Below are 144,179 nucleotides of genomic sequence, written 5' to 3'. Positions count from 1 at the left end.
GGGCAGATAAGAGATATTATTAAAGGTCATCCTCAATTTCTGTACAGAAATGATCTGTCTCCGCTACGTAATAAACATTTATCCATGCTTTTATTAGCTATATTGAATGTGACAGTTCTGTTAAGCCATTTCCCTTCATTTTGCTAGGTCATGATGGTTAATGTTGCTAAAAAAAAATCTCATCACTGTTTTTGATCACTGTATCTTTTGTGTGATTTTGTGCAGGTAAGCAGTGCCAAAGATTAACCATGGTGTTGCTGAAACAAATGTCATTTAGTTTCCAAGCAGCTAAAATAGGGAACAGATTTACTTCTATTTTATTTTATTGTTGTAATTGTTTTATGTAAATAGCTCATTTGAAAATAATTCTGGCAAGATTTTAGCTTGTTTTATAAAGTAATATTGATGCATTTTATTATATTATACAAGAGTGGACAAATTGGCCGCAAGAATTGTAGGTATCTGCAAATGTATATAATATTTTTATACATGTATTTATTTTACTATATATAGAATGTCAGTGTTAAATTAATTATATTATTATATAATATTTAGAATATTTAGTGTTTTTCCATCTTGTGAAGCTAAATGTTGGTATTGCTGAACTATCTTGGTATAGCTTTTTTTTCTCTCCAAAATAATAAATTAGATTATTGAGCTTAATTTTGTAATATATTCATTGGAAAGGCTATGGATAAATATAAAGGTAAGTAAGAATGGGCATCCATAGGGTGGCAATATTCTGTATCTGATTGACATTTGAACTGAGGCTATTACCTCCATTGTTTTAAAGTTGGTTTGAACCTGGAGGTCCAAAAGTGGCTTCATAATAAGATGGAGGTTATCTCGTATACATAGTAAAGGGAGGTTTATATAATATCTTATTTGTTGGTTGCTGAGTATTCCTCTATATTAATATGCTATCTTATCTCTTTCCGAGTCCATAACTCTGTGTATCATATTTCTAATTTGTAAATACAAATATGGCCTGCCCAACCTCAATAAAAAAAACATTTTTTAAAAAATAAATAATTTAGCATATTGCGACTAGAACACTTTCTGGGACAAGTAAAATCCTGGGATTAGTTTGAAACTATGATTTTTTTTTAATTTATATGTTTTTGCGCACACCCCCTCCCTTTGTGGATGCTCATTTAAGTGTTTTCGTTTACCTTACCATTCTTAGTTAAGGGCTCGAAGAACCAAGTTAAATATCACAGTTTAGTCTATTATTAGGACATAACCTCTGAAATTTCTGTATTTAATTATCCTTTACGATACATGAGTTTACCTTAATGTACACCCCTCTATTAGGTTAGGTTTTTTCAAACTATTGCACATACTTGATGGGTGGTGAAACAAAGACAAAAAAATGCCCAAGGCGGAACACCAAACATTTTTGATGGCTCACCACACCTTTCCTACCACCATACTGCCAGCCACCTAGTCACTACAGTCCACTTTCATTTAGCTTTGTTCACAATGGGCATCTAACTTCTCTATCCCAACATGCTGCTTCATTGGAGGAATCACTGTACATGCGCTTTTCATTTAAAATACATAGGGCCAGATTAAGAGTGGAATGCTAACATTTGCGCACAAGCGATAAAGGTTTTTTTGTGGGTGTTTGCACTCGCTGGTTTTACCTCTGTTTTACAAGTTGAAATTAAAAGCTTGAGTGCAATTGTGATTTATGCTAGAATGATTACTGCGTCCTCAGAGCTCTAGTTAACTGTTTCGCGAAACTAAAAAGTGTCACAAAACACATAAAAAATACATTACAAAAAAAACAAATACACCCATAATAACACTATCTAATGAAAATTATATTAAAAAATATTGCATAGAAAAGTTATAAAGGCTTAAAGATATGAGGTCTCAGGTGTTAGAGAAAAAGAAAGGAAGGCAAAGGGCTTTAACATAGAGCTACATAATAAATACATATATGTGTCTATATAAGTATTTACAGACATATATACACATATAAACACATAAATACATATGTACATATATATAGACATACAGTATATATAAGTGCATTGGAGTCCTTTGCAGTTAAGTAGATTAAAACATGTAAAACACATTTATTTTATTTTAAAACACATTTAACTAGCTGTTGCCTGCGGCTTCGCTCACATGGATTTTGATCTAGGCCCATTTTGGTATATTTCATGCCACCATTTCGCCGCCAAATGCGCTAAACATTTTTTTTTTACTTTTTCACTAACTTTAGGTTTCTCACGGAAATTATTTACAAACAGCTTGTGCAATTATGGCATAAATGGTTGTAAATGCTTCTCTGGGATCCCCTTTGTTCAGAAATAGCAGACATATATGGCTTTGGCATTGCTTTTTGGTAATTAGAAGGCCTCTAAATGCCGCTGCGCACCACACTTGTATTATGCCCAGCAGTTAAGGGGTTAATTAGGTAGCATGTAGGGTTGATTTTAGCTTTAGTGTAGAGATCAACCTCCCACCTGACACCTCCCACCCCCTGATCCTGCCCTGACCCCCCCTCAAACAGCTATCTTCCCTCCCCCACCTCACAATTGTCACCGCCATCTTAAGCACTGGCAGAAAGTCTGCCAGTACTAAAATAAAAAGTATTTTTTTTTTCTTATATTGATTCTGCGTTGTTGGATTCCTCCATAGCCCCCAACCTCCCTGATGCCCCTCATACAGTTCTCTAACCCCCCTCCCTCTACCTATTTGCCGCCATCTTGGGTACTGCCAGCTGTCTACCAGTACCCTGTTTGCCACAAAAAAGTTTTTTTTTTGTATAGAATAGAATATATTGTAGCTGCCCCCCTCAATACCTTACCTCCCTCCCCCTCCCAGATCCCTTGCCCAATATTAATTCCCCCCTCCCTCCTTCCCATACATTTTCAGTAATTAATGTAAATGTGGCGCACCCCCCTGCGCTCCTGCCACCTCACGCACACTTGTGGAAGACAGGAACTGGAACAAACCATCGATGGGCCGCCCACCCGCCTCCCTGCTATGGCTCCCACCCACCAACGATCGGCACCATCGATGGCCGACGCAGAGAGGGCCACAGAGTGGCTCTCTCTGCATCAGTGGCTAAAATAAGGGTATTGCAGGATGCCTCAATAACGAGGCATCACTGCAAATACCCTGAAAGCATCTGGAAACAATCACAATCGCTTCCAGCGCTTGAAACCCCAGAGGACGTGTCAGGCACGTCCTTGGTTCTTAACTGACACTTTTTGTAGGATGTGGCTGACATGTCCTTGGTCGTTAAGGGGTTAAAGGGATAAGAAACCCCCAAAAATGTATTTCATGATTCAGATAAATAACAATTAAAAATTGATAATAGGAGTAAATTAGAAAGTTGTTTAAAATTTTATGCTCTAAGTATCTTTATTTAAAAAAGCAGGAATTTAAGCTTCAGAGCTGGCCCATTTTTGGTTGAGCATGGTGGGTAACGATTGCTAATTAGTGGCTACATTTAGCTTACATTCCTGCTTTTCAAATAAAGTTACCAAGAAAACGAAGAAAAATTGATAATAGGAGTAAATCATAAAGTTACTTAAAATTGCATGCTCTATCTGAATCATAAAAGCTTAATTTTGACTAGACTATTCCTTTAATTGAAAATTGATTATTTCAAAAAGCCTGGGCAGGGTAATTAGGAATGACTGACCATATTGGGAAACCATTATATACTCTGTGTAATTAAAGAATTGTATGTAATGAAAGAATTGTTTGTCACACATTGAGTATCAGACGTATCTTTAAAAAAAACAACAACGTTACTGTTGAACTTGGTGATGCTGAGAGGAAAGCATTCCTAGAAAGGGGGTAGAAGAAAATTTCTGCCAGTGTCTTGGTTTTACCAATGATCTGAGACCAATTATTTACTTCTGCTGTGCATCGCAAATAGGGTTGCCAGGTGTCCAGTATTCAACTGGACAGTCCAGTATTTTACCATGCTTGTCCAGTAAAATCTTCCCAAAAATACTGGACACTTAAATGTCCAGTTTTTTTTTTTAAAACCCCTGTGTGTCCGCTAAATGTAAAAGGCCTCCTATACCTCAATGCATTACAAATATGGATCAGAAAGAGGCGGGGGCATTCAAGGGGGTCAAATCACTTATGTTTGCATGTGTTACTGGCAGCTAAAGAGATAGCATTATTGATTTGTATGCTACTAGCAGCCAAGGGGTAAAATGTCTGTTCAGCTGTGAAAAATATACATGTGTGATCAAGAGTGGGGGCGTAGATAGAGCTTTTTGAGAGACGTTGTGTGACCCCACTTACCAGCGTGCCCAGTCATTAGCAGATTGTCCAGTAATTTTGAGGGGTCAGCTGGCAACTCTAATTGCAAAATATGGAAAGCCGGTTTCTAATGGGAATTTCATTTAAACTGTCATACCGGCTGGTGCCAATTCCCTATTTAAAGTGCCAATTTTGAGATATTTATATAAACTTTTTATGTATGCAAAATGAAACTTTGCAATATACTTTCATTGTTTATTTCCACCCTTTTCATGTAATTCAGCCCTAAATTTGTGGAATTTCTTATACATTAAGCCACCAATCAGCAAGCGCTACCCAGGTGCTGAACTGGAAATAGGCTGGCTCCTAAGCTTACATTCATGGTTTTTCAAATAAAGATAGCAAGAGAACGAAGAACTATTTATAATAGGAGTAAATTAGAAAGTTACTTAAAATTGCATGCTCTATTTGAATACTGAAAGAAAAAAATGGGTTTTGTGTCCAGGGCCCGGTGCAAGGATTTTTGTCTACACAGGCGAAGGTGCATTTTTACACCCCCTTGTCCCCGATTCCCCACCACGACTGTGCCTGCACATGCCAGATGCATGCTGCCTTGCAAGTCCTGGGACTCGCATCAGGATTGGCTGCTTAAAGTCTCTATACAATGGAATGTAAATAATTTGGAAATTTTGAGAGTATATTTTCTAGTTGGCTTTTTATAACTATGCTGCATCACTTTCAAGTGCTTTAACATTTGGGTATAATGTCCCTTTAAATGACTACTAAATACAGAAGAATTGAATAACTGACAAATGGACAATAAAAAGACAATTCAATAGCACTTACTTTGGATTTGAAATGAGCAATAGAATATTTTCTGGCAAATGTCAAAGTTAATCCAATGTTCCCTCCCCTGTATCATGCAAATCCCATTAGCCAATCACAAAATTCATATACATATATACTCTGCATTTTGCACATGCTCAGTAGGAGCTGGAGCCTCAGAAAGTGTGCATATAAAAAGAATGTGCATGTTTTAATAATGGAAGTATATTGGAAAGGTTTATTTTAATTGCATGCTCTGTATAAGAGGTTTTCAAATTCTTAGGCGGTGGGCCTCCCCTCTGACGAAATTTACAAGACAGAGCCCCCCCATAATATTCTCTTTAAAGATCCAGGGTTTACACACAGCTCTCAAAAACTGGTTCAACGTATACAAAAGATTGCTTCACTCACGTTTCAATTAAACTTATTGTTACAGAAAAAAGTAGAGTCAGAAATGTGAGTTTCTGGCTCCAAGAGCAGATTGCATTTATTAGCACTTACTGTCCCCTACATTAGGTATCAAAAAACCTTGAAAAGGAAGAAAATGTGGGTGGAGCAGCGTGTATCTATAATTAAAACCTAACTTTTATTTCAACACTTAAAAAAAGGAAATAATAACATACAATTAAAAACACAAATTCGCGTAGAACTTAGAGATTGGGGTTAAATTGTACCCTTTATTTAGTATTTGGGTGGAGTAACCGAAATGAAAGAGGGGTATCAGTGTTCAGATATTATGATACTGAAATACGTTTATCTGAGGGGCTGATATAAGTGTGGATTCTCTTTTATCTCTAACAACTACGTTACTGTATCAAATTATTGATGTGCATACGTATGGTGTTGCTCTGGGTATTATATCTCTCTGATAAAACTAAATAGTGTACACCTCCTCTAATGAGCTTGTATATCAAATTGAGAAAAATATAGTATCGTATTTAATTGAATTGATAAGAGAATAAACTTTTATGATTTAAGATTTAAGTGTTGTGTACACGTGCAGATGTAATTCTGCTATATATGCTGGAATTCAAGTATTGAGAAAAAATATATATATCTGGCTACAAAGCGCTATAGGGATAAATGCCTTTAGATAATGTTTAAACAGCAAATTTTATCTTAGTCCTTATAAGCGCGATAGGAGCATATATATATATATGGCTACAATGCGCTATAGGGATAAATGCCTTTAGATAATGTTTAAACAGCAAATTTTATCTTAGTCCTTATAAGAGCGATAGGAGCATTCCCCTTATTTCTGGGGCATTGTGGTCTGTACACAAGCTGTTATATCTTTTCTCTTAATCTTGTTTAAGTAAATATATCTGCAGAATTAGATCGTGCATATAAACACGTACATACATATGCAGTTTGTTATTTTAACTCGTTAGTGCAGATACTTTGTATCAATAGTTGGAGATTATATAGGTTGATACTTGTGAAATATATTCTAAAGTAGCAATGTAGCTTAATTGTTATTGTGCTTCTTTTTCAACCTATTTTTTCTATTACATATGAGTACTTGTAAAGTGTTGAAATTACAAACTTTGAACAGAGTAGTTATTGGTTGTATTTTTTGTAGAATCAAGTCAATGTAGGGCTGATTACGCTTTCCCCTTAGTATATATATATATATATATATTGACTTTGACTTAATTATAGCTTTGTGTGATTCAGTGTGTTATATATCTTTGTATATTTTTCAGGAATTTTCTTGAGAGTCACTACACTTGGCCTTATGTATTATTACTTGATTTACTGAAATTATTGTGTATATTTGGTACATTCAGTAATATATCCTACTTGCTGGTACAATATTTGTTCACAATAGCGTATATAAATTCTTGTAGTTCGCTTGTATTATTCGGTAATACTGCTGACTGTATAATACTGTAATAGTTTTATATATCTAGACCCTGATAGCTTGCTTAGATAATTTCACTCATTTTATAGAGCTCTTAATACTTATATTGTTGAGTGGACTGTACAAGTATGGGTCTTAGTTTGTTAACCATAACATCTAGGCTATATTTGCAATTGTCACCCGATTTCCAGCAGTATTGCTTGGGAGCCGGTATATTTTAAATATAGCGGTTTTGTGGTCTTCAAAGTATTGACTAGCGTCTGATAAATTGTATAATATTGAAACTTATAGGCCAGCGGTTACTTAGTAAAGTTCAGAGTCACACTTTTTTTCTCTCATTCACACTGTATTGTTTGTTTGGTTATCCTTGCATTCACATCGTTTGTTTATATTACTGACTGTAGAAGCATCCACATCAGCCTTCCCCAGCTTATTTTAAATTATTCCCCAATACTCATTCATGCATTCATTTTGTTAACTAGGTTCTACGTTCTTTTGCAAATTAAAAAACTAAATAGGTTGAAATCGAGATGTCAACCTCTCCCTAACATGTTTCGCCGTTTGTGATTCCGGCTTTTTCAAAGGGAAAAAGCCGGAATCACAAACGGCGAAACATGTTAGGGAGAGGTTGACATATCGATTTCAACCTATTTAGTTTTTTAATTTGCAAAAGAACGTAGAACCTAGTTAACAAAATGAATGCATGAATGAGTATTGGGGAATAATTTAAAATAAGCTGGGGAAGGCTGATGTGGATGCTTCTACAGTCAGTAATATAAACAAACGATGTGAATGCAAGGATAACCAAACAAACAATACAGTGTGAATGAGAGAAAAAAAGTGTGACTCTGAACTTTACTAAGTAACCGCTGGCCTATAAGTTTCAATATTATACAATTTATCAGACGCTAGTCAATACTTTGAAGACCACAAAACCGCTATATTTAAAATATACCGGCTCCCAAGCAATACTGCTGGAAATCGGGTGACAATTGCAAATATAGCCTAGATGTTATGGTTAACAAACTAAGACCCATACTTGTACAGTCCACTCAACAATATAAGTATTAAGAGCTCTATAAAATGAGTGAAATTATCTAAGCAAGCTATCAGGGTCTAGATATATAAAACTATTACAGTATTATACAGTCAGCAGTATTACCGAATAATACAAGCGAACTACAAGAATTTATATACGCTATTGTGAACAAATATTGTACCAGCAAGTAGGATATATTACTGAATGTACCAAATATACACAATAATTTCAGTAAATCAAGTAATAATACATAAGGCCAAGTGTAGTGACTCTCAAGAAAATTCCTGAAAAATATACAAAGATATATAACACACTGAATCACACAAAGCTATAATTAAGTCAAAGTCAATATATATATATATATATATATATATACTAAGGGGAAAGCGTAATCAGCCCTACATTGACTTGATTCTACAAAAAATACAACCAATAACTACTCTGTTCAAAGTTTGTAATTTCAACACTTTACAAGTACTCATATGTAATAGAAAAAATAGGTTGAAAAAGAAGCACAATAACAATTAAGCTACATTGCTACTTTAGAATATATTTCACAAGTATCAACCTATATAATCTCCAACTATTGATACAAAGTATCTGCACTAACGAGTTAAAATAACAAACTGCATATGTATGTACGTGTTTATATGCACAATCTAATTCTGCAGATATATTTACTTAAACAAGATTAAGAGAAAAGATATAACAGCTTGTGTACAGACCACAATGCCCCAGAAATAAGGGGAATGCTCCTATCGCTCTTATAAGGACTAAGATAAAATTTGCTGTTTAAACATTATCTAAAGGCATTTATCCCTATAGCGCATTGTAGCCAGATATATATATATGCTCCTATCGCGCTTATAAGGACTAAGATAAAATTTGCTGTTTAAACATTATCTAAAGGCATTTATCCCTATAGCGCTTTGTAGCCAGATATATATATTTTTTCTCAATACTTGAATTCCAGCATATATAGCAGAATTACATCTGCACGTGTACACAACACTTAAATCTTAAATCATAAAAGTTTATTCTCTTACCAATTCAATTAAATACGATACTATATTTTTCTCAATTTGATATACAAGCTCATTAGAGGAGGTGTACACTATTTAGTTTTATCAGAGAGATATAATACCCAGAGCAACACCATACGTATGCACATCAATAATTTGATACAGTAACGTAGTTGTTAGAGATAAAAGAGAATCCACACTTATATCAGCCCCTCAGATAAACGTATTTCAGTATCATAATATCTGAACACTGATACCCCTCTTTCATTTCGTTACTCCACCCAAATACTAAATAAAGGGTACAATTTAACCCCAATCTCTAAGTTCTACGCGAATTTGTGTTTTTAATTGTATGTTATTATTTCCTTTTTTTAAGTGTTGAAATAAAAGTTAGGTTTTAATTATAGATACACGCTGCTCCACCCACATTTTCTTCCTTTTCAAGGTTTTTTGATACCTAATGTAGGGGACAGTAAGTGCTAATAAATGCAATCTGCTCTTGGAGCCAGAAACTCACATTTCTGACTCTACTTTTTTCTGAATCATTGATTCTTGCATAAGCACTCCAGCAAGTACCCACTGTAAAATTGAATGTAGGTACAAACTAGCAGTCCCTATTCACGAGTGTAGTGCGGTTGCAATCTTTTGAAACTTATTGTTACTTGTGCTAAATTCAAGTTACTGATCAAGACAACAAACGCAATGGCGTCTCTGTGATTTCGAGCTCAGCGCATTTCTTCCATCTACATCTCTTCTTTTGCCTTATGCCACCACGACATAGCAAGTGTCCTTGTTGGCACTTAAAAACTGTTGTATGGTTTAACAAAGTCAAAGTGTTGCTGCTCCTGCGCTTCCCCTTATATGCGCTAACGCTCCCCCTGGGGAGGCCGCCTCACACTTTGAAAACCACTGCTCTATATGAATCATGAAACTTTAATTTTGACTTTAGTGGCACTTTAACCTAACAAATGTGCATAACATGGGTTAATCTGCCATTCTTCGTATATGTAAACAAAAGTGCAAACACATAGAAATCAAGGCATAAGATTCATGCAGAAGAGGGGTTTGTACATGTTGTATATTGACACATTTACTATTATTGCATTTGTTTTTTCTTTGCTACATTTGAGATATATGATTTAGGTTTAGATTGTGAGTGGTGCAGTAACTTTTGCACACAAGCGAAAAGGGCTATATCACGTTTCTTTTCACGTGTTAGAAGTAGCGCGTATTACGAGTTAAAAGTAAACTTGTTCGCTTGAACGCAATTAAATTTAATGCGCATTGAGTTAGAACGACCTCAGACCTCTGGTTAACTGTTATGCAGGCTAAAAAGTTGCCCAAAACACATAAAAAATACATTTAAAAGTACAGTTACACTCATAATAACACCATCTAATAAACAAAACTATTGCATAAAAAAGTTATAAGGGCTCAAAGATATGAGATCTCAAGTGTTATAAAAAAAAAAGGGAGGAATCTCTTAATACATACATTCACATGTCTAAATATGTATATACATTGGAGTCCTTTGCGGTCAAGTAGCTGAAAACATGAAAAATCATATTTATGCAATATTCATATTTAATTAAGTATTTAACTGTGTATTTACTGTAAATATTTTACATTCCAATGTTCACATAGGGGAAAATGTTCTAAGAATTTTTAAATAAATTCCTATATATATATATCTATACCCAGTCGGATGGCATTATGAAGTAGCTGCGTAAGGGCAGTGTAATATTTTATAATATTATAACATTTTCTGCTATCCAAAGCACAAATTAACTGCATAATGTAACATAAATGTACTTAATGATATTCTGTGGAAAAAAATGAACATTTTTAATATTGGCTAATTTTAGCTTAATACTGGGTAAACTTTTAGTGCTCAGTAAAATCAGCCAGGTGGTGCACCCACTAAAAAGTTCCTGGGGCGAACACTTATAGGTATAGATATATAATTTACCAAAAAAAAAAAATCATAATATATATATATATATATATATATATATATATATATATATATATATATATATATATGTTTAAGAATAAATAGAACATGTTCTGCTATGTGAAGAATATTGGAATGTGAAATATTCATATTTCATGTCAGGTTAGAATACTTGGTTAAACATGATTGGGTTTTGTGTGCGAGTAAGAGTATTAGGAGTTTTTTCCACTTTCCGCGCTTCATAGAAGTCTATGGGGGAATACGTTAACATGGCCACGATATTCTAAGTTTGGCTTTTTGCGCATGTCGGGTTAGCGTTTGTGCAAGAACTTTTTGCTTTCAACTTTTAATACAAGCACAACCAGACGTGCGCAAATAGCCTCCGTCTAGCAAAGTTAAAGTGCGAGCAGGAGCAATAAATTGAGCTCAACTCGTAATCTAGCCCATGATGTATACTGACAGCAGATATGTGACACATCTTAGCCTATCTTTCTAAATTTTAAGGAAGGTGCTCTATTCTCAGATGCCAAAATCAATTTAAACAAAGCATAGGCACATTATAAAGGAATTCAAGTTATGCTTTATTAATCCTGTTTTATTCATAAAGTATATAAAATGATGTGTTATTAGAGCATGATGTGTTATTAGAGTTCTAGTGCTATTTTTCTAATCCTATATATATGTAACTGTTTGCAAAATGACTATTTTGAATATATTACAGTCATGTATAGTCTGAAATACTGAAGAATTTATGAGAAAACAAAAAAAAATTGTTAAAACAGTGAAGGTAGCACTCAATTTTTTTTTGCTATCACTCAACTCCTGGGCTACGGTCACACTGTGTAACACTGTACCCTAATGTAAGTTGCCTATGATCAGCATTGGCTTGCTGCTACCTCCTAGGCCACATCTGGGAAACTACTGTCTTCTACATCCCCTGCAGCACAGCTGGCCTTATTTTTAGTTTTGCTTGTAGAACACAGTTACAGTGTGAAAATATAAATCAAGTCTTAGCAAATAATTTATTTTTATACAGACTACCACACAATTTATTAGCTGTGATCAAAATAATAATAATAATATAATCATTTAAGCGAGAGCTCCTGAATTGCTGTTGGTAAACTGCCAATTATCAATGGACTGGTGCAACATCCATGGTTGTTACAGCTAGACACTTCTGCAGAAGTGTCTAAGGATCAGACTGGAACATTGGGCTCTCTGATAAAAGCCTAGTTAGCTATGCTCAATACCCCCCCTGGATTGCTCACCGGGGTAAAGCAGCAAGTTTTACACTGCTGCCTGTAACTTATTGCTAGTACTGCTCCATACTGATCGGCTTTTCTCTACAATGGCAACTGCATTCAATTTATGGGAGGAATTGAATATGCTACTCAGTGGATGCCGTGCCGCGCTTTAAGTCGACCTCAAGGGCTTGCTTTATCCTATTGTGATGCCATGATCCTCTACACGATCTTATCTGCATCCCACTCATGTGAGCTCTGTAAATGCTGCAATTCAAAAGCCTAATAGCCCACCTCTTGTCCAAGTCAACAATTTAACTGGCCATGCGACAATGGGGATATTACAGCCTCTAACACCTGATGCAACATATAACGAAGCTGGCATGTCTGAACGCACTATTTTTTAGAGTGCTATTTTAAGCACGAGTGAAATAACAGAATGCTGGGGGATTAAGAGTAGGAAGGTTAAGGGAATGGCGAAAATCCGGTCTGTACATTTCATGATCTAATCCCTAATGACTTGGAGATATGAAATGAAATAATAACTGTGAAAAGAGCCTGGTCCATACAGAGTGATCAAGGTTTAAGCATCTTCCTCTTTTATTGTGAAGTGACTCAGAATTTGAAAGCTGGCACCGCACAGCTTATAAGAACATATACTAATGAGACACATGAGACTCCCTATGCCCGTCATTGCACATGCACACCATTTCTATCTCATCAGGGACAATATAGTCTAATCCTCTATTTTAATGACAGTAAACTATGCACTACCACAGCTGCCTATTTGGTTAGTAGTAATGCTCCATATTTTGCACTGTTATTTTGTCTCCATCCTGCATAGCCTTAATAATGTCTGCTTATGATGGTTATCCGACCTGAAACTTAGAGTATTACAGTATAGAAGGTATCCTTAACTTATTTGATTACTTTACTGAATAATTGTCAGTGTTTTTAAGCTTGAAATTGTATACCTGTAACAAGGTTTCAACAATTGTTGAATATACACTCATAAGAATATACACTCATATCTACAATTTCTACAATTGCACTGCATTGTTTGGATTTGCCATGTGATATTTTAGAACGTGACGGTATAGACATGCTCCTTAGACGTCTTGTTTATTATTAGCCATATTGCCTTCTCAATTGTTGCTACCTATTTTTATATAGGTTTTGAATCTCTCATTACCCACTAGTTATTATTCCTCACAGTTTGATGTCTTCCTTATTTTGCCATCTAGAATTACTGCATATTATGAGTGGTTATTATTGTTTTGCATTGTATAAACTTTACTAAGGTTAGAAATACTCTCTCATCTGCTATAGCAGATCTGTTGGTTTTAAGTTTAAATATGTGCTACTTAGGCTTCTATGTATTATTTACCTGATTCTAGTACGATTAAATATCACACAAAAGCACTGGTTATAATTTCTTCTCTTGCACCAAATTTTTATTTTATTCTTTACTAGTTTCCCTATCCTCAATAGGTAATTGGAGACTACGGGGTAGATTTATCAAGCAGCGGATAATGCTTGATATATTTCTCAAGTCATGATGTATACATAAAATAATGGTATAGTGTGAATATGCTGTGTCTGCTGAAAAAGATCAATATATAATGTGTGTTGGTGTCTCACTTAAAATGACATGCAGTGTAGATTAAATGTGAGCAGCACCTAAAACTCCAAAACAGTTCAGCACATGATTTTTATATATCTCAGCAGTTAAAGGGTTAAACTATATCAAACACATTATGGTACAAATAACAGAACTGTAAACATGAATTCAGGAAGTGAGAGGTTACACTGTAGCAGTTACAATTAATTAGACAGCAGCAAGGTACATATAAAGGGGGAGATTTATCAAGTAGTCGATGCTGCTTGCTCCGTCCGATGTTTCTGGCTCGCTGGAAATGTAAGTTAAGAAGCAGCGGTCGTAAGACCGCTGCTCCTTAACTCATCTGCCACCTCTGAGGTGGCGGACAGCAATTATCCCAATCCGATCGGGAGGAGTGACAGCCCTTATTTTGTTTTTAGACTATGTGCATTTCTTTTCTGTATCTTATTTTCATTTTACAGCTGTATTACCTATTTCTAATGTGCAATTCCTGTGTTTAAATGCTATTGACTGACCTAAATACAAATATAACAAATATATATATTCCAACATTTGAACATTATCACTCTTGTAAGCACTGAGATTATTTCTTAGTACACTGTGAGTAGGTCACCAAAATCAGTCAAGCCAATCCTTGTTAAATGAAGAAGAAACTCCACTGACTTTAGTGACCTCAGTGGCTAACTATACCTCCCACCACCGCCAACAAGGTCATTGGCCTGACTTTTCCCATGAATGACCTTATGCTGAGGTTCATGGCTTAACATAAATAATGTGATGCTAGGTTTTTCAACTTGCAATAGAACCCTACATGTCCAAATTAACACATCTCACACTGCTCATAGCAACCAGACAAATACTGAACTCTCAACCTTTTTTTTCATCATATTTGCAAGACCACCATGGTTTCCATCAAACGGTTCCAGGAAATTAAGGTTAACAAAAAAAGATAAAATCTTGACTGTGAACTTCAAAGAACTTGACTGTGAACTCATAAGACAACTGAATACCCAGTGAATGTATTACTATTTAATGTCTTAAGAAAGGTCATAACCTTTTCCTTCTCATCAAACTAATACAAAATAAATTTTCCACTACCACGGCATGTCTTAAAGTCTGAAAAACTACTTTTATAACTATAAACAATAGATAACAAGAAAAAGTATGAAGTACGTTTTGAATACAATGTTATTCGTTGTAACTTTTGATTTCCATTTTGGAAAAAGCTACATTTATAAAGATAAAAAGAAAGAGCCCTACTGACTTGATAACATATTTTAGAACATCTGGATTTTACAGTACCAACGTGATAAAAGAGTGTGGGAGTTGTAATAATTAACGCCCCACAGCTGGTATAAAAGTCAGGTTAAATTCAATACTGGAGTCTTATAGACAATAGAATTTATTAGCTACCAAAACGCTTCAGCAGCGTCACCTATGGTTAATGGTCATATGCAATACAACCCACCACTGAATCCTAGTAAAATAACAAACCTAGCACCCTAATGTAAGACTATTTACCAGTAGGCAGCCACAAACCATCAAGGAACCACATCCTAAATAATCACAGGTTTGCCTATCCAAGCTATGGGGCATAATTTCAACTGAGGTGTCATTTCCTATGTATATGACAAGGTAATGTTAAATGATTAATCCAAATAAAAAAGTGCATAGTATTAAGGTAAATAGCAACAGTAAGACGATCCACTTGATAAAATTGCTCCTATCACTTTTTTACTTTGACCACATGATAGCTAACCTTTTACCAACCAAGCCAAAATAGACTCCTTGTAAGATAATGGCTAACTTACAAACTATCACTTCATACATTAATACACAACAAGTGGTTCTAGGGATCGCTGTGTTTATAAAGGACACACATATGTAATGGACTCAGCAAGAAAAAATAAGAAATAACCTTTGTGTGGGATGATGTCAATATCTGGTGGTTTATAAGAGGAGTAACATAGGTAACTTTCTCACTAACAAACAAACACAAAACATAGTTTATTAGATATTTGCTCTTTTGTACAGCACTTTATACCACTATGCCCAATAGCAAACTACAAAAAAACAAAAGATCTAGCGGCTCACACAAAGGCAAAGGAGTTAAATAAAACTCAACTATTTCAAAGTGACAAATAAAACAAAGCTAGACCTATATTAGATACTGCACAACAGTCTTTGTCTGTGGTATGAAATTACAATGTGTTTACTGTAATAGCAATTTAACTTATAAAGCATTTACACTAACGTAGCACATTTAGTTTAAAATGAGAATGTCACTAAATCTATTTAAAAATAATCCTGTTTGACCAATGTTAATTGACTGAAATTCATTTTAGGAAGAAGTTTAAAGGGACAGTCTACACAAAAATTGCTATTGTTTAAAAAGATAGAGAACGCCTTTACTACCCATTCGACAGCTTTGCACAAGCAACATTGTTAGATTAAAATACTTTATAACATTTAAACCTCTAAATTTCTGCCTATTTTAAAGGCTCTATAGACAGCCTCTTATCACATGCTTTTGTTTTTGCTTTTCACGACAGGAGACTCCTAGTTCATGTGGGCCATATAGATAACAATGTGTTCACGCCCAGGGAGTTAGCACAACACAATACTAAATGCAAGTCAATAGATAATAAATAAAAAGTCATGTGATCAGGGGGCTGTCAGAAGATGCTTAGATACAAGGTAATCACAGAGGTAAAAAGTGTATTAATATAACTGTGTTGGTTGTGAAAACTGGGGAATGGTAATAAAGGGATTATTTATCTTTTAAAACAATAACAATTCTATTGTAGACTGTCCCTTTAAGTATAAAATCTCTTTATAAAAGTGGCAAGGGTTTGACTGCTGGAGGTTGTTCACAGAGAGCAAATGAATGAATATAAGTATCCCCGATATATTTACAAATACTTAAGAGTATATAATCATAGTAATCTTCTCTTTAGTATCTGCTGAGGCCCAAGTTCAACAATAGCTCTATCTCACACCTCACATGTACAACATAATCTTTGCTGAACAGGGTTAAACAAAGTGAAGATGCTTCCAAGTAAATGAAATTCATTTTGTTGAAGAAACAGCAGTTTGAGAAGAGACATTGGGTCTTGGCTGGACCAGCACAAAGTGGAATGGACTCAAGACAAGTGACAAGAGGTGGGCCTTCTTCAAGATAAATTGCGATTAGAGTAGAGCAGCATACATCCGCTCACGACTCGTGAGCGGATGTATGCTGCTCTACTCTAATCGCAATTTGTCTTGAAGAAGGCCCATCTTGGGATCGAAACGTCGTCATTCAAATTAATGTTATAATACATTTGGAAATAAAGTTGTATGATTTGCTTTAGAAGCCCTGTGAGTGCCCTCCTGCCCCTGTACGATTTCATCTAATACCCATGAGGATTGCACCCAGGTGTTGATAACACCAGAGTGGAAGGAGTGCTGGGCCACCAGCTAAATATTATATATATATATATATATATATATATATATATATATATATATATATATATATATATATATATTAGGACAGCAACTAACAATTATTTTAATAATCGATTAGTTAGTCGATTATTTTTTCGATTAATCGATAAAAAGAAAAAAAAAAAGAAAAAAAAAAAAAAGAAAAAAACACACAACAACAAGGGAGGGAGTTAATCTCAATTCTGGGGGCACAGGATGGGAGTTAATCTGATTTTGGGGGCACAGGATGACTGCAGGGTGGAAGGGAGCTTTGATTCGAGTCTACCCTAGTTTATACTAATACACACAACACAAGCATAATAGCATTAGATATACACAATTTGTATTTGTGCTCAGTTTGTTTTAAATATGTTTTATTACATTGCAGATATCCTCCAAAATTATGCATGGTATTCTATTCACAAAATAAGAAAAAATAACTCAATTACTTGCTTCAATATTTATTTTGTTCTCTGTTAGTTTCATGTTGGCTGATTTCACGACTTTTCTCTTTGCTTTTAGGGCACTGTTCACCCCCATGTCTAACCCTTCCGTTCTGGTGGCTTATTTAACCACTAACTTGTAAGAGCAAGGTGACAGCCTGGTCCAATGAATGTCTATGTGTTAATCCCCTGACAGCAAGGTGTTTAAATGTACTGACTGACCTTACCTCCAGTCTTACAAAATCATTGCTTACTTTTCCCCAAATTTATTATTATTGTCCTTGTAATTATTTGCTTGCATGTGGGTTCATTCTTGTCTGGGTGGAACTGGCACATTTGTTGTCATTTAAATAAAAGTGACAAATGTCCTGCTTAATATAAACTTTGGTTTTTTAACTAGTAACTGTATTTTTAGTTTTTCAATAGCATGCTGCTTATTTATGTACTTACAATAGATATAGCACAAAATAAATTATTTTCAGTATAGGATTCAGACAACAGTTTAATGTTAACTTACAAGTTACAATGATTAATTTTTCATTGAAAAAGAACCGAGCTTCTCTTGGCTTTAGAGTTTAGATCATAAAAAAACAGAGTCAAAATAGAGCTAATGGCTGGGTCCCAGCAAGTTCCTTAACCCGGTCCCCCACCTCAGCCCCTCCCCTTTCATGCGATCCGGTGCCCGCGATCTCCCCACACCCTATGCAATCCTAACAGACAGCTCTTGAAAAAAATATTAAAAAACATCAACTGCTGACTGCATACAACACTGCTGATTTCTGGTGATGTGCATATATAAGTGGCTTATATGTTTTGTGAATTTCTTTTATAAACCTTACACTTTACATTAGGTCTCAAGTGGCACTAATTCTTCTAGCGCTATTTGGGCTTTTGCTCGAGCGCAACCCATAACTTTCAGCTTGTAATATTAGTAGCCATTTAAATTTTTTATCACCAACATTATCCATTTGTTGGAAAATGGCCCTAATATTTTACATGTGCTAGTTCTATTTCACAATCTAGAAAACCCTGAATGAAAACCTTTAAGTAAGGGTTCGTGACCCCCAATGTAGGCCAAGTGAAGGGGTCATCTTGAAGCCAGTAGGCTGGGCTATGCGAGAATAGGTTGAGGAGTAGAAAGGAAGTGAAACACATTTCAGGACCAGAACGTGCAAGGAGAAGCTGCTGCTGCTTCTCCTCACACTGCGCATGGGACAAGGATCAGGGTCATGGCAGGTCTCTTATCTGTCATCGGCTGCGGCTTGCAGGAGAGGCTTTCCACTGCAGCATGTCGTAGCAGGCTGTAAGACTGGGGATCGGCGGTAAGGCTGAAAGTGGATGTAGCAGGGATTAATTGGTGGGGAGCAGCGAGCAGGATCAGTATCTGGAGGAGTCGGCAAGCTAACAGCTTGCTAGTGGAGTAGGTTAAGTGTTAGGAAGTGGGATAGACAGTCCTTCTTTACCAATGCTGCTTTAGGTTCAGCTGATAGACCAGCTGGCTTGGAAACATGGGTCTGTCCGCAGCTAGGCTATGCAGGGGGCGGGGGGGGGGGGGGCTGGAGAATGGAGGAATGCAGGTAGAGACCTTCATGGGCCAAAACCTAGGACTGAGCATTACCATGTAGGGGAGTTGGAGAAGCGCCTTAAGGAAGGTGGCTGAGAGCAGGAGCTGTGTGGCAACGGGACAAGGCTTACTTGTCTGAAAGCATGTGGTGGTGGAGTCAGTACAGTGCGGCTTATGGAGCAGGTTACGGCCAGGCTTTGACTGTTTGCATCATCTAAGGGCCACAAAAGGGGTGGAGCTGGACCTTGGGAGACGGATCAGGGGAGTGTGGATCTAGGTGTGGTTTACATGCGCTGGAGTCACGCAGAAACTGAGACAGGAGCTGTCACACCAGGTATTTGGGGGATAGGCTTGGTGGGCTGGTTTCACTGTTCGCTGGGCAGTTTATATTAGGCAGGAGTCAGGGATCCTGGGGGCCAGAAGGCCTGATAGGTGGAGATGGCGGGGGCTTGATTGTGGGGATAAGATGCAGAGGCAAGCATAGGTGCTCTAGGGGGAGGTATGGGACCCAGTGTATCTGGAGGACAGTATAGGTAGGGAGGGTATTAAGAGGGCTTAGTTTAGGAACCTTTTAGGTAGATTAGTGGGGCCCCATTGTCTTAGTAGTCCTCAGGCATGTTGGGAAGCAGTGGCTGGTGCCCTTAGGCTTAGGTCTCAGAGCAGTGTAAGATGGCAAATAGGGGGTAGAATGGGGAGAATTGATGGGGTGACAGCTTGTTCAGGGTCAAGAGCATAAAGGTGTGAGGGCCTCACACTCCATGTGAGGGAGTCAGGAGCAGGTACAGGATCAGGTGGGCATTACAGCCTGTTCACGAGAGGAGCTTCAGACAGCGGCATTCAGATTAAATCTGTTAGGTGGCATAGAGGATTTGTTAGTATTTTCCAACTTCTCCTAAGTGTAGTGTTTGTAGGGGGTACATTAAGGAAGGTGTTCAGGTTCATCTGGGTGGTGGCAATAACAATGTTAGTTAGTGATGGAGGTATTACCCCTTTTTTCGGTCCAGGTCCTTTTTCCATATTCAATGTCATCTTTATTCCTCTTTATGTGTCATTGTCTACCCCCCCTCCTTTCTCAATTTTCTCGCTTTGGTTTGCCTGGTACGTACAGTTTTTTCCTTAGCTCTGCTTCCCCCCTCATCTTTAGTAGGTAGTTATGAGCTTGCAATCCTGTGTTAGGGGTTTTGATTCTGAAGTAATCCTGTGGTCTTCAGGTGTGTCTTTATTTTCTTGCTGGCTCGTCTGGCATATGTTCATAGGCTTTAGTCTATTTAGAGTATGATAATTTTGGTTGCTTTATATGTCAAGCGGTTTCGTTTTCGTTGGTTGGTGTGTTGTTTCTGGGGTGTATTTATAAAAATGTGATTTAAAAAAATGGTTCTGTTTTGTCCGATTTGTTTAGGGTTCCTAGAAGCTAGTTGAGAGTGTTTTGACGTAGTATTTTTCATTTTGTATGATGTTATTGTTTAGGTCTGATGAGTTGTTCCATTTATTGTTTTATTTCCTTGGTGAAGGGAAATCTGGTCCCACCTATCAATAATTATGAGCTGAAGATTGGGGTTGATGGGGGTTTCCTTTTCTGTATGTGAATGCATTTTCATCTGTTGGTTTGGCTGGTTTTAGCCTCATCACTAATAGAGGTATTCAATGCTATGGTGGTCATATGCTGGGAGTTGGTTGGTTTGGTGTTCTTTAAATATGGGCTTTGGTGGTGGTCATGTAATCATATTTTGGCAGATATATGAGTAGCTTGAGGGTTTTGGGGACACTAGAGTTTGGTGGGCTTTTGTGATTCAGATGGAGTATGTGGTTCAAGACTCTTTCCGTTTGCTTCCACTATAACATTTTGCATAGTCTTTTCTTATTATCACTTTCTGGGGATCAAGATCCCCCTGAGCAGGTGCACATGCTCACAGGGTATACAGATTCTAGTCCATGACTGGATGTAGTCTGTCTCATGATATGGGGAGCCGAATATAAATAAAATAAAAGATTTACGGCTTAGTTAAGATCCAGATTGGGTGTTGGATAATGGTATTTTGCTATTCTCCTATTAGTTTCTTATGCATTGAGTGGTCCTTTCAGTTCTTGTCCTCTTGTTTATTGGTCAGGTTGGGGTGTTTGCTGTGGCTTGGTAGAGTTTGAGGCCTTATGCTTGGGATTAAAGGGTCCTGGTTGTGAAGTTTTTGGGGGTTGCTTTTAATCTTGGTGAGTATATTTCATCTTGCTTTGTAATAATTTCAGTTTCAAACAGTTGTGCATTGTTATATGAATGGACGGAATATATAATTTAATTTTGGTGGTCTTAATCTGTGGCTTTGGAGTTTGCTAGTCACTAGGGAATTGGATCTATGTGAATCCTGTTGCGAGTGCAGTGAACGAGTCAGTTTAAGGTTGGGGTTTTGTTTGGAGCTAAGCAATTGCCATGGGGGTCATGTAGATCAGGCATGTCTCAAGAGGTTTTGAGGTTGTGGGCTTGTTTGAGTTGGTTGCTTGCAGCTGTTCGCAATGTTGGGTTTGGTATTTCTGTGGTGTTATATTGGGGTGTGGAAAACTAAATGGTTTTAGTCCGGTATTCATTAGTCTGGTTGGGCAATTTGGTTTTACAGTGGTCTTCCAGATTTGTTTTCTTATAAAAAAAGGAGGGTTTTTTTTATGGCTGTTGAGTTTCTTAATTGGGTGAACCCCTTTTCAAGGTTCCAGTGATTTGGTTCTTGTCCCGTGTTTTGAGGTGGTAAATTGTATTCCTGTAGATCTTTGATGTTTGAACTTTAAGGAATTGTTTAAGGTTGTCCCCTTTAACATTTGATTGGGTTGGCAGTAATATAACAGGGAGGTTTCATTGGGGACGTCCAATTATCATATAATGGACACAATGATGGTCAGGTGTTTTGAAACTTGGTGGATAACTGGGGTACGATAAGTACAGGTTTGGTATTGTTGGGTTGAACCAGGGTGAAGTGTTCTCTTTTTGGTGGCTATCTTCATCTTGGCATCAGTTCACCTTTTTGTTGGGTTATAAAGGCCTTTGGTTTGTGGTGGTGCTCAACAGGTTTGTCGAGCTGTGGCGAGGGGGGCTTGCCTACTTGCTTGTGGCTTTGATGAGAATGGGAAATGTTGGTACCTCCTGCTTGATTGGCAGGGGAGAATTTGGTTTATGGGGGTGTGCCCTTCTCAGTAGTAGGAAAGGTACGTTTTGTGGCTGGGCAAGCACCCTAGGGTTTTATGGAAATATTGAACTGTATATTTGGTAATTTTATGGCTATATTATTTGTTATGTTCATTAAAGTAAGCTGCGGCCTTTATAACCCATATTCTTGCGTCATGTATTTATTTAAGTGGAACGTAGTGCCTAATATGGGGGTCAAGAGAACCCTGAATGAAAACCTTGAAGGCCAATGTAGGCCAAGTGAATTGGGGTCATCTTGAGGCCAGTAGGCTGGGCTATACGAGAATAGGTTGAGGAGTAGAACAGAAGTGAAGCACATTTCAGGACCAGAACGTGCAAGAGAAGCTCCCGCCTTCCCTCCCTCTTTTTCTTAAGCTGCGGCCTTGTGTCATGTATTTAAGAGGAACGTAGTGCCTTATATGGGGGTCAAAATTGTTTATGCTGTACAACATTTACAGGACCATTTACACTAATCAAATTCAAGAACTAAAATGACTTGAAAATGCCATACAACACGTATCAACTTATTACGGAGCACCGTAAATGTTTTTGAAGGCAACATTTGTTTTGTTCATGAGCAAAATACACTGAAATTACCCTCCACCATATTCCATGATTTAAGGAAGTAACAAACAACCACAAAGAGAGTCTATAAGCACAAGTTAATCCTCTGCAAAGTAAAAACCTGGAAAGTTACTTCCATACAGGGCTGTAGCAGCGTACAGCAGATTAAACAGTGGGAATATGCACAATGGAAATTCCACTTACGGTTGTCCGTTTCGGCGACAGCTCACAGTCCTTAACGTCAGATCTGCACACAGTGTTTAGCACCACATTGCTGCTGTCCCAGATGACTCACTCATTGTGTGCATCTTACACCGCACTGTTGTCCCAACCGGCTCACTCATCGTGTACCTGTTTGTTTTGTTCATGAGCAAAATACACTGAAATTACCCTCCACCATATTCCATAATTTAAGGAAGTAACAAACAACCACAAAGAGAGTCTATAAGCACAAGTTAATCCTCTGCAAAGTAAAAACCTGGAAAGTTACTTCCATACAGGGCTGTAGCAGCATACAGCAGATAAAACAGTGGGCATATGCACAATGGAAGTTCCACTTACGGTTGTCCGTTTCGGCGACAGCTCACAGTCCTTAGCGTCAGATCTGCACAGTGTTTAGCACCACATTGCTGCTGTCCCAGATGACTCACTCATTGTGTGCCTCTTACACCGCACTGTTGTCCCAACCGGCTCACTCATCGTGTACCTGTTACATCCCGCTAGCACTTCCGGGTCAAGAGCCAGATAGGATAAAGGCTAATACCTGTAATGGTCTCTCTTTATATCCAATATGTCCACTTTGCAATTGTATATATTATATTATTATATATTATGTACTTATAATGTAATGTTTATTACTATTGTCTATTACTACTATCTTTCCCCCCTTCTCCCAATAGCTCTGCTGTGTAACTAGTATTCTGTTCATGTGCCAATAAGCCATGGGGGCTGCATACCAGTGTCATAAGATTTAATCCCTTGTATAATTAGTTATCAGTGAATTAAATGTTTCTCTAAAGGTCTTTTTTTCTTGCTTGATATGGTATTATATAGATATCTTCTATTAAACTTACTGGTAAGAAATAATGACCATCGTTGTATATTTACAGATTAACACGATATGGCATTCGGTCCCTTATTTTGGGTTATGGGGTATTTTTTGCATTTTGTCCTCCTTGAAAGCTTTGTACGTAAAATTATCTTGAGCAGTGTATTTTAGTATTATCAAGTTAGTTATTTTGCTAATCTTATAATTTGATACTAGGTACGCTAGTTTGTATTCTCCCTTATATCTATCCTGAAATGAATTGTAGTATTTAGCGATTACGTTCTTAAGTGTATGTTGTATTATAACAGGTACTTCTTCTTTTAGGTATCTGATGTAATTGCTGTCTGGACCAGGTGTTATTAACTGATTGACTAATAAATGTGCAGTGAGCGTCCATTCCCAGTTAGCTGTGAATACGGGGCAATCCCGAAACGCGTCCTTTGCTGGGATGTGTGTCGCTCTCACCTTTCTGTGTTAATTTTAACTACTACATTTTGTATGCTGTTTTTGCCCTTGTTAAATTTCTTTTTTAAGATGTGAATAAAGTGATGTTGAAGTGAGCCGCCCTAGCTTTCTTTCTTTGGATTAAGGAAGTAACGTCACCAAACAGATACAAACACTACCTGCTCAAGCCGTTAGAAAAATGAACAATAACTCAACACACACACATACCCAGTATACCAATATTGCCCCTGTTCAAATTACTGAAAGAGACATACACAAATAGCTCTGTGGGTTTGAAGCACAACATTTTAAGGGACTGTAAAGTCAAAATTAAATGTTCACTTTTCAGATAGAGCATGCATTTTTATTTTCCAATTTACTTTTTCTATTTACTAATTTGCTTTGTTCTCTTGGTAACTGTTGTTGAAAAGAATACATGGGTAAGCGTAAAAGCTGATTGGTGGCTGCACATATATGTTGTGTCATTGCATCACAAATTGTGTTTAACTAGCTCCCAGTAGTGCAGCGCTGCTTCTTCAACAAAGAATATTAAGAGGATGAAGTTAATTTGATAGCATAAGTAATCTTGAAAAATCTGAATCATGAAAGAAAAAAAAATGGTTTTAGGTCCCTTTTTAATTGCACACCTATTAGCATCGCTACACTGTCACACTATTAAAAGGATCAGTCACTAGTTAATCATATGCATTTCTTTTTTCAAAGAAGAAATCACAAGATTAACAATGCTGAGCAAAAGTTTTATAAACAATTATAAATAGGGAGAAAATAAGGAGAAGTAGTCCTTATAAAAAGATAGGGAATTCAGCACTCTCATATACACATTTAAAGAGACAGAGATATAAATATCTCAAGGTATCAACCTAAGTATTAAGATAAATAGAGCTAAGTGTGGAGCCAGGTGGAAACCCAGAATAAAGACTTGACAACTAGCATGCTTGCAAGGCACTCATAATTTTATTATTTACAAAAAGCAACAAAATTCTTAGTAAAGGTCATGTGACCATAAAGGTAATTTGAAACAAAATTTAATCAAAAATATGAGCTAAAAAGCTAAGTGAGACGTCTCATAGGAAAATAAAGTGGCTAAATATAATAGTGACAATGCAACACCTCTATTAGAGGACAACCCCAAAAGAAAGAGTAATATGAGGGTGATGTTGTCATAATAATATAATGAGGATCTATGCAGTTCACTTAAACATTGAGCCAGAATAATACAATCACAAGAATACTTTAGAATGCATATTTTTCAATTTGGAGTGAAATATAAACACAGGAAAAAGCTTTGCACAATCATATGCATCATGCAACTATACCAAGTCTTAAAACACAACACCAACATCAGAGGACAGTCCCAAAGTTAAGGGTCAATACTGTCATGATATAAATATAGGATCTATGTGTTTTAAATATGGGTATTGTATAGTAAATTTTGCATAACTTCTGACAAACAGGATATTGGTAAAGCAGCAGCATTTAGCATGAACACATCACAATTTAAAGAAAGTCCTTCCAAATCTGTTGAAAACAGGCATCCACTTGTATTGCGGGAGGAAAAAATGAAGTAAGTTTCCACTGCCTGTAAAGAACAACACAGTCATAGCATGCACTCACAGCCTTTGCAATGTAAATCAAGAACAGAATCCTTGGTAAGAAGCTGCAAATCCAGTGAATATTCCTGTGTTGCACAAGATGCAAAACAAAGTAATAAATCACTCCAGCAAGCTGCAATTCTTTGAGGTGTAGTAGGAATTTCCAAAAGACAGGTGTCTCATCAAAGCAATCAGCTGTTACAACTGCCTACACGTGTTTCATCCCAATGAGTAGCAGGGACTCCTCAGGGCTAACTTCATCAACCTAAACTCTGCCTTTTATAGGCCATATTGGGACACGCCTCTGGGAGTTTCAAAAAACAAAAAGTGTGCATATACAAAGTGACATTTCATATATAAAATATATTTACAAAATAATAATAGTAATTCAAAAATAAAAAACATGGTGCTCAGATGCGCATGCAATTCGTTAAAATATAACTAACAGCTGAACTGAGAAAAATGAGAGCTCCCCCAATGATGAATTGGACACATAGGGAGGGTCAGAAAGTTACACCTAACAAGACAGTTTGCTATTTTTCTAATTCCTATAAAGGCTAAATTATAAGGAAAGGGTTAAAGTATTCTAAGTCTGAAATTAAGTAAATTTAGAAACTTCTATTGTTAAAAGTTTCTTATAGAGACAAGACCGGGATCGAACCTGTGACCTCAAATCTATTATAAACTAAAAGTCAAATTAAACTAGTATTAACCCACTACTCTAAACGCTATAACCTATATATAATGAAGATCCAAACCATTGTAGATCTACAACCTTTAAAATTAAATATACTTATTATCTCAATAAAAGCAAAAGTTTTATGTTGTTTTTGGTTGATATGCAAGTTTCAGAAGTAATCAACTCCTCTATTTAGTATTCTAATTGAATTTGCTATCTTCAAATCATCCAAATTCCTAAAGTGAAAGTTAATTGATTTTATCATCTAAATTAATTTCAAATGAGATGAAAGTAACTTTACATTTGATATTAACTTTATATGCTATACAAAAAATGATCAGCTGAACAGAAATGGAATTTAAAATAATACATAAATTCATTATGCTCCTGTGTAACAATGCCTAAATATCCTCATATGATGATATGAGAAAATAATATTTCACTGCTAGTTACTCAAAAGATACTGACTAGGGGGCCAAAGTATCAAGCTTGATGCCCCTGTTTCTGCAAATCTGATTGGCCCGCAGATCTGCAGGAGGCGGCATTGCACAAGCAGTTCATTCATAGATGTCTGTCGAACATGATCCGATGAGCGGATCATGTCGGACAGACCGATGATAAATCAGCCCCTAGATGTACACTGAATTTTTAGAGTTTGCAGTGAATATTATTCTGAAATTAACAAACAAATTGCAGTCTTATATAGTCAATATGTAACTTTTTATGATATGATAGGTTTAGTCTTCAACAAAGAATACAAAAAGAACTAAGCAAATTTGATGATAAAAGTTAATTGGAAAGTTGTTTAAAATTGCATGCCCTAGGTAGGCTTTTTAAGCCTTGAAGACAGCCTGTTATCTTAGTGCATTATTAGCTTTCACAACTAGGCAGTGATAGTTCATGAGTGCCGTATAGATAACATTGTGCTCAATCCTGTTACGTTATTTATGAGTCGGCACTAATTAGCTGACCTGCAAGTTTGTAAAAAGCACTGAGATAAGGGGCAGTCTACAGAGGCTTAGATACAAGGTAATCACAGAGTTAAAATGTGTATTAATATAACAGGTGTTTGTTATGCAAAACTGGCAATTGTTATAAAGGATATCTATCTTTTTTCAAGCAATAAACATTTTCAAGTAGACTGTCCCTTTAATTGATCTGCTAAACAAATATGGAATTTGAAAGATACATAATTAATTCAATCTCCCCCGAAATTTGATAAAAAAATAGGTTAATTATGCTCCTGTATCACAATGCCTAAACACCCTCATATGGTGATATAAGAAACATAATATTTTCGCAACTACGTTACCTAAGGTTAACTAATTTGCTAAACATAGATTATACAAACGTTCAAGAAAATGGCAGCACCACCTTGATATGCAGTAAATCCTCTTTATTCTTTTATGTAGGAGAAAGGTAACAAAATGACTACGTTTCGGGTCACATCCCATAGTCTTGGACATGACTAAGGGTATGTGACCTGAAAAGTAGTCATTTTGTACCTTCTCCTACATAAAGAATAAAGAGGATTTACTGCATATCAAGGTGGTGCTGCCGTTTTCTTGAACTTTTGTATTATCCAAAGGTTTTTGCAGTGACCTGTGGGCGTGCACACCTGTTTGTTTGTTGTGCTGGATTACATTGGAATTTGCATATGGATTATAAACATAGATTTATCAAACTATGGCTTCAAACACATATTTGTTTTTCTAGTACCACGGAGATATTTATAAGTTGATTCATTTTGCTTTTGTTCTTCAGTTACATAAGTTTTAAGATCATCCTAGAAGCATTTTTCTTTTAAAAGCAAGAAACACTTTCTATTCCCTCTGAGAAAAGGGGTCCCAGTACCCATACATAATGCAAACACTGCCAGATCATAAAATCTATGTAGCAATGCAGCTCCCAGTACGAGAATATTAAATTGTCATTGTGTTTCAACAGGGGGTGAGGAGAAAGTCTGCTAGTGTCCTTTTTCTGCTGATGACCAAGCTATGTTGTCACAAGCTGTGTGCATTGTTTTGTCAGATGTTATATGAGAACGCTTTGATAAAAGAAAAATATGTTGTCAAGAAGATAGCAGGCAAGTTTCAACAGAAATATCTGCTTTCAAAAGCCAGCTGCTTCACTGACTTCTCAAGAAGTCTAAAGAGATAAAAATTTAATTGCTCAACTTAAAGGGTGAAAACGTCACCACTCAAAGAAACCCCCCAAAGAATATTATATAGGGTACAGTGTTTATTATTTATTATTCTTGCCCAAAGCATTTTAGCTCGGTTAAAGAAAGGTCCAAAACACTTCTAGCATGGAGTGTATGATTACCAGAACGAAAACGGTTTTCAAGTTGGCTTTGAGAACATCCTAAAAATAAGTCATTATAAATTATATTAATTATACATATAGGAAAAATTCAACATGCATTACTTTGATCAGTTTAAACATTTAAATCCACGGGGAACAAATTAAGATTTTTTTTTTGTGTGTGGATAAAAAGGAATAAAACCTAAGTAATACTAAATAACTTGGTATATTTTCTTTGGAACAGTTACTCTCTTGAAGCTTTAACAGCCTTATTTGTAACCTTATATATACTAGGCATATCCATTTCTGTTTTTAAACTTAAAGGGACATGAAACCCAAAGTTTTTCCTTTCACGATTCAGTTACAGAATAACAATTTTTAAGAACATTTTCAATTTACTTCTATAATCAAATTTGCTTTGTTCTCGTGCTATTCTTTGTTGAAGAGATAGCATTGTAGCATATAGTGCTACAGACACTCCTGAACTTAACTTTCTGCTTTTCAACAAAGGAGAACAAGAAAACAAAGAAAAGTTGACACGAGAAGAACATTGGAAAGTTGTTTAAAATTGTAGGTTCTATCTGAATCATGAAAGAAACATTTTGGTTTTCACATCCCTTTAACACTCAAATCAAAATATGTATTATTCTCTACAGTTGTGGTCAGCCAACTACACACTGGCCATCTAATACACCTTAAAAATGTGCTCCTTTTTTTTTTTAAAAGGAACATTCTACTCTTCCTCTTGTTTAAACAAAATAAATAAATCTCTTTTCTAAAAGGTTTCCTTCTTCTGAAATCTTTAAGGCACCACTGCCTCTGGATTTTGTAGATATGAGTAGATATGCGCAGAAGAGTATTTAGAGGGAGTGGTATCATCAGTACTTTCTGAACAATGGAGACTGTCAAAAGAAATCAGTTTTTAAGCTTAACCCTTTGAGTGCTATTGACGGCTCTGAGCCGTCACAGAGTTTCTCACTCTGGTGCTAATGACAGCTCAGAGCCGTCACTAGCACTCTCCCACCCTTGAGGGAGATCTGGGGGCTCCTAACTGCTCTATACCGGCGATCGTGCATGTAGAGTGACAGGCATTGCCGGGGATTCACGTGATGTGCGGTGATGTCACGCGTAATGGACGTCACACGCAACTTTATTTAACTTAACAATGTTAAGTATAGGAGGAGGGGGCACGCTGACTTAGAAGCCTGTATCTCAGGCATCTAAGCAGCTACAGACCCCCAAGACCCACTGTTGGAAAGGTAAATCGCCTAATAAGTAAGTCTTGGGGTCTGTAAAAAAAAAAAAAAAAAAGTTAATTTGTTTTTTCAAAAAATTACAAAAATAAAAAAAAAAACCTTAGAAAATATTAGCACCCAGGTGGAAAGTGCTTAGCACTCAAAGGGTTAAAAACTTGATATTTAAAATACATTTTAATTACAGAAAGACTTGAATATCCATTTAAGGTGAATTAAGTTAATAAAATGACTAGTTGTGTCCTTAGTCAGTTCTCTAGGGAAAAATTCAAACAGTATAAGTAAATTGCAAACATTCCCATGTACCAATTGGTCCGTAAGACAACTCAGGTACAATCAGTCAAAATGTTTCCATTGTAAAAAATGGATATGTTCACAAATGCTTTAGGGAGATCCGTATTTCCTATTCTTATTGTAGTCTACATTTTATGAGAGTTAAAGGGACATGAAATCCCACATTTTTTCTTTTTGTGAATCAGATACAAAATACAATTTTTAAACAACTTTCCAATTTACTTCTATTATCTAATTTGCTTCATTTTCTTGGTATCCCTTGGTTTGAAAGAAGCAGCAATGTGCTACTGGGAGGTAGTTTAACGCATTGGGTGAGCCAACAACATGAGGCATATTAAGGCAGCAAAATTGTCAAAACCCTAATATATATAATTTAATATATACACTACCTGTAGCATTGAATGTAGCAAGCTTTGGAATACATATCCACTGCAAACTGGATAGAGGCAGTTTTCATAACTACCGTGGGAACAGCGTTAGAAAATTATTCCCTACCAGTTGCAGATAGCAATAAAGAAGAAAAGTAAAAGACTCAAGAGTAAAAAGAAATGCCAAGATACAGCGCTACACTACCCTCAGATGAGGGTTGGGTTGCTAAAGATGGTGTCCACGACTAGGAATGCTGTATACATCAAGGTTAACAACACCTTGTTGACTCTCCACAATCACATCTTTAATGCCAGGTTTCAGTTTTCATACAGCGCATAAACAAGATGTGGCACCTATTGAATGAACTAAGTGCGTGCAGACAGTCTGACATTCAGCTCCAGCAGTCAGTACTACTAGGGGGTCTCACCCGGCGAGGGCCTTCAGTCAGCCATGCTTGGTGGAATTTCTTAGATTCTAACAGAGTGCAGGATTGTGAACTAAGATGTTCCACGCGCAAGCATGTGCTGACTGAAGGCTCTCCCGGGTGAGACCCCCAGTGTACTGACTGCTGGAGCTGAATGTCAGACTGTCTGCATGCACCTAGTTCACTTCAAGGTGCACTCTGTTGAAGCGCTCTGTATGAAAACTGAAACTGGCATTTAAAGATGTGATTGTGGAGAGTCATAACAAGGTACAGGAGGATATCCCATTACATTGATAACCTTTTAAGAAGAAGGAACATCACCCCAGGCACTTTCTACACTCACATTTGGAATACTTGGAATATATACACATTTTTTTGGAGCAATTTGGACTTTATTTATTTCACCAGGATTTGAATCCTTTTTTATGACACATTTTTTATGACACATTTTTTACCACACCCTTTTATATACACACTTTTTAGGTGTACACCCTCACGAGAATTATTCACTATCACATATATTATATTCCTTCCATATGGGTTGCTTGATCACAACTCATATATTTTTTATATATTTTTATTCATTTTTTCATCTTTTCAAAAATATTTAATATATTTTTTATATTTTTTACATTTTTTCACCTTTTTGATTTTTACACCAACTTTGGACATATTATCCTTTTTATTTTTATTTTTTTTGGATATTAACCTTGAACATTTGCTTTGGACATTTTTGGTATGGGACTTAAACACTTGTATGTTACATAGGACCATAACTTCTTGGACATTGTATGGGGCAATCCATTAGATTGTTGAATCTATTTTTAACTGTATTTTTTAACTGTCAGTTTATGTTAATAAAATGTTTGTTTAATACATTTTAATATCACATCCTAATTATATATTGTTTTTAATCTTTTACCTTTTAAGTACTTTTTCACATGGTTTTATATATATTCTTTGTGTAACACAATATTATATATTAACCTTGATGTATACACATTCCTAGTCGTGGACACCATCTTTAGCAACCCAACCCTCATCTGAGGGTAGTGTAGCGCTGTATCTTGGCATTTCTTTTTACTCTTAACTTTTGGAGTCTGGTTGGGAGACTCCGCCTATATCAGATATAGCTTGTATGGTATTATTGTGGCGCTGATAGATATACATTCATTTGAACTGAAAATAAAAGACTCAACAAGGTGCAAAAATAATATATAATGAAACCCAATAATAATGTATATTGGAGCGCAAAAAATATATATATAAAAGAGAGCAAAAATTATTTATAAAAGGGCACAAAAATAATACATAAAAGAAGAGCAAAATAATGAAAACTGATCTATTTTCTTCCATGGACAGTTTGTTGAAGAGGGGCATTAACCAAAGCTACTAGTGGCGTGGTATAAATATTGCTATTGGCTCATAAACGACTTACATGAAGCATAGTTGCTTATTTTCATTGGTAAATAAGGCGCAGATACTAATCCGACGGGAGAAATTTATCTTTACATCTCCTCAGCTCTCCTATGAAGAAGCATGAAAAACACAAACATTTTTTAGATAAATTTGAGCGCACCGATGCGCTTCTCTAAAGGCGAGTTGAGGAGAACCATTGGAGAATTACCTGGAGAATTCTCGTAATTAATAAATCTTGCTGTTTGTGCACATGGCAACCATGAGATGTCATCCCGGGGGGGGGGGGGGGGGCTACAAACCCCTTCACTTACTCCCACATCTATGGTTTTCTAGTGGCCCAGGATCACTGAGGATTCCAGGGGTGTCCATGCGTGGTGATGTCACCAGGCCCAGAAGTGCCAGTCTGCTGAAGAGGGCTTAATGGAGCTGGGTGGAAGAGGTAAGTATTCAAACCCCTTGATCTCAGCATCCTTATACCCTACCAATAAGCCCCAAAGACAAATTATTTGAAAAACAATCAATTGCCTGCTCTTTTCAAACGCTGGGTAACTTGGGTATAAAACATTTATTTGAGTAGAAGCTCATGGGAGACAAATGGTTTCATGGACTCACTGCTTACATTGTTACTGGTCAGGTGCACAATATACACATTATAAAAAGACCAGGTAAAGCCACTTACAAGACTTGAAATATAGCAAAGATTTAAAAAATTCCCTTTTTTATTCATTTAAAAGGTAACATTTTCAGCTGTTTTTCAAAGCTTTTGTCAAGACAAACAACATACTCTATTGCTATAATTATATATATATATATATATATATATATATATAATATAATTATACAATATTTTCACACTTTTTGTTGTATAATTCTCACGTCATGATGTATTACATAAAATAATGGTATAGGGTGAATCTGCTGAGTTTGCTGAAAAACTCAATATATAATGTGTGTAGATTTCTCACAAAAAATTACATACAGTGTAGATTTAGGCCTCTAGTTATCAAGCTCCGTAAGTCTTCAGACTCGCCAGAAACAGCAGTTATGAAGCAGCGGTCACAAAGACCGCTGCTTCAATACCTGTCCGCCTGCTCTGAGCAGGCGGACAAACATCGCCGGAAATCAACCCGATCGAGTACGATCGGGTTGATTGACACCCCCCCTGCTGGCCGCGAGTCTGCAGGGGGCGGCGTTGCACCACCAGCTCTTATGAGCTGCTGGTGAAATGCTGAATACGGCGAGCGTATTGCTCGCCGTATTCAGCAAAGTCTGGCGGACCTGATCCGCACTGTCGGATCAGGTCCGCCAGACTTTGATAACTTGGGACCTTAATGTGAGCAGCACCTAAAACCTCCAAACAGCTCAGCACAGGAGTTTGATATAGTTTTACCCTTTAACTGCTGAGATATTTCTAACACATTATGGTACAAATAACAGAACTGTACACAGGAATTCAGGAAGTAAGAGGTTACACTGTAGCAGTTACAATTAATTAGACAGCAGCAAGGTACATATTCAGACTCAAGAGATTCTCAGGCAGGTGAAAAGTAGGGATGGGTGAATGTTTCGCAACATTCAAAAAATGAAAAAATTTTTAACACATTCGTTCAAATCAAATTTTGAATGTTTGTACAACATTCTAACATTTGTTTAATGTAATAGTATTTTTAATGCTTTCTTTAAATGTAATATACAATTATGTAATATTCAAAATAGAAACATTCAAATTGATATATTTGTATCTATTATGTATCATTTTACTAAATTCTCTACCTCATGAACTATTGAAAAATATTTGTTAAATCAAATGTGGACATTCAATCTAATTGTGAAAATTCGAAATCGAAAGTGATAGTTGAAAATGGTAAATAGCATTCGATTATAGAATTTTTAAGAATGATGTAAATCAAATTTCTACAATAACATTCGTTCTAACACAAACGTGAAATTATGGCAATATTTATCAGTGTGTTTTGCAGTTGGATAGAGTGGTGTTTTTGATATGCCATTTGAATATGGTCATTATGGGTATACTGGGCATATTTAATCAGTGATATTTTTAAAACTTTTAGGGCCAGATTACAAGTGGAGCGGTATTTAATGCTTCCGAGTTAACTCAGCTAGAAGTAAGCTTTTTGCACGTAGTGCTCATAGTACAAGTTGAAAGTAAAAAAAAAATGAGCTTGCGCCCTAACCCGATGCGTGCAAAAAGTCGAAGTTAGAATATACCAAACACTTTAACCAGGGGCGTATTAAGGCCTAGGTATTGACTGTCCCTTTAAGTAATCATAATGTGCACCATCTTTTTACATGCACACTTTCTGAAGCACCAGCTTCTACTGAACATGTGTAAGAGTTAAATCCAAACAATGCAAAACAGCTCACTACCAATACTAGGGCATGGAACTAAAGACCTGCAATGTCCTTACAAAAATAAAAGTACTAAGATTTAAAATACCCTAAGATACCCATGTTCCACCATTTTCCTAAAGTCCACAAGTCATTAACTAACGTTCAAGGTAGACCTATTGTGAGAGGAGTAGACTCACTACTGGAGAGACTGTTCTCATACACCAGAGATACCAAAACATATTCTTAATTTAATTAAAAAAGTTACCTGGGATCTAACATATACTTGGGTCACGCAGTATCCCTATACTCTTCTATCCCTCATGACAAGGGAATTGAAGTCATCAGATTTTTTCTTGCTTTTTACACTGATTTTACTGATGAGTTCCAGAGATTAATCCTTCGAGTTTTGAATTTCTTACTTACCCACATTTTTTTTCCCTTTGAGGGCACTTACTATCTCCAAAGATGTGGGACAGCTGTAGGGGCCAAATTTGCCCCCTCCTATGCCAATTTATATCTTGGCTGGTGGGAGCTTACCCACATCTTTGGAGATACTAATCCCTAAAGGGCTCATATACGCTTTTACAAGCGTTATTTTGATGACCTTCTGCTTATCTGATCTGGGTCCTCTGATGATATTGACAATTTTGTCAAATGGCTTCATCGAAATGATGTGGGTTTAAAATTTACTTTCGAACATAACCCTATAAGTATTAGCTTTTTAGACCTACATTTGGTGGGCAACGATAATGGCAACATCAACACTTTATTACCAGATATTGGTTTACGATGTACCACTCTACTTCACGCACATAGCTGTCATCCCAAAAATACTTTGTACGCAGTGGCCAAAGGCCAGTTCACTAGACTGAAAAGAAACTGCAGTAGGGAGGATGACTATGTGCGTGAGGCTGCAAATTTGGAACAGAGACTCAAGGAGAGAAAGTACACTTCCAGTCATATCAATGAAGCAAAAAATAAAGTTAAATTGATCCCCAGAGACAAGCTGTTACAAGATAATAAGATTAAAAGTGACACTTTTCATGGAGTTAATTTTGTGACCACTTACAGTGCTCAATACTATAAAATATGTAGCATTGTCAAGAAACACTTCTCACTCCTAGAAAGTAGGAAAAATAAAGAGGGCGACTCCTAGTGCAGATGAGTAAGTTAAATTAAACCCACTTACTGTTCCCAACAGATGGATACTCACAAGGTGTAAAGCACACTATAGTGCAATTGCAGCATGCTGGGTATACTGTAGTGGCCCAGCGAACATTAGAACCAAGGTTGTTTTCTGCTCCAAACTCTTTTGGCAATAAATGATGGAACAGAGACTCCAGTGCATCAAATAATTTTATAATAAACGTATTAAAAACAATTTACAGATAAAATGAATAAATCTTATCAGTATAACACGCTACGCGTTTCTCAGCGCTAACCACGCTGTTTCCTCAGGCAGGTAATACTGATTTGTGACTGAAGTCTCCTATTTATGTAGCCATTAGCCAGTGTTGTTACAGGCTACACCCTGGTCACACCCTCTTTCACAGGTGCTGCAGCAATTCATTAGATTATACATTTATAATGGTCAATGAATACAATGTGTTTTCACTAGTTCAATACATAATAACATTAATCAATAGCATTATTTTCATACAAAATTGTGACATAGGATACATAGTAAACTCTAACTGGAACCTAAAAAGGCTCCAAGCGTGTACCCTGTTTAATATATCAATGACACACTCGAAAATATGTACCTTGTAATAATGTTTCTTTTAGAAAGCAGAGCTCCTATCATTGTGTATATTGAATCAAGCCTCCTATTTGCATTTAGTGACTACTATTCGTTTTTCCAAAACCGGATGCAATGTTCGGTGATTAAACATTGTGTTACTATTTCAGCGTTATGTATACCAACCAATCAGATTAGTGTTACAGGAGGTGTGTGAATCTCAACCAATCACTATATGTTCCTTAAAACTTGTTCCGGTACCAGCAGTATAACGAATATATTTATTTTTGGCCCACATATATTAATGATCTGTGAGAGTATGTAAGAAGAATACCAGATATCTTTGTCCTAACACTAAATAAGAGAGAGCAAATGTGTATTAATGTGCAAGTGCTACAGATTGTAAATGTTGAATCGTTATACTATGTTGACGTTGTGCAATTGAACCACCAATCAGACTCATACCAAAAGAGGTGTGTAGATCTGAGCCAATGGCTGTATGTTATTAACTGTTCCGATAGGCCCAGTGAGATACATGTGCTTCTTTTAGCCCATATTTCTGTTGCAACAATAATTCCTCTTAGATTAATAAAGTGCTAAACGATGAACAAAAAACGTAATGTTATATAATGGAAAATGAGTGCGGATTACTATTAGAAGAAGGAGACACTATCATCTATACTAATGCATAGAGTGATCTATGGAAGTAAGTGAGATAGACAGCCTATCCCCTACCTTATCCTCTAAACAAGAAGCAACAATATATGTGTCAGTATATAAGTGCTATAAAAATACATAAAAATGGTACCATATAAATAAATATAATCCTAATCGTAAAAACAAATGATAAACTATCTGCAGTAAACAACTCTAATCCAAAATGATAATAACCTAACGTATAAAGAATAAATAACAGTACACGTTGCACCTATTATGTGTGATACCTTACAATAATACATCCTACCTAAACTGAATGATCCCCTAAGATGACAAAGTGAAGTCCAATCCCTGATATACTACGTTAACTAAATAACACTAATATCTAAACCCTATGAAAACGATATCACAGCTGAGCGATTGATGTTATCCTAATATATACCTAATATCTAATATACAAGTGTATAAGTGTCTATCTTACTAAAACTAGAAATAGATAAAAAAAAACAAACATGTGACTTGTATCTATATAGTGACAAAAAAATTTGTATTAGTATATGTAAAAAACTATATATAGCTGCATATAAAATATAAATGAAAAATAAATAGTGTGTTTTAGCAAAAATATTTATCTACTTGTAAAAGCCTAATACCAACAATTTGTTATATATTCATTGGAATGAATGTATTCTAGCAGTTATAAGATCTTAATATAAAATATATTTGTAAAAAAAAACCTGAATCCTACAATAAAATGTAAGTTGTATATGACTATATTTAAATACTAAGATGGTATATAAATCTGTTTTGATAAGATATGTGATCAATGTGTACTAACTAATATAATATGTGATCATAATAAATACTACAAATATACTCCAACTGATATCATGTGTGATCATAATAAATACTATAGTATATATTCATAATAGAGTGTTAGTGTATATATATATTTTAAACATGTTAATTATATATAAGAATGTGAAAAGTTATTACATAGATGGATATATAGTCAAAAAGCTGCTGTGTCTATAACTTCGTTTAGGCCCTCCGGATATAAAGAAGCAAATGTGTATATCCAGAAGGTCTCTCTTTGACGAAGTCTAGACATTCTATTTTGTGAATTTGTTGCTGGAATGGTTTCCAATGGAGTAATGTTCATAAGACATTTGTTTGTATGTATGGTGGAGTGATGTCTGGAAGTGCTATATTTATCATATCCTCTTAGACTACATCTAAGATGTTCTGACCATCTTTGTCTAATTTTTCTACTGGTGCGGCCTATGTATTGTAGGCCACAAAAGCAGGTTATGCAATAAACAATATATGTAGAATTAAAGGTCATTTTTTGTGTAAGTGTGAATAATTCTCCTGTGCTATTTGATTTAATGGTTTTTAAGCCATTGGTGATATATTTGCACATTACATCTACTCATTACATCTATAACCTCCTATCAGGGGTGTCTGATTATAAATGGATGAATCCAAGAGTGTGTTATAGGGGGCACTAGATTTTTGTTTGCACATCACTACTTTACTTGGTGCTAGTTTTTCCTTTATCGTTGGTGCTCGTCTGAAAGTACACTGGGGTTTTTCTCCTAAAATAGATTTAAAAATCGGGTCCCTTTTCAGTAAAGTCCAATGTTTAGATACAATTTTCTTAATTTCCTTATGATTGTCATTGTATCTAGTAATAAAAGTAGATTTGTATCCTGAATCAAAAGTGAGTTCTTTTTTCTTTTTACTTATTAGCAATTCCTCTCTGTTTAGGGAGTGTGCCTTTTGATAACCAAATTCTATTAGTTCTTCCGGATAATGTTTTTCCTTAAACCGATCTTTAAGAAACAAACTTTGTGTATCATATGTGGTGGTATCAGAACAATTTCGTCGTATTCTTCTAAACTGACTGTAAGGTATATTTTGTTTCTAACTGGAATAATGATTACTATAGTAATCTAGCAAATTGTTTGATATCTACTGTTTTGAAAAAAGTGGAGGACTTAATATGATTGTCTTCATCCCACATCATGGAAACATCTAGAAAATCTATCTTATCTCCTTGTATGTTCCATGTGAACTGGATACCCATATTGTTCATATTTAGTTCATTTTGAAAAGCAGTAAGAGAATGTAAAGGGCCTTTCCAAAGAAATAGCAGGTCGTCTATGTAACGGCCATAGAAGACCAGATTTTGCTCCCATTTTATATTATACAGGGAGTGCAGAATTATTAGGCAAGTTGTATTTTTGAGGATTAATTTTATTATTGACCAACAACCATGTTCTCAATGAACCCAAAAAACTCATTAATATCAAAGCTGAATATTTTTGGAAGTAGTTTTTAGTTTGTTTTTAGTTATAGCTATTTTAGGGGGATATCTGTGTGTGCAGGTGACTATTACTGTGCATAATTATTAGGCAACTTAACAAAAAACAAATATATACCCATTTCAATTATTTATTTTTACCAGTGAAACCAATATAACATCTCAACATTCACAAATATACATTTCTGACATTCAAAAACAAAACAAAAACAAATCAGTGACCAATATAGCCACCTTTCTTTGCAAGGACACTCAAAAGCCTGCCATCCATGGATTCTGTCAGTGTTTTGATCTGTTCACCATCAACATTGCGTGCAGCAGCAACCACAGCCTCCCAGACACTGTTCAGAGAGGTGTACTGTTTTCCCTCCTTGTAAATCTCACATTTGATGATGGACCACAGGTTCTCAATGGGGTTCAGATCAGGTGAACAAGGAGGCCATGTCATTAGATTTTCTTCTTTTATACCCTTTCTTGCCAGCCACGCTGTGGAGTACTTGGACGCGTGTGATGGAGAGTTGTCCTGCATGAAAATCATGTTTTTCTTGAAGGATGCAGAATTCTTCCTGTACCACTGCTTGAAGAAGGTGTCTTCCAGAAACTGGCAGTAGGACTGGGAGTTGAGCTTGACTCCATCCTCAACCTGAAAAGGCCCCACAAGCTCATCTTTGATGATACCAGCCCAAACCAGTACTCCACCTCCACCTTGCTGGCGTCTGAGTCGGACTGGAGCTCTCTGCCCTTTACCAATCCAGCCACGGGCCCATCCATCTGGCCAATCAAGACTCACTCTCATTTCATCAGTCCATAAAACCTTAGAAAAATCAGTCTTGAGATATTTCTTGGCCCAGTCTTGACGTTTCAGCTTGTGTGTCTTGTTCAGTGGTGGTCGTCTTTCAGCCTTTCTTACCTTGGCCATGTCTCTGAGTATTGCACACCTTGTGCTTTTGGGCACTCCAGTTATGTTGCAGCTGTGAAATATGGCCAAACTGGTGGCAAGTGGCATCTTGGCAGCTGCACGCTTGACTTTTCTCAGTTCATGGGCAGTTATTTTGCGCCTTGGTTTTTCCACACGCTTCTTGCGACCCTGTTGACTATTTTGAATGAAACACTTGATTATTTGATGATCACGCTTCAGAAGCTTTGCAATTTTAAGAGTGCTGCATCCCTCTGCAAGATATCTCACTATTTTTGACTTTTCTGAGCCTGTCAAGTCCTTCTTTTGACCCATTTTGCCAAAGGAAAGGAAGTTGCCTAATAATTATGCACATCTGATATAGGGTTTTGATGTCATTAGACCACACCCCTTCTCATTACAGAGATTCACATCACCTAATATGCTTAATTGGTAGTAGGCTTTCAAGCCTATACAGCTTGGAGTAAGACAACATGCATAAAGAGGATGATGTGGTCAAAATACTAATTTGCCTAATAATTCTGCACTCCCTGTAGATGTAATTGGATTCAAAACAAACCATAAAAAGGTTAGCAAGATGGGAGCAAATCTGGTCCCCATGGCCGTTCCCTTAATCTGAATATAGAAATTATCCAAAAATTGGAAATAATTGTGAGTCAATATAAAGCCAATAAGTTCTAACAGATAATTTTTTTGAATGTCAGACATGTATAAATCTTCACTCAAATAGTGATCAATGGAATTCAAACCTATATCATGTGAGACATTCGAGTAAAGTGAACTAACGTCACAAGAAACCCAATAAAGATGATTTTGTTTTTCAATATTTGAAAGCTTAAGTAAAAGATCTGTAGTATCTCTGATATAAGATCGTAATTGTACTACATATCTCTGAAGAAAATAATCTATGTATGACGAAAGATTGTCAGTTATACTATTCATTCATGCAATTATTGGCCTACCGGGTGGATTGTGTAACTGCTTATGGATTTTCGGTAAATGATAATAATAGGGAATGTTTTGGAATTAGAAAACTTTTTTCTTTGTTATTGAGAATACCATTATTGTGTCCAAAAGTAATTAATTTAATTAGTTCTTTTGAGAATATATCGGTGGGATCTTTGTCTAGCCTCTTGTAATAATCCTCAAAATTTTTATGTGAATTGGAAGGGCAAAAACTTAAAGGGACACTGTACCCAAATGTTTTCTTTCGTGATTCAGATTGAGCATGACATTTTAAGCAACTTTCTAATTTACTCCTATTATCAAATTTTCTTCATTCTCTTGGTATCTTTATTTTAAATGCATGAATGTAAGTTTAGATGCCGGCCCATTTTTGGTGAACAACCTGGGTTGTCCTTGCTGATTGGTGGATAAATTCATCCACCAATAAAAAAGTGCTGTCCAGAGTACTGAAACCAAAAAAAGCTTAGATGCCTTCTTTTTCAAATAAAGATAGCAAGAGAATGAAGAACAATTGATAATAGGAGCAAATTAGAAAGTTGCTTAAAATTGCATGCTCTTTCAGAATTACAAATTGGGTTCAGTGTCCCTTTAATATACTTGTTGGTTGTGCAAAAACTGGGGAATGGATAATAAAGGGATTATCTATCTATTCTGGAGTAGATTGTCCCTTTAAATTCACAATAATAAGATATTTATGTTATCCTTGTTTAAATGCTTTCTTTATTGTAATGGTACTGATATACACTACCTTACTGTTTCTGTTAAAATGTAAAAATTGTAATAAAAAAAGACAGTGATGTTAATAAAATGCTTTAAGATAAATTTCTTTAAAAAAAAGTGTTGCTTTTTTAACTAATAAAAAATTTAGGTACAGTATCCCTTTAAGCCTTTACTTAAAATTCTTATTTCGTCATTACACAAGGTTTTATCTGACAAATTAAAAATGCCCTTACTTAGTTGTAACTTTTTTTCCTTGGAGGCAATTCCCCTTCCCCTACGTCCCCGTTTGTGTATGTTCTTTTGTTTTTGCCCGGTTGTTGATAAGGGGTGTTTTGCCCTTCTCTCCTCCATAGAGGCGGTAGGGGTATGCGATCCTCTAAAAAAGAAGTAGAATTGTGGGTTGTGGGTGAGTTATGGGTTTGTATTACATCCCTATTGTTGCCAGAATGATCATCACATTAATACACATTTGCTCTCTCTTACTTAGTGTTGGGACAAAGATATCTGGTATTCTTCTTACATACTCTCACAGATCATTAATATATGTGGGCCAAAAATAAATATATTCGTTATACTGCTGGTACCGGAACAAGTTTTAAGGAACATATAGTGATTGGTTGAGATTCACACAACTCCTGTAACACTAATCTGATTGGTTGGTATACATAACGCTGCAAATAGGAGGCTTGATTAAATATACACAATGATAGGAGCTCTGCTTTCTAAAAGAAACATTATTACAAGGTACATATTTTCGAGTGTGTCATTGATATATTAAACAGGGTACACACTTGGAGTCTTTTTAGGTTCCAGTTAGAGTTTACTATGTATCCTATGTCACAATTTTGTATGCAAATAATGTTATTGATTAATGTTATTATGTATTGAACTAGTGAAAACACATTGTATTCATTGACCATTATAAATGTATAATCTAATGAATTGCTGCAGCACCTGTTGAAGAGGGTGTGACCAGGGTGTAGCCTGTAACAACACTGGCTAATGGCTACATAAATAGGAGACTTCAGTCACATATCAGTATTACCTGCCTGAGGAAACAGCGTGGTTAGCGCTGAGAAACGCGTAGCGTGTTATACTGATAAGATTTATTCATTTTATCTGTAAATTGTTTTTAATACTTTTATTATAAAATTATTTTATGCACTGGAGTCTCCGTTCCATCATTTATTGCCAAAAGCAGAAAACAACCTTGGTTCTAATGTGCGCTGGGCCACTACAATATACCCAGAATGCTGCAATTACACTATAGTGTGCTTTACACCTTGTGAGTATCCATCTGTTGGGAACAGCAAGTGGGTTTAATTTAACTTACTCATCTGCACTAGGAGTCGCCCTCTTTATTTTTCCTACTTTCCAGACTGCAGAAAATCGTATTTTCCAGGAGGAGCTGCCCTTGTATTGGTGTACAGTTAACTGGGACACTGCAGGGTTCCCAGACCGTTTACCTAGGCATTACCTTTGCCTCTATAAATTGTGAGTATAATTCTTTTCTATGAGAATTACCCTATTACATATTGGTTACACTAGGAAGCGCCCTTTCTCTTCTTTTATACTTCTCACTCCTAGTAGCAGATGATAGTCTAAGAGATACAGTACAAAAAGGTATACAGTGCTCTTACAGGAAATGCTGTACTCTTGGATCTTCACTTTCACCTACACAGTTAGGAACACTGGATAGCACTAAGAGCTCCTGGCTCACACACCAAGACATGTACAGATGTGGCCATAGGAAATGCAAGCCTTGTGAATTTGTTCAGATTACAAATACTTTCACCTCTGCAGTAACTGGCTTGTCCTACGACATAAAAACTTGTCTCAACTGTACCAGTACATACGCGATTTATTTTATCATCTGTGTCAAGTGCAATCTGCAGTACGTGGGACTCACATCCAGGGACATCAATTACCGCATAAGGGAACACATTTCTACCATTTCTAGGGGTAGATCTACCACTCCCTTAGTTCAGCATTTTGCTACCCTCCATAATTCTAAACTTAACACCTTTAAATGGGTAGCTGTTGAAAGAGTCTCTGTACCCAAAAGAGGAGGGGACATTGATGCTTTATTAGCAAAACTAGAAGGTGTTCTGGATCTTCCTACTTAAGACCAGAATACCTCTAGCTTTAAATTCCAGAAATGATCTAATTAATTTCTGGGAATGAGCCCCCTCTTTCAGCCTAGTATTCTGAGTAACCCATATTATTTGTTCTAGATACTCCCTTATTTTGGCATCCATTCTTTTTGGCCTTGAATTCATTCATTGTGTCTCTCTGGGGTCATTGTTTCAGGTTGCATGTATCTATTACATTTAATATATTTAATATATGCACTATATCTGATACCTTACAGCCATAGTGTTTATATTATTATTCTATGTATATTCATTTGAATTAATTTATTTATACATTTGTTTACCTCTGGCTGTATATTTGCATATATCTGTTTATCTTTATACCAGGCCATGGTATCTATAATCCTTCAGGTATCCATTATAGTAAATTCCTATACAGCATTCTTCATATACTCATCATCTCTTACTTATTATTCCATCTTTGTTTATGATGGTATATATAGTCATACACATATACCAATCTCTTATTTCATTCAATAATATATTTTTGTGTTGCACACACTATTTTTGTGTTGTATACATTATCAGCATAATTGTAATATAGGTTTTGTACTTATATATATATATATATGTTTATATTTATTTCCTTATTTTGACATATTTGCAAATATATTGTCCGTTTGCACTAGCCTTGTATAATACATCAGTGATTAGAGTTCTTGTTTAGGTTTAACACTATGGGGGTAGTTGCTGTTTGTTTTAACTAATTAACCTATCAGCAGTTTTTGCATAATGTCTAGGCATACCCTCCTTTTGTTTCCCCTGGTTGCATCCTATATAACTTTTAAACATTTGTTTAATAAAAGACTTATTTTCGAAGATTGCGGATCCGTTTGACCTCTTTCTATATTCTGTTAATACATAAATATACATATAAATACATAATTGCATATGTTCACACATAACACACAAGTACATATATATAGACATGTATATGTATCTATCTTATATGTGCATATATACAAATATAAACACATAAATACATATACAGACATATATATATAAGTGCATTGTATCCCTTTGCAGTCAGCTGAAAACATGAAAAATTATATTTATGCAATATTCATATTTAATAAAGTGTTTAACTGTGTTTGTACTGTAAATATTTCACATTCCAATGTTCTTCACATTAGGGAAAATGTTCTATTTATAAATAAATATAGGTATAGATATATTTTACCAAAAAAATTGAGATATTTATAGAAATATGTATTTATGAATACATGAACAAATGATTCTATGTGAAGAACATTGGAATGTGAAATATCAAAGGGATATGTAACCCAATTTTTTTCTTTCATGATTCAGATAGTGAATGCAATTTTAAACAACTTTCTAAATGACTCCTATTATCATTTTTTATATTAATCGATACCTTTTTTATTTTATTGTTCATTCTATACTTTATATTTGAAACACATGAAAAATGTAAAACTAAGAAGAATATAGGATCTGCAAATGATAATAAAGACAATTTGCCAAAACCAGTTTTATATGTTTATGATTACACATTGACTTTTGAATTTATGGTTTTGTTTAGGTGCTGTGAATACAACGTTTTTGCTCCTTTCATTTTCTTTACAAGGAAAGTCTAGTCAAAATTAAACTTTCATGATTCAGACAGGGCATTTAATTTTAAATAACTTTCCAATTTACATTTACCATTAAATTTGTTTTGTTGCTTTGGAATTCTTTGTTGAATGTTAAACCTAGGTAGGCTCATATGCTAAGTTCTAAGCCCTTGAAGGCTGCCTCTTATCTGAATGCAGTTTACAGTTTTTCACAGCTAGAGGGCATTAGCTTGTGTGCCATATATTGTGCTCAAGACTGTGGAGTTACTTCTGAGAGAGCAGTGATTGGCTAAAATGCAGTCTGCAGAGGCTTAGATACAAGGTAATCACAGAGGTAAAAAGTATATTAAGGGACACTGAACCCAAATTTTTTCTTTAATGATTCAGATAGAGCATGACATTTTAAGCAACTTTCTAATTTACTCCTATTATCAAATGTTCTTTATTCTCTTGGTATCTTTATTTGAAATGCAAGAATGTAAGTTTAGAGGCCGGCCCATTTTTGGTGAACAACCTAGGTTGTCCTTGCTGAGTGGTGGATAAATTCATCCACCAATCAAAAACTGCTGTCCAGAGATCTGAACCAAGAAAAAAACTTATATGCCTTCTTTTTCAAATAAAGATAGCAAGAGAACGAAGAAACATTGATAATAGGAGTAAATTAGAAAGTTGCTTAAAATTGCATGCTCTATCTGAATCACAAAAGAAAAAAATTGGGTTCAGTGTCCCTTTAATATACTTGTTGGTTGTGCAAAAACTGGGGAATGGATAATAAAGGGATTATCTATCTATTCTGGAGTAGATTGTCCCTTTAAATTCACAATAATAAGATATTTATGTTATCCTTGTTTAAATGTTTTCTTTATTGTAATGGTACTGATATACACTACCTTACTGTTTCTGTTAAAATGTAAAAATTGTAATAAAAAAAGACAGTGATGTTAATAAAATGCTTTAAGATACATTTCTTTAAAAAAAAGTGTTGCTTTTTTAACTTTCTAATGAAAGATTATTTTCATAAAGTTGTTTTTTTTGTTTAATTTTTATAGAAGGCTTACAATAGGTTCTCAAAAAAGTGCAGTATGGGCATGGGAAATAAAATCATAATAAAAACCTTCTTACACTTGTGCTGCTCTGAATGTAGACCATCTGTGCCCCCAGCTGGAGTGCCGGCAATGGTCTGGCACTTGAACCACGCCATATTTACAGATCTAAACACAAATGGCTACTGCCTGATTGTTTCACGATTCATTAGTCAGACAAGCTCTCCTCTCCCGCCAGCACAGCTGTTACAGAGTAAACCTTTGTCACTTAATAGGACTGATTATTACTTTCCATCAAAGGTATTGATCTGTGTCAGTTTCATTTTTTTTTAAAGAGAGAAGAATAAAATAAATAGAAAAAAAGAACAAAAAAGCAGTTAAGAAAAACATCTTGTTTGTTCTGTAATCATTGGTTACATATCATGTTAACTGCTATTGTAATGTATAGACACTAAATGATTAAATTATTTATTAGATGTTCACTGTTTAACTCATGCAACATTTTTCTAAAGTATTCCATCCATTTGAAAAGTCACCATTTGAATGGGAAATCTGCTTGAAGTATGTTACTAGTTAAAGGGCCATTATACCCAAATATTGAAACACTTGAAAGTGATGCAGCATAGCTATAAAAAGCTGACATGGCATGGTACCCCAGGATTGGCGTGAAGCTGATGTGGTGCCACTCTTCAAAAAGGGAAGCAGGGATGATCCAGGAAGCTATAGACCAGTTAGTCTGACATCAACAGTGGGGAAGATATTTGAAGGGATTATAAGGGATTATATTGATGAGCACATTCGTGTAAACAAGATTATGAGTTCATAGATCATGTCAAACGATTCTAATTAGATTCTATGAGGAAGGAAGTAAAAATATAGATAAAGGGGAATCAGTTGATGTGATATTCTTAGATTTTGCAAAGGCATATGATACAGTGCCACATGAGAGATTAATACACAAAATGAAGGGACTGGGAATAGCTGAAAATGTTAGCTCATGGATAAATAACTGGATAAAAGATAGGGAGCAACGAGTAGTAGCAAACGGATCATACTCAGATTGGACAAAGGTAATCAGTGGAGTCCCCCAGGGATCAGTACTGGGTCCTGTTCTTTTTAATATTTGTATTAATGACTTGGAGCAAGGATTAAATAGCGACATCTCTATTTTTGCAGATGATACTAAGTTAAGTAAGGTCATTAGGTTAGAGCAGGATGAACTTTCGTTACAAAGGGATCTGCAAAAATTAGATGTTTGGGCAGGTAAATGGAAAATTAGATTTAATACGGGAAAATGCAAGGTTCTACATTTTGGAAAGGAGAGGTGACATGATTACTTTATATAAATATATTCAAGGCCCATATACAGAGATGGCAGAAGCTCTGTTTATTCCAAGAAAATTTTTTGTGACAAGAGGTCACAATTTAAGGTTGGAGGAAAGGAGATTTAATCTCCTGCAACGGAAATGTTTTTTCGCTGTAAGAGCAATAAAATTGTGGAACTTATTACCAAAGGAGGTAGTGAATGCCAATACCCTAGATACATTTAAAAATTATTTGGATACATTTCTGTCTAGAAACAAAATTCATGGATATGATTGCTAGTAATAAATGGGTCACCTTTTAATGGGATTATTTAAGTTTAACTGGAGCTTTTTGCAAGTATTTTAAATTTGTATAGGTTGAACTTGATGGACTTTTTTTCAACCTCATCTACTATGTATGTTACTATGTTTACAATTACATGCTCTTTCTAAATAACGAAAGAAAAAAATTGGGTTTCATGACCCTTTAATTTATTTTGTCACCTTTCCATGTAAAATAACTATAAATTAATATAAGAATTGCACACTGCAGACTTCACAAGCCTAACCTTGTACATAGCTGTTATCATTGGCCACATTAGAAGTGATAAGATAAGATACTAGAAAGCAAAGCAAATTTTGCTTACAAAGTGACAGTGGCAAACCATGTCTACTCTAGTAAAAGTACAAAACTCCAGACTGGCCTATAAACAATGAAAATAAGCTGCAATAAAAAAATTGTGTTAATGTTTTCACAAAATTTTCAATCTTGCTTGATGTGTTAATATATTGCAAAACTACTTACATCTACAATGTGCTTTATGTTCCTCCCAGACGTAACATATATCGCCAGAGCAATAGTAAATTACAGCTTAAGAATTTAGAATTGATTAAAACTGCCTAATGTATTGGAATGCAGGGGTTTTCACACAACCACTAATTATAACTCATGACTTATGCAATTAACAGTTTCATGTAATTGTGTGTAATGTTTATCATTGACATCTTTTTCAATGATTAAACCCTTTATTGTGGTCATAAATAAATGTTAAAAAGCTGTAGTGAAAGGGACATTATACACTAGAATTTTCTTTGCATAAACAGTTTTTTTTTTTTTTTTATGGATAGTTTTGCTTATTTTTAAATAACATTGCTCTGATTTTCAGACTCCTAACCAAGCCCCAAAGTTTTAGGAGAATACCGACGTATACCTACTCCAGCTTGCTTCTGTTTGTGCAAATGTTTTTTTCATATGCAAAGGAAGGGGAAGGGGGGAAGTGTCTGCTATTTCCTTCTTGCAGTGGTTTTTCCAGTATCTTTCCAAACAGAGCTAAACTGGAAGCTTCTAAGTAAGTTTTTAAACAGTTTAATATTGTATTTTTATATCAGTATCTGTGATTATTATTCTTTATAGTAGTGTCTATTACATGCAGTTATATGAATATTGGTGTATACTGTCCCTTTAAGCTGCGTACAGTTATCATCTAAGAGCTGACAATAGCCAGGGCTAAACTTGTTATTAGATAGCTGCCTAGGGGACCATATACTTAAATAGGCTACCATATTGCAAAGTGATGTGACTTTACAGCACACCCTATTTTACCTGTAAATGTGGCTCCCCAGCAGATCCTTCATAAAAATAAATGTAGCCTACTCTTAATTTATTGGCTAATTTATTCATCATCATAGTCCAATACATTGGGCTGAGCTAGGGATGTAAATCCAGTGGTGACTGTCCTACTTATTTAGTAATATTGTCAACAGGAAAACAATGACTGCTTAACTGCTTTAGTGCAGAGTAGTCTGATACTGCAGGTTGCACACAATATGCTTGTGCTTGCAGATTTCAAGGTACTATAACAAGCTCATTTAACTCATGTTCTCTATACACTAATGTACTGGCACTAAGCCTACATATTTTTTTTTTCTCTCTGAGGCTTGCAACAGATTCAACAAAGCAGAAACGTTCTTGTGGTTACAATTGTTTTAGCAAAGCTGGTTTTTTATCATACCTAAACAATTTGAGAACCTTATTCATGCAACTATCATGTATTTACACTCAAAGACAACATTATTAACCATATTATGTACTTTAGCTTCTAAAAGAAGTTTTATGTGACCTACTCCAATTGGTTAACAGAATTAAAAACATTGCTACAGAGAGGATAGCATGGGGCCGATTTGTCATCGGTCTGTCCGACATGATCCGCTCAGCGTATCATGTCTGACAGACATTGATGAATGCCGACAGCATACCCTGTCGGCATTTATCATTGCACAAGCAGTTTTAGTGAACTGCTTGTGCAATGCCGCTCCCCTGCAGATTTGGCCGCTAGCAGGGGGTGTCAATCAGCCCGATCGTATAGGATCGGGCGGATTGATGTCCGCAGCCTCAGAGCAGGCGGACCAATTATGGAGCAGCGGTCATAACTGCTGCCCCTAAATGTCATCTCTTCATTAAAAGGTCATGAAAACCAAGTTTTTTTCTTTCATGATTCAGAGAGAGCATATACTTATAAACAACGTTTCCATTTACTTCAGTAATCTAATTTTCTTTATTCTCTTAGTATGTTTTGATGAAAACTATATCTAGGTAGGCTCAGTGTCTAAATGTCCGTCACTCACAAATTATAAAAATGCACTGAGATATTAGGCAGTTCAACTGCTTACAAAATTAGCATATGGGTCTACCTAGGTTTAAATTTCCACAAAGAATACCAAGAGAAAAGGGAAATTTTATGATAAAATTAAATTGGAAAGTTGTTTAAAATTACATGCCTGTCTTAATCATGAAAGTCTAATTTTGACTAGACTGTTCCTTTAATGTGCACTTCTGCACACAACAGCAATATTTACCAACAGAAAGGCACTTCAAGGAATGAAAAGCCTATCTGGGAGGAAACGCGTTAGATTATAGCTGTTATGTGTAGGAGTGATGTAACATGTTGGTGTTTTTAACGTGTCATAATAAAACTGCCCTTTCTAAACTGTAAGCACACAATCCGTTGTTCAGCAGGTCCCCAAAATATTGCTTCTATTGTTTTAGTAACCACTAGGGGGTGCTGATTCATACACTGGAAAAGACTATTCCAGTTACAAGCAGTTATCCATTTGTTACAGGGAGCTTTTTTAGGAGTTGAACACAGAGAGCTCCGTTGTTTTGACTAACCCAGGGTCAAAATTGGATACCTTGATCGGCTACCAGCGAGGTGCACAACCGCATTGGTGGGACCAGGAAAGGAGTGTGAAACAATTTGTAACATACAGCATTGTCTGGTGGTTTGGTTTAAATCTTTTCTACATTATATTATATATACACACTGAAACCAGACTTAGTTTCTGTGGGAGTTATTTAGATTAATGGCTACCTAATTACTGGGTAAAGGCTTACTATGGGTCAGATTGCAAGTGGCGCACTAATTAACGCTCCCTCTCGAGTGTTAATTTTTCTAGAAGTAAGCTTTTTGTGCTCGTCGGGTTGTGCTTGTATTATGAGTTGAAAGTAAACCGTTTTTCCTCGCACACTAATCCGACGTGAGCAAAAAAACAAACTTACAATATCGTGTGTGTGTTCACATAATCCCCCATAGAAGGTAATGTAGAAAAATCCTAACACTTTACTCTTGTGTAAACCTGATCGCATATTCTCATGTGTGCTAACCCGACATGAAAATATCAATATTTCACATTCCAATGTTCTGTACATAGCAGAATATGTTTTATTTATTCATAAATAAATATTTCAATATATATCTGATGGGTTTTTTGTACAATATATATCTATACCTATATAAAATTTTAGATGATTATATTTAGGTATATCAAAATTCTATGACAAAGAAAATACCAGCACTATGGAGGACTACAATGGAAGGAAAAAGAACACAATCTTCACAACTGCACCAGGACGCAACACAAAATTGGACAGCTATATTGAAAGCTTCCGGTTGAGAACTGCATCTCTGCTCAACACACAGCAGAAAAAAATAATGTATAACCTCTCACACTTAGAAAAAAATGCTATACAAAAATTAAGAAATAATGAAAATATTACCATTAAGCCTGCAGACAAGGGAGGAGCAGTGGTGATCATGAATACACAGGACTACATCACAGAGGGAAATAGACAATTATCAGATCAAACTTATTACAAAAAACTGGAAAAAGACCCCACCCAGGAATACACTTTGCAACTTAGAAAACTAATTAAAACATTCCCTAAACACACGCAACATAAACTGGACAAACTAGTGCCCTCTAACCCTAGCATAGGGACATTCTACATGCTCCCAAAAATCCACAAACCAGGGAACCCAGGAAGACCAATAATAACAGGCATGGCTGAGCAACTATCGGGCCTAGTGGAGAATATTCTTAAGCCATTAGTTATTAACACCACTAGCTTTATAAAAGACACCACTGATTTTCTTAACAAAATCAGCCAGATAACAGAATTGCCAGAGGATACTATACTTGTGACAATGGATGTGGAATCCCTGTACAGCAATATTCCACATAAAGATGGTATTGATGCCTGCTTAAACTTTCTTTCCTCCAACAGCCCTAATCAGACATATAGTGCTTCTACAGTCAGTAAACTTACAGAATTTATACTTACTCACAATTATTTCATCTTCAACCACTCCATCTACTTACAAACCATGGGAACAGCCATGGGCACCAAAATGGCACCACAGTACCTCTCCATGGATGACTTAGAACAGAGATTCCTAGCCACTCACCCTCACAAACCCTTCAAATACTTTCGCTACATAGATGATATTTTCATCATATGGACAGAAGGAGAAAAAAACTTGAACATTTTCATAAATCATTTAATCTATTTCATGCATCAATCAAGCTTAAAATGAACTTTTCTAGAGACTGTGTCAGCTTCCTGGATACAACAATATCCATCACAAATGGCAAACTGCACTCATCTGTATGCAGGAAACCAACAGATAGATGCAGCTACCTCCACAGCTCCAGCTCCCACCCCAATCACATTAAAAAATCCATAATCTACAGTCAGGCTACAAGATACCACAGAATTTGCTCAGATACCAAGGACCGTGACAAACACCTCATCACACTGTCCCAATCATTTAGAGAAAAAGGTTACAAAACAAGGATTATAAATAAATTAACTCTGCCCTCAATACTCCACGTGAACACTTACTACAATACAGGGAGAAGAAAAACATATCACGTATCCCACTAGTAGTCAAATACAACCCTGCTGTGGAAGGGATATGAAAAATCATAAAAGACTTACAGCCACTACTCAGAGGATCCCATACTCAAAAAAATCTTTCCAAAACCCCCAATCCTGGCATACAGACAACCACCTAACCTAAAGCAGAAACTGGTACCCCTTGAGAAAAATGGAACCAAGTTCTGCTATAAAGCTCTCTGCAAACTGTGTCAACACGTTTGTGAAAGCAGCACAGCAAATCCCAATAATAAATCCTATAACATTAAAGGGGCATATTCATGTATATCTGCAAATGTGGTATACATGATAAATTGCACTGCATGCAAAGTGGGATGCTATATTGGAGAAACAAGCCAAAAACTGCACCATCGGATGAACTTACACAGGCACTCAATCAAAAACCACTGTGAAACAAAATACTGCACCCCCTGTTGGTCACCATTTCACCCAACCTGACCACTCCATCCAAAACCTCAAAATCAAAATTCTCAGAGGCAACTTCAAAAACACCATGGAAAGAAAAACCTTTGAAATGAAAATGATAATGCACTTCAACTTGTTTAATTCTGGACTAAATGTGGACTCTGGATTCTTAACACATTATCAAAAAATTTTGTAATGTACTTTCATTTAGTCAGTTACATTTTATATTCCACACACTTTATACATAGGTACACAGGTAAGCCTATGTCCACACGTTTGTCTTTTTTAACTTTTGTATTCCCCCTGTATATACAATTTCACATCTTTATAGATATTGATTCAATGTTGATATATAACTTTATGTCAGTATATGCTCTATGTATAGCTATATATTTCCCCGGTCTGTTCTCCTACACTGGACACTGTCTGCCTGTTACCTAAGCCCCCCTCATGATTTTTACGACACCTCCTCCTCTCCCTGCACTTTCTGTCTTCTTAGCTATTCTGTGTTTTAAGATATAATCTGTAAATTCCATTGAATTGGTCAGTATTGCTTCAGACTTGATAAAGGAAGGAACTCTTCCGAAAGCTCGTCAACTTATAAATGTATAGTTAGTCCAATAAAAAAAGTATCATTGCTCAATGCAATACTCTTGTTATTTTGATATCTAAATCTCTGGACTAACACGGCTACTCCAATCAACATATTTAGGTATAGATATATACATATATACTGTATATAGTAATATCTATTTATAAAAACATAGAACATATTCTGCTATGTGCAAAACATTGGAATGTTAAATATTTACAGTAATTATAAACTATAACACTTTATTAAAAATGAATATTGCATAAATATGTTTTTTATGTTTTAATCTACTTAACTGCAAAGGGCTCTAATGCATTTATATTTATGTCTATATATGTATTCATATGTATTTATGTGTTTATATGTGCATATATATCTGTAAATACATATATACACATATAAATACAATACATATCTAGAAATATATGAACAGATACTTTATATACATACATATACATTTTTAAAGATGTATATGTATGTATGCCTGTGTTAAAGCCCTTTGCCTGCCTTTTTATTTCCACCTGAGATCTCATATCTTTAACTTTTGTGTGCAATGTTTTTTTTTAATAATTTTTATCAGATGGTGTTATTATGAGTGAAACTGTATTTGTAATGTATTTTTGATGTGTATGTGCAACTTTTTGTTTCGCAAAACATTTAACCAGAGCGCTGAAGTTGCGGTAATCATTCTAGCGTAAATCGCAATTGCGGTCAAGCGATCATGTTTACTTTCAACTTGTAATACCAGCGGTAACCCTGGTGCATGCAAACACCCGCGATAACCCCCTAATTATTCGGGGGCAACGTTTGCGCTCCACTCGTAATCTGGCCCTATATCATTACCAGTATCTTACAGTGCATAAAAAAATAGTCATCTTTTACAGTATGGGAGTGTAAGGTAGCAAGGTCTCCTGAAACGGAATTAAGGGCCTGTGCAATCTATAGGTAGTGAAAATCCCTGGTTAGGTGTGTGATGGCAACATTGTTGCAAAGTGAAGGGAGGGCCCAGACTCACCAGTTATAAGGCTAGTTCTAGAAGGATCCGGCCTCTTCTTCCTGGGATTTTCAACAAAGAAAGTTTCTCTCAAAGTCTTTTTCAGCTCATCATCCTTCTTAGCAGAGATGTCTCGAGCCAAGAGGAATGCAGCGTTACCCCAGCATTTCAGGAACAAGGCTGCGGCACCTCCACACAGGACTTCACCTAAGGGGCGACAGGAGGAAGAGAACGTTGATTTTATGCCTCCAACACCCACCAAGGACAGGCATGTATCCTCCGCTCTCCCCCCAAGACCCAATACATCCTCCAACCCACCTCCCCCTTCCAACATATCCCCGGGGCCTAGTACTGTTATGGTAGTGGGGGCTGGGGGACATAGGGGAAGGAGCCGGAACCCCTAAACTTAGAGAGGGCTTTGGAGGCAGGAATTGGGGCCCTCACATCCTCCGGCTTTCCCAGGAGGCTGCGGCCGCAGTCATGGGCCTATTCAGGGCCCTGTCGGCAACAGTGATTCCTGCGGCTGTAGGGTCTACAATCATTGGTGGGCCTACCGGCTCGGCTCCTGGACTAGGTCCGGTGGTATCTGGGGACCCTGCAGCACCTTCCACGGTAGGCCAAGTATTGCAGAGCCACGCACTTACCAAAAGCCTCAATCGCGGCCTTGCGCTGGCCCCTCCCACTTCCGGTCACGCGATACCGAGGCCTGATGCGTATGACGTCACTTCCGGAAGTGATATGCAAAGGTCAGGTGCGCCGGTACCGGCGGTGAGAGCGATGGCGGTGCGGAAGAGGCCCGACGGTGCCCTGTCCACAGGTGAGTGGGGGTATCCGGGCATGGCAGCTCTGCTGTGCAATACTCTGTAAAGGCCATAAGATGCGCCAGAGTTACTTTGCTCAAAAAGGGGCGTGGTGATTGCACAGGTCCGGAAAGAAGTGAAAGGCCCAACAAGGGCACAGGTGTGCGCATGTCTGGGGTTTCTAATTACGGCTCTTACAGCAGAGTAGGGAGAGCGGACCAATTCAGCGTGTGTGCTAGAGGTCGTGGGGCAGCATATAAGTCCCGTGGGGGATATGGAGCTCAAAAGAGGGCAGTAGCGATGCCCAGCAAGGCTTTAACAAAAGGCACTAGGCCGCAAAACCAGCAAGGCATGGATGTGGCGATGAGTGATGTTGAATTGGAGGGGGATGCTGTGGAGATGAGTGAGATGACTGTGTATAATGAGCCCAGAATGTCTACCCCCTCCCAGTTCATTTGTGGCCGGCCTGGATACTCCCCTCTCTTTTATCTCTCCCTCACAGGAAGCAATGAACCCCCAGGGGAGGCTAGGTCTTCAGGAAGAGCTGGATCAGCTACAACGGACGGGCCAGGAGAAGGGACGTCGAGACCATCTGCAGAAAGTGGAAACATCCACCTCAACAGCTGGTGAGACATCCATATTGCACCTCACACACACATTTAGTGGGGACTCAAGCACAGACTCCAACTCTGATGGGGGCAAGAATTAGGGCTTAATAGCAAAGGTCAGAGGCGCATGTTCAGAATGCTGACTGGCAGACTGTAATCAAAATAGGGGTTTAGTGCCAGCAGGGCGTTCGCTCACGGTAACTGCGCCACCCACTGCGCAGCTAGCTATCCAACACAGGATAGTACAGTCAATGCTAGGAGGGTAGCTGTACAAGGGGGACTCTTACCCCTGTAAGATCGATTCACTTCATGCGCACTTGAAGGCGAAAACAGTCCAAAAGATCAGGGATCATAGATATGTCAATATGTGTGAGTTGTCCCTTGAGGCTCATAGAGAGAAAAAGCGTAGTAAGGATGGGACAGGGCCCAAAAAGATTCAACGCCCAGACACATTTGAGGAAGGGAGGCGCTGTTTCAGAGTTTTCTCCTCCAGTTATGTAGAGCAGAGACCCGAGTCAGCGGTAGATATCATTAAATATACTGATATCATTGAAAAATAAATAAATATATATAACAGGTTTGGAGAAGGAATGTGGAGAGCTTACAACAGTGAGTTTAGGCATAAGATGGTGGGCAACACCATTCTTAATTTTGGGGTAAAGGACCTGGACCTGTGGTCTCAACTGGACCCAGAAAAATGCACTTCAGTGGGCCTTCCTACGTGCGCAGGGTTTACCAAGCAATAGGGCCTATTTAAGCGCAGGGGTAGGAAATTTCCTTTCGTCATGCCTGCATGTACTGTGGCGGACAGCACCCGGGCACGGACAGCCCAAAGAGGAAAGTAAGTGGTGCCAATCCGGGACCACAGAAAGGGGGAGCTAACCAAAAGCGCTCCAACGCCGCTGAAGCTGGATGCAATTAGGCCCTGGCTTGCAGCCTACCTGAATAGGGAGGCTGCTGACCTGCTTCTAGAGAGTATTGGGTTTGGGTTCAGTTCTGAGTTCTCCCTCACATAGAAATTTAAAGTCAGCATACGAGATTACAGAAGAAGTTAGAGCTAAACTAGCTAAAGAAATTTCCCTAGGTCGGTTCTCGGGTCCATTTAGTAAGCCGCCGCTTCCTTCTTTGGTGATCTCCCCATTGGGGTGGTCCCTAAGAAGGATCCCGGGAAATTCAGGCTTATACAACATCTATCTTACCCGAAAGGCGGTTTGGTGAATGGCACTATCGACCTGGATGTTAGTTCAGTCAAATATCAGTCATTCAACCAGGAATTGGAACTAGTCCGAATGCGCTACTAGCCAAGCTTGACATCGAGTCAGCATTCAGATTACTTCCCATAAACTACCCGGCTCGTCAATACCATGTAACCAACTTCTAACCTATGACGGGAGATCTCACACGATTGACTTACGTGAGAGGTGTGTAACTTTAGCCATCTCTGATTGGCTGAATGTCTTTTAAATACCGGGCCAATAACCAGACTCTGGTTAGCCTCTGAAAAAGCCATGCTAGCGGCGAAATGCGCATCAGGCATTGACTGTGCGTGTGAGACCGCTAATTGGAACTTTTATGGGATAATAATTTGATTATTAACTATCAGGCTTCTGCTGTTCTATATTTGAGTCTTTTATCACTCAGTCCAGCTCAGACCTGTTAATGCCAGTATTGCATAGCTCAGTATAATTGTTGTTGGGGTCAATCCCCTTTTGTAGATAGCTTTACTACAATCCGTGCATTTTTTCAAGTTCTGAGCAGGACGGTGTGAACGTATTTATCCCTGTATATTGTTGATACCTCGGATCTCACACAAACTGTACATATTATTTTTACTCTAAGTTTTAAATGTATGTCAACACACACACTCTATGTGGTACACGTTACCATTTTATTAATATATAGTAAAAGTTACGCTTTAACACACATCCAGGGTCTGGCCGTGACCGGATTACAGATACTGTTTTTTGTCTACAATAAGCAATTCTTTGAGTGCTGAGGTACTGTCACCTTTTTCTCTAGTTCATTCCTCTATGTATCAAACAGTCAGCACCCCCCTAAAATAATAAATTGTTATAAAGATAATCTTGTTCATACAGTGCATTTGCACTGTTTGTTATGATTATAGATTGCTTTTAAGGGGCTTGCATTTGTTATATTACACTAATTAACTTCATTAATACTTCCCATACACCCCTCATCGTTCAGGCTGATGAATTGCAAATTTGAAGGGCATTATAATATCGACAAATGCCTCCCAATGGGGTGCTCAATACCCTGTGCATACTTTGAGGCTTTCAGCACGTTCATGCATTGGGCAATAGTCACAGCAGCGGGGGGTTCGCAGTGGCACATTACCATGACGACTTACTGCTGATGGGCGTCGTCGATTCGCAGGAATGTGCTAGACTCATGGCAATAATAAGGGAATTGATGGCAGAATTTGGGGTACCCCTTGCGGAAGATAAGACCCAGGGGCCATGCACCAGGTTAACATTCTTGGGCATCTAAATAGACACTGCTGCAAGGCATGACTGTCAAAGAAATCTCCTCAATTTTGCGTGCAAGGTTATACTCATGGGTCGAGTTCAATAGGAGTATGGAAGCTAAGCTTACCGCCCAACCTCAAACACGGTTGATTAGGGTGTTGGAGTACATGCGTGCAGATTTGAGGGTCTGGGAACAATTTCTTATTAACTTCAACGGGATATTGCTATGGCATTCACCGCAAGCATCTAGTCAGGCTTTACACCTTTTCACTGATGCAGCCGGTGCCTTTGGCTACGGTGCTTATCTCGAAGGACTATGGAGTGCTGAACCTTGGCCTTTGGCATGGATTCAGTCGGGGCTGACTAGGAATCTAACGCTGTTAGAGCTCTTTCCTATAGTTGTAGCAGTGGAATTGTGGGGGCCGACCCTGAGGAACCGGTTTGTTGTTTTTTGGATGGACAACGCTAGCGTCGTATTTTCAATTAACAGACTGTCCGCTTCTTCACCTATTGTAGTTAGATACATCCGTCATCTAGTTTTGAGATGTTTACAATATAACATCCAATTCACAGCGAGGCACGTCCCAGGGGTGAATAACACCTTGGCGGACGCGTTATCAAGATTTTAATGGGAACAGTTCCATAGGTTAGCTCCCAATGCATCGGCGAATGGCTTACCCTGTTCCCCCTTCTATTTGGCAGTTGGCAAGGTATGGAACTCCATCCAGCACCTAGTCCGGGCGTCGCTGGCCCGAGCCACCTGAAAAACCTACTCCCAAACACTGGATGGAGTGGGAGGGCTAATGCTTAGCGCATGGGGCAACCATAGCAGATGGCCCGCAAACATTGTTCCTCGAGTGGCTAGCTAGTCTGAACAAGCAGAGGGTCAAAAAGGGAGCCGTGTCAATTAAACTAGCAGCAATATCCTTCTTTAGCAACCTTTTGGAATACCCCAACGTCACTAAAGGTTTTATGGTGAGGCAAGTTATCAAAGGTTGGGGCAGGTTAGAGTAGAGGGCCGCTGATGCACGCGAACCTGTCACGTTGCAGTGGCTAGCCAAACTGCTGGACGTTCTGGAATCGGTGTGCACAGACGCATACAAAAGGGTCATGTTTTGTTGCGTCTTTGCAATAGCATTTTTTGGCGCTCTGTGACCAGGGGAACTAGTCACTGCCTCTAAGCAGGCAGGCGGAACGGGGATCCAAACTTCACATGTCAAGTGGGCGTGGGATAACATGCTCCTGTTCATCCCGCGTTCCAAGAAAGATCAGGAAAGGTGACCCTTAGCCCTTTATCGTCAGAGACTTGCCCGGTACGAATGTCTAGGTCATACGTGGCGCTGCGTCCACCTGCGCAATCACAATTCTTTGTGCATGCAGACGGGGCAAACCTGTCTAAGTATCAGTTCACTGAAGTCCTAAGGAAAGCGGTAGCATCAGCGGGTATGGGAGACTGTAGAATCACTCAACATTCATTTTGCATAGGAGCTGTTACCAGCGCTGCAGCATTAGGTTGGCGGACAGAATCTATTCAAAAGCTAGGCAGATGGAAGTCCCAGCGTTACAAATTGTATGTCAGCCCCCCATCAGAGAATTAAGGGTGTGGGAATGGTTGATTCATGTTTGCCTGGGTTCTAATCTGTTTTAGGTAATACTAGGCGCCCTATGCGAATATGGATAGTAGGGCACTCTTACGTGCACTGGGCAGCTTTGCGGGCTATCTCCCATCCTGACGGGCAACAACTGGGGTTATTGGTGACAAGGGCCTCAGTGAGATGGTTGGCTTTTTCATATGGGGGGCAATGATCTAGGTTCAACATCGGCATTAGACCTCATTAATATCATGAGGTCTGATGTGAGATGGATCTGTGCCACTTTTCCGGGGGTGAGGTTGGGTTGGTCCAACATTATCCCCCGGCTACAGTGGAGGTTCTTCCCCACACCCAAGACAGCCTATAGAGTCAGAAAGAAAGTCAATAGAGAGCTGGGTAGAACAATCATGGCAGCAGGCGGTTTTGTGGCCCGCCACGAAGGCATTTCAGCTGGCAGGAAACAACTTTATTGTCCAGATGGAGTACACCTGTCTGAGGAGGGGCTGTTAATTTTCCTGGCGGACCTCAAGAGGGCCTTAGTTACCCATATGTAGGCTGGTAGCAGCAAGAGGCCATCTTTCCATAGTAAAGCCTGTCTCTTGTGGCGGGAGGTCATGGCCATAAATATTTGAGGGCAGAGTCTGTAGGGCTAATGGGCGTCCCCAGGTCGTGACCTGGGGGTACCCTGCATGCGGGACTGTTGGCTGAAGATCCTTTAGAACATTTGCGCCTCCTAGACGGAATGGGGTGGAGCCTCATTTTGGGGCCTCCCTTTCACTCTTATAATTCCAATAACACCTGGCTTCGACCTCTAGTCATATGGCGTAATATTTTGCTAGGTCTCGAATGCCGCCACAAGTTAATGTTTATAGTTATGACTTCAGTTGAAGTTGGGTTTATTTAAGAGTTAAAAAAAACGTGGCCATGATATGGTGTTATACCCAGCTCTCTGTGTCTTTATTATAGAGTTTAAGATTTAAAAGTATGTACTTTAGGTGAAGGGGGTGTAAATACCAAGTAGGGCATCAGCCCTTATGATGAAAAACAAATACAGACGCATTGTTGAAATTTTCCCTATTTATAAGCCTAATACTGGGATTAAAAAAAGGCAACATTAATTTCAGTATAAAATAATAAATATATGTTTTTTTAATAGGTGTTCCTGTTTTGAACAGATCATCTTTATGTGTCAGTGGTCCTATCAGCCAATGTGTAAGATCCTACAACACATTTGTACACAATCATTCTCTTTTATTTACACTTTAGTTAAACAGCTTTTAATTTATCTCTTGAATGCAAAAAAATAAAAAAGGCACAGTCATGTTATTTTCCTATTCAGTTTAAGGAAGCTTACTGTGAAATCTCATGAGATATTAGTGAAATCTTATGAGATTCCCAGAAATTAAATCCATGACTGCTGATGCTTATTGGTTGTTGTTTTTTTTTTTCAACTTGCAGCTTTAAAGCAGCTGAAGTATAACTGTTCACAGAGCAGTTACGCTGGTGAGCTGAAGAAAGTTTGAGGTAAAGTATCTTTCCTTTTTTTTTTTTTTTTAATGAGCTTTATTGATATAAACAAGCAATACAGTACAAAGAGTTACATGTTGTATTCATCAAAGAGAATTAAGGCAAAAGCTTGGCATGCTGCCGTTAAGGTGAGGCAGCCAAAAGTGTCTTGAAGAAAAGTCCTCTGCCTCTATAAACAGTTCTGTTCTCTTATTAGTGGTTCTGCTCAAACATTTTACATTTTTTTCTTTGGTTCTAAAGTCCAGTTAAAGAACAGTGAAAGGAAAAAAAATCAATATTACAATGCTTTGAAACATGAAACATAGTAAAGACTCACACAGTGAGTTTGCTATCAACATCAAAATATGACAAAAATGCGTGAGAGATAATTAAGAAGTTATCACTTCTCAGTTCCTCACACTCCGGCAAGAAAGGAGAAGTGGGGTGATTGCGTTTGGAGGGGGAAGGGGGGAGCTGGAAAGAGAATGATGAGGAGAAAGAAGAGGAAGAGAAAAAAATAAATAAAAATGAGGGTGGGGGTGGGAACTCTACACCGCGTAGGGGAATAAAGGGTGCTGCACCCAGGGCTACCGTGTAGGGGAATAAAGGGTGCTGCACCCAGGGCTGAGAGGGTAGCAAGTCTTGTCCAGTATATGCGTCATGGCCGAGCTATAGGTCCACAATACTTGAGTGGGCATCCAGGTCACCAGTTTTTAGGAAGTAGCATTTTTCTAGGGTTAATAGATCAGTGACCTGAGTGCGCGATTCACTCATATTAGGGATGATGGGGGATTTCCATTTCTTATTGATGAGTTTTTTAGCGCTATTTAGCATAATAATATATAAAGAGGTTTTAGTATTATCTTTATAATTGGAGACAGAGTGGTGTAATAAGATATCAGAGTTATTCGGAATAATGACCCCTAGTTTATCTGAAATTGTCCCAAGCACCTCTTCCCAAAAGATTTGTAGACATGGGCATGACCACTATATCTGTAGCAGTGTCCCCTCTTTGCTGCACCCCCTCCAGCAGCAGTCACTGAGAGAAGTTCTATGAAGTTTTTGTGGAGTGAGATACTAGCTGCATTGAAATTTTAGCAGCATCTCTTGCGGAGGTAGATGCCCGATTGGTAATAATGCAGGCTTTAAGCCAAGATTTAGGTTCAAGTTCTTTACCTTACTCTGTGTGCCAGGATGTCGTGTAGGTTGGTATTGTGGTGTCATTCAGTATTAACAGTGTTGTGTATATTAAAGGGACATAATACTCATATGCTAAATCACTTAAAACTAATGCAGTATAAATGTAAAAAGCTGACCGGAAAATATAACCTGAGCATCTCTATGTAAAAAAAGAAGATATTTTACCTCACAATCTCCTCAGCTAACCAGAGTAAGTTCTGTGTAAAAAGTTATACTTCAGCTGTTGCTCAGCTGCAGGTAAAAAAAAAATAATAATGAAGAAATGAACAGCAGCCAATCAGCACCAACAGAGCTGAGGTCATGAACTCTTTTACTGTGATCTCATGAGATTTCACTTAACTCTCATGAGATTTCATAGTAAACTTCCTTAAACTGATTAGGGAAATAAGATGAGTGTGCACGTAAGCTCACTCCCTTAGCTGTCCCGGGACAGAAATACTGATTTGCTGCTTAGAAGTCCTTTACAATGGGATGGCTACTGAGGAATTTTTGAGGTAAAATATCTTTCTTTTTTACATAGAGATGTTCAGGTGATATTTTCAAGTCAGCTTTTTACAGCTATGCTGCATCACTTTCAAACGTTTCAACATTTGGGTATCATGGACATTTAATGAAATAAAAGTTGTAGGCTATCAACAACTGTCCACTCCCCTTGCCTCTGCTTTATTTAGTGCTGTAGGATTCTATGTACATACCTTCACATTCTGCCTCTAAATGGTCCCCTTTTGAATAGGTTGCCCTGACTTACCCTTTTATTATTTCACCTTCTAAATATGAAACACCCAAATCTATGATGACCCTTGGTTTAAGTGTTTTAGGGGGCGCCTCCCTGCCCCGCATATGCCAATGCGGGAATTCCTTCAGTATACTATAAAAGGTACTAGTTTGCAAACCATCAACTACTTGTATTCTGCACATTTACATAAGTGTTGCACTGTCCTCTTTCTTTGTCAGGTCAGTTTATATCCTGTTAATTATCTACATTTTATAGTGTGAGTATGCACTACCCTGTATGTAACACCCTTGTATTAGGGATGCAAGAGAGTTTGTGGCCTGTCGTCTGGACCTATTTACATCCACCATGTCCAAGCTGAGATTATGTACACCTTTCTGCACCTTTTGAATAGCTGGGAGCCACCTAAGTCTTAGCATCTTATGCATTCCATTTCACCTAAGTCTCACATAATATATTGTATGTTTTTCTCCCTTAGCTGTAGCTTTACGCTAGCCGATACGACACACCTGTGCTGGGTATAGGGCCCATACCTGGTCAACAGGATTTAACTGCTTAAATAGGAGAAATACGATTCTTCTCTATCACAGTAAGGATGCATGCATTATCTGCCACGTGCTAAAATAGGTCATGCTATAGTAATATTTTCATTATACAGGCAGTTACAGTGCCACACCACATTTCTAGATTATCTCTATTTTGGGCTGTCTCTCCTATTCATCAGGTGTTACACGTAACACACTTTTACCCTATACACTCACTGATGTTTACAAGTACGAAATTAAATACCCCCACTTAATATTTTTCAACATTTGTATATGTGGTCAGCCTTTAGCACTCCCAATGGTGGCTGTTGAGAGGAGGTCTAACAGTTTCCTTGCTTGATAATTGCCTCATGAGTTTAGCTGTACCATAACTTGCAAATTAATGATCCCCATGCAACTAGAAATCACCCCCCATAACAGTCCTAAAGTTCTCTGGTGTTACCCAGTAGTTAATTTTGCGGTTTTCCTTGTATCATACCACACTTCTCCCACTATATATACTCAACTGTTGCATATATTTTAAAAATATTTACTTAGAAATGTTGTATATTGGTACATACAGGGAGTGCAGAATTATTAGGCAAATGAGACTTTTGACCACATCATCCTCTTTATGCATGTTGTCTTACTCCAAGCTGTATAGGCTCGAAAGCCTACTACCAATTAAGCATATTAGGTGATGTGCATCTCTGTAATGAGAAGGGGTGTGGTCTAATGACATCAACACCCTATATCAGGTGTGCATAATTATTAGGCAACTTCCTTTCCTTTGGCAAAATGGGTCAAAAGAAGGACTTGACAGGCTCAGAAAAGTCAAAAATAGTGAGATATCTTGCAGAGGGATGCAGCACTCTTAAAATTGCAAAGCTTCTGAAGCGTGATCATCGAACAATCAAGCGTTTCATTCAAAATAGTCAACAGGGTCGCAAGAAGCGTGTGGAAAAACCAAGGCGCAAAATAACTGCCCATGAACTGAGAAAAGTCAAGCGTGCAGCTGCCAAGATGCCACTTGCCACCAGTTTCGCCATATTTCAGAGCTGCAACATCACTGGAGTGCCCAAAAGCACAAGGTGTGCAATACTCAGAGACATGGCCAAGGTAAGAAAGGCTGAAAGACGACCACCACTGAACAAGACACACAAGCCGAAAAGTCAAGACTGGGCCAAGAAATATCTCAAGACTGATTTTTCTAAGGTTTTATGGACTGATGACATGAGAGTGAGTCTTGATGGGCCAGATGGATGGGCCCGTGGCTGGATTGGTAAAGGGCAGAGAGCTCCAGTCCGACTCAGACGCCAGCAAGGTGGAGGTGGAGTACTGGTTTGGGCTGGTATCATCAAAGATGAGCTTGTGGGGCCTTTTCGGGTTGAGGATGGAGTCAAGCTCAACTCCCAGTCCTACTGCCAGTTTCTGGAAGACACCTTCTTCAAGCAGTGGTACAGGAAGAAGTCTGCATCCTTCAAGAAAAACATGATTTTCATGCAGGACAATGCTCCATCACACGCGTCCAAGTACTCCACAGCGTGGCTGGCAAGAAAGGGTATAAAAGAAGAAAATCTAATGACATGGCCTCCTTGTTCACCTGATCTGAACCCCATTGAGAACTTGTGGTCCATCATCAAATGTGAGATTTACAAGGAGGGAAAACAGTACACCTCTCTGAACAGTGTCTGGGAGGCTGTGGTTGCTGCTGCACGCAATGTTGATGTTGAACAGATCAAAACACTGACAGAATCCATGGATGGCAGGCTTTTGAGTGTCCTTGCAAAGAAAGGTGGCTATTTTGGTCACTGATTTGTTTTTGTTTTGTTTTTGAATGTCAGAAATGTATATTTGTGAATGTTGAGATGTTATATTGGTTTCACTGGTAAAAATAAATAATTGAAATGGGTATATATTTGTTTTTTGTTAAGTTGCCTAATAATTATGCACAGTAATAGTCACCTGCACACACAGATATCCCCCTAAAATAGCTAAAACTAAAAACAAACTAAAAACTACTTCCAAAAATATTCAGCTTTGATATTAATGAGTTTTTTGGGTTCATTGAGAACATGGTTGTTGTTCAATAATAAAATGAATCCTCAAAAATACAACTTGCCTAATAATTCTGCACTCCCTGTATATAGCTCAGTCTGACAGTAGATAATAATATTTGCATATTTCTCAATTCTCTTTTACATTTTGCTATTGGAGCCTTTCTAAATATGCTATGCAAATTGAAATATATATAGAGCTCAATCTGAAACAATCCTATCCTCTTCGGATATATAGTTGCTAATGTGAGTTTTCCCCTATTCCAAGCTACTTACTGGTCTCTAGCAATATGTACGTTTCTTTACATTTTATATGTTATCGAGGATATAATGTTCATGCTGTATGATTTTTCTGTATTATATGGATACTTTGTATATTGGTATATATACTGTTAAGTCTGACAGTAGAGAATAATATTTGCATATTTCCTAATACTCTTATATTTTGCTATTGGAGCCTTTCTAAATATGTTATACAAGTTGAAATCTATATAGTTCACTCTGAAACAATCCTATCCTTTGCTTGTCTCTGACCACTCTACTGATTAACCCCTGAACTGCTGATTCCTTGGATTGCCTGCCTGTTGCCGGACTTTGCTTTATTCATCACTCGTTGCATTACCCTTGGTACCCTGAAGGATTGGACTGTTTACCTGGTGCTTTCCTCGCCCTGTCTGGGACCACTTCACTGTTTTTCTCATCTCTACTGTGAGCATTGGATTTCATCCTCATTTATTATTTCTTCTTTTGTTCTGGGATATTTCCTTATCTTGCCACTTGACGCTGGGATAAGAAGACTACTGGCTAGGATTGGTCTGATAGGGAAATATCCCATGAGCATTACAATTGGATGCTTCAGATGACATAGGAGCAGGATCCATTTCAGTACACTACATACTGTTGATAGCCCTTGATGATAATTAGTTTTAAAGAAAACCTGCATCTGCCTCTTAACCCTTTGAGTGCTAAGCACTTTCCCACCTGGGTGCTAAGAATTTTAAAGTTTTTTTTTAAACTAAGATCCCCAATACTTACACTGCTGGAAAGGTTAGACGATTACCTTTCCAATGGTGGGTCTTGGGGGTCTGTAGCTGCTTAGATGCCTGAGATACAGGCTTCTAAGCAGCATGCCCCCTGCTCCTATACTTAACATTGTTAAATATAAAGTTGCGCGGTAACATCACGTTATTGCGCGTGACGTCACTGGGCATAACGTGAAGCCCCGGCGATGCCTGTCAATATGCAGGCCCGATCGCTGGGGTAGGAGCGGGTGGAAGCCCCCAGATCTCCCTCAAGGTGGGAGAGTGCTAGTGACGGCTCTGAGCCGTCATTAGCACCAGGGTGGGAAACTCTGTGACGACTCAGAGCCGTCATTAGCACTCAAGGGGTTAATATGCAGTTTCAGGTTTGCATAAGGGAGCAGCTTGATAATTGAAGCCCAATGTTTTTATAAAATATTGTTATTGTGGTGGAGACTTGTGGGCCGTCAAGAGTGAACCCTCTAATTATATTGATTGATTAATAAGGCTCAGTTTTGACAGTGAAAATGCCTGGGTAGCGCAATATTTGAGCTTGTATTACTAGTGGTGAGTTAAGCTTTGCATTCAAGCGCAACCCAAAATACTGCTTTTAAATTTAGCACTTTTTAAGACCAGTTGTAGACCATTATTAATAGCAAAGAACAGAACTAAATGAAGAACTCGACTACTTGCGTACAATCACCTTAGCGAACCCTCGGCTTAGTGCATCATTGGTTTAGTGCTTAAATGATATCTGACATGAATTTTACTGAGTGCACCCATATAAGTCTATTATGTGAGGGAGTTAGTGCACACATGCTGTCCAACATGGAGATGTTAGCGCCCTACACTGTCAAATGAGTGATGACATATAACTGCACGGGGAGGCGGAGCTAACCACAATACTAAACGGACGTGTTCTAGAGAGGCTCCGCTCAAAGTGCACCAAATTGGTTATTTACCACACCATATACCCAGACTTATAACATATATTGGGCTATCTACTCCTAACAGAAGTACCCAGGAACTTTTTAGCCCAGATTAAAAGACCCGTTATACAGAGAATGCTTCTGATTCTCGCAGTAGTTTTCTGTGCCGTCTGCTTGTGTTGTGTGTGCAGCTGTGACCACGGGGGATCCAGCTCTGCGGAGGGTCAGGGCTCCGCTCCGGAGGACAAACTTACAAGTTGCTCCAGGGGGGTTGATCGCACTGGTGAGGAGTGCATCCCTCTGAGACCTAGCTTCGTGATCAAGTATCAAGGAATAAACGCACTAACCTACAGCACGGCTCTCTGCTGATCGCCACCTCCTGACACCCGCTTCTGTCCAGTACTACTGCTCCGGAGGGTCTGAGCCCACTATCGTAGGTGTTCAAGACGGGCTGTGTGAACGAGTGAAAGGTCGGGCGTTACCCCAACTGTGCTTGAGGCTAAACCACTACAAACCATACCCAGACTTCTGGAGATTCTAGAGAGGTTTGGTAGTATGTCTCATTTTAAGCTCAACCAACATAAAACTGAGGTCTTTCTGAGGGGTATTCCTGTTGAAGTGGCCACACATATTCAAGATACATATAAGTTTGTCATAAAGTCCTCTCATTTCACACACTTAGGGGTTAAGCTATCACATGATATTTCAACTGTTGTGAAAACTAATTACCAACCTCTTCTTTCAGAACTTAGATCCCTAAAACATAATTGGAATTACGAATCGATCTCTTGGCTAGGGAGAGTAGCTGCAATCAAGATGAGCTTCCTCCCAAAGTTAACCTATCTATTTAGGTATCTCCCTATCTGGGTACCCAAACACATCATACTCCAATTCCAAAGTGAAACCGCTAAATATATATGGCAGGGCAAGCCTCCTAGAATTGCAAACAAGACCCTTCAATACCCAAGAAAATATGGGGGGGGGCGGCCTCCCCATCCATAACTAGATATTTTGAGGCGGCGATGCTTATGCACATTTCACAATGGGGCGTTAAGAACTCCAATAGTAAATGGAGATCTTTGGAACAAGCTTCGCTCCCCCATCATGTCCTGCTGGAAGACCTTCTATGGACCCCTCCACATTGCAGGCGGACCCTAGCAATAGATAATATTATAATTAATGAATGCCTGGCCATCTGGGAACACTTTAGGCACAACACACACATAGCGCCCCATTTCTCCCCTATCACCTCTATGTCTGGACTTCTGATGGGACTGCCTGACTGACATGCTAATTTGTGGACAAGACTGGGTGTTGTGAGAGTGGCGGACATGTGGTCTTCTACACATAAAGACTCATTCATCACTTTAGATCAGCTGGGTACTACCGCTCAAATCCCACCCTACTTATCCTTTGAACACACCAGAGTAATAAGTTTACTTTCAAGGTGGGAAACTAGGTGGAAACAGGGAATTAGACTGGGGACACCTATGTCTATTCATTATAGCTTAATAGATGGCGCTGTACCAGATGATAAAGCCTCTCACATATTAAAATGGGAACAAAAACTTAATGTATCCATATCTAAGGAAGATTGGCAGCGTACATTCACACTCACAAAACAAGCCTTTCACTGTATCACCATTTATGAGACATACTTTAAAATCCTTACTCATTGGTACTACGTCCGAACTAGATTAGCTAAAATATTCCCGTCATCCACACCTTTATGTTGGAGGAATTGTGTTCAGACTGGGGATATGACCCATATATGGTGGAGTTGTTCCAAGATTAAGCCACTCTGGAGCGCTTGCTTCTCCCTTTTAACTGATTTGGGGATCGCGTTACCTAGAACCCTGGAAACAGCCTTACTACATATTGGTACCTGTGGGTTGCCTAAGTACCAAGGATATTTCGGTATCTATTTGTTCTCTGTGGTTAAACTCTCAATAGCCAGATCCTGGAAGGCGACAATACCCCCCCCCCCCCCCATGGTCCAACATAACCAGGCTCATGGCTTACATGTATGCCATGGAGAAGAATATCTTTTTCTCCTCCGGAAAAATAGACTTTTTTGAAATGATCTGGGCTGATTGGAAATCAAAGTTTGATACACATTGGTTTCCGAACATAGATATATAGGGCCTCCCACTGTCTTGTGATGGGAGGGTTACACTTGGCCTTCTCCTGTCCCCTGCTACTCAGAGTACACTGTCAACTACTCCCGTCACACTTCGTATACTCTTCCTGGATCACCAGAAGCTCCCTATTGGGCTCCCCTGATCTTGCCCCTTACCCATATACTGCCCCCCTTCTCCCCCCCCTTACTCCCCCTTGGAACAACTACTTACGCTTAAGATACTGTAAAATTTGCAATAAGGGCGGTGTTCCAGCCCAGATAAGGGTGACACCGCCACTGTTTCTGTTATCTTCTGTTCTTTGTTTTATGTCAATATATTGTGTTGTGCACCGATGGGTGCATTGTTACTTATTTATTTTGAAAACTTATTTATTTTGAAAAAAAAAATAACTGCACTTGTAACATGAGCACAAAAATTAAAGTACTATTGATTACACTTTAGCGATATTAACACACAATATTGCTAATATTTTTGTGCTCCACTTGTAATCTAGGCCATAATTCGTTAGAAAAACACCATCTGATGATGGAAACAATATTCAAATTACCACATTTCTGGATCTGACTACAGGTGAGACAGTCACAATGAGTGAGCAGCTGACCAGATCAAGCAGGTCGCTTGAATCTGGCCTGTTAGGGGTGTGTGAGAGTAGAACTGAGAAACACTAACTTGTGTGATACATTGGGTGTTTACCTTAGTTGCATCAGTGCAAATTATATTGAAGGGGCAGGTGCTGGAGTACCTCTTTGCCAATGCTCCAGTTACAGGGACATATGTACCACTGGTTGAGAAGCAAGACTACAAGGAAAGAGGGACTGATCTCACTTCACTCACCTGATGACTTCTTTTGCACAGCACATCACAGCAAGATTTTACAATGTTCCTCAGTCTATAAATGCTTGTTATAATGTGGCTAGCCCGCTGGTCTTCAATCTCAATTTGTTTCTACCTAGCTACCAGGGACAATCAATAAAAAAATATAATGCTGTAATATACATACATTTTTATATATATATATATATATATATATATATATATATATATATATATATATATCTTGAAGGTAGTTATGAATATTTTACATTCCAATGTTCTTCACATAGCATTCTAATGTTCTTCACATAGCATCTTACCACAGAGGTAACAGATATTCCGGACTGATCTGTTGGGGATGACTGACAATCCCTGCTCTCTTGTGATAGTCTACAAGAGACCAAACCTGGGCAGATATGTTTGATGGCTGTATACCTTGTAAGCCAGGAGCATAATAATTGGCATCTAAATGTGATTGAGACACTCAACATTTCTGGAGGCAGTGAAACACTTACTTTTCTGGGCAATTTTAGAGAAAATAGCAGGCACAATAAATAGTGTATATATTAATTTTGTGGAAACGGCACATATCCGTGTTTTGTTAACGAAATTGCATTTGCAATGAAACAAATGCACATGTCTAGCATCTAGATTTCATATAGTAAAGGCCTGTTCTAAATACATTATTATGTAGCAGTTAAATGAGTAAAATGATATAGCTAAAAGCATGAATGAAATAAAAGTCGAGTTGTGTATCAGCCCTACAATTGTAATTTAGGATAAAGATGATTGTTAAATTACAAATTAATCCCTTAGTCAGTGATACAAATAACAATTATTCTTAAATGTATTTTGTAGACAAAACTAAATTATTCAGTGCAAGTAGAAGGGTACAGCTAAGGATTTTCATTGGTAAAAATAAATAGATTTTTTTTTAAAAAAATAACACTATAATAATTTAAGCAAACACTTATTTTTTTTTAGAGTTGCATGTACCATTAAATATAGCCAAGTACCTTAATTGCTTTTTTGTAACTTCAGCTTATTATTTTCTAAAGAAGAAAATAATAGCTCAGGTCAAATAACTGACTGCAGTTTTGAATTACAGGGGAGTATTGATTTTTCATTAAACCCCTTGTATGGTTGTAAAGAGGAAGAATAAAAAAAAGTAATTCATTGATCGGACTTGAGGGCCATGCTCATGTATTGGCTTTCTGCCACACTCAGTTATTCACTGTTGTAAATGTATACAGGAGTCCATTTATTTCCATCATTGCCTTTCTGCCACAAGCAATGTGTCTCCATAACTATTAATGTAATTGTCACTTTCTGGCAATCGTAATGACTGCTAATATTCACCTCTAGCAGATTCATGAATATTAGTCCGTGTATAACTCTTTTTATGTCTATAGGTTATCACCTTGAGTATTGATCAAACGTGCGTTTGTAGCTAATTCAACATCCCTTTTCTTCTTTGCAAACTCAACGATCAGCTGAAAAAGTATCTTTTGTTAAGTCAAAGGTGATTTGTATGACATCTATGAAAATAAACTGGTAAATCATTTACACAACTACCTACATTTTATGGCTTAATTTGTTATTTAGCAAAGTGTGAAGAAAAAAAAAAGAAGCTACAAGATAAATTGTGTTGGAACTCACTTTTGCAAGCTATTCAATTATTTATCTTATTACATAAAATTTATATATATATATATATATATATATATATATATATATATATATATATATATATATATATATATATATATATATATATATATACATACACACACACACACACACACGTGTGTGTCATTAAAATTATTTTTTTAGCTAACCTTGGACAAGAAAAAAAAAATAACCATCCTAAAAGCTAAGGTTGATTTATGCTGCTTCTTTACATAGCTTTTCTATAAATCTCAACACATAACAGTGCTTAAAATTTGACTGGAGACCTGAAGTAAGGTGTTAGACCTAAAAAAAAAAAAGTAAAATAAAACACAGTTAAAACATATTAAAATAAAGTATTACACTCATATATACATATTAAATGTAAAATAAAAATTATAGTCTTAGGTTTTAAATAACTTTCATCATAAATGTATTCAAAATGTAAAAAAAAATACAGGTAAATATAAATATACTCCTTTGTGAAGCAGTTTTTAAAGGATTCCATATGTCCAATATTTATATTCCCACATCACACATGAACAAGTTTGATACATCTTTTGATTTGATAAAATTTCAGAGCCAACTTAAGGTTACAGATTATTTCCAGACTGCTGATGTTGTAACTGACTTTCAGACAGAGAAATACATTCGACCGACTAACACAAACCCCAGTATTAAAACTTTTATTATAACGCCTGATGTTGTTACTGACTTTCAGACAGAGAAATACATTTGACCGACTAACACAAACCCCAGTATTAAAACTTCTATTATAATGCTGTCTAATGATATACTAGAGAATAAAAATCGTCACCCACTGAGACATAACCTCACTAGGGGTGAGAGAGATGCTATCAAGACACTATCAAAATGACCCAGGCATAGTAATACACCCAGTTAAGACATACGCAGTCAATAAGCTCATACAATTAAGTTTTAAATATGGACCTGACTGGTACCTTTAAGAGACTAATTGATGAGGCTTTGAGTTGGGGTTTGAGGGAGGGATGAACAAACCAAAGCATGGTTTATTTTTTAACCCCCACACATCCCACAAGCAATATATTATACACTCTACTGAAGGTGCACAAGGGCATTAAAAATCCCCTGGGCAGACCTATAGTCTCAGTGAGGGGTTCCATACTCCAACGTATTGCCAAATATTTAGACAGTTAATTTGCAACCATTTGTACTACATATGTGTGCCTATGTTTGTGACTCCACAGATGTTATCAGAATATTATGTACTTTTGATACAGTGGATGATCAGGCTTTGCTGGTGACCTTTGATGTCACCAGCCTGTATACAATCATTCCCCATGAAGACAGCCTACCTGCCATTAAAAATCTATTTTGCAGTCTTTTCCATATATCAGTCCTCCAATTGGGATTCCTTGAAGATGTATACCCATACACATATACGGCTATATAAACGCTATAGAGACGACTTGTTGCTGATTTAGAATGGTACTAAGAAGTCACTACTGGTTTGGTTACAACAAATTAGCTTGCTCAATAGTCTTGTGAGATTTAAAATGAATTGTGATCTACAACAAATTGATGACTTAGACTTGAGGATCTTTAAACCTGATAACAGACTATGTACCACCTTATACAGAAAAGAAACAGATAGGAATTTTATCTCATCTACCAAGAGTTGCCATCTTCCTTGACTAATTAGAGTGATACCAAAGGGACAACTATTTAGAGATATCAGAAACAATACTGAGCCAATTAATTGTGACAAACAGTTGGATGAGATGGGAGGATGGGTTTTTACAAAGGTGTTATAAAACAGGATAAACTCCTTTCTGCCAAAAGGGTGAAAAATGATAACCAACATACATTTTTCACCACATACTCACATGATTTGGCTGGGCTACCTAAGACAGTAAGGAAACATTGGGATATTGTATCGACAGATCCCTCATAAACCTTCCACACTGTTATCAGTTTTACTTGGCTACAGTCCATCAAGTTAGGATGTTTTAGATGTCCTTCATGTACCACATGTAATTCAATGATACCTGGTATATCATTTAGACATGCATATACCAATCGCAAATTCAAGATCAAGTTTTTCCTTATATGTACTACCAAATATGTGGTATATTTACTTTATTGTACATGTGGTCTCTTTTACATTTTTAGATTACAAAAACATGTGATGACGCCAGGGCGAGAATGGCGAACCATCGTTCTGTCATCAGACAAGATCTTATACAAGGTCAAAGTGAACAGCTGATATCCTGACTTTTTTTGGACCACCTAATAAATTGTAACTGATCTCAGATTTAGATTGATTGACAGGGTCCCACGCTTGTTACAATGCGAGGTTAGATGGATATATTGACTGAATACCATTCATCCAAATGTACTCAATATGGGTGTGGACTGGCACTGCATTATATAGCTTTGATGATCCTATATTTTACCTCTATTCTTTTTAATAATGTCTCATGAACTTCCACGATTACTGCAATAATTCTGTGGTGTCCTGTTGGGAATACTTATTTTTTGTTCTTCTAACTTTTAAAGATATTTGATTTTATTTCAAAGACATGTTATATATCATAGTTTTACAATTGTTTATTTCTATATTGTACAAGTTTTTGTAGCACACTATCCTAGTATAATCATAATATTACTATGATCTCAATGTTGATGTATCTGGAGATAGTTTAGGCAGAAACCTCATTTACATATTTTTTCACTTTTGTAATTATTCACGTTGCAAGCTGTTCAGACACACCCACCTTGAGCTTTACCATAGCCTCCCCATGGATAGCTTGTAAAGTCTATAGGTCCACCAGAAAGATATTATTACTCTAATATGAGCCGGTGTGGGTGTTAACTATGGGCGTGAAAACTGCAGCATTTTCCCTGCCCCTAAAATATGCCACATTTGGATACGGATTATATTTGCATATATCGATGGTTAGACTTTTTAGTGTTGGTGATGGTTATTCACACCTGTGAGCCTACCGAATCGATCGATCCCCACCACATACTTACTTCTACTATATATTTATCTTAGGCCTCTTTTGACGCTAGTCTGAGCTGATTAGGTCAGGGTGGCCGACCTTTTCTTGTGCTTATTGTCTCCCGGTGAGTAATACAACAGGGTGATATTTGTTTCTTCTTTTTACATAATCACTTTTATTGATATCGCTGCGATTTATGATTGCACAAGACGATGTAATTTTTTTTTGTCAGTAGATGTACATATTTATATTTTTATTATTGGTTTCTTTGACACTTGCTCTTGTTAGTCTGATGAAGAGGGGATACGTTTCACACACACACACACACATACATATATATATATATGACAATGGCTTCCAATATATTACCATGTTCATGTCCATATATATATATATATATATATATATATATAGCAATGGCTTTCAATATATTACCATGTTCATGTCCATTTGAAAGAAAATAAAGACCATTCATGCACTGTTTTCCATAAGTGTGAGTAAACGGTCACACAATCACAAACTTCATAGTATGCAAAAGCACAAGTGTGCATATTCCACAACACCTTTTAACATACATTTTCATAGCACTTTTGATTGGCTGCCTCTTACCCTACAGTTTTTTCACCAAAGTCTGCAAAATGTCAGCTGAACAGTGAGTAATAGCACTGTAGTGATTCTCTTGAGGTTTTTCAAATATAAAGCATTTCATTGTGTTAAATCTAGCATTACATATTATGCCCCTTTAACCACATTACTTAAATATCTGCTAATTCCCATGTGTAATTATGTAAAATCATACCAAAAATACACAACCAACACAATAATCAATTATGACAGTGTAGTACACGATCAATAAGAGAAATTGCACACACAGGTGCCAGGCTGCATTCCATTATAGCTTAGGCATACTCTGGAGCTGATTTATTGGACCGCATATACAACCTGGAAGATTATACAATCCTTGTTTGTAAAATGGGAGGTTGCCTCCTTCTAGGTTACAGGTCATAGCTGTAAAAAATGCTGCACCTACAAAAAAAAAAGAAAGCTCTGTTATTCAACCCCAGGGATAAACTCCTTTTCTATCTCCCTCCCTTTTTAAACTAGATGATTAAGTGACTTTTCAATTGAAAGTTCAAATTTCACATTGTTTGTTCCCCTAGGATCTGGGTGATCAGTGTGAGATCAAATTTTCAAGATAGTAAATTTAAATAAATCACAAAGGTATAGCAGCCTTGGTGTTTGGTAAAATAGGCTAATGTGAAATGTGATGCCAAAATTATATGTTGAAAATATTTAGGAAACAATGGCTCCCATATTTCTTTTTACCATCTACGCCTTACAAAATTACACAAAGTTTTTAACTTCTTTTTTTTTCTTTCATTTTTTCATTTTATATGGTAGTTATTTCCTATATTTGGGTTAACATAAACGGTTAAAAAGTATTTTGTACTGGGGTGTGTGAAATGACTTAGCAATGAGAGTATTAAAACATTTAATATTTATGACCATTGTGGACACAGCTGCAAAAACAGTTTGGTAGACCTTATGGTGCAGGCTCGCTCATTGGATGAGAGGGACTTGACATTTCCCCAGGATGACTCAACTGGCTGCATGAGAGCAGGAGGCAGGGTTACACTAGCAATTGTTTTGGCAATCTTAAATTCCGACACAGTATGCTGCATCGCTGGCCAGGAATAAAGAAGGACAGTTTCCCTGCCTGGAAACATTGTCAACATAAATTTTGATAAATGCAGGGCATAGACATTTATTGCAGAACAAACCAATGCTAAGCAAAATATAGGGTTTTGCACGTCTGGTGATAGGGGTTTGCAGCAAGGGTTTTTAGTTTATGGGAATTGTGGTAAATTTGGGGTTAGTACAACAGAAAGTTTTTAGCAATAGGGGTTGTGGTGGTTAGATGTTTTTTGTTTAAATCTTTTTATTGAGGTATACAAAGCAAAAAAAGAGAAAAAATTACAGACGTATTATAATTGAGTAATTACAAACTTACACATACATAATGTTTGCACTAGATGAACACTCATGATATATCACTCAATAAGTTCTGATAACATAATCTCCACCATAAATAATAATCTTAACAAAGTGACTAACAGTCCAAAAATATTCATACCTCATTGTTTTCTCTATTTTATTCTGTACTTATATTAACATTAGTACCTTTGACATGCAGGGTAGCTGATGTAACCTAATACGTGGGAGGGAAGGGAAGGAGAAAGACGAAAAAAAATAATATATATATATATATATATATAAATATATATAAAATCATAATGCAAGCCCCACAGGCGTCATTCATTAACTCTTAGAAAGGTCTAGATTCTAAATTAGGGAGCTTGTTTCTCTCTATTGCCGCATTAAGGAATTCAGACCTCTTAAGTGGGTAAATTATCCGCAACTGTGCTTTTTTTTAATTTATTGGATTTATTGAGGAATCCTTTAATTTTATTTTCGGAGTCTAATGCTATATCAAATTGTTCTATTATAACCTGGTTCCCCATTTTTTTAATAACTTCCATTAAACTGGGGCTCCTCTTGGACTTCCAATGTTGTAAAATAATTGATCTTCCTATCAAAATTATTGTGTTAATACAAATTTTATTTAAATGTGGTGTCATTTCATCGAACAGAAACAAAATAAAGATATCTTGTAATAAAATTGTATACTGAGTTATGCTATTTAACCAGTAATTCACCCTGTGCCAAAACTTTTGAATCTTGGGGCACCAAGATTCAATAAAGATCCACTGCTCCTAGATTACATTTGCTACAGTTCTTTATTGTTTGGGTATTCCATTTGGATTCAAAACTTGGGGTGATATACATTTTATTTATTATTTTAATGTGTGATTCCCTCCATGTGGAGGACAAAGTAGCTCTATCTGCTAATATCAAGCTTCTCTGAATAATATTAATTGGATAGTGCCAAGAACTCGCTATTCTCTCTATTTTGGTCTGTCCCTGGTATTTCTGAAGGGCTTTATACAAGTAGGAGATAGAATGCTTGCCTATTTTGTAAATATTTAATACTGGGTCTAATATAGGCCATAGCCAGGGGTCTTCATTATTATCGGTTAAGTCCGCCAAATAATGACGGGCTTGGAGATAAGCGAAAAATTCTTTATCAGATATATTATAATTTATTTTTACTCTACTAGATAGGGGGCACCTTTGAAACTATATACAGTAAACTGAAGATTATTACCTAGTCTAATATTATCAAGAGGATATATTCTAACCCAAATTTGAGATATCAAGACAACATTGGGTAACACTATGAATATGACTAAGTGTATATTACAATAAAATTGGGTACAATATCACCATAAGGATAAAAAGGTTAATTTCACACTGTTTGATAAGAGCAAATAGTCTCTTGATATATAGATGGTAGTAAGTACTGGCAGCAATCTGAAAAAGAACAAATAGTCTCTTGATATATAGATGGTAGTAGGTACTGGCAGCAATCTGTAGAGGACCCGGCCTGGATCCCAGGACAGCAATCTAAAAATAGAAGAAGAGACAGATGCGCCACATGGCCCAATATTGTTTGTTCCAAAATATGTATATAATAGTGGTGTGTTAAATTACACTCACATGTATTGATGCCAATAAAGCAGGGATCAATACAGTCACCCACCTTATACAAGGCAAACAGCATATACCAAAACTCCAGGGGGTCCAATGGGCCAAAAATATTGGTCCAAAAAACAGTGCAGCAAGTGTTTTTGTAAAAAGTAATCAACTTTACTTTATTAAAATAAATTAAAAACAAGCGACGCGTTTCTCAGCAACCAGCTGTTTCATCAGGCTTATCTATTATTATTATTATTATTATCTATATTTTTGGCCCATTGAAACCCCAGTTTTGGTATATGCTGTTTGCCTTGTATAAGTCTGTTGGGTGACTGTATTGATCCCTTCCTGCTTTATTGGCATCATTGGAGATGCTACAACAAATGTGAGTATATATCATACCACTCATATTACATGCTCCATGGTTTAAACTGTACTAGGCCATATAGGCACCTTTGTGTCTTTTTGTATTTCACATCACAGATCGTCTGTTCCCTCCAAGAGGTCGGTCTGCTGGGTGACTGTTATAGATCCGAGACTGCTCCTACTGCACTATTTGGAGTGCTTCAATACATGTGAGTGTAATTTAACACACCACCATTATATACATCTTTTGGAACAAACAATATTGGGCCATGTGGCGCATCTGTCTCTTCTTCTATATTTATTTTTAGTTTCTTCAAAAGATTTGCATCTTATTTCTCCTGCTTCCCTTAATTGCGCTATATATATATGATACCTTTTTGTTTCCAGTTTTGGAATAATTTAGCTCCCAATGCTGGAATAAATTTAGGGTTTCCCATAATGGGTAAATACTTCCTGCTCAATCTTAACAATGTTCTGCCAAGCAAGTATTACATTTTTAATTGTGGGTAATTGTTTGATCATTAACGGAAGTGCATTTTCTTCACAATGAAGAAGTACTTTAAGGGAATACGGTCTGATTAGACTTTCTTCTATTTTATAGGAGGAATAATATTCTATTTCACATAACCAATTCATGACTATTTTCCCTATGCATACTATATTGTAAAGTTCAATGTCGGGGAGTACCACTCCACCTTCTTCTCTGAAAAAATTGTTTTAAAGACCAATGCCTTTATTTTTTGTCACCAGATAAATTTCAGGCATATTTGTCTAAAGAGTTTCAAGTCCTTTCGTGTGATAAAGGCAGGTTTTGTAAGAACTATAAAAATTTTGGAAGGACCAACATCTTTATTAGATTAATTTTATCGGACCAATAAAGCGGAAATTGGGGGCGGAGCTAACAGCCATATAGAGAGGAAGCATATCTATGAAGCTCCGATAGATAGGGACCTAAATCTTTATATAATAAGACTGATCTCTACCCTTACAGTCAGAAAGAGAGAACTAGCAGCCCGAGCAGACCGGGTGGGAAATCAGACCAGTTGCTATAGAGATTTTTCCTCCGGTGAACCGCATCTTGGAGCCTTCGCTACCGATGAGTATACAGGACTGAAGGATAGCCTGTAGTGCGACTGCAACAAGATACCTCCGGAGGGTCGGGGCTCTGCTCCGGAGGCACTCTTACTGCAGACTACTCAACATAACTGCAGGCAACCGATGTGCTAATCAGACGCCTGTCAGCTGTGGATTACAAAGGAGAACAAGCTGAAGGAAACAGCAGTGGCTAGCCCGCAAACAGTAAGCATTTAATGCAATACACCAGGCAATAGTAGGGCGACAGCACACTACCCTAGCAACAGCCAAACTTTAAACAGATACCCCCGATGTCTGCTCCAATAACAGTATTTAGAACTTGCGGTACAGAGAAGTTTTGGCGCGAACGGACGCCATTAAAATTTAAAGTCGCTACGCAGCAGACCCAACTATTGCACTATAGGACTCCCCCTAGTATCAGAAAACCTAGTATCAGTGAAGTTGAGGTTGGGAGATCAATTTAACTACCTATCTTTTCAGCTCTAATAGGGATCTATATCTCCTTACACACCGAGGACCTCACAAACAGCCCTACAGGTACTTATCATTGAAAACTAACATACACAACCCCCATCCCTGTGAGGTCAATCAGGAGAGTCAATAGCTCAGCTCTTTCACTCTTAGCTGAATCCTATGGGGACATACTGCACTCTTTTTTAAATAGAGTAGCACTAATCCAGACAGTGCAGAGTAATCATAAGGGATACAGTGCAGTTAACCCACTTACAGAACGGACCAAGCACACTGCAGATACCTGAGGCCCTTCCTATCTATCACATAGCCCACTAAGTCAGTGAAACCACCTCACCTAGAGCAGTCCTCCTCATAAGGGTTTGAAGCATTGTGACAGCAGCCACATATGCACTAACACTTCTCATCTAAAGAACAGTGAGCTTGTAACACTACACAGACAACTAAGGAGACTTTGATGTACTGCATTTGGCTTCTCATCTCATAACTTTTGTATCTTCAAGCACTACAATATATATATATATATATATATATATATACACACTGTATGTATATATATATATATAAATATATATACATTGTGTATATATATATATATATATATATATATATATATATATATATATATATATACATATACATTGTATATATACTGGCAGCCATACCTTTAAATAAAAAGGCTTCTATTTAACCTCCTTGTAGTTTATTATGGTTTAGAACCTTAATATTCCATTAGGAATTACGTACAATAATAATATATCATTAGAACAGATTAGAGCTGTCACTTTTTTGGAACGAACAACAATGCTATACTGCTTTATATAAATCAGCATATGTGGGAGAGAATCACAATACATACATAGATGTACATAACACGCATCACACAACAGCAAAGCACACATTTATCTTTTTAATCATCACACTATAAGAATGTTGCAAACTAATACAACAGAACGAAGATTTGCAAACTAGACAGGCAGGTTGCTAATATGATGACGTCATTCTAAGCTTCAACCATACAGATTACAGCATTATGACTAAACCGCCCCTTTCAGCAGTTTCTCACTCAATACTACATATACGTAAACAAGAGGGTTGGAAGATCTTCATTATTATTGCGATTTCAATGGGACGCGTAAAATATTGACATCTCGCCAATTACTTATATATAGAATATTATAGATGTCAGCGGGAAGATCTTCATTATTATTGCGATTACAATGGGACGCGTAAAATATTGACATCTCACCAATCACTTATATATAGAATATTACAGATGTCACCCGTTACTTTATCTTTTGGAAACAATATTGAAGCAACATTGATCGATCAGATTCTATGCCATGTCTATGCACATTATACACAACTATGCACTTTCATTCATGTTAGCGTGGACTTGTGCTTTTTACTATAAGATCGCGTTTACTAAGTATTTATTACGCATATGAACAAACATTACGAAGATGCACTGTATATGTTACATTTTACACTTCCACATTACGATTCATTGGGGGAAAACAAAATTTCAGCAAATACCTAAAAAAACGCCCACTTTGAAAGCATTCGCGCCGCTCACATACAATCAAGTGGATACAATCAGCAATCATTACGAACACGCTACTATTGGACATAATTGCACTATAAATCCCCCAAACAACATGGCCAAAGCGTCCCTTGTGATCGACATTGTATGAAATCGCTTTTGTGTTTTTGCATACCTTGTTACTCCTTGTGTGTTTGCTCTGCTGTTTGGCTTTGTGCTGTTTCGCTTGGCAAATATGGATGATCCGCATTTAGTTGGTGCTGGTGCTGTTGCACGAGTTGTGTTCAACTGAATCAGACGTGCTCGGCGTCTCCAAGAGAAACAAAGGGCTCATCTGGTTAGAGGTCCTCGTGTTAAAAGGGTGAGGCCCACCTTGGATAACATGAGCGACTTTGAGGTTTATGACAAGTATAGGCTCAATTGCGAACAGCTCATTAGCCTTTACGATGTACTTAAACCTCATATGGAGCCACGTAGACGTATGCTGACTGCAATCCCTGGCATGACCAAGATGCTAAGTTGCATACACGTCCTGGCCTCCAGAAGTATTTAATCCGGAGAGGGGTACATGCATGGGCTGTCTCAGGGTACCTTCTCTGTGGTTTTTGACAACTTTCTGGACACCATGGTATGAGTCAGTCAGCATTATATAGGATTCACTCAAAATGATGGAAAATTGGAGGCGCCTGAAGAGGGAATTCTATGCAATAGCTTGAATGCCCAATGTCTTGGGAGCAATAGATTGCACCCACATTGCGCTGCGTGCTCCAGCAGATGACCTGCCCTTCCGAAATCGCAAACACTTCCATAGTCTGAACGTGTTTGTTTGCGACGCACGGATGCGGATTATGCAGGTGTGTGCAAATTTCAGCGGGGCTTGACATGATGCCTGCATCCTCAGACAGTCGTCCTTGTGGCGGCAGTTTGAGGACAGACAGTTTCCCCATGGATGGCTCGTTGGTGAGTACTTGTGCACAGCATGGTTAATTAGTTAGACAATGGCCACTGTAATCTTCAAACAGTTGTGTTTGTGTAATGTGCAAAATGTGCAGCTCTAGGATGTGCTTTAACCATTTAATTGTCTCAGCAAATGTCTAGTTTTAGCTCAAAACAGATATGTAGCATGTCCTAGCTTAAATGGTCAGCTCTAGGATGCAATTTAACCATTTCTTTCTCTTTTAGCAAATGTCTAGTTTATGCAAAATATGCATATGTAGCATGTCCTAGCTTAAATGTGCAGCTCTAGGATGCGCTTTAACCATTTGTCTCTTTCAGCAAATGTCTAGTTTTAGCGCAAAACAGATAAGTAGCATGTCCTAGCATAAATGTGCAGCTCTAGGATGCAATTTCACCATTTCTTTCTCTTTTAGCAAATGTCTATTTTCTGCGATTTTCATGTACACAAATGCATTGTATTTTAATATAATAATTTTAACCATATTTTTAATTTTTGACATTTTTTATGTTCATTATTTATAGGTGATTCGGGTTACATGAGCTGGCCTTGGCTCATTATGCCGTTGCGTAACCCCACAGACGAGGCCCAGGAGCGCACAAGCAGACTAGGGCTGTAGTGGAGAGGATGTTTGGGCTCCTCAAAATACGGTTACAATGCCTAGACAGGTCTGGAGGAGCCCTCCAATACAGCCCTAGTAAGGTGGCAAAGATTGTTATAGCCTGCAGCGTCCTGCATAACATTGCTCAGCGGGCTGGGATGCTGCAGGCTGTTCGGGCGCCCAGAAACCTCCTCCAAGATGAGGAGGATGACCCTGTTCTAGAGGGGCCATTCCGGGACGAGGGGCTCAATGTCAGAGCAAACATCATCAACCGCAACTTCAGACGGTAAATACTAGAAGTTATATAGGAGCATTGCGAATATGTGTGCAATTTAGGGAAATGAGAAGTAGAGAATTGTGAAAACATGTTAGGATTGTTCAACAAATGATTATCAAAATTTATTTTTTATATATTTATTATCATAGGTAATTTAGACATCAGATGATTCTCGCATTGGCTCCTGTAATGACTTCGCCACCTGATTTTCAAAGACAACATCAGATGCCAAGTATACACAATGTATGGACTGGGGGGGGGGGGGATTTTGCACAATGATCCATCATATGGCATACAATTTTAAATGTAGTATTTAATTTACAGATTACTAGATTTTTAGATAATCAGAAAGGGATACTCTAACAATACTATGTGATCCTAAGTCATACATCAGTGGTTAGGTCTGCACAATGTATGACTCAGCTTCACACTTGATTGATAGAACATAAAACAAGCTGATACACGAATATGCGAATGCCGAAATGCGTAAGCTGGAACACTACCCTTGAAACACTATGCTGTGCTGTTGATGACAAGAAATGATTTTAACTACAGTTTGCTTTAAGCTGCTATGAGCTGAATAACTGTTACGTTTTGCTTAACCACATCATTTGCCTGGTGCTCCTATACACCTTTTGGGGAAAGTGAGCACAGACATCGGTGCGGAGTCAGACCTTGGAAGTGGATTTTGTTTACTAACAGCGCAGCACATTGCAAGAGAGAGAGGGAGACAGAACATACGGATCAAATAGTGACGTCATCAGCTGTTGCCCATGATTGAGGAAGGGAGCGAAAGAATTCGGAAGTGGCAAAGGAATCTGCGGCACTTGGTACGAAACTAAGCGGACTGCCCTCGAGACGGCTCCTGATGACCGACCAAGTTGGAGAGAGGTACTATTTCCTTATACATTGCAGCTGACTGGTAAGACCAGGGACTTTATTTGAACTGAGCTCACAGACACATTGCATATACAAAAATTAGAGAGTGTGTATTCACCACACTAAGACACGTCGCCAAACAAACAGGATCAATGCCAATATGAGAAAAAGTTTTTGTTTAACAGAAGCAAGTAGTTATTGGTAGCTGCGTAAAAGAAGCAAAGGTATCCCTTTCCAGTGATATATAAATAACATATTTTGATCTATATGGTGCTGAGACTTTGCCCTATTTTTTTTAAAGCTGATACACACACTTAGTAAGCTATTGATCTAAATAGTTTCAGAAATGTTTTTTTTGGGGGGATGCAGAACCAAGTCAAACATTTTTATTGATTTTATTTACACTTAATCTTCCATTAGGGAGATGACTTCATCTACAGACTGAAAGTGAATAATTCCAGACTGAAAGTGAAGAATTCCAGACTGAAAGTGAAGAATACCAATGTGATCATGTCTGTGGCATTGTCTTTCAACTGTGCTAACTTTGAAAAACATACTAACACACGTTTACATGGTAAATGGCAACAATTCTCTGGAACAAGACACTTAACTTATGGTTCATATTTTTTTTTTACATTTTTAGATGGTAATTCACAATCCTCTATTTTGAAAATGAGGAATAGGACACCTAATAAAGAAAAACTGATATTTTGAAGAAAATTGCCTTTCAAAGACCATACATCCAGGTTAGTTTGCACAATGCATGCTATGTAAGAATCATAGGAGTAAGAATGTTTAAAGAATTCAGTATACATACATGTCCGATTTTAGAATATGTTTATTTTAGATACATTACCCCTACTTTGTGCTAGAGATGACTCAGATTCTGACCAATCAGACAAAGGGATACATTTTAGAGTTGACATTTAGGTATATTGTTATTTTAATGGACATTAAATATTACATTCAATTATGTCCCTCATACAATAGAATAATTTTATATTTTCAAAATTTATTTTGTCTAATTGTAAATGCTAATATGTTTAATTAAAATATTGATTAGACAATTTAATGTGATTCTTTTCAAATTATGAATAGATATAGATTTCAAGTCTGAACCTGTTCTGAATATCAAGAGAAACAATACATGTTAGCGCATAGACAGAAGATGAATTATCTATTATTAGAATTAAGGAATATTTTAAGACATGTGTTCATTAAATAACCTAAATGACTAATGTTTTTAATGTGTCTTTTCTTTCTTTTTCAGATTTTCATTTTTGATGAATTCAAAAAAAAATTTTTTTTTAAATAAATATATTTTTCCTTTTTATTTATTGAATTACATATTTGAGACATCTCTATCACAGTAAGATAAGAAAAAATACATCCATCTAATATTTTGACATGCAAACAAAATATTAGTCCCATGACTCTTAAAGTATCTATTTTTCAAGCACATGCCTGATATCAAATAGACTAATATAGATTAATTTATAGAATGAAAAAATATCAACACAGCTTAAGCAGATAATGTTAAAGTCAAGTATCTTACAAAATTCAAGGTTGAGTTATATACAGCCATCTATGATTTAATTGTGTGATTTATAGATGTTAAAATCATAAAATGTTTATGGCGAGGATATGTAGTATAAATTATACATAACAACTTTGATCATTTCACTTTTAAGAAATGAAAGTGTTTAAACTACACTGTCACTTTAATGTAAGAAGTTAAAGGGACAGTCTAGACCCAATATTTATTCTTTACTACTTATTGTTACATACCAAACAAGTATCTTGCAATGGTTTCAACATTTATAAGCTTCTAAGTAGTACATGAAACTTTTAAATAATCATTGTTTGTTAGCAACTGAAAATGGTCACCAAGCTCCACCCACTGCTTTCTTCTTCTCTAACTAGCCCTTGTCTTGTGTGACAGTTTAGCAGTGCAGGTTTATTATTTTTCAGTTAGCTATTTCAAATTGTATATGTTCAGTTTTTTTGCCTCAGCTAGAAATGCAGGGGACATTTATTGTAGGCGGACCGGCATCAGTTCTATTATTATTATTGATAGTTATTGTGACTGTCTAGTGGCAGCTCTGTTTGCTTTTTACTTGTGATTTTTTTTTCTACTGTGAGTGATTATCATATAAATAATCTTTATATTCTTGTGGTATTTTTTTTTTCTTCAATTATAAAATCTATGGACATTTAACTCCTCATTACTTATGGATTTTATTTTAAAAAAATGTTTTTTCCTGATTTCCCTATCTCTGCACGCAGACACAGCTATGCACCTCCCCCTCATTTCATGTATAGTTGTGCCAGCAGTAGCAATTTGATTGTGCTCAGTGCTCGTGGCTATCTATTACATGAAGGGTGCTGCAGTGCTGTGAGCCGGTGGCTACTGTCCATTGGTAATATTTTGCTTCTTTTTCTGTAGTTACAACTCATGATCACTCCTTTTAGTTTTGTGAGAGGAGAATAAGCCAGAGCTTGTCATTTAGAGTAGGAGGTGTACTAAGCTCACTTATCAGCTAGTCTGTGTTGATTTTGTGTGCAGGTAATTTATTCCTTTGTATGTCATTTGCAAACCTTAGTTTCAGGACCACAAACTATCCTTATGACTAAATACTGTAGATTTGTAAATGTAATTTGCAATTTATCTTGCTTATTAATTAGTGTGTGTATGTTATATATATATATATATATAAATTATATATATATATATACATACACATATACACACAGGAAACAGTCAGAAGCTTCCTTAGATCCATACTTTACAAAAATATGAAACTCCAGTCCCCCTCCTCATCTCTATCTTTTTGGCTGTTGTGCAATCCTCCTGACCAGTGGAGAACTTGCAATTTTTGGCTCAAGGTGTAATTATAATCCAGTGGCCCAGCCCCCCAGGTACAGCAGTTTTACACTAGTAGAACTAGTAGTAGTAGGAATGTTTTTCTAGCTATAAATGCAAGTAATAGCTTAGATCACATACATCCTATTGCATCCATATTCATACACCTGTAGAACTATTTATATAAAATATACATCCAAATGAGATGTCAGTTTACCTAAATGACCAAATCAAAGATCAGGTCAGATACACAGCTATTTTATGCCAGTGATATGTAAAAAATAATACTTCTGAACAGACAAATGGACTTTGCAGCCCCCTTTGTTGCTGTTAAATGCCTTAATAAAAACTCGTATTCAATGTTTGATGCTTGCAGACCACTTTATGCAAGCTCTGTGCCTAATAAGACCTGGTATCATATACATAGTCTCTTTGAGGTCCCATCATGCAAGCTATATACCCAAATTAGAGCCCAGAGCACACACATAACACTTGGATATTCTTCACAGAATGGCCATACAGCTAGGTCAATCAAAGTGAGGATAGAGGACCACCAGAACAAGACCCTGTCACGGCCAGCCCAATCTCCAGACCTGAACCACATCAAGAGGAAGATGGATGGTCACAAGCCATCAAACAAAGCTGAACTGCTTGTAGTTTTGCGCCAGGAGTAACATAAAGTCACCACAGCAATGTGAAAGACAGGTGGAGAACAAGCCAAGACACATGGACGCTGTGACTGATAATTAGGGTTATTCCACCATTGATTTCTGAACTTTTGCTAAGTTAAACTTTGATGAATGAAAGTTTTTTAAAAAATACTATTAAAAACAGGGGCACTTTTTTTCATCAAAGTTTAGAAAGCAGCCGTTTTGAATAAAAACTTACCTTTGTTTTTTTCACAGCCAGAACAGCTTCCCGCACCCGGAGATCCTCTTTTCACACGTCATCAATGACTAATCCAGCTTCCTCCAATCACGTCTTTCCCCCCAGGGTAGTCATTGGAAGCTGGATTAGTCATTGATGACGTGTGAAGAGAGGATCTCCAGGTGGAGGAAGCTGCTCTGGCTGTGAAAAAAAAACAAAGGTAATTTTTTATTCAAATGGCTGCTTTCTAAACTTTGATGAATGAAAGTGCCCCTGTTTTTAATAGTATTTTTAAAAAACGGGCTTTCATTCATCAAATTTTATCTTCACTTTAAAACATTTGTATTGTGTTGTTTAAAAATGTAACTTGTTTTCATTGCAATATAAATATGAAGTTCTTAAAACACTACATATTTTTGTTATTTTGACCAGTTGTCATTTGCTGCAAATAAATGCTCTATGACAATAATTTTATTTTCATATTTGGGAGAAATGTTGTCAGTAGTTTATATAATAAAACAAAAATGTTAATTTGAGTCAATCGCATACCTATTAATAATGAAACCAGATAAACTGATCATTTTGCAATTGTCTCTTATTTTTTTTAAGATATATAGTATATATATATATGTGTGTGTGTGTAAAACATATATATATATATATATATATATATATATATATATATATTTTACACACATACATTAGTATATAATAATTATAAAATAAACATAAAAATGCATTATTTGGAAGCATATGCAAGAACAATTAATAGATTAGAAAAAAGAAAACAATGTGTAAGTGGTTGAAACAACTGCAGTAATAAATCCTGTAGCATATACACTATATACACGCTTACACACATACACACACATATATATTCACATACATGCACAGACATATACAGATACACATATGTATACACTTACACATTTAACCATACACACACACGCATATATTCACATACACGTGTATATATATATATATATATATATATATATATATATAAATCACTAGAGGATTGCACTCCAAGCAAACAGGTAATCAGGTAATCCAGTGCCCTGGGTGCAGCAAAACAAGCAAACAGAGTGCGCTTTTTTCCATATGTCTATATATATATATATATATATATATATATATATATATATATATATATACATATATATACATACATACATACATATACACACACAGATACACACACACATAACAGATATACAAAACACATAGTCATACATATACAGACACACATACAGATACACATGCATACACACACACATATATATATATATATATATATATACACATACAGATACACACACACATATATACATAACATAGATACAAAAACACACAGTCATACACATACAGATTATCAGATACACACATATACACTTACAGACACATACATACAAAGACATTTACAGATGTATATATATATATATATATATATATATATATATATACACACACACACACACAGAGATAGATACACAAACTTTCATGCACACATTAGAGGCGCTCAGTATTAGTAGGATCATTTCAGGATAGGAGAATGTAACATGTATAAGAAAAAGTTGCTTTACTCTTGGAAAATTGCAAGGTTCCACAAGCTATGGCCACAAAAGCTATAACATTTTTTTAAAGGCAGACTTTAGGATTGCATCACTGGGATACATAATATCACCACTGTTAAGGTAAATATAGAAATGAAGTCACAACTGTAAAGACAATACATGCAGTTTGAAGTGCAAGACACAACAAAGTATTAACAGCATATGGATATGTGAAACCAGTATACATCTACCATCTAATATACTGTCAGCCCTTTCATTTTAATGCCCCCTCCCTTTCCTGGCCAGGCTGTCCTCCTCAGCTCTCCCGTTTCCCACCATAACATGTGCGCATAGAGAAACTGATTCAGAAGCTTATCTGTAGGTTGGCGATTTATTATTTAAAGTGACAGTCTACACCTTATGATAAGTTTTACTTACCTGTTAAATCATAATAAAAGTGTCCTGCACTGGGTGCATTGTACATCTGATTGAAAGCATTAGCTGTAATTTTTGAAAAAGTTTAGTTTGATAGCAGCCTTAAATGGCAGATAAGCTCCTCTCACCGGTTCTTTCTTGTCCAGTTTGCATTTATCATGGGTGGCAGTTTATTCGGGACACTGAACCCAAAAATGTTCTTTCGTGATTCAGATAGAGCATGCAATTTTAAGCAACTTCTAATTTACACCTATTATCAAATTTTCTTCAATTTCTTGGTATCTTTATGCAAAAAGCAAGAATGTAAGTTTAGATGCTGACCCATTTTTGGTGAACAACCTGGGTTGTCCTTGCTGATTGGACAGCACCAATAAACAAGTGCTGTCCATGGCCTGAACCAAAATGTTGCTGGCTCCTTAGCTTAGATACCTTTTTTTTCAAATAAAGATAGCAAGAGAACGAATCAAAATTGATAATAGGAGTAAATTAGAAAGTTGCTTAACATTGCTGCTTTAGATAGAGGAAAAACCTAGGCGCCAACTATACGAAGGCAGGTAAATGCATATACTGATGTATGAATATGAAATAATTTATTACATCCAGACAGGTGTATACAATATAATAAAATACACAGTACAATAAAAAGCATACAGTACAATAAAAAGCAGTAAACCAAATTTCATGGATCCATGATGGTTTTACAATAAAAACAAATGTACAAGGATGAATACAAGATAAAAACAAGGGGATGCAGAAACAATAAAGCCTTCTATAAAGTACTAAAAATAATATGTGACCTTCTCTTAAAATGTCCGAACCTTCTAAAAAATATGTTGATATGAAAATGTCAGAGTGTATTACTCCTGGTGTGGGGGAACTCCAAGGATGTGAGATCTGTGCTGATCTTGAAAGTGTATGTGCTACGTGGATCCAAGTGTGTGTAAGGAATGGTCAGAGTATATCAATACAATAGTGTCACAACATCTCAAAAAATCTCAATAAAAATTAAAAAATCAAAAAATGTCAATTATAATAATGCAAAGAATCAAAAAAATGCAAAGATCCACACTACTAGTAAAAAATACAAAGTGTCCAAATACCACTGGTGAAAAAGGTGCCAGTGAAAGAAGTGCTAAAGTCAAAAGGTAACCGGAGACATAACTAGGAGGTGAAGTCAAAATCCAAATCAGGTGGGTATAATAAACAAATCCAATATGTGATGACAAAAAAAGTCCAAATTGAAAAAATCCAAATGAAAAATTAAAAAATTAAAAAAACACAAAAAATACTGAAGATTCCAAAGTATATGTCTAACAAACTTCCATAAAAAGTTGATAGAAGAAAATTATGAATGTATTTCCTCCTAGAAAAAATAATAACAAATATAGTGTAGATGGTACAATACATTATCACAATTAGAATAAGGCTTACCAGTGTCTACGCGTTTCGGCCCGTGTCAGGCCTTTCTCAAGACTGGTTTTTAGTTTGTGAATTGGTGCCTTATATAGCGTGTTTGACCCTTAATCGAAGAAAGGTTCACTTCCGGTATTCCGTTAGTGCCATGTAGTGGCTTATCGTCTAATTTGATGTTTCTTATTGCTTTAACAGGAACCCTTTAGTGTCAGCATAAATCATATTTATTTATTAGTATTCGAATGTTGACTTCGAAGTGGAGTATAAAATGTATTTACCTTCCTCGCGTAAATCGTGTCGTCACTTCCGGTTAGAGCCGATTCAAATATAAAATATAAATGATTTGTTATGCGGGGGTATAGATATATTGCGGACATTTACCGCTAGTAAGACGGATGATAGAATTGAGATAGTTGGAGTGAAGGAAGAAGATATTTTATCCCACATGACAGAGGAATAGAGGCAGTGGAATCATTCCTCAGACAAGATCCTGAAATCCCAGATGATCATAAAGAGTTCATTTTGGAAAGCATCAGATTCATCTTGACTCATAATTATTTTTCAAGTTATGGAAAATACTTTCAACAGATTTGTGGAACGGCTATGGGGACCAGGTTCGCACCAAGTTACGCCAACCTGTATATGGGAAGGTGGGAAAATATATTCTGGGAATTTTGCCCAGCGAGCGCGGACCTGGTCCTCTACCGACGGTATATCGATGATATACTCATAATCTAGAAGGGTACCAAGACAGATTTGGATTACACATTTGAGATCATGAATAAGAATGAAAATAATCTACAATTTACCTATGAATGGAGTACCGTCCAAATCACTTTCCTGGACTTGAACATCAAGATTAACCAAGGAAAAATTGAAACATCAACGCACTTTAAGAAAGTGGATAGTAACAACTACATTCACGAGACCAGCTGTCACCATCCTAATTGGAAGAACAACATTACAAAAGGGCAGCTGATGCGGATGAGGAAAAATTGCTCCACAGAGGAGAAATGGGAAGAACAGTCTGAATTCATAAAAAATAAGTTCCTGGATAGAGGATATAATGAGATGATGTTAAATCAGAAGAAAGAAGAAGTTGCAAGTATAGAAAGATCAGCTCTCACAAAATACAGGAAAAGGACAACACAGATGGAAGAAACAGGAGGAACTCTCAATGTTCCAATGATCATGAAATTCAGTGCCAATAGAAATATCATAGAAAATATTTTCAGGAAACACTGGGCCTTGTTAAAAGAAGACAATGTGATTGGAGAAAAGCTTCCAGACAAACCGCGGTTCATCTACAGGAAAGCAAAAAATCTGAGAAGTCACCTACCACCGAGTATCCAAAAGAAGAGAAACCCGGACATTAGAGACGTATTTGGGAAGAAAATCACGGGTTTCTTTCCATGTCCATCTTGTAAAGCCTGTAAAAACGGGAAAAAATCGACAAATTTCATGTGTCATCATACAAAAGAAATTCATAAAATTCATGAAATTATAAGGTGCAAAGATAAAGGAACTATATATCTGCTACAATGTACCTGTGGTTTACAATATATAGGGCAAACGTCAAGACCTTTAAGAGATAGGATCTGGGAACATCTGCTACTAATAGAAAAACTAAGTATGGATACCGCTCTATACAGACATTTCTCTACAGTACATAAGGGAAATATCAAAGACCTTACATATATGGGGATAAAGAAAGTGAAGAAAGAATGGAGGGGCGGCAACTATGAGAAAAAGTTACTGTCTGCTGAATCCAGATGGATTTTTACTTTAGACTGTCTTTACCCCAAAGGCCTGAACAATAGAGAAGATTTGTCTCACCTATTCAACATGACTTAGACCCACAAGTCAATTGCTGTCATAATTCTAAAGAAATAAAAGACTTGGCTCAGATATTACCTCTTTCTATTCAAAACAAGGGGCCTTTTAGAACTATTGACCTCACCTGGTCCATGGATCTCACATATCCCTAATTATTCCATAATTATTCTTACTATCTCATGATTATTATGGAAGACAGTATCTAGACAACTACATCATCTCATTCAAATATATCCTCTTTAAACGTTGTCCCACAACAATTCCAAAGCTAATATGTTGTTCTGTTATATATTTTTACCTGATATCCTTATCCGCAGTTTTTATCGACTGTTCTACAGAAGATATTTTTAACTCTGTTTTTATCTGCTGTTTTTATCCACAGAAGACAATACCCTTCCTAAAAAGAGTATATGACATATCCATTCACTATCCATGTCCCCAATATTCTAAACAACTATTGTTGGACCAAGAATTTAACATAGAAGTTAATACATAAACCTCTCATAGGCCATAATAAGACACATGGTCTGATCTCTGTCGGGCATCCACTATCTGACGACGATTATAATATTCTTTCTGAGTATATTCCCGAAAGTAAATTCAAGTGTTATAAGGCTATATTCTAACACCTTTCAAACACAGACGAATAGTACGAGGGTCAAAGATAAGATCTATCACAAAGGAAATAATGACCATTAGCTCTGGAACTCTGTCACTCTATAAGAAAGTCACCTATATCTAGCAGTACCCAACGCTGGCCCCGAAGATATAAATACTGAGGGGACTCATAAAGTTCAGATACCGCACATATAGGTAAGATTAGCTGTAAGGGTGCCATATATACTAGGAAGCACATCAGCATATTTGAAGATAAATCCGCAATTTCAGTCTGTCCCTTAATATCATATTTAACTCTGAGCCGGCTCTAGACATGATGCACTAATACATTTAAGGGAGTGATAAATGTTGACAATCAGTCGGCAAGGGTTAGTAGCCCGGATATATAATATCTAATGTAGCAGTAGGAACATCACATTTAGAGGATGGTCCGAGAAAATAAAAATAAATACACAGTAACAAACGTGTGTAATAACCAAACATACTTTTTTGTTTTATTGTCAAAAATAATAGGCGATCATTATTTGTAGCAAGAATATTACATATGATAACATAGGAGATTGATCAAGTCCCCTCATCCCCCTACCCTCCCAACTATCAAAGACATCAATTCATTCTATATGTTATGTAAACACCACACTCGCTCCAATCAATAAGGAGATCACAGACAACACCCTCACATTGACGTAAGTGTCTATACACATGGCCTCTCATTGCCCAATCAAAGCCGCTCAATTTCGTGATGTCACGACCAATCAGAGCCAGCAAAATATGGAGTACAGAAAGGAGAAAAAGATAAAATATCTTCTTCCTTCACTCCAACTATCTCAATTCTATCATCCGTCTTACTAGCGGTAAATGTCCGCAATATATCTATACCCCCGCATAACAAATCATTTATATTTTATATTTGAATCGGCTCTAACCGGAAGTGACGACACGATTTATGCGAGGAAGGTAAATACATTTTATACTCCACTTCGAAGTTAACATTCGAATACTAATAAATAAATATGATGATTTATGCTGACACTAAAGGGTTCCTGTTAAAGCAATAAGAAACATCAAATTAGACGATAAGCCACTACATGGCACTAACGGAATACCGGAAGTGAACCTTTCTTCGATTAAAGGTCAAACACGCTATATAAGGCACCAATTCACAAACTAAAAACCAGTCTTGAGAAAGGCCTGACACGGGCCGAAACGCGTAGACACTGGTAAGCCTTATTCTAATTGTGATAATTTATTGTACCATCTACACTATATTTGTTATTATTTTTTCTAGGAGGAAATACATTCATAATTTTCTTCTATCAACTTTTTATGGAAGTTTGTTAGACATATACTTTGGAATCTTCAGTATTTTTTGTGGTTTTTTAATTTTTTAATTTTTCATTTGGATTTTTTCAATTTGGACTTTTTTTGTCATCACATATTGGATTTGTTTATTATACCCACCTGATTTGGATTTTGACTTCACCTCCTAGTTATGTCTCCGGTTACCTTTTGACTTTAGCACTTCTTTCACTGGCACCTTTTTCACCAGTGGTATTTGGACACTTTGTATTTTTTATTAGTAGTGTGGATCTTTGCATTTTTTTGATTCTTTGCATTATTATAATTGACATTTTTTGATTTTTTAATTTTTATTGAGATTTTTTGAGATGTTGTGACACTATTGTATTGATATACTCTGACCATTCCTTACACACACTTGGATCCACGTAGCACATACACTTTCAAGATCAGCACAGATCTCACATCCTTGGAGTTCCCCCACACCAGGAGTAATACACTCTGACATTTTCATATCAACATATTTTTTAGAAGGTTCGGACATTTTAAGAGAAGGTCACATATTATTTTTAGTACTTTATAGAAGGCTTTATTGTTTCTACATCCCCTTGTTTTTATCTTGTATTCATCGTTGTACATTTGTTTCTATTGTAAAACCATCATGGATCCATGAAATTTGGTTTACTGCTTTTTATTGTACTGTATGCTTTTTATTGTACTGTGTATTTTATTATATTGTATACACCTGTCTGGATGTAATACATTATTTCATATTCATACATCAGTATATGCATTTACCTGCCTTCGTATAGTTGGCGCCTAGGTTTTTCCTCTATCTATTGCTATTCTTAGGTGCCTGCTAGACGCACCTCTCCTGGGCTACAGGTACATAGTAGGCGCTTATAGTATCCCCATTCCTAACATTGCTGCTTTATCTGATCATGAAAGAAAAAAAATTGGGTTTAGTGTCCCTTTAAGCAAATTAAAATTAAAATACAAGGAGTCTAACTTCCCCTCATTATCAAGTTCAAAGGAACATCTATATCAAAAATAGGATCTCACTAAAGATACTGTGATAAAAGCAATGATTGTGATAAAAGCAGCATATGGCAACTGAGTATCTCTTTTTCATACAAAACTGTTTTGCATGATTCAGATTGATACAAATTAGAAACCAGTGACTTCAACGATTGAGTTTTAATTTAGGAATTCTTGCCTGATGGTTATTAATCATATGCTGTTAAACACATATATTTTTGTAACTTGTCTTTTGCACAGGGATCACTATTGTAAGTTCTGGTGGTTTATTTGCCCTAATTACAGAGTGAATATTTGTCAAAGATCTTGTAAGCGGTTGCGTTGTAAATATACTAGGGGAAGAGAGACTACTTAAAATGGGGTTGCTGGGTAAGGTTTACTTATTTGTTTTCTTCCTTTTGACAATGTGTATATATTTATATATTAATATATGCAGCAGTATTTTTCAAGAGCAATAATCAACTTTCAAAAGCGTTATATAATAATTTAAAATATGTAATTTTATATATCTCTTGAAACTTTATTATCACTCATGAAAAAGAAGACTGTGTGCATTGAAATGCGATCAGCCACTATATTACAGAGTTGTAAGCACTGGAATATATAACAAGGCTAGGAGCTCAGCACTCATTAGTTTATGGAAATTAGAATACATACTGTTAGCAGGTTTTTATTACTCCTGCTTTGTGTGTGTATGTATTTTTTTAAATGCCTGATGTATGTTCTTCCCCTTGAGAGTCTCAACTTGACAAGACATACAGAGGCGCTAGAGTTAGTGAGCCATAGGCAAACAGAATCATACACTGTATGCACACACACCCTGCTCACTGCATGTACACATGCACACCCTACATGTTGACAAACACACACCCTACAGGCACCCTGCTAGCTGACACACACAGCCAGCTCACTGACACACATACTACAGGCACACACACCCTGCTCCATACTACAGGCACACACTCTGCTCACTGCATGATCACCCTACATGCTGACAAACACACAAACTACAGGTACCCTGCTAGCTGGCATACACAGCCAGCTCACTGACACACATACTACAGGCACACACCCTGTTCCATACTATAAGCACACACCCTGCTCACTGGCACGCATACTACAGGCACTGACACATGCACACACACCCTGCTCACTGACACACGCACACTACAGGCACACACACCATTCTTGCTAGCATACACAATATACCAACACTGCATTCAAACACCAATCTGAAAAACACTTATTACACAGGTGTGAAAGTTAGTGCTGGTTAGTATGTAGTGCATGCTGTGTGCTATGGTTTATGTGTTGATTAAAACAAGGGCTTTGCAACTGCAATTTGTTCAATACTGATGTAATAAGCACCTACAGGGTAACACAAGCCCAGTGTAATACTACCAAAGATAGCAGACTGATAGCTTTGGAAGAAATACTAATTTGTACAGTAATTAGAATTTTACCTTGCTTTTAGCTGGCACCAGTTGACAAATAGATAAAGGAAACACTAAACCAAAAGTATCTGAATCAAACAGCTTCTTCTTGAGTGGGTCAATATAAAAGGTATTTGAGGCTTGAGATAAATGAAAATTATTCCTGGCATCATAAATGAGAGTTCAGTTATGAAGTTTAAGATTGTTCAATTTAATAATAATAAAAAAGATGCCTAGGAACCTATTATAGATATTGTTGGCTATCAAAATACAACTATGTCCTAATTTTCCTATTAATATTATGAATTATAAAAGCCTTTTGAAATGTACTTGTTGTTAACCTTATTTGTTCCTAATGGGTAACTAATATGTGGTAGAAATAGCCTTTAAAATAAATCTTACTGAAACAAAACCAATCTGAATCTTCATATTGGTTAGCCATTAGGCACAAATAAGGTTAACAAGTAAATTTCAAATGGCAGTTATAATTCATAATATTAAATATGAATAGGAAAATTGGGACATAGTTGTATTTTGATAGCTGATAATATCTATAGTAGGTTCCTAGGCATCTTATTTTATTATTAAATTTAACCAAGTCAAAATATAAAAATTAATGACAGAGAAAACCTTTATAACTCACTCAAGAATATGTTTTTACTTCAATACCAGATACAAAATATTGCAATTATATTCACAAGACAACAAAAATTACAAGGTCTAATAAAGATAATATGAATTACTACTACTCACTACCTTTTAAATATTTCAGAGCAATGAAATGCAGGTTTTGCATAATTTAATTATTTGTATGCCAGGAGCTCTGCAATTTGTACACAGGAGACAAAATGACCAGGAGCAGTAACTGAAGTTAAAACTTACCATTTGTGGTGAAGTTCCACTCAGTACACCTGCTTCCTAATACAGCTATTTTAACCCTTTGCCTGCTGGAGAGGGCTGCAAATACACTGTCTAGCAATGCCAGACAGAACACTCTGGGAGCTTAGAGGTGAAGATGCCTTTCTGCAGGAACTTTCAGCAGCACTGTGTGCCGATCTCTGGCTGTTTATGCTGACTCATGCTGCTAGGAACTTTCTGAAGTCTGTTTTTACTTTTAGAAATGTCAGTCAACAATCTTTTTGCTTGCCTTTTTATCAGTGCTATGCAGAGCCCTGTTAAATTTTAGGTTTCCAAGGAAAGCTCAGTTCCCACCCCCTCATTTTACAGTTTAGTCACTAGTACATTTATAAAGTGCATAAAAAGCCAAATTATTCAATTTAAATTATTTTAACTTACTTGTCCTGTGCTGTATGAGTAAATGTTATAGCTCCTGTTACTACACGTGGCAGCTCCCTCTCCTGAAGAGGGAGAAGCTAGGGGAGGATCACACTGCCGGGAGGGAACAAGGTGCAGAGTAAATCACAGAGAAGGGAGTGGAGAAGAGACATTCACGCTACAGATTTGAAGCGCATACTGAATGTGCAGCTGCTCCCCCCCTGCACAGTGTGTGCTGTATGTGATGATAAAACGTGTTTTATCATCACATATTAGATAGCAGCACTCTTCAGGAGCAAATAAAACAAAACGTGTATAACCGGTGGACAGACAGAGGAGGGGGATAGGAGACTTTCGGCACACAGACAGACACTGGAAAGAGGGAGGTAAAGAGTTTAGCGGAAAGACATGAGAAGTGCTCACTCTACTATGAAGAAAGACCAAACACATACACACAGCATAGATATTACGGTGAGGGAGTGCAAGAGAACATATAATAAGTATTCATGGAAAATGTATGGGAAAGCCTGACACGAAGGCTGATGATAACAAACATACATTTATTAAATACAATATGTTAATTTTAATAAAAAAACATAATACTATATATATTTTTGAGACATTTTTAACAAACCATTATGAAAATATAGCTCTATGCTGAGCCTTGCTAAGTGATTAACTGTTCCGGAACTAAAATGATAGGTTACAAAACAGAGGAAGGATTAGTTAGCAACACTGCAATATATTAACTACGCATGCGCAAGTCTGCGTGTGCGAGCATGAAAAATTATTTACAAGTCGATCAAGATTGGTTACAGATGAACATACCAAACTTTAATGTAAGAGGTGGGTGGAGCCTGGCAACCATTTTCAACTGCTTACAAAGCAAGCGTTATTAAACTTTTTTCCTACTAACTTCAGGCAGCTGTAGGATGGACCCGGTGCAGGATGCTTCTTTGATGTCTTTGAATAGGTTAGTAAAATGTATGGTGGGGTGTAGACTGTCCCTTTAATGTTATATTTACATTCTAATCTCTATAATCCTTCTTAGGTATCCAAAAACATTATTTAAATAAATATAGGTTATTATGCTTTAATTATTATCAAGGTAATATATTTGAAATTATCTTTAATTAAAACGCAAGTTCATTTCACATTTGTACCAATCTAGTTATTGTATGCCAATTGATGACTTTTCACTCTAGTGGAGTCATTTGAAGGGTCAGTTATCAATAGATGTATCCAAATATAATTTATCACAATTATACTATTTACCTGTTAGATAGATATCACATATCTATAGGTATTTCCGTTACCCTTTATTTTCTTTTTTATACAATGTTAACTCCACATATTCCTAATGGTTTTGTCCTTAAAGGGACATTAAACACAACATTTTATTTCATGATTCAGACAGAGAATACAATTTTAAACAACATTCAAATGTAAATCTATTATCTAATTATATTCATTCTTTAGATAACCTTTGTTAATGAAATAGCAATGCACAAGGGTTAGCCAATTACACAAGGCATCTATGTGCAGCCACAAATCAGCAGCACCTGAGCCATTCTACATATGCTTTTTATTAAAGAATATCAAGAGATAAAAGCTTATGAGATACAACAAATACAATTTTAAACATTGTATTATGCATCTAAATCAGGAAAGTAAATATTCTTGTTTAATGTCCCTTTAAGGTAAAGCTGTATAAATATAGCCATTGTAAGATATTTCATTCACAGTGGGGCATACAAAACATAAGGTAATACAAATATGCTTTATTCTCATGTTATCATAAGTTTGAAAAAAAACCCGAGATGCATAGGTTTATGATCAGCAAAGCATTACTGGGAAATATCTACTTATTTGTGGGTAGGCAACAATACATATTTACAATGTTTCGACAGATGTCTTTAGATAAATTTAAAGATTGCATATTAGATCATTAAATTAAGATTAATTCAAAATTGTTTCTTTCATGATTCATCAATAAAATATATTTTTAAACATTAAAATGTACTTCTATTATCTAATTTCCTTCATTATTTTGATAGACTTTCCTTTACAACCATACCTAGATATGCTCAGTAGCTGTCGTTTTGTGGATGCACAGAAATGCCTTGTGAGATTGGCTCAACCATGTGCATTGCTATTTCTTCTGTAAAGGATATGTAAAGAATAAGCTAAATAGATCGAGTTACATTTTAATTTTTAATATTGTATTCTCTCTCCGGATCCGGAAATAAAATATTTGGGTGTAATGTCCCTTTAAAAATAAAGACGCCGTTGCCCAATAAAATGTGAGTAGTTCCTAAATATATTTTATACAAGTTACGTCCATTATAAAGCAAAATTACGCATTTCAGAAATAAAGCGTGGTAAACGTATCTTGCAACACGAGATTCGCATGTCTATTCTAATGTCACGCACTAGCACACAATCGATGTTCATTGTTGGTTGTAAGAATTGTAAATACATTTAATAGAGCAATGCCAATACTTCACAATGAGTCACGATATTTATTTAATAAACAATGAATACATACAATGTTTACGTTTTACAATAAAATATATTTAGATTAAAATCCCAAATCTGTGAAACGCATAAGCGCAAACAGACTCAAGTGTAGGTACGTACCACAAACACACCACACATTATGAATTGTACTTACAAGATTACAATTTATTCAGGCGGTTGTTAACAAAATGTTAGATGACCACCTCTTGAGAAAGACCGCACATTGGCGGTTGAAACGCGTTGAGGCCTTTTTGGACTGTTTGAGGATCCGTACTATGTTCTAGTGACGATACCGGCTTCGACATTGACGCTTTCAAACACAGCGCTTTCTATCTGAGTCACTACAACGGACACTTGTAAAGGACTGATATACTGGTTCCGGTATTCCCATTTGGAGAGACTTATGTTTTAATCCACCCTGTATGAACGATTTCTCTTGGTCATCTAACATTTTGTTAACAACCGCCTGAATAAATTGTAATCTTGTAAGTACAATTCATAATGTGTGGTGTGTTTGTGGTACTTACCTACACTTGAGTCTGTTTGCGCTTATGTGTTTCACAGATTTGGGATTCTACTTTACTCCGGGAGGCACGCAGGACACCTTCGGTCATTTTGCAGCAGCAGGTCTCGTATAAACATTATTATATAGTTGCACTTGATTGCACTTAGTGTTTTCTTTTCTTTAGGACATTTGTTTGCCTTAAGTATATGTTCTACACTTCCTCTACCTTTTTGAATTTTTATCTGCAAGCTTGTTTATTTTATTATATTTTATGATTATATATGTGCTTTATATAGACGCTTATCTATGCTTGCTAAGAAAGACAAGTAGACATCTATTGCAGGTAGCTTTTAAATAATATACATAAATTCTTTTTATCAATCTTTTATCAATTTTTTTTTTATTATTATCATCCTTTCTGAATTTGAGTTTATTGCTTTATATTACAGAAATATTGAATCATCCCTGGCAGTAAGCGCTGTTTAATCAGTGTGTTTTGTAGTTATATTTAGATTAAATAAGCAGATTAATTTTAAACATCGAAATGTGTAAAACATTTACTAATGTGACTGGATTATATTTACTATCGTGAGTAAAAATAAAATCGAGATCAAATGTAAACTTAATGCATTAACATTTAACAGATCACATATTAAATCTGTATCACACATATACGCATAACAGTCCCATAAATTACAAATAAGTCTACATGCCAAATGTAGTAACAGCACCCCCAGGAGGTATGTGTATGGAAGTTACAAAGATATGAAACATTAAGGAATGGCCAATCAGAGCTCATCACACAAACATAACTTGAGTCAGTATGGACTCACAGACATGATAACAAAATTTCAATATTTTATCCAGTTAGATGTACAGATACCATGTCCCATGGTGCATCTCATGTTTAATTCACTATATAAAAGTCCATTACACGTTGCCATTTTTGTCAGTTCTCTAATGCCTGCTTGTATATTGATATTTATATATTATATATATACAAATCGGCAGGCATGACGTTTCCCAGGGTCACACGGTCGGAAAGTGCAGCACTGGTCAACACGGCTGAGGAGTTTTATCCGCAGCTGTTTGGGAACAAGAAGAAGTCGACAAAGCCGAAAAATAGGAGGGCCCTCTGGTTGTCTATCACCGAAGATGTTAATGCGGTGTGTGACATCCAGAGGACCCCGGAGCAAATCATGCGGAGATTCAGGGATATGAGCTTGCGGATTCGCAATAAAGTCCGCCTCATGAGGGAGTGGGTAAAAGACCGTCAGAGGGAGTGGGTAAAAGATGGATGGAAAAAAAGGATCCACCCCCACGGAAACTATACCTGCAAACTTATGAGGAGACTTTATGCACCCTCCTCAATCTCTGTTTTCCCCGCAGATTTGCATCCGCGCGCTCGTCGAGTTCTTCTCCTTCCCCAGCTGCTGGATCTGAAACTCCAGACCCGGAGCCCAGTGCAGCTACTTCTCCGATCGGTGACCTAGGAGAAGAAGGTAGAGAATCTGAACCAAGTAAATATCAGACTTCATATTATATATTAATATTTTAGTATATATTTAAGCAATGTGTATATAGTCATATATTCAACATATATAGATCTCACAACACACGCTACATATGATGTTTAGATATCTGAATTTAGATTTGTCACACTGAAATAGGAATGATGTCTTGCGCTCTCCAGAATATGTGTCACAGAGCTAAAATTAAATTGCGCATCCGTGAAATAACTATCATCCGCCATTTCATACATTGAATATAGAATCATACAAAAGCTATGAATATTAATTGGTATCATTCAATCTTTATAAATATCCGATTGGAATATCGTAATACTTCAAATATATTTGCAATTCTGTGTATTTAGAAATGATACTCATCACACTACTATATCCAAATCAATTATGAATCATGGATGCTCAATTACGCTTTGAATCATTGTGCAATGATCACAAAACATATAATTGCGCACACACATGAACATGTGTTTGCTGTAACATTGTGGCATTGTTTTAGACATGTTGGTCAAATGTATACATGTGAAGAATACAGTATCCTTATTTACAATCTTCTACATTAGAAAAGCTATACTAGCAAGATCTAAATAAAAATTGAACAATGTCTATCAATTGATGAGAATGCAAGAAGAGAAAAAATGACTTAAAGTGACAGTCAACAACATAAAAGATTGAAATTAAGAAGACATGATCTCTTTATTTATACATTAATTTATAAAAAAAATAAACACGTGAATACATATATAATTTTAGTTTGTCAATTAGAATAAAAAAATCTGATTGTTCGTGTCCATGGCCTGATTTGTATTAATGATATCCAATCCTGATTGAATATTTTACAGATATGGATGTTGGTGCTGGAACCTCAAGCCTGAGTTCGTCACAGCATGGTATGTCTCATTTTAATTTACCTTTGTCTTACAAACTTGGACATAACATTACATAATTCATTCACATTGATCTATATTAATAGGGATACTCTAATTCTCTTTTCTTGCTATTTTAAATTAAGAATCACAAATCAGAGTTGGGATTCCATTGTAATACAAATATTAATTTATGAGTATTTGAAGATATTCCTTTGATTCTTGATATCTTCATTTTAATATATTCTTACTGTCATGGCCATTTTATAATCTGCCCCTGGGTAGTGCTTGACAGTTTTTGGCTACATTTAGACAACACTAACACATATGTGCAGATTAGAGAAATATACATCTCATATGCTTTGATATTTTCTTCTTATCATTAAAGGGACATGAAACCCAACATTTAACTTTTATGATTTTGACACAACATGTGATTTTCTAAAAATCTATAAATTTCTTCTATTATCTACCTTGCTTCAGTCTATTGTTATCCTTATTTGAAAAGCATATCTAAGTAGGCTCAGGAGCAGCAATGCATTACTGGGAGTAACCTGCAGATTGGTTGATGCACAAAATTGCCTATTTTCATTGGTTCAACACATGTCTTCAGATAACAGTAGTGCATAGTTGCTCCTTTAAAAAAAGATTCTAAGACAATGAAGCAAATTAGAAGAAATAAGTATATTTGAAAGCTTTTTGAAATCACAGGCTGGATTTGAATCATGAAAATTAATACAATTACACATTTGGAGTTTCATGTCCCTTTAAGAGAGAAGGATAATTAAAGATTCTTGATGATATCCTTAAATTATATATTTGATTGTAATTGCATGCTCCATCCCATTCATTACATCAACAAATGGATTAGACAATTAATTAACAGTGACATTGTCAAATAAAGATATTTTATTATTTAATATTAAAGGGACACTGAACACAAAATTTGTATTTTGTCATTCAGATAGAGCATGCAATATTAATAAACATTATCATTTACTCCTATAATCAAATTGGCTTCATTCTCTTGGTATCTTTATTTGAAATACAAGAATGTAAGTTTAGATGCCGGTGTTCTAGAGTGCAAACTTTGTAAAAGAGGGAACCATGTCACTTCCTGTGACGTTTCATCAGTTTTTTCATACATTTTGGAGCTAATGCACATGCGTGCCAGCATCATCACATACCTGGCCGCATACGTCACTGCTAAAATATTTAGAGCTGTGAAATTCAGGAACCCTTTCTAGAGCGCATGCGTGTGATTTTGTATCACAAATGGCGCACTCATGGAAAGCTGTTTATTAGGCTCCTCGTCAATATTCTGAACTCCGCCCCCCACAAACAACACATTTACTGCTGCAAAAAAATGTTTAAAGAAACAGGTTGTTATATTTCATTACAGCTCCAATTCATTGTGCTCTTTGTTAATAAAACAACACATTTACTGCTGCAAAAAATGTTTATAGAAACTGGTTGTTATATTTAAAATACTACAGTACACGAAGAAACTGGTTGTAATATTCATCCAATAAATGTTAATGCTTCTTTCAGATTTCTTTCATTCTCTGGATATCCTTTGCAGAAAAATGTCATTCTCTGGATATCCTTTGTTGAAAAAACTTTATTTCAATACTCCAGTACTTGAATAAACAGGTTGTAATATTCATCCAATAAAGATTAATCAAATAATGTTATCTTTACAAGTGCCAGTTAAATTCTACAATTACTCTCTCTCTCTCTCGCTGTGTGTGTGTCTGTCTCTCTCTCTCTCTCTCTGTTTCTCTCTCTGTGTCTCTCTCTCTGTGTGTCTCCCTCTCTGTGTCTCCCTCTGTGTCTGCTTCTGTCTCTCTGTGTCTCCCTTTCCATGTGTGTCTCCCTTTCTCTCTGTGTCTGTCTCCCTCTACTTGTCTCCCTCTCTCTTTCTTTGTCTCCCTCTCTGTGTCTCTCTCCCTCTCTATGTGTGTGACTCTCCCTCTATCTCCCTCTCTGTCTCCCCCTCTCCTCTCTCTCCTCTTAACTTTGTATTTTTTACCCCACAGGCTTTGCATTTGATAACATCTCTTGCCTAGCAATGTCCAGTCTTACCAGACTCCACGACCGTGAGTATTGGCCATACCATGGTGTACTAATTATCCTTTCCTATGTGAAAGGTGTAATTTTAGTTATTGATTACAGATGGTAATTAGTCGTTTATGGCAGTTATTGAATTTTTTTTTAACTAACAGATGTTGCATGTTCAGTATATGGTAGTAACATGCACAAAAAATGTAATATTTTAGCTGTGAACTGTGTTCTACATTTATAGGTATGGAGCAGAAGTATGATGAGATTTTCAACTTCCTCTCTCAGGAAGAATACCAACCCTTGTATAGAAAATCACAGAGATTCCACCTAAAGAAGTACGCCTCCAAATTTACACTCAAAAGTGAGTATTATAAATACAAAACATTTTTTGTGGTTTTGGAAACTAGCTTTGTAATGAATGCATCTCTTAATTGTTCCCTTTCATTACAGATGGAGAGCTCTTCTTTGGACATAAAAAAGTTGTAAAAGCCACGGAAGAAGCTAGGAGGATGTTTGTGCAATTCAGGAATCGGAAAAACGCGGATGGCAATAAGCTCAAGATTCTATTGGTTTAGCATGACTGTTGACATTGGAAACTGGGTAAGTATTGTTTTATTGGCTTTTAATATTTATGGAAGCTGTATTAGGCGCTCAATTATATATATAAAAAGGATTTATAAAACTAGACTTTTAGAGCATCTAAAAAATATTGAAAATGGGTTTGGGGTGCACAATTTAAGTGACCATTACTCAAAATTCCATAATAAAAACCCAAAATGCCTGAAAGGAACTGTTCTAGAATATATACCACCAGACAAAAATGGTGGCGACAGGTTAAAAAAATTACGACAAAGGGAGACCTGGATCCACTATTTCAATACCCTAATTCCTAGGGGACGCTATAAGGACATCGATATAGTGGCTTTTTTATAACACCACAAGGTCTCTCTTTCAGGGTTAAATATATATAAAAACCAAATTAATGTACACTATCATTTAAGAGAAAACAGAGAAACCCAATCCTAACAAGAAATATTGGAATGGGGTCAAATGTCAGTATTAAAAATAAGATTAAAAATGAGATGAAAATAAAAATTGTATGTGAGGCTAAAAAGCCTAATAACAAGGAAAAAAAAATCTATTGTACATTATGATACACAGTGTTGAACCAACTAGCTAATGTTTTAAACAGGTGGAAACTTTGCTTTACTTGGTAGACTCATTGGAAAAAGCCGGAATTATTATTGAGCAAAGAATTCTAAAAAATATACTAAAACATTATCAAAACCCCATTTACAAAATATGTCAGTTTTTTTTTTTTTGGCTAACTGTTTTACCGCACACATACACAGCAGTCTTATAGGGTGAGTGCATAGTTATCCGTATGAAGTGTGGCTACAGTAACAAATCTGTAGAAATAGATTGCCGAAACTAACAACTTGTGCACATTAGATACAATATCATCTCTCAAATGTACAGATGGTATTATACCAGTGGCCACTGTTTTTTAGATTTTAAATTTATTGGGAAACTGTTGTTTATAACGGTAACACGATCCTCAAACAAGGGAAATGATGAACCAATAGGAAGGCAGCTGAGGAACAAACACCCTCTTCCACGCAAGCCGCGGGAAGTTTAAGAGAGAACCGGAACCAAATCACAACACTTACTTCTGATGAAAAAGCTCTGAGTAGCTTTGAAACGCGTCAGGTGTTTCAGGGTGTTGTGTTCCGACGGCTCACATATTTTCTAGCAACCGCTGTTATTAGCTTTTTAGACATATGTTTTTATACAGCTTTATGGTTTTTACCCTTTTCTTCAACTTATAACTATTCATTGTTTATTGGTCTGCTTACTTTTATTGATATACTTCGGGACTTAGCAATATTTCAAGATTTCCGTATACCATTGGATTTACGCATAAATCTTGTATTTGCCTTTTTGATACCTCATAGTGATTGAGGATATACAATGTAAGTAGACACTTTGTACTCTAAATAAATAGATCTGTATCACAGAATTACGCTATATTGTTTCCTTTCACTCTCTTCCACTACATGGTATAAACCGGATGAGACGATTTCCACAAACTACAAGGAAGTTTTATACCACACTCTTAAGGAGCATGAAATATACAGACAGGAACGAAGAGCTGTGCGAAAGAAAGCAACAACGGAAGGATAAGGAAGTTCTTACTACACTCCAAAGGAGCACAAATTACACAGACGGATAACTTTAAGAAAGAAAGAAACACCGGATCGTCTATGATGCGCACCATCCTTACCTCATACGATTGAGGGTGCCTGCTGTAAGTAGGATAGAAGCCCGATAAGGGATAAAATACTGTGTGACTGCATTAATCTGCAGAGACATTGTGTACTTTATTTTATGCTCAACTTCTAAAATTTATTTATTTATCCATTTAATTTGCTCAGAACAGCATTAGTGTCCTCCAAAAAGGATTTATTGAATCTTTTTTACTTTTAAGTTTAAAACGTCTTTTTAATCAATTTAACTGCATATATTTTCCCTAATGCCTGCATGTAATTAAGATAGGACGAGACTGCTACATTGTTTATCATCTTATTATATTGAACAAAATATAGTGTACCTGAAATAAGAACTTATATTTCTCAGTCCCTACACTCACCAAATTAGGGATCTGTATAATCTAAACAGGGTTTAACATCGGTTAATATTTTTCAATTTTTCAACAAAATTGTTAAATTTATATTATAAAGGGCATAGCGCAGTGAAGAGTATTAATTCTTGTTTTCACATACTATCCAATAGTGACAGATAGATTTAAGGGAATATACATATTGTCACTCTTTATACACACACACAGCAGCTTTTCCCACTGTACAATATATTTAAGCGCCTCCCAGTGGCGGTTGAGAGGTAACTCTCATCTTCCACGTAATCAACCTCTTTTTTTATATATATATATATATATTTTATTGTATATCATGTCCCGATTTCATTTTCTTGCTGGAGACATAAAAAAAAAAAAATTGAAGAAACAAATAAATAAAAGAAAGCTGTACACGTTAACAACTCTTTTTCTTACAGATCATGGAATGCGACCGATGTCAGAAATTTGGAAAACCTTTGCAAGCTCCCCAGCCTTTACAATGTACTGTATTCAGGTCAGTGTATACAGTAGTATTACATAACAGTTAATATTTCCGATTATTACATTATTTTCATCTCATTAGGTGTCGGCTGTCTGGGAGCTGGTTGGTATTGACCTTACAGGTCCTTTACCCAAAACAGAGGACGGTTTCCAATATATCCTAACTGCCACAGATTATTTTTCAAAGTGGGTGGAGGCTTACCCTCTAAAAACCAAATCAGCTGCAGAGGTGGCAAAGCATCTTTGCTCAATGATTTACCGTCATGGATGTGCTAAACGCATCCTTTCTGACCAGGGCAGAGAATTTGTCAATCAAGTATGTGTACTTTCCACTTATCATTGGTGTGAAAACCATTGAGTATTCGGTTTATTTTATTATTATGGTTTTTTTACAGCTGAATGATAGGATGTGCAGCCTTCTTGGAATTGAAAGAAGCATGCCGGCTGCATATCACCCCCAAACCAATGGTTTAGATGAAAAAAAAAAACTAATCATAACATCAAGCGGCAAGTTGCATTTTTTCTTGTATTATTCAGGTTTCACTTTAAGTTATCTTCTTCTTTTATTCCACCGATTTTTATTAGTCTATGTTTACAGCTAGAAATTATAGAATTTTTTCTTTTCTTATTTTTTTCCTTTTTTGTTATTAGTGAGGCATTATACGAGTACATAAGATCAATTGAAAAAACATCCTTAAAAAATAATAAAACAAAAAAATAAAAAAAAATAATATTACAGATAATATGACTTTAAGAAATGATAGAATGGTTTCTAACATATAAGTGTTATGTAAATGTGTTTACCTTGCGTTTTGTTTTATTCATTCTAGAGCTCTCAGTAAATTAGTTAATGAGGATCACACAAATTGGGACATATACTTGGAGGTCACCCTTTTTTCTTTAAGATCAAAAGTACAAAGTACAACAAAATATTCGCCCTTTCGTCTAATGTATGGGAGAGAGGCAGTTTTCCCTTGCGAAGTTCTGATTGACCTACCAGTGAGTTCTTTTTTTTAAATCCTTTTCCTATTTTTAAATACATTTTCAATAGTAATTGTTTAGTATATAATGATGTCACCCCTTTCTGAATAAATGCAATATCCAACATAAAAGGCACATAAAATTTTAATTATTTGTTGAATATTAGTAAAATGCTAAAGTTGGTGCCATAAGAGTGTTTAGGGTAATGTGCACATTTCTAAACAAGATATATATTTTTTATTTACATGCATTTTATGCTTGATAATTAACCAATAATATTTTTCAATGATAAAATGTAAGACTGTCCACAATAGTCTCACTTTCAACTTACTATGTCATAAAAAATGTTTTTTGTCGTTTCAGCTTAAAAATATTATTATGCCGGTGGAGACGACATATTCTACCTTCATTGGGGTACAAGAAACAGCAATGGAGACTGATAAAGAGAGTACACAGCAAAACATTGCCAAGTCGCAAGTCAAACAAAAGTTGGCTTATGAAAAGGAGGCCCCAAAAAAGTACAAGGGGTTATTGTACAGTATAGGCGATGAAGTCCATCTTTATAATGCAAGAAAGCATGGCAGAAAAGGAGGAAGGCTTGAGCGAGACTTTTCTGGCCCCTATATAATTCATGAAATGAGTGGCAAGGTGGTCACATTATCGAAACCCGATGGGTCTGCTCTAAAGAAAAAGGTAAATGTAGAGCACATAAAGCCGTATAAAAGAGCTGTTTGGAAGTCACACAAGGATACCCACACCCCTACATCATCCATACAACAGAGGGCTTCTGTCATTTGTTTTGGCACAAGGCAACAGGACGTCCCGAAACAGGTACAAGCAAAGTCACTAGTGCAAAAACTGTAGTGTGTATAATGTTCCTTCTTATGTTTACTCTGTGTATTATTCATTTTATGTACTATATTGCATTAAAAAGTTATGATAACTGTAATTGATTAACCTAAATTTTGCATTTTTAAGCCTTCTGCAGATAGATCAATGAATGTTCTGCAAACAATTGAAGACAGAGGTAGCAATTACTGACTTCTTCTTTAGATAGTATGACCCCGTTGGTCATGGTTTTGTCCGTGCCTTGTTGGTCTAGCCTTTTTTTTTTAAGTTTGACCCTGTTGGTCAAGTGTGTGGCCGTGCCCTGTTGGTCTGGCCTTTTTTTAATCTGCGTACAAAACATACCTGCAGTCTAAATTTTGTTGTTTTATTTTCTTCTTATTTCCATTTTGAGTTAATATGCTATGGACTTCTGCAGATGATGGCTCGGTGGAAGCAGTTGTGGGGCCATACAGGTTATATATGTATTCGTTTTACACACTGCGTGGGAGAGAGTGGTTAGTTTATGAGGTAAGAGACTAAAATGTTGAAAATGTATCAAGCAAAAATCGAAGATTCTGTTATAAATTAACTTATATTTTCCATATTGCAGGTGATTGATGCATACATCCATCACCTCATTGAAAACCATAATGTAAGTGTGAATTCTGTGTGCGCTTCTGTTAGATGTTTGTTGCATATTTATTTTTCATTTTAACCTCTTATCTTTTTTTAACAGGAACCTGTTCGCCATATGTCTGCAGTGGTTTCAACAGCATTATTTTCAGGACAAATGCAGAGACTTGGAAAAGTTTGTTACTTGTCACATTTACAGCTATAATTAAAAAAATGTATATAATGATTAATAATAACTTTGATTTAAAAACGCTTCCTCAGATGAAGATACCAATTGAAGATCTCTGGATTTGTCCTGTCAACTTAGGAGCACACTGTATTTTAGTGGTATTTATCATTATACAAAGTAATTTTACCTCTTAACTCATGTTATCGTGCACTATTGTATATGATTTATGTTATGTGTACAGTCATTTAACTTTAACACTATAAAAAAGCACAGTTTTCTAAAAATAACAAAAATGGAATGTTAACAACCTTTTTGGTTCACTTTGCAAAATATTTTTTTAGATTGTAATCATTCCAGAGAAGGTCATAGTGATTATGGACCCAATTGGGAATGAAAATTACTATCATTCGATAATGCAACACAACTTGAGGTTAGTGTTTCTATTGAAATCTATCATTTTTAACATAATTAAAGGGACACTGAACCCAAATTTTTTCTTTCGTGATTCAGATAGAGCATGACATTTTAAGCAACTTTCTAATTTATTCCTATTATCAAATTTTATTCCTTTTTTTGGTATCTTTATTTGAAATGCAAGAATGTAATTGATGTAATGTCAATATGTAAATTCCTGAAATTTCAGAACAAAGTGGAAATATTAAAATGGTTTAAAAGTACTGGTCCCCCGACATTTGGTAATAGTAAGATCCTTCAATTTCAGGATTTCTCTTCGGAGACCTCCTCTAGGAGGAAAGGAATGTCACCATAGTGTACTCAATTAATAAATAAAGGTCTTAAGGCACGATTACTTTATCCTGCCAGAATCGTAGTGGAAGACGGGGGTATAAGGTACACGTTTAGTGAAATAGATGAAGTTAAAAACTTTATCAAGGGGTATAAAGGTACTCAAGACCAAACACATAACCCAGTCAGGAATGTTCTGGGTGAGTAATTGAATTGATTAGGAGGTATGTGTAGTGCTGGATAACTATGCAAAATGTTATTTTTCGAAATGTGTCCATGCTTATTTTTCTGATGATAAGGTGGACTTACAATTTTTTATGTTCCCCCCCCCCTTTTTTTTTTCTCCTGATTTTCACGCTGGTATATTTAAAAAAGTATGATGGCGGAAGGTTTCAAGATTCTATCTTGGAATGTGGGGGGGGATTTCCTCACCAGCTAAGCGTAAATTAATTATTAAAATCCTGGCCAAACAAAAACCTGATTTAGTTTTCTTACAGGAAACACATTTAAATGAGCAAGAAGCCGCTAAACAAGGTTAAATGGGTAGGGGAGGTAATTACCACGTCTGGGTCTACTAAGAAAGAAGGGGTAGCGATACTAATCCATAAAAAATTTGAATATAAGATTATTAAAACTGAAATAGATCCAGCAGCTAGATTTATTATACTTCAAATTAGTATCAAGAATACTGAATTTATATTTTGCAATATTTATGCCCCGAATAAATTTTTGGCCAAATTATGGGAAAAGATCCAAAGGAAGATATACCCATTTAAAGCGAATAATCTAGTGGAATGCAGGGATTTTAATATGACTCTGTATCCAATATTAGATCGATTTTCCAAAAAAAATATGTCAGTATATAAAAAAGATGACAAGTATTTTAAAAACCTTTGTTATAAATTAAATTTGGTTGACATATGGCGCATTCAAAACTCTGATAGGCAGACATTCACGTGTGAGTCTAAAGCCCATAGAACCTTATCGAGGATCGATTTATTTTTGGTTTCGGAAGCTTTATCTATTTGGAAGCTGGAAACAGAAATTGGACAGATTCTGATCTCGGACCATGCAATCATCGCATTGTCTTTTCCTCCATGTGGGAAGAGTAAATCCAGAAATATGGTGTTCTGCTTCTCTAGGTTTTATATTCTGATTCCAGATTTTGTTCTTGGATCAAGCAAAAATGGCTAGAATATGGTAGGTTCAATGCTAACCATAGAAATAAAGTAGAAATATTTTGGGAAGCGTTAAAAGCAGTCCTGCGGGGGGAGCTTACCGCATATATGAAGAAACGAGACAAGAAGATCAAGGCGAGGGAAATTCAAATGTCCAACAAGGTAAAGAATGCATATAGGAAACTGCAGATTGACCCCTCCTTGTCCAATTGGGGCAGATATTTAGAACACAGAAAGGAGAGAGACCTTTTTTTAAAACAAAGATAACTTGAGGAAGAAATAAGAATAAACCGATATTATAGGGGATTTCACGGTAGCTCGGCAAAATATCTTGCGAGGCTCACTAAAAGCAGGAAAATATTTTTTTTTATAGCAGCCATTAAATATAATGACTCAAGGTATAGCGACTCCAAGGAAATCGGTGAGGTTTTCTTTAATTATTACCAACAGTTATATGCATCGGCTAATGTAAATTGGTCCAATCAGGAGTTATTTTGGTCTAAGATTAAGACCCCTAAGATTCAATTGGAAGAACTGGCTTCATTGAATGACCCAATTACAAGTATAGAGATTAGTAAGGCGATTGATCAATTGAAACAGACCGATTATAAGATATTAATGGCTATTATATCTGCCAGATTTTCTCGGTGCTTACAGGATCTTATACATCCTGATCAGTCAGAGTTTATGACTTCCAGGAACCCAATTAAGAACTTTCGTAAAGTTACCACCTTTTTAGACTATTCATGGAATATCAACCAAAATGACAAGAGGCAGTGGGTACTGGATAGGGCGGTACTCACGTTAGATGCAGCCAAAGCATTCGACTCTATTATTTGGGAACATTTATTTCGGTCACTTGAGAGGTTAGGGTTCAAGGGGAATTTCGTACAGTTTGTTAATAGAATTTATGCTAAACCTATCTCATATCTATTGATAAATGGGGTGTGTTCTTCACCAATAGTTTTGCAACAGGGTACCAGACAAGGTTGCCCGTTATCCCCATTATTGTTTAATCTTGCTCTGGAACCATTTGCAATAAGGTTAAGGGATAGTCTATAAGGTATCTTTCTTGGCTCCCAAAGCTTAAAAGTATTGTTTAGCTCGTTTAGCTCGTTTTCACGGTATAAAGTTAATGTTGAAAAAAGTGAACTAATGTATATAGGTAAATCTGTTTCTCCTATTGTCAACACTCCATTTAAAATGGTTAATGCTATTAAATATCTTGGACTAGTATTACATAAGAATCCTAAGCTTTGGTACTTGGCAAATTATATTCCTCTGTTTCAAAAGATCAAAACAGATTTACAATTGTGGGCTTCATTTCCGTTAGTTATTACTGCGAGGGTAAATTTAATCAAAACTATTATTTTTCCCCGTCTCCTTTACCCGCTTCAAAATTTACCCTTAATTATACCCAATAAGGATATTAGGAAATTATATGGATATATTTCTAAATTTCTATGGAAAGATAAAAAAACCTTGCATTGCGTTGACAAGATTAATGCTGGGGGCTTATCGCTTCCAGCTATATAATATAGCTACATTGATAAAATTTGCTCTTGATTGGATTGCGGATTCTAACACGGTTTCTTCAATTGAGGAAGAGACGTTTTTAATATATCCCTTTGCTTTAAAAGCAATTCTTCATTGTAAACCGCGACAGCTGCCGTCTAATGTTCTTTCTCTCATATCGTTTAAGAACATAGTATTGGCTTAGCATAAGTTCTGTATTATGTTAGGTATAGATCCTACATATTCGGATTTCCTACCTATTAGGGGCAACCCGCAATTCACCCCAGGTATCTTGCAAAAAGTTTTTAAACTTTGGGACGAGAGAGGGTTAAATTTAGTTAGACAGCTTCTTGATGGAAACTATCAAGTGCCTGATGTGGAATCTCTTTTTCATCTGTATGATCTTCCGAGGACTAATTTGTTTGCGTATTTCCAGATCCGACATTTTGTCTCTCCCCAAAGCTGGATTTTCCCTTTATCAGTTGCTTGGTCTGAGGTCAGAGTTATTATACAGAAATTTTCTAGGCGGGACACATCAATTTCATTGATCAATGATATTATGCTTTCAAAACAAAGCCAAGTATATGTAGATAAGATTTATAATTTTTGGTCCTCTCTTGTTACGGACATAGATCATGAGACCATTGAACATAGTTTTTCTATCTTAAAGAAATGTAAGGTTTCTATGGGCTGGAAAGAATCTCAGATGAAGCTTATTAACATTTTAGTTATATCCATTGAAAATGGCTAAATTTTACCCTACAAGATGAAGCAGGTGTCTTAGACGTTCTTACGCCAGAGCCAACTTATTACATATGTTTTGATTTTGCCCCAGAATCAACCAAATTTGGTCAAAAATTAGTTATTGGGTCAATTTGCTTCTTAAAATCTCTCTCTTTAAGTTTGCAAGATATATTTTTAATTCCATCGCTAAATATCGGAGACAACCATTGGATATATATTGTAAATACTATCATTCTGGCAGTTAGACATCTTACATTAAAATATTGGATATCGAGTAGAGTGCCGGGGTTTAAAGAGGCTATGAAAGTCATACAAGAACAGATAGTTTTTGAATCTTGTCATATGGAGGATGCATCAGATAGGAAGATTAAGAGCTTCCTTTCAGGATGGTGCCCGTTCATTAAGTCATACTCTCTCCCCATACAAAAACAGATCCTTTCCCCGTTTTTGTCATCTAGTAGTTTTGCAGAATTAGTGTTAGTAGGGTTATTTCCCACTACTTGGATAGACAATGGAGAGGTTAATATAGTTTAAACCAGGACCCCCTTCCTCCTCCTCTTCTTTTTTTTTTTTCTTCTTGGTCTGTTCCCTTTTTGTCTCTTCTTCTGCATCACGCAGATTTGCGTGAATTGGTAAATTCAGGGGAAAAAAAACACAGAAAAGATGAATTTTAGGTTATTTGCTTAATTAGTTTTATGCCAACTATGGGTGAAAAATTGCTGTTTATGTTATGTCATATTTGTTGGATAATGACTATGAGTTGTTGTAATATTTGGTGTTTATTAAATAAATATTTAAAAAAAAAAGAAAAAAAAAAAAGAATGGTTTCCAACATACAAATGTTATATAAATGTGTTTATCTTGCGTTTTGTTTTATTCATTCTAGAGCTCTCAGTAAATTAGTTAATGAGGATCAAACAAATTGGGACATATACTTGGAGGCCACCCTTTTTTCTTTAAGATCAAAAGTACAAAGTACAACAAAATATTCGCCCTTTCGTCTAATGTATGGGAGAGAGGCAGTTTTCCCTTGTGAAGTTCTGATTGACCTACCAGTGAGTTGTTGTTTTTTAAATCCTTTTTCTATTTTTAAATACGTTTTCAATAGTAATTGTTGAGTATATAATGATGTCACCCCTTTCTTAATAAATGCAATATCCAACATAAAATTTTAATTATTTGTTGAATATTAGTAAAATGCTAAAGTTGGTGTCATAAGAGTGTTTAGGGTAATGTGCACATTTCTAAGCAAGATATATATATTTTTTTAACATGCATTTTATGCTTGATAATTAACCAATAATATTTTTCATTGATAAAATGTAAGACTGTACCACAATAGTCTCACTTTCAACTTACTATGTCATAAAAAATGTTTTTTTGTCGTTTCAGCTTAAAAATATTATTATGCCGGTGGAGACGACATATTCTACTTTCATAGGGGTACAGGAAACAGGCATGGAGATTGATAAAGCAAGTACACAGCAAAACATCCTCAAGTCGCAAGTCAAACAAAAGTTGGCTTATGAAAAGAAGGCCCCAAAAAAGTACAAGGGGTTATTTGTACAGTATAGGCGATGAAGTCCTTCTTTATAATGCAAGAAAGCATGGCAGAAAAGGAGGAGGAAGGCTTGAGCGAGACTTTTCTGGCCCCTATATAATTCATGAAATGAGTGGCAAGGTGGTCACATTATCAAAATCCGATGGGTCTGCTCTAAAGAAAAAGGTAAATGTAGAGCACATAAAGCCATATAAAAGAGCTGTTTGGAAGTCACACGAGGATACCCACACCCCTACATCATCAACAGAGGGATTCGGTCATTTGTTTTGGCACCAGGCAACAGGACGTACCGAATCATGTACAAGCAAAGTCACTAGTGCAAAAACTGTATTGTGTATAATGTTCCTTCTTATGTTTACTCTGTGTATTATTCATTTTATGTACTATATTGCATTAAAAAGTTAAAGTTGTGATAACTGTAATTGATTAACCTAAATTTTGCATTTTTAAGCCTTCTGCAGATAGATCAATGAATGTTCTGCAAATGATTGAAGACAGAGGTAGCAATTACTGACTTCTTTAGATAGTGTGACCCCGTTGGTCATGGTTTTGTCCGTGCCTTGTTGGTCTAGCCTTTTTTTAGGTTTGACCCTGTTGGTCAAGTGTGTGGCCGTGCCCTGTTAATCTGGCCTTTTTTTAATCTGTGTACAAAACATATCTGCAGTCTAAATTTTGTTTTATTTTCTTTTTTTTTCAATTTCAGTTAATATGCTATGGACTTCCGCAGATGATGGCTCGGTGGAAGCAGTTGTTGGGCCATACAAGTTATATGTGTCTTTGTTTTACACACTGCGTGGGAGAGAGTGGTTAGTTTATAAGGTAATAGACTAGAATGTTGAAAATGTATCAAGCAAAAATCGAAGATTCTGTTATAAATTAACTTATATTTTCAATATTGCAGGTGATCGATGCATACATCTATTACCTCATTGAAAACCATAATGTAAGTGTGAATTCTGTGTGCCCTTCTGTTACATGTTTGTTGCATATTTTTTTTTTCATTTTAACCTTTTATCTTTTTTTTAACAGGAACCTGGTCGCCATATGTCTGCAGTGGTTTCAACAGAATTATTTTCAGGACAAATGCAGAGACTTGGAAAGGTTTGTTACTTGTCACATTTACAGCTATAATTAAAAAAATGTATATAATGATTAATAATAACTTTGATTTAAAAACGCTTCCTCAGATGGATACCAATTGAAGATCTCTGGATTTGCCCTGTTAACTTAGGAGCACACTGTATTTTAGTGGTATTTATCATTATACAAATAAATTTCACCTCTTAACTCATGTTATCATGCACTATTGTATATGATTTATGTTATGTGTACAGTCATTTAACTTTAACACTATAAAAAAGCACAGTTTTCCAAAAATAACAAAAAAGGAAGGTTAACAACAACCTTTTTGGTTAACTTTGCAAAATATTTTTTTAGATTGTCATCATTCCAGAGAAGGTCATAGTGATTATGGACCCAATGGGGAATGAAAATTACTATCATTCGATAATGCAACACAACTTGAGGTTAGTGTTTCTATTAAAATTTATCATTTTTAACATAATTAACACATGTGAACCAGTGTCAATTTACATGCATTTTTTTATTATTTATTTTTAAATTAATAGTGTCTTCTTGGTGATGAACAATGTGAAAGACCAGGAAGGCAAATGGAAGACCTGGATTATGGAACACGCCAACCAACAGGACCCCAGCAGCAGTGGCGTTTTAATCTTGATGGTAAAACTTTTTAGAAACATTGTTTCCCCCATTTATAATAAATGTTAACCCCCTAATGAACAGGCAATTCAGACTAAAACTTATGTTCCCCCTCCCTGCCGCACTCTGCATTAATTTTTACTGCAGTGTAGCTGTCCAACCCATTCCTGCACCTCCCTCCTCCATCCAGCGATAGGCCACCCAGACACCTCCCTCCTAACCCTCAGAAACCATTAAAAATTGGCACCATTCTACTACTCTATTTCTGGACTGCCCCACTCGTGACTTTAATAAATTAAAGAATGGTTTCTAACATATAAGTGTTATGTAAATGTGTTTATCTTGCGTTATGTTTTATTCATTCTAGAGCTCTCAGTAAATTAGTTAATGAGGATCAAACAAATTGGGACATATACTTGGAGGCAACCCTTTTTTCTTTAAGATCAAAAGTACAAAGTACAACAAAATATTCGCCCTTTCGTCTAATGTATGGGAGAGAGGCAGTTTTCCCTTGAAAAGTTCCGATTGACCTACCAGTGAGGTTTTTTTTTAATCCTTTTCCTATTTTTGAATACATTTTCAATAGTAATTGTTTAGTATATAATGATGTCACCCCTTTCTGAATAATTGCAATATCCAACATAAAAGGCACATAAAATTTTAATTATTTGTTGAATATTAGTAAAATGCTAAAGTTGGTGCCATAAGAGTGTTTAGGGTAATGTGCACATTTCTAAACAAGATATTTTTTTTTATTTACATAAATTTTATGCTTGATAATTAACCAATAATATTTTTCATTGATAAAATGTAAGACTGTACCACAATAGTCTCACTTTCAACTTACTATGTCATAAAAATGGTTTTGTCGTTTCAGCTTAAAAATATTATTATGCCGGTGGACGCGACATATTCTACCTTCATAGGGGTATAGGAAACAGCGATGGAGACTGATAAAGCAAGTACACAGCAAAACATCGCCAAGTCGCAAATCAAACAAAAGTTGGCTTATGAAAAGAAGGCCCCAAAAAAGTACAAGGGGTTATTATACAGTATAGGCGATGAAGTCCTTCTTTATAATGCAAGAAAGCATGGCAGAAAAGGAGGATGGCTTGAGCGAGACTTTTCTGGCCCCTATATAATTCATGAAATGAGTGGCAAGGTGGTCACATTATCGAAATCCAATGGGTCTGCTCTAAAGAAAAAGGTAAATGTAGAGCACATAAAGCCGTATAAAAGAGCTGTTTGGAAGTCACACGAGGATACCCACACCCCTACATCATCCATACAACAGAGGGCTTCGGTAATTTGTTTTGGCACAAGGCAACAGGACGTCCCGAATCAGGTACAAGCAAAGTCACTAGTGTAAAAGCTTGCAACTGCATTGTGTATAATGTTCCTTCTTATGTTTACTTTGTGTATTATTCATTTTATGTACTATATTGCATTAAAAAGTTAAAGTTATGATAACTGTAATTGATTAACCTAAATTTTGCATTTTTAAGCCTTCTGCAGAGAGATCAATGAATGTTCTGCAACAGATTGAAGACAGAGGTAGCAATTACTGACTTATTCTTTAGATAGTGTGACCCCGTTGGTCATGATTTTGTCCGTGCCTTGTTGGTCTAGCCTTTTTTTAAGTTTGACCCTGTTGGTCTGGCCTTTTTTTAATCTGTGTACAAAACATACCTGCAGTCTAAATTTTGTTGTTTTATTTTCTTCTTTTTTCCATTTCAGTTAATATGCTATGGACTTCTGCAGATGATGGCTCGGTGGAAGCAGTTGTGGGGCCATACAAGTTATTTATGTCTTCGTTATACACACTGCGTGGGAGAGAGTGGTTAGTTTATGAGGTAATAGACTATAATGTTGAAAATGTATCAAGCAAAAATCTAAGATTCTGTTATAAATTAACTTATATTTTCCATATTGCAGGTGAACCATGCATACATCCATCACCTCATTGAAAACCATAATGTAAGTGTGAATTCTGTGTGCGCTTCTGTTACATGTTTGTTGCATATTTTTTTTCATTTTAACCTTTTATCTTTTTTTAACAGGAACCTGTGTTCTGCAGTGGTTTCAATAGCATTATTTTCAGCACAAATGCAGAGACTTGGAAAGGTTTGTTACTTGTCACATTTACAGCTATAATTAAAAAAATGTATATAATGATTAATAATAACTTTGATTTAAAAACGCTTCCTCAGATGAAGATACCAATTGAAGATCTCTGGATTTGCCCTGTCAACTTAGGAGCACACTGTATTTTAGTGGTATTTATCATTATACAAAGTAATTTTACCTCTTAACTCATGTTATAGTGCACTATTGTATATGATTTATGTTATGTGTACAGTCATTTAACTTTAACACTATAAAAAAGCAGTTTTCTAAAAATAACAGTATAATTTTTAACATAATTAACACATGTGAACCAGTGTCAATTCACATGCATTTTTTTTATTATTTATTTTTAAATTAATAGTGTCTTCTTGGTGATGAACAATGTGAAAGACCAGGAAGGCAAATGGAAGACCTGGATTATGGAACACGCCAACCAACAGGACTCCAGTAGCTGTGGCGTTTTAATCTTAATGGAAAAACTTTTTAGAAACATTGTTTCCCCCATTTATAATAAATGTTAACCCCTTAATGAACAGGCAATTCAGACTAAAACTTATGTTCCTCCTCCCTGCCGCTCTCTGCATTAATTTTTACTGCAGTGTAGCTGTCCAACCCATTCCTGCACCTCCCTCCTCCATCCAGCGATAGGCCACCCAGACATCTCCCTCCTAACCCTCCCACACCATAAACAATTGGCACCATTCTACTACTCTATTTCTGGACTGCCCCACTCGTGGGGCATGCAGAAATAGTGCAATCTCACTATTGTTAGCGAGATCACGGCAGATAGAGGCCCAGGAGAACAGCATTGCACAGGGTGCGGTGCTGGTCCTTATGGGAGTAACAACATAAACTGTATGGCACTGGTCATTAAGATGTTATTTGCTGTTACTAATCTTAAATATTTTACAATATGCCAAGGAGTTCTTGCGTACTGGGGTCATTTGCACGGTGGAGATCTCCAAAGAATCAGTGATGAATGCACGCCTGCAGATAGCTTGTGCTCTGCTACAGTATAAAGGTAAGTTATATGGCACACTGCATGAAAGCAGTGTCACTTAAATTGTATTTATAGTCAAAATACACAATTCAGTAAAGATGCTGTAAAAATGTGTTTAAAATTAAATAAATCCAAAAACTGCAAAATGTGAAAAACAACTTTCTGTGAATTTTTTAAAATGTTGTACTGTAATGTAACATGTTATTTTGTACTTCTTTTTCTAGGTGCAGAGGGAGTTGATATGGCCACATAAACAGAACCAAAAGATTACAATAATGTAAGGAAACTGTACATGATTGTGAGACTATAGTGTTGATTGCTTCTTTATTACACCAGTACAGTATTTACATTGCATTAAGAGGTTAACGTGTGCATAGTCCACCTACCTCTTGCTCTCAATATATATCTATCACTTTGGAGATATTTATAAAGTGTGGTTGTTATGGATCTAGTGCAGCTTAATTTATGTACATCATCCCGATTACTGCTTGTTTTCATGATGGTTAGATATCGAAAGGTATTCATGGAGAGCACGGAAATCACATCACTAAATGAATTCAAATAGCGACCTGATCTGTTCACAAATCGGAGAAGATGGATAAAGTATAATAAGGGATGGTATTCACTTTGTCTGTCATCCTGGAATCTGAATACATGAAGTCAGAAAGAGATTTGTGGCCTAAATATTACACGGTTGATTTACAAAACATCGACTCCTTTAACTTTAAAATAAATTTTTGTGACTTGTAATGATAGACTATTATTGTAATTGTTAATGAATGTGGAGATATTTATGGCACCCACTCTCAACATGTTTTCTCCTTTTTTGTGTGACCAGTTAGGCGAGCATGTTCTCCTCAGGGATTCGAGGCAAGTGAAGAGGACAATTATTGATACTTCTGTACAGGGTCGAATATGGAAGGGGACATCATATCATCAAGTGGTCTTGGCAAGCAGTGTCCAGTCTTACCAGACTCCACGACCGTATTAGCCATACCATGGTGTACTAATTATCCTTTCCTATGTGAAAGGTGTAATTTTAGATATTGATTACAGATGGTAATTAGTCGTTTATGGCAGTTATTGAATTTTTTTTTTATCAAACAGATATTACATTTTCTGTGCATGTTACTACCATAGACTGAACATGCAACATTTTAGCTGTGAACTGTGTTCTACATTTATAGGTATGGAGCAGAAGTATGATGAGATTTTCAACTTTCTCTCTCGGGGAGAATACCCACCCTTGTATGGAAAATCACAGAGATTCCACCTAAAGAAGTACTCCTCCAAATTTACACTCAAAAGTATTATAAATACAATAAATTTTTTTGGTTTTGGAAATAAGCTTTGTAATGAATGTATCTCTTAATTGTTCCCTTTCATTACAGATGGAGAGCTCTTCTTTGGACATAAAAAAGTTGTAAAAACCACAGAAGAAGCTAGGAGGATCTTTGTGCTATTACATTCCTCTGATGTGGGAGGTCATTCAGGAATCGGAAAAACGTGGATGGCAATAAGCTCAAGATTCTATTGGTTTGGCATGACTGTTGACATTGGAAACTGGGTACGTATTGTTTTATTGGCTGTTAATATTTATGAAAGCTGTATTAGGCACTCAATTATATATATATATATATATATATATATATATATATATATATATTTATTTTTTTTATATATTTTTTTCTTGTATATCATGTCCTGATTTCATTTTCTTGCTGGAGACATAAAAAAAAAAATTGAAGAAAAAAATAAATAAAAGAAAGCTGTACACGTTAAGAACTGTTTTCTTACAGATCATGGAATGCGACGGATGTCAGAAATTTGGCAAACCTTTGCCAGCTCCCCAGTCTTTACAATGTATTCGGGTCAGTGTATACAGTAGTATTACATAACAGTTATTATTTCCGATTATTAAATTATTATTTTTTTTTATATTTGCTTCATCTCATTAGGTGTCGGCTGTCTGGGAGCTGGTTAGTATTGACCTTACAGGTCGTTTACCCAAAAAAGAAGACGGTTTCCAATATATCCTAACTGCCACAGATTATTTTTCAAAGTGGGTGGAGGCTTACCCTCTAAAAACCAAATCAGCTGCAGAGGTGGCAAAGCATCTTTGCTCAATGATTTACCGTCATGGATGTGCTAAACGCATCCTTTCTGACCAGGGCAGAGAATTTGTCAATCAAGTATGTGTACTTTCCACTTATCAATGGTGTGAAAACCATTGAGTATTCTGTTTATTTTATTATTATGTTTTTTTTTTACAGCTGAATGATAGGATGTGCAGCCTTCTTGGAATTGAAAGGAGCATGACGGCTGCATATCACCCCCAAACCAATGGTTTAGATGAAAAAAAAAAAAAATGAATCATAACATCAAGCGGCAAGTTGCATTTTTTCTTGTATTATTCAGGTTTCACTTTAAGTTATCATCTTCTTTTATTCCACCAAATTTTATTAGTCTATGTTTACAGCTAGAAATTATAGAATTTTTTCTTTTCTTATTTTTTATACTATTTTTGTTATTAGTGAGGCATTATACGAGTACATAAGATCAATTGAAAAAACATCCTTAAAAAATATACAGATAATTGACTTTAAGAAATGATAGAATGGTTTCTAACATATAAGTGTTATGTAAATGTGTTTACCTTGCGTTTTGTTTCATTCATTCTAGAGCTCTCAGTAAATTAGTTAATGAGGATCAAACAAATTGGGACATATACTTGGAGGTCACCCTTTTTTCTTTAAGATCAAAAGTACAAAGCACAACAAAATATTCGCCCTTTCGTCTAATGTATGGGAGAGAGGCAGTTCCGATTGACCTACCAGTGAGGTTTTTTTTTTTTTTTAATCCTTTTCCTATTTTTAAATACATTTTCAATAGTAATTGTTTAGTATATAATGATGTCACCCCTTTCTGAATAAATGCAATATCCAACATAAAAGGCACATAACATTTTAATTATTTGTTGAATATTAGTAAACTGCTAAAGTTGGTGCCATAAGAGTGTTTAGGGTAATGTGCACATTTCTAAACAAGATATTATTTTTTTTATTTACATGCATTTTATGCTTGATAATTAACCAATAATATTTTTCATTGATAAAATGTAAGACTGTACCACAATAGTCTCACTTTCAACTTACTATGTCATAAAAAATGTTTTTTGCCGTTTCAGCTTAAAAATATTATTATGCTGGTGGAGATGACATATTCTACCTTCATAGGGGTACAGGAAACAGCGATGGAAACTGATAAAGCAAGTACACAGCAAAACATCGCCAAGTCGCAAGTCAAACAAACGTTGGGTTATGAAAAGAAGGCCCCAAAAAAGTACAAGGGGTTATTGTACAGTATAGGCGATAAAGTCTTTCTTTATAATGCAAGAAAGCATGGCAGAAAAGGAGCAAGGCTTGTGCAAGACTTTTCTGGCCCCTATATAATTCATGAAATGAGTGGCAAGGTGGTGTGAGGATTTATTATATGATTAATGAGAACCCAGTTGTATCTACTCCACTCAGTCTCACACCAAACCTAGGTACCTTGATAAACTAGGAACCTTATTTTGCTCATTGACTGAGGGTGACCTGTTTAGGTCAAAAGTAAATTACAACTAACTTTAGTTGCAGGAGATATGCACAACAATGTGTTTAAAGTTTAATACTATGTATGTGCTAATACTCTCCAAATTAACAGAATAGATAATTGCTAAATAATAGATAATCTCTTTGGAGAATGTGAAAAATTATCAACTTTATGTAATTGAAGCTCTGTTAGTATCTCTTCATATGGAATGTAGCATATCACTCAGATACAAAACTTGAATGTTTAGGGTAGTATAGTTCATATGCAAACTTATTTGTAGATACAGCAGGATTGTTATAGCATTATATTATATGCAGAAATAACCAGGTTATATGCAGGAGATGTTAAGCATGCAAACTTTCCAAAAGTAACATATATGTAGAAGATTGATTTGTTAGTTTATACAGTCTTTGGAATAATATGATATTAGCGTTACTACGGCAATAACTTTATGTAAAGTACGATACCCATGACTTCATGACCAGCGTGTACTTGTGGAGTCTTTGCGAGCTGGGGAATAAGTTGTCCTGAGAAGCAGAGTTGAATCCGACAAGAGAGAGGAGCTGCGACACTGACTCCCGGAGTGTTGATGACGTCAGACGCCGAACTACTGCAGACACGCTGTATGTCAGTTAGCGTTGCTGAACAGAGAATGGTGTCCTGTAATTGAAAAGAACTTTGCAGATTGAAGGTTAGCAAACACTTGATGAAATAGAGAGAGCTTCTTGAAAGTTATCTTCACTCCTCATGCGAATCAAATTACCAAGCACAGTTGAATTAGAGAGGAGGGCTTATAAAGGCATAACGGTCATGTGATATTATGTTTAAAGGGACAGTCAAACGTGGAAATCATGAAGTATAGAGAGAGAGAGAATTACTGTGATATGACAGGACACCCCCCTTAACGATCTGCTCCGCAGATCAGGGTTTGGGACGGTCTGGATGTCTGCGATGAAATAGAGATACCAATCTAGGGGCTGATAAGTTAGTGGATGGTTCCCAAGAATCCTCTTCAGATGTATAATTTTTCCACCGGACTAAATACTGTAGAGAATTCTTATAGAATCTAGAATGGATTAAACTTCGTATGAAACTTCATCCTCAATGAGTGTCGGAACTTGAGTTGTCAAGACTTGATCTCTGACTGGAACATAAGGTTTCAAAAGGGATACATGAAATGTTGGATGTATCTTAAAAGAATTCGGTAGTTGTAAAGTGACAGCATTAGCATTAACAATCCTAATAATTTTGTAAGGACCAATAAACAGAGAACCAAGCTTTTTACTGGGAATGTGAAGCTTCAAGTGTTTGGAAGACAGCCAAACTAGATCTCCCACCTTATAATCAGGAGGTTTCGTTCTCCTTAAGTCGTAATAACGTTTTTGCTTTTCTTGAGATTGTAGTAAAATCTGTTTTAGTTGAATAAATCCTTCAGCAATCGTATTCACTGTGTCATTTACCAAAGGACAAGAACTTTCTGATCTTTGAAGAAGATGATAAGAGGGATGAAACCCATAGTTAATGAAAAATGGAGTTGTATTGGTAGATGAATTAATGGTGTTATTGTAGGAGAATTCAGCAGTAGGTAGAAGAGAAGACCAGTTGTCTTGTTGAAATGTACAGTAGCATCTTAGATATTGCTCTAAACTCTGATTAGTCCTTTCGGTCTGACCGTTTGTTTGAGGATGGTAAGCTGAACTCAAACGGCGATCAATATGCAAACTAGAACAGAGTTGTGTCCAAAATCGAGAGGTAAATTGTGTACCCCTGTCAGTCGTAATAGAATTAGGTAACCCATGCAATCTGACAATATGTTTGATGAACAATTCAGCTGTTTCTGAAGCTGTTGGTAAAGTGTGAATAGGTATAAAATGCGCCATTTTTTAAAAGAGATCCACATCAACCAGGATGACTGTGTTGTTAGAAGAGGGAGGTAGATCGACAATGAAGTCTAGGGCAATATCTTGCCAAGGTCTGTCAGCGATTGGAAGAGATAGAAGTAAACCATAAGGGTGAATTCTTTGAGATTTACATTTGGTACATACAGCACACCCTTGTATGTATTGTTTAACAGACTGAATCATATGTGGCCACCAGAAATCCCTTTGAATTAAATGAAGAGTTTTCTTGAAACCAGGGTGTCCTGAAAGTGGAATATCATGTGCCATAGCTAAAATGTCATTCCTAAGAGATTCTGGAACATACAGTGCATGACCATGGTAGAAAAATCCATCATTACCTTTATGAATCCTGGAATCATTAATCAATGGATCATTCTGTTGTTGTTCTTTGAAAATAGATGTTTTCCCCACAAGAGGCCGATGAATTTTTCTGGTGGTATTATTGAGTTTAGTTCAGAACTCTCAGTTAATGGAGTTGAATATCTAGATAGAGCATCTGCCTTTGTATTTCTTACTCCTGGACGATAAGTGATTAGAAAATCAAATCTAGTAAAGAATAAACTCCATCTGACTTGTCTGGAAGAAAGACTTTTATTAGTTTTTAGATATTGTAGATTACGATGATCTGTAAATATGATGATTGGAAATCTTGCCCCTTCTAGTAGATGTCTCCAAAATTCAAATGCAGCCTTGATGGCTAGAAGTTCTTTTTCCCCAATTGGGTAATTAATTTCGGCAGAATTCATAACCCGAGAATAATATGCGACTGGATGAAGCATGTTGGTAGAAGAATCTCTTTGAGACAGAATGGCTCTTATTGCAAATTCGGATGCATCTACTTCTAATGTATATTGTTTCGATGGATCTGGGAATTGTAGGATTGGAGCGGTAATGAAACTATGTTTGAGAGCATTGAAAGAGTCATCTGCCTGTTGGTTCCAGTGGTATTTGTGGTTCTTTCGGGTGAGTAGTGTGAGAGGTTTTGCGATAGTAGAGAAACCATTAATACATTTTCTATAAAAATTTGAGAATCCTAAGAACCTCTGGAGCTCTTTCTTATTTTTTGGAATAGGCCAGTTAGTGATAGCTTGTACTTTGTTGTCCTCCATGGATATTCCTTTTGGTGAAATATGATACCCCAGGAAAGAAATAGTATCAGAATTGAATATACATTTTTCTGCCTTAGCATATAAGTTGTTCTGTCTTAATCTTGAAAGAACTGTTCTGACATGTTGTATGTGATCCTCTTTGGAATTTGAATAGATGAGAATATCGTCCAAATAAATGACAATGTATGTGTCGAGTAAATCTTTGAAAACATCATTAATAAAAAACTGAAAAGTTGCAGGTGCATTGCACAAACCAAAAGGCATAACACAATACTCGTAGAGACCATACCTTGTACGAAAGGCAGTTAACCATTCATCACCTTTGCGAATTCTAATTAAATTATATGCACCTCTTAAATCCAGTTTGGTGAAAATGGTAGCACCCTGTAACCTCTCTATGAGTTCTGGAATAAGAGGTAAAGGATATCTATTTTTTATTGTACAGTTGTTCAGTTGTCTATAGTCAATTATAGGCCTGAGACTGTCATCTTTATTCTTCACGAAAAAGATTCCGGCACCAGTTGAAGATGTAGAAGGCTGAATAAAACCTTTTTTTAGATTTTCCTCAATATATCCTTTGAGATGAAGCAGTTCTGGTTCAGAGAGTGGATATATACGACCATAAGGAATTTTACTGTTTGGTTTTAAATCGATAGGACAGTCGTAAGGTCTGTGAGGAGGTAGAGATTGAGCCTCAACCTTATCAAAAACATCATTAAAATCTGAGTACTCTGTAGGTATATTTGTCATATCGACCTGTAATAGAGTTTGTGTTTGTGTACAGTGTGTTTTACAATATGGTGAGTCAAAGGAAATAGAACCACTATTCCATGAGATGGTTGGTTGATGTTTCTTTAGCCATGAGAGTCCTAGAATTATGGGGTATAAAGGAGAATGAATAACCTCGAAGGTACACAATTCAGAGTGACCTGATGAAAATGCTAATGATAATGGAACTGTATGATGGGTAACAGGACCTGAATTGATAAATGAACCATCAACGACTCGAATAGGTAATGCAATTATTTTTTTAATTATAGGAATCTTGTGATTTTCAACAAAAGAAGAATGAATGAAATTATTAGTTGCTCCTGAATCGATTACCACCTGGGCTTTAAGTTGATGTTGATCCCACTGTAGACAAACAGAAAGAGTAAAATGAGATGAGTTTTTTATAACAGTCTCATTTAAATGAGCTATCTCTTGCTTACCCTTTTTTGATTTTAACAGAATTGGACACTCCTTTACTCCGTGATCTTTAGCAGCACAATATAAACAAAGATTATGTTGTCTTCGTCTGGTCTTTTCTTCCAGTTTAAGAGGACCTTTGACAAAGCCTATCTCCATAGGCTCATCAGTTGATCGGACAGTGGAAACTGAATGAGAGCTATAGGATTTCTTGGTAGATAATTCTGATGACCCTCTTTCAATCTTCCTTTCCCTCAAACGACGATCAATAGATATAGACAAGGTCATAAGATTTTCTAAGTCCTTAGGAATAACTACACGTGCCAATTCATCTTTTAGAGAATCCGCTAATCCAATACGAAATTGATTTGTCAAAGCTGGGTTATTCCACTGTGTGTCCGGTGCCCACCTTTTGAAGTCAGTTATATATTCTTCTACAGGGCGTCTACCTTGTCGCAAATTTCTGATCGAATTTTCTGCTGAAGCTTGTTTGTCATGATCTTCATATAGTAAGGACATGGCATTAAAAAATGATTCTAATGAGTTTAAGATGGGATCTTCTTTCTCATAGTATGCATTTGCCCATGCCTTGGCTTCACCAGTGAGATAAGAAATTACCGTTAGAACTTTAACCCTTTCGGTAGGATAGGTTCTTGGTTTCAGTGAAAATAATAAAGTACATGAATTTTTAAAGTCTCTAAATTGAGTCCTATCTCCAGAAAATCTTTCAGGTGGACATATTTGTGGCTCAGGGGAAACAAGAGGTGATGGTAAGGTTTGAGCAGGTACATGATCCCTAATGTATTTTCGTAATTCCTGATTTTCAACTTGGAGGTCCCTAAGACCCTGGATCATTATATCCATATTTTGAGAAAGGGTTCCAACACGGTTGGATAATTCAGTAACATCCATTATAGATACAAGTGGGTTAAGTGGCTTGGTAATATGTGAGGATTTATTATATGATTAATGAGAACCCAGTTGTATCTACTCCACTCAGTCTCACACCAAACCTAGGTACCTTGATAAACTAGGAACCTTATTTTGCTCATTGACTGAGGGTGACCTGTTTAGGTCAAAAGTAAATTACAACTAACTTTAGTTGCAGGAGATATGCACAACAATGTGTATAAAGTTTAATACTATGTATGTGCTAATACTCTCCAAATTAACAGAATAGATAATTGCTAAATAATAGATAATCTCTTTGGAGAATGTGAAAAATTATCAACTTTATGTAATTGAAGCTCTGTTAGTATCTCTTCATATGGAATGTAGCATATCACTCAGATACAAAACTTGAATGTTTAGGGTAGTATAGTTCATATGCAAACTTATTTGTAGATACAGCAGGATTGTTATAGCATTATATTATATGCAGAAATAACCAGGTTATATGCAGGAGATGTTAAGCATGCAAACTTTCCAAAAGTAACATATATGTAGAAGATTGATTTGTTAGTTTATACAGTCTTTGGAATAATATGATATTAGCGTTACTACGGCAATAACTTTATGTAAAGTACGATACCCATGACTTCATGACCAGCGTGTACTTGTGGAGTCTTTGCGAGCTGGGGAATAAGTTGTCCTGAGAAGCAGAGTTGAATCCGACAAGAGAGAGGAGCTGCGACACTGACTCCCGGAGTGTTGATGACGTCAGACGCCGAACTACTGCAGACACGCTGTATGTCAGTTAGCGTTGCTGAACAGAGAATGGTGTCCTGTAATTGAAAAGAACTTTGCAGATTGAAGGTTAGCAAACACTTGATGAAATAGAGAGAGCTTCTTGAAAGTTATCTTCACTCCTCATGCGAATGAAATTACCAAGCACAGTTGAATTAGAGAGGAGGGCTTATAAAGGCATAACGGTCATGTGATATTATGTTTAAAGGGACAGTCAAACGTGGAAATCATGAAGTATAGAGAGAGAGAATTACTGTGATATGACAGGTGGTCACATTATCGAAATGCGATGGGTCTGCTCTAAAGAAAAAGGTAAATGTAGAGCACATAAAAGAGCTGTTTGGAAGTCACACAAGGATACCCACACCACTACATCATCCATACAACAGAGGGCTTGGTCATTTGTTTTGGCACAAGGCAACAGGACGTCCCGAAAATCAGGTACAAGCAAAGTCACTAGTGTAAAAAATGCAAAACTAGTGTAAAAAATGCATTGTGTATAATGTTCCTTCTTATGTTTACTCTGTGTATTATTCATTTTATGTACTATATTGCATTAAAAAGTTAAAGTTATGATAACTGTAATTGATTAACTTAAATTTTGCATTTTTAAGCCTTCTGTAGATAGATCAATGAATGTTCTGCGAATGATTGAAGACAGAGGTAGCAATTACTGACTTCTTCTTTAGATAGTGTGACCCCGTTGGTCATGGTTTTGTCCGTGCCTTGTTGATCTAGCCTTTTTTTAAGTTTGACCCTGTTGGTCAAGTGTGTGGCCGTGCCCTGCAGTCTAAATTTTGTTGTTTTATTTTCTTCTTTTTTCCATTTCAGTTAATATGCTTTGGACTTCTGCAGATGATGGCTCGGTGGAAGCAGTTGTGGGGCCATACAAGTTATATATGTCTTCGTTTTACACACTGCGTGGGAGAGAGTGTTTAGTTTATGAGGTAATAGACTAGAATGTTGAAAATGTATCAAGCAAAAATCTAAGATTCTGTTATAAATTAATTTATATTTTCCATATTGCAGGTGATCCATGCATCCATCCATCCATCACCTCATTGAAAACCATAATGTAAGTGTGAATTCTGTGTGCGCTTCTGTTACATGTTTGTTGCACATTTTTTTTTTCATTTTAACCTTTTATCTTTTTTTAACAGGAACCTGTTCGCCATATGTCTGTCTGCAGTGGTTTCAACAGCATTATTTTCAGGACAAATAGAGAGACTTGGAAAGGTTTGTTACTTGTCACATTTACAGCTATAATTAAAAAAATGTATATAATTATTAATAATAACTTTGATTTAAAAACGCTTCCTCAGATGAAGATACCAATTGAAGATCTCTGGATTTGCCCTGTCAACTTAGGAGCACACTGTATTTTAGTGGTATTTATCATTATACAAAGTAATTTTACCTCTTAACTAATGTTATAGTGCACTATTGTATATGATTTATGTTATGTGTACAGTCATTTAACTTTAACACTATAAAAAGCACAGTTTTCTAAAAATAACAAAAAAGGAATGTTAACAACAACCTTTTTGGTTAACTTTGCAAAATATTTTTTTAGATTGTCATCATTCCAGAGAAGGTCATAGTGATTATGGGCCCAAAGGGGAATGAAAATTACTATCATTCAACTTGAGGTTAGTGTTTCTATTGAAATATATAATTTTTAACATAATTAAAACATATGAACCAGTGTCAATTTACATGCATTTTTTTTATTATTTATTTTTAAATTAATATTGTCTTCTTGGTGATGAACAATGTGAAAGACCAGGAAGGCAAATGGAAGACCTGGATTATGGAACACGCCAACCAACAGGACTCCAGCAGCTGTGGCGTTTTAATCTTGATGGTAAAACTTTTTAGAAACATTGTTTCCCCCATTTATAATACATTTTAACCCCTTAATGAACAGGCACTTCAGACTAAAACTTATGTTCCCCCTACCTGCCGCACTCTGCATTCATTTTTACTGCAGTGTAGCTGTCCAACCCATTCCTGCACCTCCCTCCTCCATCCAGCGATAGGCCACCCAGACACCTCCCTCCTAACCCTCCCAAACCATTAACAATTGGCACCATTCTACTGGTCTATTTCTGGACTGCCCCACTCGTGACTTTAATAAATTATAGAATGGTTTCTAACATATAAGTGTTATGTAAATGTGTTTATCTTGCATTTTGTTTTATTCATTCTAGAGCTCTCAGTAAATTAGTTAATGAGGATCAAACAAATTGGGACATATACTTGGAGGCCACCCTTTTTTCTTTAAGATCAAAAGTACAAAGTACAACTAAATATTCGCCCTTTCGTCTAATGTATGGGAGAGAGGCAGTTTTCCCTTGCGAAGTTCCGATTGACCTACCAGTGAGTTTCTGTTTTTTTAATCCTTTTTCTATTTTTGATACATTTTCAATAGTAATTGTTTAGTATATAATGATGTCACCCCTTTCTGAATAATTGCAATATCCAACATAAAAGGCACATAAAAGTTTAATTATTTGTTGAATATTAGTAAAATGCTAAAGTTGGTGCCATAAGAGTGTTTAGGGTAATGTGCACATTTCTAAACAAGATATTTTTTTTATTTACATGCATTTTATGCTTGATAATTAACCAATAATATTTTTCAATGATAAAATGTAAGACTGTACCACAATAGTCTCACTTTCAACTTACTATGTCATAAAAAATGGTTTTGTCGTTTCAGCTTAAAAATATTATTATGCCGGTGGAGACGACATATTCTACCTTCATAGGGGTACAGGAAACAGCGATGGAGACTGATAAAGCAAGTACACAGCAAAACATCGCCAAGTCGCAAGTCAAACAAAAGTTGGCTTATGAAAAGAAGGCCCCGAAAAAGTACAAGGGTTCATTGTACCGTATAGGCGATGAAGTCCTTCTTTATAATGCAAGAAAGCATGCAGAAAAGGAGGAAGGCTTGAGCAAGACTTTTCTGGCCCCTATATAATTCATGAAATGAGTGGCAAGGTGGTCACATTATCGAAATCCGATGGGTCTGCTCTAAATAAAAAGGTAAATGTAGAGCACATAAAGCCGTATAAAAGAGCTGTTTGGAAGTCACACGAGGATACCCACACCCCTACATCATCCATACATGATTCGGCCATTTGTTTTGGCACAAGGCCACAGGACGTCCCGAATCAAGAAAAAGCAAAGTCACTAGTGCAAAAACTGCATTGTGAATAATGTTCCTTCTTATGTTTACTTTGTGTATTATTCATTTTATGTACTATATTGCATTAAAAAGTTAAAGTTATGATAACTGTAATTGATTAACCTAAATTTTGCATTTTTAAGCCTTCTGCAGACAGATCAATGAATGGTCTGCAAACGATTGAAGACAGAGGTAGCAATTACTGACTTATTCTTTAGATAGTGTGACCCCGTTGGTCATGGTTTTGTTCGTGCCTTGTTGGTCTAGCCTTTTTTTTATGTTTAACCCTGTTGGTCAAGTGTGTGGCCGTGCCCTGTTGGTCTGGCCTTTTTTTAATCTGCGTACAAAACATACCTGCAGTCTAAATTTTGTTGTTTTATTTTCTTCTTTTTCCATTTCAGTTAATATGCTATGGACTTCTGCAGATGATGGCTCGGTGGAAGCAGTTGTGGGGCCATACAGGTTATATATGTGTCACGCTTCCCTTGCTTGACTGCTCTCTCTCTGCCCCTTTAACTATTACTGGCTTATCTCTGCCTTTTAACATACCTCCGATTTGCTATAAAACAGTCCTTCTGCAAACACTCATTGCTTCGTTATTCCTGAAGCAAGCAAACTCTCTCACAGGGAAACACCCACTAAGGATTCTGTCCAACCGCCCATTCACACATCGCAGGACCAGCCTCTGAACTAAGCGATGACGTTACACGCCAACGGAAGCACGCGCCGTCCGCATCTCAGCTGAAACACTGAAGCTAGGAAGAGCACTGTCACTATACAGAGGCGAGTAAATTACAAGCGCACAAAGCGCACAAAGCATCAACTTCTTAAATTCCTAATCGGTAAGTTGAATACCGCAACCTGTACTAAACAACTGATGTTATTTCTTTGTGCCAAACTGGTGTTTACAAACTACCGCAACCTGTATTAAACAACTGATGTTATTTCTCTGTGCCAAACTGGTGTTTACAAACTGCAAACTAGCTCCGGTTCTGATGAAATGTCCTGTATAATTTAAAGCCTCAAACTATTAGTTAAGGAGTAACTCTCATATCAGTTAAAGCCTTAATTAGAGAATAGTAAGTCATGCACTATAATTCCTTCAATCTACAAACAAATGAGGGTTAGCTCAGTTTCTGAGTTACATATAATTTCTATTGTTTCCACTATTAGTCTTTGCAGGCAAAGGGGGTATAATACTGAGAAGAGTTATCCACTCACTAGTCTCATCTATTTACCTCCACTGCCTCATATTAATGTGAAGTGTATTACTGGATAACTTTTTATCCAAGTTGCGCCCCCGCCTTCTCAGGCTTACAAGATACACTTCCCTACACAATATTGCTGCAGTTGCGGTCCTTATATTAAATTTAATTAATTCTGCTTGCAGGGGATACTGAGCTAAGAAGCCCTGACAATAATAACGAAGCCGAGATGGACCCAGCAGCCCTAGTAGCTCATGTAGAGGCACTCACAAAAACAGTGGAAAATCTATCTAAAGGCCTTACTGCCTTACAAGCTGACAACACCTCATTAAGACTATATATTAATGAGAAATTTGACAGCTTGAAATTAATACACTCTTCACATGAACCACAACCAAATCCACCACAAACTTTTAGTGGACAAAGAAGTGAGTTCAGGGAGTTTAGAAATTCTTGTTTTCTTTTTTTTCAATTGAAACCCAAAACCTATATAAATGATCACTTAAAGGTGCTCACCACTATATCCTATCTGCGAGGGGGAACCCCGCATATGGGCAAACCTATTTTTTGAGACAAATGACCACATTTTATATTTTTTGGAGCAATTCTTTAAGGCTATGGGTCAGTTTTACGATGATCCATACAAGCAGTTATCAGCTGAGACTGCAATGAGATCCCTGCGCCAGAATAAAAGGCCAGTGGAAGACTATATCGCTGAATTCAAAAAGTGGTCACCAGACACTCAATGGAATGACCTTTCTTTGAGAAACCAATTTAGGCTCGGTCTCTCCGAAACCCTCAAGGATGAGTTAGCTAGGCAGCCACTCCCAGACTCCTTAGAGAAGCTCATAGACATAAGCATCACTTTAGATAGAAGGATTAGGGAGAGACGCTCAGAAAAAGCCCACCATGACATTACTCCCAAACATTCCACACTTCTCACTCCTATTAGTCAGCCTCAAAAGTCTTCATCTAGGGCTGCAGAGACTCCAATGGAATTAGGATTCATTAGGGGTTCTCTCACCCCCCAAGAAAAACTAAGGAGGAAAACCCTAGACCTCTGCATGTACTGTGGTGGCCTGGACCATGCAGTGAAAGACTGTTTACAGCTGCAACGCAGGAAGGGTAAGCAAAGAATGTCACATCTTTGTTTATCTGCAATACAACCCCATTCTAACCATTGCAACCTTCCTATTCTTTTACAGTGGGAACACCACAGACTCCACTCTGAGGCAATTCTGGACTCCGGTGCAATCCACAATTATATAGATCACTTGTTTGCTGTTAACAATAAAATACCACTGATAACTAAAAACACACCCAGTCTCCTTCGTTTTGTTGATGGGAAAGAGATTTCCTCAGGCCCTATTAGGTATCATACGATTCCCCTACGGATTACCACACAGTCATTACATACCGAGTTTGTTACATTTGATGTCATTCCATCTCCCATGTATCCGATTATATTAGGCATAACCTGGTTTAAACAGCATGATCCAACAATAATCTGGTCCACCTCACAAGTCAAATTCAATTCCACTTTCTGCATTAATACGTGTATGCACCAGGAACAATTACTGTTGGATACTGCCGCTCAAGTTCCTACCGAATATGCCTCCTTTTCTGATGTCTTTGATAAGAAAGAATCTACCAATCTACCCCCTCACAGGAAGTATGATTGTCCTATCGACTTACATCCTGGTGCTGACATCCCCTATGGGCATGTTTTTCCTCTATCAGATTCAGAACTAGAACATCTCAAAACTTATTTAAGGGAGAATTTACAAAAGGGTTTTATACGTCCCTCCACCTCCCCTGCTGGAGCTGGGATCTTCTTTGTCAGGAATAAAGATCAATCCATGAGACCCATAATAGATTATAGAGAACTAAACAAACGTACTATTAAAAACCGTTATCCCCTACCTCTGATTCCTCAACTCATTGACAGGCTAAAAGGTGCCTCTATTTACACTAAGCTTGACCTCAGAGGGGCATACAACTTGGTACGAATCAAAAAGGGTCATGAGTGGTTGACTGCATTCCGAACAAGATACGGCTTGTTCGAGTATACTGTCATGCCCTTTGGCTTGTGTAATGCCCCTGCAACCTTTCAGTACTTCATTAATGATATCTTCAAGGACTATCTAGATCTCTTTTTGGTCATCTATTTAGATGATATCCTCATATACTCTTCTAGCCTGCCAGAACATATTAAACATGTTACATTAGTCCGGACTCGACTACGAGACAACTCGTTATACGTCAAACTCGAAAAATGTACCTTCCACACCCAAGAAATCAAATTCTTGGGTTATAATATAACACCCACCGGTATCGAGATGGAGAATGACAAAATCACATCCATAATAAATTGGCCAGTTCCAAAAAATAAGAAAGACATCCAAAGATTCATGGGATTCACCAACTTCTACCGGAAGTTTATAAAAAACTTCGCTGATCTGACCAGACCACTAACTAATCTAACTAAGGCATCTCATCGGTTTGTTTGGAATGAACAACTACAAGCAATTTTCGAATATATGAAATCTGCCTTCACCACAGCTCCTATTCTACGCTACCCAAATCCGACACTACAGTACGTATTAGAAGTGGACGCTTCCAACTTCGCCCTGGGTTCCATCCTCTCACAGAGGACCGCCACTACTGAACCTCTACATCCAGTGGCCTATTTCTCACGCCTTTTAACCAGTGCTGAAACCAACTATCCAATAGGGGATAAGGAGTTACTAGCCATCAAGTGTTCCTTAGAACATTGGAGACATCTACTGGAAGGTACCTCCATCCCTATACTTATCTACACAGACCATAAGAACCTCGAATATTTAAAGACAAACCGTACTCTCAGCTCTCGACAAGTTCGCTGCAATCTGTTCTTGTCCAGATTCAACTATTACATCACCTACCGACCAGCTCACAAGAACAAAAAAGCTGACGCTTTGTCCAGACAACTACTAGACCCCCAAACACCCCTCATGGAATCATCTCTGATACAAGTTGACCGGTTCTTGGCCCTGACCATTGAACAAACCAGCCGTTTCAAGACAGAACAACTTTCTGACAACCAAAAACCTCTACAAGTTTTGACCAAGCATCAGGACGGATTATACTATCATCAAGAACGAGTCTATGTACCTCCTTCACTTAGATCAACTGTGCTTCATACTTTACCCGATTCTCAATTTGCTGGACATTTGGGAATACAAAAGACCCAGGATCTGGTACAAAGGGTTTTTGGTGGCCCTCACTGTTAACAGACACAGCTCGATACGTTCAAACCTGCAAAACCTGTACAATAACCAAGACAGGAAAGATCTCTCCAACCGGGTACTTACTTCCTCTGCCTACTCCGCTCAGGCCTTGGACTGACATTGCCATGGACTTTATTGTTGACCTCCCAAATTCACAAAAGTTCAACACTATACTGGTAGTAGTGGACCTGTTCAGTAAGATGGCACATTTCATCCCATTCCATAAACTACCTAACACTTCCGAAACAGTCTCCTTGGTTTTCACCCATGTTTTTAAACTACATGGACTCCCAAACACCATCACCTCTGACAGAGGTAGCCAATTCACTAGCAGATTCTGGAAGCAACTTTGCCATTCCCTCCGCATCACTAGACGACTCAGCACCTCTTTCCATCCTCAAACCAACGGTCAGACGGAGCGCACAAACCAGTGGTTAGAACAATATTTAAGATGTTTCATATCTGCTAGACAGGATGATTGGGCTACTCTTCTCCCCTACACTGAGTTCGCTTTCAATAACTCTGTGCACTCCTCTACTAAATGCACCCCATTCTTCACCAACTACGGTTTTCACCCAACCTTTGAATGGGATTTCTCTTCTGACCAAACATCGCCAGTGGTAAACGAACTTCTTAACACGATTTCGGAAACCTTCTCCTTGGTTAAACGGAATGTTGAGTTAGCGAAGGTCCGTTACAAGCATCAGTACGATAAAAAAAGGGTTCCGTCTCCTTCTTATGTGGTTGGAGATTATGTCTGGTTATCCACTCGTAATCTCCACCTCCCTCGAAAAAATTATCCTCTGCCTACATCGGGCCTTTTCCAATTACAAAGGTGATTAACCCCAATGCTGTTACTCTGGACCTTCCTGCCACTATGAAGTCTCATCCCACCTTCCACGTCTCTCTACTCAAGCCATATAAGCAACTCAGGCAACATCATCCTGCTGACCCTGTCACTCCTCAGATTCCCGACCTCTCAATGGAATATGAGGTTCAGGAAGTACTGGATTCACGCCGACTACGTGGCCAACTCCAGTATCTGGTACACTGGAAGGGTTACCCTGACTCTGAGGATTCTTGGGAGCCGGCTGTCAACCTCTCTGCCCCTCGGTTGGTCCATCGTTTCCACAGTAGACATCCTGACCGTCCGTCTCCCGATCACCGGAGTTGATCCTTGGGTGGGGGGGGGGGTCATGTCACGCTTCCCTTGCTTGACTGCTCTCTGCCCCTTTAACTATTACTGGCTTATCTCTGCCTTTTAACATACCTCCGATTTGCTATAAAACAGTCCTTCTGCAAACACTCATTGCTTCGTTATTCCTGAAGCAAGCAAACTCTCTCACAGGGAAACACCCACTAAGGATTCTGTCCAACCGCCCATTCACACATCGCAGGACCAGCCTGCAGACTAAGCGGTGATGTCACACGCCAACGGAAGCATGCGCCGACCGCATCTCAGCTGAAGCTAGGAAGAGCACTGTCACTATACAGAGGCGAGTAAATTACAAGCGCACAAAGCATCAACTTTTTAAATTCCTAATCGGTAAGTTGAATACCGCAACCTGTACTAAACAACTGATGTTATTTCTTTGTGCCAAACTGGTGTTTACAAACTACCGCAACCTGTACTAAACAACTGATGTTATTTCTCTGTGCCAAACTGGTGTTTACAAACTGCAAACTAGCTCCGGTTCTGATGAAATGTCCTGTATAATTTAAAGCCTCAAACTATTAGTTAAGGAGTAACTCTCATATCAGTTAAAGCCTTATTTAGAGAATAGTAAGTCATGCACTATAATTCCTTCAATCTACAAACAAATGAGGGTTAGCTCAGTTTCTCAGTTACATATAATTTCTATTGTTTCCACTATTAGTCTTTGCAGGCAAAGGGGGTATAATACTGAGAAGAGT

This window comes from Bombina bombina, chromosome 2 (assembly GCF_027579735.1).
Source record: "Bombina bombina isolate aBomBom1 chromosome 2, aBomBom1.pri, whole genome shotgun sequence".
NCBI classification, from domain to species: Eukaryota; Metazoa; Chordata; class Amphibia; order Anura; family Bombinatoridae; genus Bombina; species Bombina bombina.
The sequence above is the reverse complement of the archived record's forward strand: the minus strand, read 5'-3'. Positions refer to the sequence as shown.